Raw genomic sequence first — 144,179 nt, forward strand, 5'->3', positions numbered from 1 at the left:
TTAATGAATGGAGAAACAACAAACAATTCGTTTTGATAAAGACTGTATCTTGATAACATGAATGGTTCAGAATTTCACTGGACAGCTTTGTTTGTTCCTACTCATAGCAGGTTCTGTCCCCTCCTGCTTGGCAGAACAATCTGAGGGCTGACCACCTCATGATTCCAAATCCTGCTGGGCTCTTCCCCAGTAGTTAGACTTGTTTGTGGCTAGACCTTCCTCATCTTTCCACTCCACCAGGTTTGGTTCTCCTCACTCACCTCCTTCTTTGGTAGCATGCTTCCCTGCCTGATTATCCTAGTTTTCAAACCCTCCTCCCCCAGAGGGCTAATCTTTACTTCTGATTGCTTCTGCCAATGGGCAGAAACACTTTCACTATGCTCCTGTAGCCCTCTGTTTCTTTTGCCGAGACAGGATACCCCCTCCATTTCTCGGGTCTCGGAGGGGATTAGGGATACCAAAGACTCTGTGATGGCCTGAGCTAACCTTTTTATTACCCAGTCCTTGCCTTCAATTTAATAATATGTCAATTATCTGTTACCATAATATTTACTGAAGTCAATTACAGCTCCATCCCCCAACCAATAAAACATAAACCACTGTGCCATTCCCCAGCAGCACAGCATCCCATAATCCTAGCCCCTTCTGGCTGTTTCATGGGCTTCTTCTAGTAACCCCCAGGAAAACCCACTCATTCCTTCTGTGCCTTAGGAGTTTTCGGAGGGGGTTACACACACATTTATTCATGCCTCAAAAGTAGTAAATTAGTGAGGCAAGACTTTGCTTGGCTGAATCCATTAAACCAGGTTTGTCTAGGTGTTTAGTAGTTTTGGGTTTTTTTTTTTATAATAGTTTTTACCCAGCACTTACTGGTATGTAGTTTCCCAGATCACCCCTGGAACCCTCTTTAAAAATTGCCATTCCATTGGCCACCTCCCAATTCAGGTACTGTGACGATTTTAATGACAGGTTGGAGATTACCAATAGTAGATTGTAATTTTAATTTTTGAGTGTATACCATCCAGTCCAGGTGATTACTGCTCTTCTTTTTTTTATGTTTTTCCCCCCACCCATTCCCCACATTCAACTATTAATGATATTTTGATAACATTTAAAAAAAATACTTGGCTACTCCAGTTTACATATTCAAAACACTCTTCTACATGCCGCATGTGTTTGTTCTAAAAGGGTGTCCATGTATGACGAAGTGTCTCTTATGTGAATCTAAGTCGTCCACCTCTCGCACTTCAAGTGGCAAGAGATATCCTTGGTGATTTCCATTGAAGAAGAGAGAGTGGGTCCACTGTCATCCAGTTAATATAGACCTTTTTTTTTTTTTTGCCATCAAGGTGCCACGTTTCAAAAGTCCTTTTAAACCTTTAGGTATTGGGCTCAGATGCCATCGTACCTGCTATAATTGAGAAACATGTTCACATAAGTGTTTCTAAAATGCTAGCATTTTTTAGCACTGCCAGAGATATGGTCCAGGATCACATTAGCCTGTGCACCTTTGGAACGAACACCATTTTGTCAGAGTGGCTTTATAAGCTCTATGAGGAGATGCAATATAAAATGTAAATGAGAATTTATTTGCTACAACAAAATATTTTTCCGTAACGAGTACCTGATGAGCATCTTTTGATTAAGCTCACTATGGAGTTCAATGTGTGTTCCAAATGTGTGCTAAAGTATCATAATCAAAGCGTAACTGATTGTAAGTATTTAAGATATTATTACAAAGATACTGGGACTTGTGCATCTGAGCATGTCTCTTGAACCTCAGAGTGTACTAAGAGTGGCTTAATGATGAGGTTGTAGTGATGTGTTTATATGTAAGAAAAAATATCCTGAGGCCTCAGGCCATATTCATTACAGATGGCAGAATATGGCTTCATACATGATAAAGATGAGTTGACACCTTTATTTGCCTGTTGTTTAAAAGTGCTAGATGGGTCCAGCAGAAAAATACTTCCTTGAATTGTTAATTGATGTGGGAAATTTGTGATGTGCAAACCCAATGGCAGACCTGTTGTGGTGGCTTATAGATAGTATGTTGGTGTAAAATACAGACACGTTGCTGGTGCATGCAGTCTAGCTAAAAGGTAGTGGGGGATAAAGTGTTCTCTCTAAAGATGTTGATGAAAATTGGATGGTGATTATACACTAGTCACTAATATGTCTCATACCACCAGCCAAGGAAATGAGCCTTACATTAAGAAGACCTAAGCTCCCTCCCCCCAATATCCCAAGGTGTTGCTACTCTTTCCAAAGGGAGTATTTAAAGCCTTACCCAGTCATTCAATGTCTTTGATAATATTTAAGGGAAGCATTTGGAAAATGTATAATCACTTGGGTACTATTATGCTATATAGTGCAATTCTACCCATTAACGATAAGGGATAGGTCTGCCACATCTACAATTTGGTATTAGTAGAAGTCAACAGTGGGTAGATATTCAAGGGATATAGTAATGAAATTTCTCATGGTAGAATTACTCCCAGGTATCTTATAGTCTTCTACCCATCTTAAGGGGAACCTGCCTATCCATTTTTGTTTGATGTCTAACTGTAGGAGTAATGCCAGAGATTTTTTCAAGTTCAGCATGAAACTTGAAAAGGATCCAAAGTCCTCAATAAGTAACATTCTCTGTAAAGATGCCTGGGGATTAGTTAAAGTTAAAAAGAGTGTCATTTGTGAAAGCTAAGGCCTTTATCATACATGAGCCTAAAGCTATTCCTGACACTTCACTATCTTTAATAATAGTTTTAAAAGAGGTTCCAAATTTAATAAAAATAATAGTGGGGAGAGTGGGTAGCCCTGTTAAGTTCCTCTACAGCTGTCAAAAACCTCCCGTTTTATAGCTATTGGCCAATATAGACGCTCTGGGCTTATTATAAAGAGTCTGCATGGCTTGCCTAAACCGGCCTTCTAATCCCACATCTGACAAATTCTGAAAAATATAATGCCAGTTGTCTGTCAGAAGCCTTTCTGGTGTCAAACTGCACTATCATCCCAGGCTGATTTGTGATTGTGTGACATCACTAGTCTAACCTTCCTCATGTTAACTACTGATTGGCGACTTGAAAAAGCCAAATTGTTCCTCCCCTATCAAGGAAGGTAAGTGAGCTGAGAAATGGACTGCCAGTATTCTTGAGAAAATCATAATAGCTATGTTAAGTAGGAATAGAGGGCTGTAGGATTCTGGGAATTATGTTGACTTTCCAGGTTTGGGAATAAGAGTAATTAGTGCCTGGGGGGAAGGAACCCTGTCTCTTTGCTCCCATATAGTAAACTTCCAAGGGACCACATAACTCTATGTACAATAGTTTATAAAATTCAGGAGTAAACCCATCTGGATCTGGAGTTGTGAATTTTTAGATGTCTTAGTAGCTTTTTGTATTTCTTTTGCTCTAAGTAGACCATTTAGTTGGGATAACGCTTCTGAAGACAGACATGACAGGCCTGAGCTTTGCAAGTATGCCTTTATTTTGCTACAGCACATCTGAGTAAAAACAATCTTGGAATATTTTGACAATATATGATGTTTGGTTAGTGGGTTATACCCTAGCAGTTTGTTACCAAAATGATATTTCCGGAACAGCAGTATTTTTTTTTGTATGCTATTGAATTAGTGCATTTAATGAAGCTTGTGTAACTATTAATGTTTGTTTGGTTACTCGGCTAGGAGAACGAATATAAGCCTGCTTTGCTGCCCTATATTTTTCTCCAAAACTATTATACCCAGAAACTACACTTGGATCTAGCACAAACATATGATATGTCTCTATGAAGGGCCACATTAGCTGTTTAAAAAAAAAAAAAAAAGCAAGAGTTCTTTCACATGCTAGGAATTAGTCTGCATAATCTGTACATTTTTTTTAGTAAATAAATTGTGTGTTAATCCCAGTCTTGATAAAGGCATGTGGGGAAATCTTCATCCCTGTGACTTTGGCATAGTTGGTCAATTAAGTCTATCCCGATCATTGAGTGGTCAGATACTTCCATTGGCCCTATGGTAACATTTGCAACGAAAGGGAACAGGGATTGCGAAATCAGTATATAATCTATTCTAGCGAGTGAGCCATAGGCTTGTGAGTGATGTATGTAATCTCAGTAATTGGGGTAGACGAAGATGCCAGGGTGAGTACAATTTTTTTTTAAATTTGTGGTCATAGTGTTGGGTGCATAGGCCACCAAAAGTTGTATTTCACATCCCGTTAGAAAATTGTTCAATAAAATAGCTTCCTGTGTAGTTTTTACTACTACTTACCATTTCTGTAGCACTACTACACGTACGTAGCGCTGTACACTTGAACATGAAGAGACACTCCCTGCTTGACAGAGCTTACAATCTAATTAGGACAAACAGGACAAATAAGAGATAAGGGAATTACTAAGGTGGGGATGATAAAATATGGATACTGAACAAGTGAGCAAGGGTTAAGAGTTAAAAGCAGCATCAAAAAGCATAGCCGCCGAGAGGGGGGGAGCAGGGGGCGACAAAATGGCCCGGGCCTCCAAGGGGGGGTCCGGTGCCGCAGTCCCACCCGCCCTCCATCGTCGACCATCTGCCTCCTGCATTGAAATCGCAGTCTCACCTCTGTGAAAGCAGCGCTGCAAGCAGCAGAATGCCTCCTTTCAGCCCTCCTTCCCTCCTTGTGCCCCGCCCTCGTGGAAGTTACGTCAGACGAGGGCGGGACACAAGGAGGGCCAAAGGAAGGTGTTCTGCTGCCTGCAGCACTGCTTTCACGGAGCTGAGACTGTGATTTCAATGCAGGGGGGGTGGCGGTGACCTCGGGGGGGGGGGGGGGAGTGGCAGGGATGGGGCCCCAGGGGCGGCCTTGCCCCAGCCCAGTCTCTCGGTGGCCCTGTCAAAAAGGTGGGCTTTTAGCCTAGATTTGAAGACGGCCAGAGATGGAGCTTGACGTACTGGCTCAGGAAGTCTATTCCAGGCATATGGTGCAGCAAGATAAAAGGAATGGAGTCTGGAGTTAGCGGTGGAGGAGAAGGGTGCAGATAAGAGAGATTTACCCAGTGAATGGAGTTCCCAGGGAGGAGTGTAGGTCGAGATGAGAGTGGAGAGGTACTGAGGAGCTGCAGAGTGAATGCATTTGTAAGTCAATAAGAGGAGTTTGAATTGTATGCAGAAACAGATAGAGAACCAGTGAAGACTTGAGGAGAGGATTTTTGTTATTAGTGTGATTTTTACATTGCAAATCTTTTCATATTAACACTGCCTCATCTCTGAAGAGTATGTCTCCTACCTAACCTTTTTGTAGCTTTTGATAATCTTGGTCTGAAAGTTTCTTGCAAACACAGTGTTGCAACATAGGATATTACTGCACTTTATAGGGGATGTTATGCCAGATAAACTCCAAGATATAATTGTTCTGCCCCCATAGTCAAGGAGGCAAAGTGCATTGTTATGTATATTTAATATGGGTACTTTATTGCATTGTGTATAAATAGCACTGTGTACTGGGGCTTCCACTCCCCCCTGTAGTTTGCAGTATCTTGTAATTGACTACTTGTGAGCTCTTCCTATTGGCTGTTAGCTCTGAGCTTGGGCCAGCTTTCTTTCTCTCTCTCTCTCTCTCTCTCTCTCTCTCTCTCTGTGCCCCTAGGCTGTGTAAGAGAGCCCAGTCTTCCTAGCATCCTTAGTGATCAGTAGTTGTTCTAGGGCTGATCCCTCCTTTACTGTAATTCCATCAAGATTTTTCACCATCTGCCCAAGCCATTCACCTGAGTTTCTCCCCTTTATTTCCTTTGAGAGCCATAGCTTTTCCTCTCAGCTGGGCTGAGGTTCTGGCCATCTCCTTGCCTGCAGTGGCTAGATACAGACTATGTGCAGAGAGTAACAATTCTCTTCTATGCAACTGAACTGTAAGTTGGTTTCTTTGTTTATTATGAGTGCTACGGTAAAGAAGGTTTGCTTAAGGCCTGAGTACTGGTAAAGCTTCTACATGGGAATGGTTTAAGCTACACTATACTTTGCCTAGAACAGTATAGTGAAAAATCTTGGACACTATAGTACAAATCTCAGGGGGAGTGAAGAATCCTGGTCACTGTGGATTTTACTGACAAAGATTTTAGTGAACATGTTCATAAAACCAGATTTGAGAACCAGAACGACACAACGTCGTCCACAATAATCAGCATCTCTTCGGAGACATTCTCAAGAGGCTGAGATACAGGTGCTGGAATTAGGTTTGAGATTTGTCCCTACTACAGTATATGATCTTTTTCCATTAAGGATAGTATTTTATTGTTTTATGAGGAAATGTATAAGTTTATTTTCAGGATAAGCCACCCACCATTGACATATTGGTAAAAGGAAAAAACAAAACCAAAAACTGTCACTGGCAACCACCAGGTGTTATGGATCCAGCAATTTTGATGTTTAGGGAACTCGTTTTGAGTGATCTAATTCAATTGGAAAAAGGGAATTCCTTTAGAAGCAGTTTTAATTTAATTAAAGGACTACATTGAGGATCTACAGAATTTAAGGCATTCTAAATAATAATGAGATCAAAGTTGGAGCTACAGTTATACGAAATAAATAACAGTATGAAAGGAAAGCAATCATGCAGTTTTCAGACATTGCTACTTACAAGTCTATTGATTTGAAGGATGAAAATAAAATGTTAACTGACAAGCTTCATTTTTGATTCATCCCAAGACACCTAAAATTTTATTTTGTCCCCAAAATTCATAAGAATCTAGTACCACCACCAGGTCGTCCAATAGTGTCTACCAGAAATTCTGTCTTAGAGCCCTTATCCCAATTTGTGGATGTTTTTTTAAGGGTTGAAGTAGTGAAAATAGTCTTATTTAAAAGATACTAGTCATTTTTTGATACTTTTGGAAACAATTGGGACTTTGCCAAATAATGCAATTTTTGCTGCTTTAGATGTAACCTTGTACACATGAATCCCGCATGATAGAGACATAGAAATCATCATTAAAGAAATTTTAGAGAGGTGAGAAGGAACACCACGTATAGCTACATATTTTTTGACATCTCTAGCTGAGATGGTTACAAAGAACTACTTTTGGTACAAAGGATTTTACCTACACTTACAAGGGGTAGCCATGGGAGCCACTTTGGCCCTGTTGGTGGCAACGTTCTATGTAGCACATTTTGAAAGAAAAAATTATACCAACTACAGAATTTGAGCCATTCCTCTTTCGGAAGAGGTTTCTAGATGATATATTTTTCATCTGGCAAGGGGCAGAAGAGAATTTACATCAGTTTGGCACTTTGATCAATACTTTGGACCCGCATTTATAGTTTACTATGTCTTGTAGTAAGACTCAGATTGAATTTTTGGATGTCTTAATTTTTAAAACTCAAGAGATGATCAATACAACATTGTATCATGGAGAGAAACAGTTTTCTCCAATTTACAAGTTTCCATCTGAGAAAACTAAAGAATAGCTTACCTTCCAGCCAATTTTTGCGTATTCGGACAATATATACTCAGTTGAGGAATTTAAGATTCAAACAGCTTCATTGACAGAATGCTTCACACAAAGAGGATATCCCCATGTCTATATCCAAGGCTTATTTGAGAGTATGATTTGCTAATAGAGAATTGCTTTTATTGGGTAAACCCCAAACATTAGACCTAGATGTTTTAACTTCCATATTACCATTAATACATTTGTTTGTAACCATTTTAAGGACACATTGGCATGTTTTGAAGCTACATCCATGCTTGGAACATTTTCCCACGATTGCATACACACGAGGACACACTATCGGAGAGATGTTATCTAGATAGCATTATGAAGACCTCACGATGCCTAATCAAATGGGATGTCACTTGACTTGTGGACACTGTCAATGGTGTGAATCAGCTATTACAGGTCCAGTATGACATTATAAACAGGACAGAAGCTTCAATCACAATTCAACAATGATTGTAACAGTCGAATACATGATACAATGCCCTTGTCAGCTGATCTACATAGAATGGAGTAGTAGACCAGTACGTACTTGATTAACTGAACACAAATCGAGAATCAACACCAATAATATAGAGGTACCATTGGTCCCCCATTGGAGGGAGAATCATCATAAAGTCAAAGATATTCATTGGCGCATATTAGATCAAGTACAAGAAGGGTGGGAGGGTGGTAATTGTGAAAATATACTTAATTTTAAGGAACAACACTGAATTTCTTTTGCCTCGGATGGTCATTCCTGCAGGTTTAAATGCTGAGATTGAATGGACTTCCTTACTATGATGTCATCAATTTGGGGTTCTGGGGTCAGCAGGCTCGGTCAGCTGATGGTTTTCTAAGGAGTCAAGGAGTTGATAAGTAATGGTGGAGAATCTCCTTACATTGATGGTGTTGGTGGGGAGGGGGTTCTTATGTCAATATTGAAAAGTATTGTTTGGACAAGAAAGATGGTGAATGTTTGTCAAATTCAGATTTAATCTTTTTCAGGGGGTATGTTCTTGAAACAGCTTATGCAAAACATGTGCCATGTCGGTCTGTTTTGCCCCTGAGCCGACAAAAGCAGTGTCTTTTAATTGAATTAAGAATGAGGCTTGAAATAAAGTTTAATAAGATACTAGAGGGGAAGTTAGTCATAAAACATAAAAATTGAATGTAAAGAGACTGATGAAGAATGATGTGCTTGATTCTTACTCTCATTAGTTTTGAGTTTCACAACTGAGGTCTGTTTAAATTACCAAAAATGGGGGGGGGGGGGGTGTTATTATAAATTTGAACTCTAGTATATGTTTGCATGATAAAGAGTAATTATAAGCATTCTTCAATGTGAAAAAAAGAGCAGAGTTACAGGTGCATTGCTTAAAAGCTTCCTAATGTATGACCCCAAGTGAAAAATAATTCTGCAGAAGAACTGTGCAGTGTGAAACCTTGGCTCCATTGCTAGCAGAATAAAAGTTTTTAAAAAATTTGCATTGCTTAAAGCACTTGTGGTATCCGTTTGAGGGGAAATTGGGATGTTAAAGTAAAATGAGAATGATTAAAAAAATAAGAGCAGCTGCAAAGGTCAAAAATGTATAGCAGTTGTGGATGTTCTTCAAAAATACCATCCTGGAAATCCTGACCAGATATATTCCATGTATTAAAGGCAGAAGGAAAGCCCAAATGACAGCCAGCATGATTAAAAAGTGAGGCAATGAAGACAAAACTAAAAATGTTTACACAGCTGAAGGCGTTCTACGAATGAGCTGTTCAAACAGCGGGTAATATAACCTGATTGTTTATTCCACATCTTTGTCAACTTATTATCTTGCTGACCTATAGGAGTCCCTTGACCCCTGATGCAGGCATTTGTACGCCGAAACACAGACCGTGTCGGGTCTCCATTATAAATAAAGAACTACATTTTTCTCAATCCTGAAGGCCCAGTGTTTGCTTTGTTTGTTTGTTTACCTGGAGGATAGACAATTGTCCTCCTTGACAGACTGGGACTGCCAGAAGTTAAAAGCCCCCATTGCAGAGGAGGAAGTGGTTTTGTCCCTTAAACAATGTAAATTAGACAAGGCACCTGGGTGGAATTTTAGAAGCTTCTGTGAGAAGATGTCATATGCCATCGTCTTAGCGTTTGCCAGGCATTCTCGATCAGTCACAGATTATCATATTACCAAAGCTGGGCAAGGATTCTACCAAAGTTGAGTGTAGAAGCCTATCCCATTGCTTTGCATGGAAACTAAATTGATTGCTAAGATATTGGTGAACTGCTTGGCGCAATGCTTGCCTTCCTTGATAGCATCTCCCCAGGCCGGCTTCATCCGTGGGCGGTATGAATCTTCCGTTGATATTGGCCTCCTGGAAGGAAGTTAGAGTCTGGTTGATGCCTTCCCTGTTGGTCAGTTTTGCAGGGCTGCCGTGTGACAGGCCCGGGGCAGAACCACCGCCACCACCCCCGGGCCCCCCCCCCCCCCCCACTCAGGACAAAATAGCAGTTGCAGCCACTCCCTCTTTCGGGCTACCCATCCATGCGCATAGTCAGACTTAAAAGATTGGGGGGGGGGGCCAGAGCCAAAAGTGGGGGGGCACATTTTGCCCCACATCCATGCCCCTGCCACAACGCCACATACTTTACTCCAGCGCTATTCTCCACTGCATTGCCTGCCCTGGCATGGCGTGACATGAGAAGAAGCACTGAGAAAGGCAGATAATACGGAGGAGAACACCACTGGAGGAAGGCTTCTGATGGTGTGGCTTGGGGACCCTGCCAGCTAAACCAGGGGCCCTGAATCCAATTTCGGATCCTGTCTGCTCCTCCCCAGCATCTAAGGGAGGCCTGGTGCCTATCTGTCTCCTGCTCTTGTCGGGACCCAGGTGATTACATCCGGGTCCCCATCAGGAGCAGGAGAGAGACAGACCCTGGCATCAGACCCCCTTGGAGACTGGGCCCAGGAGAAACTTGCCCCCCTCCCCCTCAGTGGCCCTGCATTCAATTGAGTGGATTGGTGGTTTCTACAGGGGCTTTTTCATGACACTATTCACACTCTTTATCAGGACCCCCGGGCATATATTATGGTTAATGGGTGTCGCAGTAATTCTTAGATTTTATACTTTTTGTTGTGCATCCTGCAAATGTTGGAAGTCATAATGATTGTTAGTCACTATGAATCCTAAATGGAAAAATGGCAGTATATAAAACACCAATAGAATAGAATAATGAAATAAATGTGATAATGTATCTAACAGCCTTTAACAATTAGGGTGACTGACTATACACCCATTCTGCACCTGGACTAACTTGCTACACACACTGTAACTTAGATTAGTTCCTTAACTCTTGCTTAACTATACAATGAACTTGCCTTGAGTTTAACTAACCATCAAATTATCCCAACTGACTCTGTACCATGCATCTTGTTCCCATCATATATCTACTCTTGATCCCTCAGCTATATGATAAGCCGTATTGTAGAAATTCTTTAGCATCATATCTATTTTAGTTGACTGTTCTAATGCATGCTTATTAGGTGTATCATTAGTAGTATGCTAACATTGTATTGTATCTCTGGTATTTGAATTCCTATGCTGTTAAATGTGTATATTTTTGATACTGTTTCATGGTAGTCCTATTATTAGGTTTTATTTTGCTGTTCTCTAGTTTACTTCATTTATTGTATTTGTGTTTATACTTGGTCATTCTACTATTGTTACTATTGTTAACAAAATTGTAAGTTTTATGTCAAACACTACCTGCTGTACACTACGTTGGGTGAACCTCTTCAGTAGGCCTTCTAGCGCTATATCAAGTGTATGGAAATAAATAAAATAAAGGCGGTTAATATATCTCAATCTTACTATATAAATGAAGAGTGACCGACGTGCCGCGCATGCAGAGAACAGCGCAGCTGTTCTGCACATGCGCGGCATGTCACAGATCACTCCCGCGTGGCACGCCGTCTGTCGTTTACAGGAGTTACCCCGACAAGCTGCGAGAGCGCTTCTTAACCTGGCTCCTGTTTCCCCTCCCCTCATCCGGAGGCGGGGGGCTGCTGAGGGGAAACCCATGTCAAAGCGGAAGCGGAGTAATGAGGTGTGCGCAGACTGCAGCGTGCACGGAGAGGCTGTAGGCAGTAGCAGTGGTTCTCTCTCCTTATACTTGCTCCTGTCAGTGCTCCGATTTCTGCCTGCAGCACTAAAGATGAAGTCGGAGGGCTGAGAAGAGAGAGAGAACGTGGACTTGGGAGGGAGGAGTGAGGGTTCAGGAGTTAACAGAGAGAGAGAAAGGGGACCACGGGGAGGGGTAGGAATTCAGGAGAGCAGGAAAAATTACTGGTAGAAGGAGGGAAGAGAGAGAGATGTTTGAGAGGGACAGATGCTGGGAATAGGGGATGGAAAAAAAAACAAGGGAGACTGTGGTCATGGAGTGGAAGGGAGAAATGGTGATCATGGAGGGCAGGGGATAGCTGGTGCCAATGGAGGGGAAGTAAAGGGAAAAGAGAAGAAAACAGGAGCAGACTGTGATTGGGAAGGGGAGAAATGGTGTCCATGGAGAGGAAGGGACCTGGAGAGAAGAGAGCTAGGAGGAGATGGTCATACACACTCACACTCTCTCTCAACTCACTCTCACACTCTCATTCAGACAGGCGCGCACACACACACACACACTTTCTCTCCCTCTCTCACACACTTACACACACAGAAGCAGGGAGAAATTTATCTTCCCCTTCCTTGACTACTACTACTACTACTACTATTTAGCATTTCTATAGCGCTACAAGGCATACGCAGCGCTGTACAAACATAGAAGAAAGACAGTCCCTGCTCAAAGAGCTTACAATCTAATAGACAAAAAATAAATAAAGTAAGCAAATCAAATCAATTAATGTGAACGGGAAGGAAGAGAGGAGGGTAGGTGGAGGCGAGTGGTTACAAGTGGTTACGAGTCAAAAGCAATGTTAAAGAGGTGGGTTTTCAATCTAGATTTAAAGGTGACCAAGGATGGGGCAAGACGTAGGGGCTCAGGAAGTTTATTCCAGGCGTAGGGTGCAGCGAGACAGAAGGCGCGAAGTCTGGAGTTGGCAGTAGTGGAGAAGGGAACAGATAAGAAGGATTTATCCATGGAGCGGAGTGCACGGGAAGGGGTGTAGGGAAGGACGAGTGTGGAGAGATACTGGGGAGCAGCAGAGTGAATACATTTATAGGTTAGTAGAAGAAGTTTGAACAGGATGCGAAAACGGGTAGGGAGCCAGTGAAGGGTCTTGAGGAGAGGGGTAGTATGAGTAGAGCGACCCTGGCGGAAGATGAGACGGGCAGCAGAGTTTTGAACCGACTGGAGAGGGGAGAGGTGACTCACTCTCTTTCAGATAGACGCATATACACACACTTTCTCTGTCTGTCTGTCTGTCTGTCTGTCTGTCTCTCTCTCTCTCTCTCTCTCTCTCTCACTCACACACACTACTACTACTTAGCATTTTCTACATACTCACACACCCTCTGTCTCTCTCTCTCTCTCTCTCTCTGAACTCACAGTCACACTCTCTCTCTTTCAGACAGGTGCACACACACTTTCTCTCTCACACACACACAAAATATTACCTTATGTACTTTTACAAGACAAACAAGCAGGGAGAAATTTATCTTCTCCTTCCTTGACACTCTCTCTCTCTTTCAGACAGACGCAAACACACACACGCTTTCTCAGTCTCTCTCTCTCTCTCTTTCTCTCTCTCTCTCTCAACTCACTGTCACACTCGCTCTCTTTCAGACAGGCGCGCACACACACACACAGACTTTCTCTCCCTCTCTCACACACTCACTGTCTCCCTCTCTCTCTCACACACACAGACAAAATATTACAACAATAAGGGAATTACATTTCACAAATAAAAAATGCTGCCCATTTTAATGGGTTAAACGGCTTGTAAATAAATAAAATATCACTGTTAACAGATATCAAAGGCTCAATTTTACAGTTTAACCACAAGGTGTCACTGTCTCTAAGCAAAAGGTATTGCTATGCTTCATACCAGGAGGCTGTACACATAAAAGGCAATTCTGAGATGCACCAAAAGTTAGATGCCAGCTGAACAGCAAAGTTTATAGAATGGTGGTACTTACAGGTGGGATTGACGCATTAGTGCTAGGTGCTATTCTATGATATGGGTGTGCAACTTGCACAACACATAACTGAAAGTGGACCATAGCTGACTGCATGTTGCGTGCATTGCATGGCGCAATTAGGCATGGTAACATAGCCCAGCCATTGCCTTAGGTACATACATGTTGCCATACTGGGACAGACTGAACGTTCATCAAGCCCAGTATCCTGTTTCCAACAGTGAGCAATCTGGGTCACAAGCACCTGGCAAGATCCCAAAAAAGTACAATACATTTTATGCTGCTTATCCTAGAAATAAGCAGTGGATTTTCCCCAAGTCCATTTTAATAATGGTCTATGGACTTTTCCTTTAGGAAGCCATCCAAACATTTTTTAAACCCCAAGAAATATTTTATCTGGTTCATTTTAAATTTACTACTTTCTAGCTTTATTGTGTGCCCCCTAGTCCTAGTATTTTTGGAAAGAGTAAACAAGCAAGTCACATCTACCCGTCCACTATCATATCTCCCTTCGGCTGTCTTTTCTCCAAGCTGAAGATCCCCAGCCACTTTAGCCTTTCCTCATAGGGAAGTCGTCCCATCCCCTTTATCATTTTTGTTGCCCTTCTCTTTACCTTTTCTAATTCCACTATATCTTTTTTGAGATACGGTGACAAGAATTGCACACAGTGTTTGAGGTGCAGTCGCACCATCTAGCAATACAAAGGCATTATAATGTCCTCATTTTTGTTTTCCATTCCTTTCCTAACAATACCTAACATTCTATTTGCTTTCTTAGCCGCTGCTGCACACTGAGCAGAGGGTTTCATCAACGATGACACCTAGATCCCTTTCCTGGTTGGTGATTCCTAATGTGGAACCTTGTATCAGGTAACTATAGTTTGGGTTCCTCTTTTCCACATGCATCACTTTGCACTTGCTCACATTAAACGTCATCTGCCATTTGGATGTCCAGTCTTGTAAGATCCTCTTGCGATTTAACAACTTTGAATAACTTTGTGTCATCAGCAAATTTAATTACCTCACTAATTACTCCCATCTCTAGATCATTTATAAATATGTTAAAAAGAAGCAGTCCCAGCACAGATCCCTGGGGTACCCCCACTGTCTACCCTTCTCCATTGAGAATACTGACCATTTAACCCTACTTTCTGTTTTCTATTTTTTAACCATTTTTTAATCCACAGTAGAACACTTCCTCCTATCCCATGATTCTCCAATTTCCTCTGGAGTCTTTCATGAGGTACTTTGTCAAATGCTTTTTGAAAATCCAGATACACAATATCAACCGGCTCACCTTTATCCACATGTTTGTTCACCCCTTCAAAGAAATGTAGTAGATTGGTGAGGCAAGATTTTCCTTCACTAAATCTATGTTGGCTATCAGACTCATTTTTGAAAGAGATGGACGTCCAAATCGGTATAATCGAAACCCAATTTTGGATGTCTCCAACTGCAGTCCATCGCAAGGACATCCAAATTTCAAGGGGGTGTGTCGGAGGCGTGATGAAGGTGGGATTGGGCGTGCCTAAGACTTGGACGTCTTTCAACCATAATCGAAAAAAGCAAGGATGTCCTAAAGTAAAACGTAGACGTTTTCACCCGGACGTGTTTCTTTACAAATAAGGCACAAAAAGGTGCCCAAAATGACCAGATGACCACCGGAGGGAATCGGGGATGACCTCCTGTTACTCCCCTAGTGGTAACTAACCCCCTCCCACCCTCAAAAAACATCTTTAAAAATATTTTGTGCCAGCCTCAGATGTCATACTCAGGTCCATGACGGTGCATGCAGGTCCCTGGATCAGTTTTAGTGGGTACTGCAGTGCACTTCAGACAGGCGGACCCAGGCCCATACCCACCTACCTGTTAGATTTGTGGAAGAAACAGCGAGCCCTCCAAAACCCACCAGAAAGGGCTATAGTAGTGGTGTACAGTTGTGGGTAGTGGGTTTTGGGGGGCTCAGCACACAAGGTAAGGGAGCTCTGCACCTGGGAGCTTTTTATGAAGTCCACTGCAGTACCCCCTAGGGTGCCCGGTTGGTGTCCTGGCATGTCATGGGGACCGGTGCACTAGAAATGCTGGCTCCTCCCATGTCCAAATGGCTTGCATTTGGACGTTTTTGACATGGAAGTCGTTGGTTTTGAAAAGCGCCAAAAGTCAAAGACATCCATGTCTAGGGACGTCCAAATTCAAGGACGTCCGTGGTATTTTCAAAACGAAAGATGGACGTCCATCTTTTTTCAAAAATATGGTTTTCCCCGCCCCCGGATTTGGACGTTTTACAAAGACCTTCAAATCCAAACAGACATTTCTTTCTAAAATGCCCCTCTTTGTCTCATTAATCCATGCTTTTGAATATGCTCTGTAATTTTGTTATTTATAATAGTCTCTACCATTTTTCTCGGCACCAATGTCAGGCTCACCGGTCTATAATTTCTGGGATCACCACTGGAACCTCTTTTAAAAATCAGCGTTAAATTGCCCACTCTCCAATCTTCCGATACCATGCTTGATTTTAAAGATAAATTAAATATTACTCACAATAGTCCTGCAAGTTCATTTTTCAGTTTTATCAGTACTCTGGGATGAATACCATCTGGTCCAGGCGATTTGCTACAATTTGTCAAATTGTGTCATAACATATTCCAGGTTTATAGAGATTTCATTTAGTTTCTCTGATGCATCAGCTTTGAATACCATTTCTGGCACCGGTATCTCTTCCAAATCTTCCTTGGTGAAGACCGAAGCAAAGAATTTATTCAATCTCTCCGCTATGGCTTTATCTTCCCTGAGTGCCCCTTTTACCCCTCGGTCATCTAGCAGTTCAACTGATTCTTTTGCCAGCTTCTTGCTTCTAATATACCTAAAAAAAGTTTTTACTATGTGTTTTTGCCTCCAACTCAATCTTTTTTTCAAAGTCCCTCTTTGTCTTCCTTATCCGCGCTTTGCATCTGGCTTGCCATTCCTTCTGCTGTTTCATATTATTTTCGCTCAGATCTTTCTTCCATTTTCTGAAGGATTTTCTTTTAGCCCTAACAGCTTCATTCACCTCACTTTTTAACCATTCCAGCTGTCACTTGGCCTTCTTTCCTCCTTTTTTAATTCATGGAATATAACTGGCCTGGGCTTCCAAGATGTTATTTCTGAACAGCATCCAATCCTGATGTAAATTTTTGACCTTTGTACCTGCTCCTTTGGGTTTTTTATTTTTACCATTCTTCTCATTTTATCATAGTCTCCTTTTTGAAAGTTAAATGCTAACGTATTGGATTTCTTGTGTGTACTTACTCCAGAGCTGATATAAAATCTGATCATATTATGATCACTATTATCAAGCGGCCCCAGCACCATTACCTCCTGCACCAGATCATGCGCTCCACTAAGGACTAGGGCTAGAATTTTTCCTCCTCTTGGCTTCTGTACCAGCTGCTCTATAAAACAGTCTTTGATTTCATCAAGGAATTTTACCTCCCTAGCATGCCCTAATGTTACATTTACCTAGTCAATATTTAAGTAATTGAAATCACCCATTATTATTGTGTTCCCCAGTTTGTTAGCCTTCCTAATTTCTGATAACATTTCTGCATCTGTCCAGCCTGGCCAGGTGGACGGTAGTACACTCCTATCACTATCCTTTCCCCCTTTACACATGGAATTTCAATCCATAGGGATTCCAAGATGTGTTTTCTGTCCTGCAGAATTTTCAATGTATTTGATAAAAGGATGTCCTTAACAAACAATGCTACCCCTCCACCAATTTGCTCCACCCTATCACTATGATATAATTTGTATGACAGTGTCCTACTGGTTATCCTCCTTCCACCAGGTCTTAGAGATGCCTATTATATATAATTTTTCATTTAGTGAAATATATTCTAACTCATCTTATTTCTTTGGCTTCTGTCATTCACATATAGACATTTCAAACTATGTTTGTTGTTCCTATTTACATCTTGCTCATCAGGTGACAGTGTTAATTTGCAATCTTTTGTCTGCTTTTTATTTGGTCTGCTGTGGTCTGTATTGCAACCTTGATGTCGGGATAGCCTGTCTTCCCTGTTTTGGTGATATCTTTGAAAGCTACCTTGATCCGAACCGTGCGCTTTTGAATGACTGTTGGCTTTCCCCCAGTTTCTAGTTTAAAAGCTTCTCTATCTCCTTTTTAAATGTCAATGCCAGCAACCTGGTCCCACCCTGGTTAAGATGGAGCCCATCGTTCCGGAATAGGCTATCCCTTCCCCAGATTGGTGCCCAGTTCCTTACAAATCTAAAACCCTCCTCCCTGCACCATCGCCTCATCCACACATTGAGACACTATGATTAAACCTAAGTTTTGGTGCGCCAAAGCGGCTTTGCACTTGTATTCTGTAATGGGTTAGGCCAGTAGTTCCCAAACTTAGTCCTGGAGGCACCCCAGTCAGTCAGATTATCAGGATATCCACAATGAACATTCATGAGAGAGATTTGCATGCAAATCTCTCTCATGAATATTCATTGAATTAAAAAAGTAACCTTGTTCACAATCTACTTTAAAGTGATGACTTTTGTATAATACCTTTAATGAAACCACCTACTATTCATTAACCACAACTACTACTACTTTATTATTTATGTTATGTTAAAAACTCAAAAATCTTGAAGAACCTTTATACGTAACTATAGTTTTTTTTATCTTCCTGGTATTTGTAAAACCCCTATTCACCTAAACATAGACTTGACAGTAACAAATTGTCATGATTGCCCACACAAACAAGTATCAGGCAAACAGGCTGATGAGTGCTGATGAGATCCTGGTTTCAAACATTTTTTTGCCATTGTGAAATTACAACCTGTTGAATCCTTGTATCAGTACCGGTTCTCATCCCGCTTTTCCAACAGTGCAGTAACTTTGCTATGAACCACGCATTCCTTATTGTCATGTGCTGAACAATTCCATGTTCCATCCATACCTCTTCCCTTGGTACCCTGATTTCATCCCATGGCTTTCAATACCATCTTTACGCTGATAACTCTCAGATCTACATCTCCACCCCTGAAATCTCAACCTCAATTCAGGACATAATTTCAGCCTACTTGTCCGACATTGCTGCTTGGATGTCTCAACGCCATCTAAAGCTAAACATGACCAAAACTGAACTTCTCATTTTTCCCCATAAACCCACCTCCCCTCTTCCCCCTTTCTCTATCACTGTTAATGGCTCTCACATCCTCCCTGTCTCCTCGGCTTGTAACCTTGGAGTCATCTTTGATTTCTCTCTCTCCTTCTCTGCACATATTCAACAGATCGCCAAAACCTGTCGTTTCTTTATCTACAACATTAGCAAAATTTGCCCCTTCCTTTCTGAATACACTACCAGAACCCTTATCCACACCCTTGTCACCTCTCGCTTGGACTATTGCAATTTACTTCTCATTGGTCTTCCGCTCAGCCATCTCTCTCCTCTCCAATCTGTCCAAAATTTTGCAGCACGACTTATTTTCCGCCAAAATCGTTATACCCACACTAGCCCACTCCTCAAGTCACTTCAGTGGCTCCCTGTCCGATTCTGCATACAGTTTAAACTTCTCGTACTGACCTTTAAATGCATCCACTCTACAGCCCCCCATTACCTCTCCACTCTCATCTCTCCCTACATTCCTCCACGTGAACTTCACTCACTAGACAAATCTCTCGTCGTCCCCCTTCTCCTCCACTGCTAACTCCAGGTTTCATTCCTTTTCTCTCGCGGCACCTTATGCCTGGAATAGACTTCCTGGACCTATATGTCTAGCCCCATCTCTACCTATTTTCAAATCTATACTGAAAACTCATCTTTTCACTGCTGCTTTTGGCTCCTAGCCACTACTCATTTGCCCTCCCCTTGTTCCTTCCCTCCTTCTCACCCAGTACTTCCCTCACCCGTAACTGTCTTTTCTGTCTGTATTACTTAGATTGTAAGCTCTATTGAGCAGGGACTGTGTCTTTGTGTCAGGTGTTCAGCGCTGTGTGTGCCTGGCAGCGCTATACAAATGCTAATAATAATAATAAGCCTTCTGGCACAGATTTCACCAGTGTTGCCAAACCGTTGCCTGCTTTTCACAACCTGACTGAAGTTAGGGCTCTACATGGTACCATGTTTCGCCAATAAAGGCATCATCAAGAGCCAAGACTACAATAAAAATATAAAATGACCACTCAATTAAATTCTAATGTATTATAATATATGCATCCAACAATAACTGCATTTCTTGCCTTATGTACATCATGAAAACACTCAGACCACCTTGAAATGGAGTAAATCAACAGGTCGCTCCAGGCACTACCTGTTTGAACAGTTGCTGACCAATGTTCGAGAGAATAAAGAACAATAATTCTCTGACAAATATCATCTACCATCAACATGGGTTCCTCCTGGCCCGATAGACTCCACTAGATACATTTCAAAAAATGTGTGATGTGATGTATGAGACTGCTTTTGAGTAAATGACAGGACAATTTGACAAAAATCAGAAGAAAGCACTGTGTCAATTACTGGAGGACAAAAGTTTAATTATTATGAGAGCAGCTAAATTGGGACAGGTGGTGGTGCAAGATAAAAGAGCAATATTTAAAGGAAGCCTACAGACAACTGAGCAAATTTACAATAAAGTTCTAAAAGAGTTAACATTTTCATCCAAAACATTTTCTAAATGCAAACTTAAATCACCTAAAATCAAAACTCTAGAAATGGAGATGACATTCATTATGGTTCAATCCAGAAAGGAGAGGATTTGTAGTTTTGTGGTTTCTGAACATTGACCGAGATCCATTCTGTTCTTGGATTATACGTTATGGTTTCAGAAATGGTCAACTGGTCTCAGGATTCAGGAGCTCTATATACAACAAGTAAAATACCTATTGGGCCCTACATAAGTACATAAGTATTGCCACACTGGGGCAGACCAAAGGTCCATCAAGCCCAGCATTCTGTTTCCAACAGTGACCAATCCAGGTCACAAATACCTGTAAAGATCCCAAAAAGGTTCAATACATTTTATGCTGCTTATCCCAGAAATAAACGGTGGATTTTCCCTGTCATTTAATGGTTTATGGGCTTTTCATTTAGAAAGCCTGCTTGAGTTTGTTCTTTGGATACAGCAGAGTAAACACAGGATCAAATATTTAGATATTTTTGGAGATATCTGTACAAACCCTGACGCAGCAATAGCGAAACGAGGGGCTCCCTGTCATCGGGTTGATCAGCTGGTGGTACTGAGAGGAACAGAGCACTACAGCGACTGGATTATAAACTAAGTGATATCTGGAAGGAAGACAGTGGCTGAGAAGACGGACATTCTATATATGAAATTGATTATATCAGTGAGATATCAAATAATTGATCTGAGAAGTTTGAGACGCACACGACTGTTGAATAAGCAGTGATAGAGAGATAGATATTCCATATCTACTGTATTGTAAAGTAACTTATGTGAGAATTGATGGAGTTTTTTTTCGAAGCCACATGATGGTGCGCCGGGCTCATGCCTTATAGTCTGCACGGTTGGACTGGCTGGGTGGTGATACTGAGGCTTTTTTTCTCCATCATTTGATGTGGATGTGGGATAATTTGACAGCAGTGTGAGTGGTAAATACTAATTACACATAGCTAGTGTGAGGCTATGTTTTTGATTTTCACTTATTGAGTAAGCTTGGGTGGACTATTAGAATCCCAAATACTACACCAAGGTAAAAGGGAAAAAGGCAAAAAATACACCCTCCCCTGCATAAGATGATGATTCCTATCCATAGGAGCCAACTTTTCAAAATTATTGGGGGTGCTAAGCCCAATGAAAATAACCCCTCCATGGACACTTACAAGGAATTTTCTCAATATTGGGGGTACTCAAGCACCCACAGAGTCGGCTCCAATGTTCCTATCCCTTTTGAGAATCCCAAATAATAGCAAGGTTCATGCTACCGATCCCAGGGCAAGCAGTGGCTTCCCTTATGTCTATCTCAATAGCAGGCTAAGGACTTTTCCTCCAGGAATTTGTCCAAACTTTTTTTTAAACCCAGCTACGCTAATCTCTGTTACTACATCCTCTGGCAACAAGTTCCAGAGCTTAACTATTCAATGAGTGAAAAAATATTTCCTCCTACTTATTGTTAAAGTATTTCCATATAACTTCACTGAGTGTCCTCTAGTCTTTTTACTTTTTGAAAGAGTAAAAGATCAATTCACGTTGACCCGTTCTACATCACTCAGGAATTTGTAGACCTCCATCATATCCCTCCTCAGCTGTCTCTTTTCAAAGCTGAAGAGCCCCTTTAGCCTTTTCTCATACGAGAGGAGTTCCTTCCTCTTTTAATTTTTTGGGCGCTCTTCTTTGAACCTTTTCTAATTCTGCTATATCTTTTTTGAGATATGGCCACAAGAACTGAACACAATTCTCAAGGAGAGGTCGCACTATGTAGTTATACAGAAGCATTGTAATATTCTTATTCTTATTTTCCATCCCTTTCCTAATAATTCCTAGCCAGTGCCGTAGCGAGGGTGCCTGACACCCGGGGCGGGTCGCCGCTGCGCACCCCCCCCCCCCCGGGTGCAGGGCAAGGTGCACCCTTCCCCCCACAGAAACGCACCCTTACCTTGCAGCGGAGGGCAGGCGGGAGGGCCGATCCACCCCCAGTGCACGTCACTGGGAGCTGCGCCGGCTCTGCTGCTTCCTTGCTTTCTGTGCCTCGCCTGACCTAAGGAAGGAAGTATTGGTCTCTGAAACTTCATTAACACAGGTACCATATTACTTTATCCTAAATTAAAAATAAAATTATATTCTTTACCTTTCTTGTATGGCCATTTACTTTTTCTCATTGTGTCGCTCCCAGTCTCTAGATTCTGCTTTCCTTCGTTTTCGCTTAACTCTTCTGCCATGGTTTCCTGGCCATTTCTCATTTTTCTCTCCTTTTTCTTTGTTCTTCAATATTTTTCTGCCTCTCTCTCTCTGTCCTGATTTAATTCATTCTTACTATCCATTCTTTAATTTCCTTCATCTACTTATGGCTTTTCATCTTTTTCTCACCCTTGTTCTCCCCATGCCCCTTCCTCTTATTCTCCAGTCTTTCACTACTCTCCTTTTCCATCCAGCAGCTCTCTTCTTTCTCTCCCCATCCTTCCAGTCTCTCCTCTCTCTCCACATCCTTCCAGTAGTCTCCCCTCTTTCTTTCTGCATCCTTCCGTCCAGTGTCACCTCTTTCTCTCCCCATCCTTCCATCCATCTATCCTCTCTCCTGATCCTTCCATCTAATGTCTCTCTCCCTCTTTCTAACCAGTGTCTCTGTATCACTCTACCCTTTTCTGTTCAGTGTCCCTTCTCTATCCACATCCTTCCAGTCTCTCACCTTTCTCTCTGCATCCTTCCAGTCTCTCCCCTTTCTCTCCCCATCCTTCCATCCAGAGTCTCTCTCCCCATCCATCCGTTTTCCCTCTTTCTCCCCATCCTTCCATCTGTTTTCCCTCTTTTCTCCCCATCCTTCCATGTTTTCCCTCTTTCTCCCCATCCTTCCATCTGTTTTCCCTCTTTTCTCCCCATCCTTCCATGTTTTCCCTCTTTTCTCCCCATCCTTCCATGTTTTCCCTCTTTCTCCCCATCCTTCCATCTGTTTTCCCTCTTTCTCCCCATCCTTCCATCTGTTTTCCCTCTTTCTCCCCATCCTTCCATGTTTCCCTCTTTCTCCCCATCCTTCCATGTTTTCCCTCATTCTCTGCCATCCTTCCATCTGTTTTCCCTCTTTTCTCCCCATCCTTCCATGTTTTCCCTCATTCTCTGCCATCCTTCCATCTGTTTTCCCTCTTTTCTCCCCATCCTTCCATGTTTTCCCTCTTTCTCCCCATCCTTCCATCTGTTTTCCCTCTTTTTCTCCCCATCCTTCCATGTTTTCCCTCTTTTCTTCGACGAGGCCCGCCCTGCATGCCAGCGCCAGCTCCCATTGCCGGCCACTGCTGCTTTTCCTGTTGAGCAGCAGGGCCGGCGCTACAAAAAGAAGAAGCGCTAACGGCGCTAAGGACCGTAGGACGAGAAATGTTAAAAAAAAAAAAAAAAGCGCGGCACCGGCAGGCACTGTCTCGGCAGCCTTGAGGCATTAGCTGCTGAGGCATTGGCTGCTGGCTCGCAGGCTCCTCCCGCAGACGGGAGGAGCCTGCGAGCCAGCAGCCAATGCCTCAGCAGCCAATGCCTCAAGGCTGCCGAGACAGTGCCTGCCGGTGCCGCGCTTTTTTTTTTTTTTTTAACATTTCTCGTCCTACGGTCCTTAGCGCCGTTAGCGCTTCTTCTTTTTGTAGCGCCGGCCACTGCTGCTCAACAGGAAAAGCAGCAGTGGCCGGCAATGGGTGCTGGGGCTGGCGCTGGGCAGGCCTGGGCTGAAATTGGGTGGGCCTGGGCCCAGCCAGGCCCACCCGTAGCTACGCCTCGATATATAGTGGTACTGAACTCATTATTATCCATTCTCTTGACCAATATATCCAAAAACTCCATTTTCTCACTATCCATACGAAAGGTGAAGTGCACATGAGTGTCCAATGTGTTCAAATACTCAACAAATTTAAGGGCCTCTTCCCTAGTGCCCTGCCAGAATAAGATCACATCGTCTATGTATCTCTTCCATAGCAGGATATGTTCCTGCCATGGTGAGTGATATACATATTTCTCCTCAAACTGAGTCATGTACAAACACACCAGCGAAGGGGCGACCGTGGCCCCCATGGCCACCCCTCCCCTCTGCACATAAAACTCATTCTGGAAACTGAAATAATTCTGGCAGACCACCAAGGTGAGCAATTGGCTCAACACCTTAACTTTAGCCATAGGCATGGCAGAACGTATCAAATATTCTGATGCCATCTTAATGAGTTGATCCAGAGGAATGTTGGTATATAATGCTACCACATCTAGCCCAATCATGTGAAATTCACCATCCCGTATGTGTGTTAAATCAATCTCTTCTAGCAATTGAATAAAATGTAAAGAATCTCTGACATATGACTCTGCCTGGCTCACGTAAGGTTTTAAAAACCTGTCCATGAATTGAGATATAGGTTCCAAGACAGTCACGTGTCGATACTATAGGGCGGCAGGGGGGAATCTCTAAGGTTTTATGAACCTTGGGTACAAAATATATATACGGAATCTTAGGACACGGATGACATAAAAATCTTTGCTCCTTAATTGTAAGTATACCATTTAATACTGCAGTGTCCACCCACTCATCTATTTGCTGTTTTAACTCTAGAGTGGGATCTCTTCCAATTTTGTTATAAAACTGTTGTTGATTCAATTGATTAAGGGCTTCTCTAACATATTTCTCAGAGTCCATAATAACCGTGGAGCCCCCCTTGTCCGCCCTCTGTATAATAATTTCCTTATTTCTTGCTAGTCTATCATTACTCTGCCTTTGAGAGTAAGAGAGATTACCACCTGCTCTCCCCTCCTGACTCTCTATAGAAGAAAGTTCCGCCAGAACCAGTCTCTGAAAAGTAACAATTGACGGATCGATGGGTCCCGGAGGTACCCATCTAGATTTATACCCAGTACGGGGAAGATAGGAATCCGGTCCTACTACAGATTCTTGCGCCCCAAAAACTAGTCGTAATCGGAGCTCCCTAAAAAACCTATATAGTGCCCGACGCGTAGCAAAAGCATCGTAAGTATTAGATGGTACAAATGAAAGCCCTTTACTTAAAACATGCTGTTCCTCTATAGATAAATTAACCTGTGATATATTGATTATATTGCTTTCTTGGCCCCCTTCCTTACTTTTCCCGACGTTTTGCCTGCCTCCTTGGTTTCTATTTGTATTTCTTGGATCTGTTCGGGTAACCTTAAAAAAGAATTAGATAATGTAGTCCCAGATTCCTGCAATCTTCCTGATCTTAAATTTGTTTCCACTTGATTTCTTTCCTTTATGCCTTCATCATCCCCTGAAGAGTCACTGGAGGAGATCTTAAAGTTCACTCTCCGTCCTGCAGTTCTATTTTTTCGTCCCCGGGTCCGTCTATCCATCCACCCATATACGTAACCTTTAGTATAGTCGTACTCATCACGCTTATACTTAGTAATTTTTAATACTCTTTGTTCCATTCTATATTTTTCAATTTTATCATTATGTTCCTGTAATTGCTGTTCATATGTCACTCTATCTGACACTTGTTTAATACACTCCTGTTTCTTACATACATCTTCTTTTTGTACTTTAATCTCTTGCTGCAAAGCCTCTATTGTAAGTAACATTAAATCCAAGGAACATTGTGTAATCACTGCGTTCCATTTAGACACATACTGCTCATTGCCCAAAACTCTCGGCTCTTTATTCATTCGTAAACCACGTGGTACCCTTTGTACGTGGCAATATTCCACTAGAGCTGCCGAATGTAGCTCTGACCGAACTAATGATTTATGGGCTCTCAAAACTTCATCCCAATGACATATCTGTGATTGCTGAGCATCCGTAAACAATCTATCCCCTCCTAGTAATTCTGAGATACGCCCCTCTGAGAGGCCTGTTTTGGACTCCCATCTGGCAGTTGCCATAATCCCCTCCTCCTGCACGGTATATATATTACTGGGGATAAATATTTAAACTAGAAGAACAGATCCCAAAACTATATCACAAAAAACGTTCTTCCTTTAAAATATTTAATTTCTTTAATTTCTTTTATTACAATACATATATCACATAAAACCACTTATGCCATTGCACTCTAGGCAGAAAATTTAAGTGCATCGTCTACAATTACACTTAGATCTTTTTCTTGGGTGCTGATTCCCAAAGTGAACCCTAGCATAAGGTAAATATGATTCAGAGTAATCTTCCCAATGTGCATCACTTTGCATTTGTTCACATTAAATTTCATCTCCCATTTGGATGCCCAGTCTTCTAATTTTCTAAGGTCTTCCTGCAATTTTTCATAGTCCCCACGTGTTTTAACAACTTTGAATAGTTTTGTGTCATCTGCAAATGTAATCACCTCACTTCTTGTTCATATTTCTAGATCATTTATAAATATGTTAAATAGCACCAGTCCTAGTACAGATCCCTGCGTCACTCCACTGTTCACTCTGCTCCATTGAGAAAAATGGCCATTTAACCCTACCCTCTGTTTTCTGTCCAATAACCAATTCCTAATCCGCAACAGAACATTGCCTCCTATCCCATGACTTTTTAATTTTCTCAGCAGCTTCTCATGAGGAAATTTATCAAAAAGCCTTCTGAAAATCTAGATACACTACGTCAACCGGCTCACTGTTAGCCACATGTTTATTGATGCCTTCAAAGAAATGAAGCAAATTGGAGAGACAAGACTTCCCTTGGCTGAACCCATGCTGACTCTGTCCTAATAAACCATGTTTGTCTACATGTTCCGTATTTTATTCATTATAATAGTTTCCACTATTTTTCCCAGCACAGAAGTCAGGCTTACCAGTCTATAATTTCCCAGATCGGGAACCCTCTTTAAAAATTGGTGTTACATTGGCCACCCTCCAACCTTCAGGTACTATGGACATTTTTAACAGCAGGTTACAGATCACATACAGCAGATCAGCAATTTCACATTTGAGTTCTTTCAGTATATCTTCCTAAGTAGAGGAGTGTGGTAGCCATGTTAGTCCACTCTTAAGGTTATCAATAGAAATCAAACAAAATAAAACATGGAAAAGAAAATAAGATGATACCTTTTTTATTGGACATAACTTAATACATTTCTTGATTGACGAAGAAGGGCAACCTTCGAAAGCTATTCAAGAAATGTATTAAGTTATGTCCAATAAAAAAGGTATCATCTTATTTTCTTTTCCATATTTTATTTTGTTTGATTTCTATTGATAAGTATATCTTCCAGAATCACTGAGATCACTGAGATTTCTTTCAGTTCCTCTGCATCATTTATTTTTGTTGCATTTGTACCCCGCGCTTTCCCACTCATGGCAGGCTCAATGTGGCTTACATGGAGCAATGGAGGGTTAAGTGACTTGCCCAGAGTCACAAGGAGCTGCCTGTGCCGGGAATTGAGCTCAGTTCCTCAGAACCAAAGTCCACCACCCTAACCACTAGGCCACTCCTCCACTCCATCATCCTTGAAAACCATTTCTGATACAGGTATTTATTTATTTATTTTATTTTTTAGGATTTATTTACTGCCTTTTTGAAGGAATTCACTTAAAGCATTGTAAAGTAAGAATAAATCAAACATAAGCAATTGACAATTACAGCAGTAAAAATATTCAAATAACAATACAAAGTATGGCCTAGTATAATATTTTCAATGTCAACATATACTCCCCTGTTTACTAAGCCGCAGTAGTGGCTGCCAGGCACTAATGCTGACATATCCCATTCACTTTGAAAGGGCTGTGTCAGCATTGCTGTGCGGCTTAGTAAACAGGGGGATAGGTAGGTAAAAGAGTAAGAGAAGTTAGAAAATAAGGGGACTAATTTAAAGAAAGTTGCACATGAGGTCAGAAAGATGATTAAATATTGTCTCAGATAGGGTAGGACTTCTTCTATTAAAGGCCTGGTTGAAGAGCCAAGGTTCCATCTGTTTCCTGAAGTAGAGATAGTCTTGTGCTAAGCAGAGCCTTTCAGGGAGTGCATTCCAGAGTGTGGGGGTCACTCTGGATAAGGCTTGCTTGGAATGTCTTTTGGAGATGGTGTTATTAGGGATAGTCCTTGAGAGGACCTTAGTGTCCTTTGAGGTGTGTAGAGGGTGATCCTGTTCTTCAAGTACTCTGGGCCATTTCCTTTAAGGGTCTTGAAGATCAGACATAGAGTTTTTAATTTAGCCCTGTATTGTACTGGTAGTAAGTAATGTTTTTCCAAAAATGGTGTGATGTGACCACGTCACTTGCAACCTTCTGTTAGTCTTGCTGCAGCATTCTGAATCAATTTTTTGTTGTTGTTGTTGTTACATTTGTACCCCGCGCTTTCCCACTCATGGCAGGCTCAATGCGGCAGGCAATGGAGGGTTAAGTGACTTGCCCAGAGTCACAAGGAGCTGCCTGTGCCGGGAACTCAGTTCCTCAGTTCCCCAGGACCAAAGTCCACCACCCTAACCACTAGGCCACTCCTTTTGTAGTCAGACCAGATTACAGTGCATTACAGCAATCCAGTCTTGATGTGACAAGGCTTGCCTTCTCAATGTATGGAGACAGGCAGCGTAGTTGTCGCAAGTGAAAGAAGCTGCACTTGACGGTTGCTTGGATTTGGGGGATCAGAGTAAGTGTTGTATCTAACTGTATTCCAAGGTTCCTGACTTGTGATTTGAGGGGGAGTTCGTAATTCCCAAAAGAGATTTTGATGTCTGGTATGTGCCTACTTGTTTTAGAGACCCATAGAAGCTTGGGTTCAGGCAACTTTTGTTGTGTTTAACCCATTCTTAAATTAATGTTAGACAGGTAGTAAGTTTATTTAGGGCTGTAGGTAAGTCAGGTTCAGTAGGTATGAGTAGCTTCACATCATCCGTGTAGATGTAGAACTGAGTGTCCATCGAACAAATCAGCTCGGCTAGTGGCTTAAGGTAGATATTGAACCATAGGTGACAGTATCAATCCTTGTGGAACCCCATGTATCAGTGCGCATGGTGGCAATGAGGTGCTGCCAAACATTATGGACTGTTGCCTGTCTGATAGATAGGATCTTAACCAGGCAAGTACTGTTCCTCTGATACCTGTTCCTGCCAGTCATGCTAGCATATCATGATCCACAGTGTCAAAAGCTGCTGAGAAATCTAGCAGTACTAACACCGAGGCAAATCCCCTGTCTCGGTTTCTGTGAAGATCATCTAGTAGGGATACAAGAACTATTTCTGTTCCTTAACCGGGTCTGAACCCAGATTGACATGGATCTAGCCAGTGTCTCTCTTCTAGCCCATCACTGACTTGAACACAGACTGTTCTGTAAGTTTTGCTAAAAATGGGATGTTGGATACTGGTCAGTAACTTTCAAGTTTGTCCTGGTCAAGGTTGTTTTTCTTTAGCAAATGGTGCACCACTGCCCTTCGTAATGCTATTGGTAGTTGCCTATTAGAAAGACAAGAGTTCACGATTTTTGTGGTGCCTTCTACAAGGCCCATACTTGCCTTCTGCACTCTTTTTGATCAGCAGTGGTCGAGAGAACAGGGAGTTGGTCGAAGGTCTCTTAGGATTTTGTCAAGGCTCTCCTCTGTTATTGGGTTAAAAGTGTCCCATATGTCTGTGTCAGGAGGGGGCAAGTTTGTGCGCGCCTGGTAAGCTGATTGGAGACTGGGTGGGACTGCCTATAAGTCCTGGAGGAGACTTTTTTTTTTCTTTTTTTTTGGCAAGGTATGCAGCAAAATCATTGCAGTTCTGTTTTGGGGGTTGCAGTAGGTAGACCTCTTACATCTTCTTCCATAAAGACCAAAGCAAAGAATTCATTCAGTCTCTCTACTATGGCTTTCTCATCTCAGAGTGCCCCTTTTGCTCCCTGATGATCTAATGGTCCCACAGATTCCCTCACAGGATTTCTGCTTCTGGTGTACCTGAAAAAGTTGTTACTATGAGTTTCTGCTCTGTGGCAAGCTTCTTTTCATATTCTCTTTTTGCCTTCTTCATCAATGATTTGCCTCTAACTTGCCAGTGCTTATGTTGCTTCTTATTCTCTTCATTTGGAACTTTTTTCCATTCTTTGAAAGATGTTCTTTTGGCTCTAATTGCCTCTTTCACCTCACCTTTTAACCATGCTTGTTATTGTTTCTCCTCTTTCCACCTTTGTTAGTACATAGAATACTTCTGGTCTGGGCTTCCAAGATGGTATTTTTAAACAGTGTCCATTCCTGATTTAAATTCCTTACTTTGCAGCTGATCCTTTTAGCTTCTTTTTAACCATTTTCCTCATTTTATCATAGTCACCATTTTGAAAATTAAATGCCACCACAGTAGATTTCCTTAGTGACTTCACTCAAGATATCAGCTCAAATTTGATCACGTTTTGATCACTGTTTCCTATTGGATCCAACACCATTACGTCTCATACTATGCCCTGCATTTCACTAAAGGCTAGATCTAAAATAGCTCCGAGTCTTGTCAGTTCTTGGACCAGTTGCTCTAAGAAGCAGTCATTTATTACATCTGGGAATTTTTCCTCCCTAGCACTCCCTGATGAAACGTTTATCCAGTCAATACTGTGATAATTGAAATCACTTAAAAAAAAAAACCCCAACCACTTCTACAATAATATTCTGTATCAGAAGGAATGCTTCCAAAAAATTATGAGGTGGAGAAAAAAGACCTCCTCAGTAGAAAGAGGAGACACACCTACTTGTAAGGCAGGACCTTCATTATAGAGAAGGCTCTTTATAATCATCAGTCATAAAAAAAACTCCACTTATGCAATAACTACAATATTCTTCTATACAGCAAAACACAGATACAGAATAAGCTTGGGAAACTGTGTAAAAATTCAGTTGCCACAAATAGTTCTACATAGTACTTATCTTGGAAATAAACAGTCTCTTCTCCATCTTAATATAATCCAATGAAACCGTTCAAATCCCGACAGGGTTCCCTGTTTCACCACTCAAGCCTGCTACAGGGGAAAAATAAAATTTATTTTATATCCAATCCAAGATATCCAATACTTGCAACTTTCAAGAGAAACTTTCCAGCTCATGGCACTATCAATATGGTGAAGGACCCCACCAGGACGCTCAGATTTTAAATTCTGGCGTCACACATGCAAGACATCATGATGTAGCACTCTCTACCTGTCACAGAAAGGCTTTCCATTCCACTGCTACATTCAACCCTTTAGGTGTCACAGACTGCAGGGGAAATTCCATCTCTGACGACATCTCTGTGCTCTGTGACCCTCAATTGTTCCAACACAGTACATTGGATATCAGCAAACACATTCTGTTTTTCCAAAAAATGCATTGCTAAAGGTTCATTTAACTTGTTCGCCTGAATACAATGTCTGTGCTCAATCAATTGTGTTTTTAATGATCTAGAAGTTTGACCAACATAATACATATTACACGGACATTTGATTAAATAAATTACATAGAAGAAGAACACGTGGTCTTAACATGCAAAGGATAAACTTTGCCAGTGTGAACATCAACAACCTGAGTAAAATCACACATCATGCATACAGAACAAGACCCACACTCACTATGATGACCACCCTCCATCCCATCCTTCACCCCACAATTCCACACTTCAGCCATACATAAAATGTCGTTCAAACCTTTGATATGCAAACATAATCCTCAGATGTTGAAAACAAGAATGAGCTCTCAGTACAGGAATATATTCTTTTACAGCTCTCACTAACCCCTTGGTATGAGTGTTATATCTTGTGGCAAATGTTAATACCTCATCCTCCGTTGTATGATGCTTTTTTGGAGACAGAAGCAGCTCTCTGTGATTGTACAATGCTCTTTTTCTTGCACTATTTACTCATGAAACAGGATATCCTCTAGAAATACATTTATCAGACAGTTTGGGTAATTGTTGCTTAAACTGAAGTGTGGTGGAACAGATTTTGAGGTACCTCAGAAATTGAGAAAAAAGGTATATTGGATTTACAATGGAATGGGTGCATACTTGAATACTGAGGCAAAGTATTCCTATCAGTAATTGAAATCATCCATTATTATAGTGTTGCCCAATTTGTCAGCTTTCCTAATCTCTGTAAACATTTCTTCATCTGTCTGTTCATTGTGTCCTGGCAGACGGTAGAACAGCCCTACCAGTATACTCCTTCCTTACATACATGGAAATTCTATCCATAAGGATTCCATACTGCTATCTGTTTCATGTTGAATGCTTACTTTGTTTGACTCAATTCCCTCTTTAACATTGAGTGCGGCCATTTCAGGGGGGAGCCCTTACTGCCACCCATTGAGGTGGCGGTGAGGGCTCCTGTGCTAACCAGTGGTAACCAGGCAGTGCGCGGAACTGCCTGATTACTGCTGGCACACTGGTGCTACAAAAATTAAAATATTTTTGTAGCACCGGATATGACAGTGCACTGGGGGTGGGAACTATCGCCAGACTGCTGCGGAGATTTCAACTTGTCTGATGTGGATTGGAATGTCTCGTTGGCAGAATTAGAAAGAAGTAGAGAGATCGTGGATGCCTATCAAAGTGCCTTGTTCAGACAAATGGTGACAGAACCCACGAGGGAAGGGACGACGCTGGATCTAGAGCTCAAAAATGGAGGCAGTGTTTCCAATGTCCGGGTGGGTGCCCTCCTAGGTAACAGCGATCATCACATGATATGGTTTAATATAAGAGCAAAAGTGGAGTGCAGTCAAACAAAAGTCAAAGTACTGGGTTTCATATGTGCTGATTTTGGTAAAATGGGGGAATACATGAAGGAGGAGCTGATGGCATGGGTAAGCATGGGGGAAGTGGAAGTGCAGTGGTCCAAGCTGAAAGCTGCTATAGGTATGGCAACTGAACTTTACACACAAAAGTAAACAAAAACAAGAGAGACAGGAAACCTATATGGTTCTCAAAACAGGTGGCTGAAAAAATAAGGGCAAAAGAGGCTTTGTTCAAGAAATACAGAAGAAGGCAACAGGAGGATCATGGAAAAGGTTATCGGCTTAAACTCAAAGAAGCCAAAAGAGAAATAGCAGGGACTGTCTTTTTGTGTATGGTGTGCAGTGCTGCGTATGCCTTGTAGCGCTATAGAAATGATAAGTAGTAGTAATAATAATATGGCTAATGAAAGCACAGGTGGAAATAACAATGGCTGAAGATGTAAAGAGAGGTGTTGAGACCTTTTTCAGGTATACTGGGGAAAGGAGAAAAGCTAGGAATGGAATTGGTAGACTGAAAGATGCTGAGAACAGCACATTTACTTTATCATCACTCTCGACATAGCCAAACAAATACTTCTCTCTTCATCGGCAGCTGAAGATATGCCTGGGAATGGAGTGGATATTGCACCATTCACAGAAGAAAGCATTTGTAAACAGCTTGAAAAGCTGGCAGTGGACAAAGCTATGGGGCCAGGTGGGATACATCCCAGTATACTGAGGGAGCTCAGAAACGTTCTGGTGGGACCACTTAAGGATTTATTTAATAGATCTTTAGAGACTGGAGAAGTTCCTCTGGATTGGAGATGAGCTGATAAAAGGAAAAATAATGGAATCGCTGCTGAAGGAAAGGATAGTTAAGTTTCTAGAAGGCACTGGAACTCTTTGCCGGAGGAGGTGGTAACAGTGGTTAGCGTATCTGAGTTTAAAAAAGGTTTGGACAAATTCCTGGAGGAAAAGTCCATAGTCTGCTATTGAGACAGACATGGGAAGCAACTGCTTGCCCTGGCATTTGTAGTATGGAGTGTTGCCACGATTTGGGTTTCTGCCAGGTACTTGTAACCTGGCTTGGCTACTGTTTGGAAAACAGAGTACTGGGATAGATGGACCATTGGTCTGACCCAGAATGGCTACTCTTATGTTCTTATGTAGGATCCGAGGCAACATGACTCTACCAAAGGAAAATCCTGCCAAACAAATCTGATTGACTTCTTTGGGTGACCAAGGAACTGGATAAATGATGTGCGCTAGATATAATCTACTTGATTTCAGCAAAGTCTTTGATATGGTCCCTCACAGAAGACTCACAAATAAGCTGAGAGGGCTGAACTTAGGACCCAAAGTGGTGAAATGGATTAGAAACTGGTTGACCGACAGGAGACAGTGGTAAATGGAATCTGCTCAGAAGAAAGGAAAGTGAGCCGTGGAGTGCCTCAGGGGTTGGTGCTAGGGCCAATTCTGTTTAATATATTTGTGAGAGACGTTGCTAGTGAGTTTGAAGAAAAAGTTTGCCTTTTTGCGGATGACACAAAGATAACCAATAGAGTGGATACCCTGGAGGGTATAGAAACCATGCAAGGTTCCATGTTAGGAATCACAGACCAAGAAAGGGATCTAGGGGTCGTCGTTGATGATACGTTGAAACCTTCTGCTCAGTGTGCTGCTGTGGCTAAGAAAGCAAATAGAATGTTAGGTATTATTAGGAAAGGAATGGAAAACAAAAATGAAGATATTATAATGCCTTTGTATCGCTCCATGGTGTGACCGCATCTCGAATATTGTGTTCAATTCTGGTCGCCGCATCTCAAAAAAGATATAGTGGAATTAGAAAAGGTGCAGAGAAGGGCAACGAAAATGATAAAGGGGATGGGATGACTTCCCTATGAGGAAAGGCTAAAGCGGCTAGGGCTCTTGAGCTTGGATAAAAGGCGACTGAGAGGAGATATGATAGAGGTCTATAAAATAATGAGTGGAGTTGAACGGGTAGATGTGAAGAATCTGTTTATGCTTTCTAAAAATACTAGGACTAGGGGGCATGCGATGAAGTTACAATGTAGTAAATTTAAAACAAATCGGAGAAAAGTTTTCTTCACTCAACATGTAATTAAACTCTGAAATTTATTGCCAGAGAATGTGATAAAGGCAGTTAGCTTAGCGGAGTTTTAAAAAGGTTTTGTAAGAAATATAACGTGAAAAGAGTTGAATCACAGCAGCAGGAAGTGCTGACAGTGATTAATGCAACCTCCCCCCCCCATGTCTTGAGAGAGAGTGCTGCAAAATGGGCAAGGCGCCTGAGTGTCTGAAAGAAAAGAAAAGGGACCAATAATGGGAACCAGATGCAGCATATGCTTTACATAAAGGATTTGTGGTATGGTATGGTACAGCCTGCCTGCATACAGCATGCACGTGATGCCAGGATTCATAAAACTATATAAGCAAGGTAGAACAAAGAAGCATAAGCATTTTTGAATTTTTCTTTGTCTGTCTATAGCATTTTTGATTTGCTTTAAGCACTCTGATTTCACTCTCTGTATATAGCATTCTGATTTTGTTGCTTTACATTGCTTTGTTTAACTCATTCATTCTGGCTTGTATATTGCTTATCAAGAAATGCTTCCGGCAATAGCCCATTGAGCTATTCCGTCAATTCTGAACCAAGAGTAAATTTTTTATATTAAATATTCGTCTAGTCTTTTCTTCAAAGTGGCGAGCCAGCCAGGAGTAGAATTAGGCCGCACACGGAAAAGAGAAGGCGAGACGAAGGACAAATTAAGTGTGTGTTGTTAACGAAGTTTTTTACAGGATTTTGAGAGAGCAAGCGTTGTTTACGCCTGATTACTGTGTACCACTGATGTGGGATTGATCAAACTACTGAAGTGGGACATACAGGCTACAACTCCTGGGCTTGCTAAAGAGAAATAAGAAGACGCGTGAGTAAGCTTACATTGTGGACTTATGTATATTTGTTTAGTTTTGTAGTTTTCTGTTTTGTATATTTTCTTGGTTTAGGTGCAGTAGTATATTTTTGTAGGTTGTGGCTCTATAGGAGAAATTGTAATAGTCAGAATAAAATGAAAGGGAAAGGGGCAGATAAGAAAGAAAAGCCTCCTGTATATGCTATGTATTTAGATTTAGATAGTTCAAAAAAATGCACCCCTTTGCAGCATGTCATAGAATTATTCCCATTAGAAAAAAAAACAGATTGAAAAAATACATGAGAAATGGTATGATGCAAAAGATTCTTTTTTGAGCTGGTCTCAGTATGGATCGTTTGAAAAAATACAGCAAGAGCGGGAAAAGCAACCTTTTGTTCAGCCTGAAGGTTGAGGAATGCCATCTGGTTTTGATTTCAGGTTAGAAAGGTCAGGAAGAACTGAAACTTTTTTTGTTCCTTTTAAAAGATTGTTTTAGATTAGATTTAAATAAGTTTGATTTTGTCTTATAAGGTGATCTCTGTTTATTTTAAAATATGTGTTATTCTGTTTAATTAATAAGTTCTAGTTCTCTATGTGGAATGTCTTTGCAATTTAACTTTGTTTGACTCTTTTTTAAGTGAGATTCCTGCAGTGTTAAGAGATCATCTGGTTTGAATTAGTCACAGTTCTAAGCTAGTTCTGTGTGTAGGGCTAGGTGAAAGAGGTGATTTAAAATCTTTAATAATATCTGAACAATATGATTTGTCAGCAATTTGGTCACTATGCCTCAGAATGTTATCAGAATGCAGGAATGCCCCAAGTACAAATGCAGACACAGCAAGGATTGATGCCACAAGTAATAGGGATGCCTGTGAGTGCCCCGCAGACTGCAATACAGCAGCCGGCGACGCAATCACAGGGACCAGGGGCTGCAGTACAGAGACTGGGCACTGTAAATGCCTTTCCAACTTGGCAGAATACTCCAGACCAATGCTATTGACTGGAAGCAGACCAGTGTCAGGAAGAGGGAATGATTTTCAGATTAGACACAAGGGAACCCTTTATTACATTGACAATTGGCAAATATGGAACTCCTGTGAGATTTTTGATAGATACAGGGGTGAGTACCTCTGTGTTATGTGCAAAACCACTAGGAGTTAAGCTTTCAAATCAGTATAGAACAACAGTGGGATTTATGGGGATAGAACAAAGAAAAAGGCTAACAGAACCGACTCTGGTGCGATTGGAATGCCAACCGCACGGTTCAAGGGAGGCTGTGGTACCCTTCTTAGTGGCACCTGATTGCCCAGTAAATTTGTGTGGTAGAGACTTATTGTCTCAATTAGGATTGTGTTTAGATTTTGGAAATAAAGAAATACCAAGTTTGCTCACTATGGTCCAACAGTTGAATAATGAAAATAAAGTAAGGGTTATGGAAGAATTACCACAACATATTTGGAGTACAAGTGATTCACCATATGGACTAGCCATAAATGCAAAACCCCATAAGATAGAATTAATAGAAGGGGCACAGGGGCCGAAGCAAGACCCTTACCCCATACGACCTAAATTAGTATCCAAAACCCTGGAGCACATTGATAAATTATTGAAATGTGGTATTATTGAACCTTCAGTATCCCCGTACAATACCCCATTGTTTCCTGTCCCAAAAGGGGAAAACAATGTAAGGATAGTACATGATTTAAGAGAGCTAAATGAGGTTACAAAAAATCAATTTCCGATTTGTGCAAACCCCGCTACTCTTTTGCATACCCAGAATATATATGCGTACAATACTGTCATTGATTTGTCTAATGCATTCTTTTCAATACCTCTTCATCCAGAGTCTAGGGATTTGACGTCATTTATAGTACAGAATGAGGCATACAGGTGGACTAGGATGCCTCAAGGCTTTACTGATAGTCCATCGGTATTCTCAAAACAACTAATGATGGATTTAAAGGATTTCAGGAGTCACTTGCCTGACACGGTGTCATTGTTTGTCTATGTAGATGATATTCTACTGTCTGCTGAGACTGAAGCAGAATGCCTAGAGTGGACTAGAAAATTATTTTTGTTATTAGGAGAGTTAGGATATAAATGTAACAGGGAAAAATGTATTATAGCTCAGTCTACTGTCACCTTTTTAGGACAAAATGTTTCAGCAGAACATAAGGTCATTATACCGGAAGTTATATCTATTTTAAATGAAACCCCGGTACCGCAAACAGTTACCCAGTTACGTGCTGTTTTGGGAATGTTAAATTACTGCAGACAATGGATACCAAATTATACACAAAAAGTAATGAGACTTTATAAACATTTGAAACTGCCCGCAGCCACACCAAAGAATACACTAATTGTATTGGAAGAACAGGATAAGATGGTATTGGCTAAGATTGTGAGGGATTTATTATCTCCAGGACCGTTAGCAGTAATAGATATCCAATCACCTGTGCATCTGTGGGTAAAAGATATGGGAAATAGTTGGGCAGCTATGATTAATCAAAATAATGAAGTAAATACACCAGTAGCTTTTTTGTCAGGCTCTTTTAATCATGTGGAAAAGGGAATGAAAGAAATACCAAAGTTACTGACAGCTATAGTGGCTGCAGTAGGCAAATGGAGAGCACAAATGCCTTTTGTTCCTATTGTAATACATACCAACCACACGATTAAAACACTGTTGAGCCCTAGCCAAACAGCATTGACAGCCACTAGATTTGGAAAATATCAAGCAGTACTTTTAGGACAAGATATAAGAATAATACCATTAACTAAAGAACAGAGAAATAAGATAGATCTACTTTTTCCTGTCAATTTAGAGGGTGAGATTGATACTATAGAAATTCCTACATTTCACTGTCTTACTTTTGAACCCTTGTCTGATGGGTTAATATGGTTTACAGATGGAGCTTGTGAAAGGACTGTTGCAGGCTTTGCCTGCGTGCAGGTAGATGAGAATCTAAGAAAGATAATGCAAGTACAATATAAAACCCCTCCTGACCATACTGCACAGCATGCTGAACTTTTAGCCGTTATTACGGCCTTACAACACACTGATATGACTCAAAATGTCACTATATATACTGATAGTGGTTACGTTGCAAGTTCACTACAGTATCATATATTAAAATGGCAGCGTAGGGGGATGATAACCAGTGCAGGTAAAAATTTACAACATTACACATACTGGAAATTGCTGTTTGAAATTTTGGCAAGAAGGGAACGTGAAGGTAGAAAAACTGCAGTTGTGTGGACCCCGGCCCACACTGAAAAGCCAACCTTTGAGGCACTAGGTAATGCAATGGCTGATGCAGCAGCAACGGAGGTGGTTAAGCAAAGTGAAAAGATTTTGTATAATACTAGACAGACACAGGAAGGGCCACTTACGAATGTAGATAAGATTGAAATGTGGCAGCCAGAGGGACAGGAAAGTGAAAAATGGTTGAAGAGAGGATGTATGAAATTGGGAAGTGAATGGTTTAATGCAGAAGAAGGATTACCTTGCATGCCAATGAGCCAGGCGATTAAGGTATTGGCTGAGTGGCATGCAACCATGCATTGGAATAAGGAAACAATGAGGCAACAGTTTGAGCAAAGATTTTGGACTTTAAAAATTGATAACTTGGTTCAACAGGTTGTGCAGAACTGCATGGTATGCAATATTAACATACCTAAACGAGGTCCTAAAATATCACCTGGGACACTTCCAATACCAGAAGGCCCAGCAAAAGAATGGTATATTGACTTCACTGATATGATTATTCCAGTGCAGGGAAAAAGGTATTTGTTAGTTTGGGTGGATGCTTTTTCAAGGTGGGTAGAAGCATTTCCATGTAAAAGGGAGACAGCACATGAGGTGGTACAATGCCTGATAACTCATATTATGCCAAGACATGGGTGTCCATCTAGAATAATTTCTGATAACGGGACACATTTTAATAACAGTGTTTTGAAAGAAATGGCAACGATTATGGGTTTAACACACAGAAAAGTATCAGTGTATCGCCCCACCTCCAATGGTTTGGTGGAACGCTACAATGGTATTTTAAAAACTAAATTGAGAGTATTACTGAAGGCTTTAAACAAGGAAACAGCAGGTAAACCATATACCTGGCTTGATTTGTTACCATTAGCTTTGATGGTTATAAGGGCCCAACCTAATGGGCGTACTAAATTGACCCCATTCCAAATTCAGACAGGACGTCATTTCTTCCCGATGCAGACAGCAAGTACTGATAGCACAGCTCAGTACTGGCAAAAGCTACAACCTATGTTGAACCTGACAAGTGATATGATCCGAACAAATGTAGTATCACAGGCAGGAACTACTAATGATGTTTGTGCTTTTAAAGTAGGTGACCTAGTGCTACGAAAGAACTTTACACATAAAACATGGAAGGATCCTGTGTATGTAGGGCCTTTTGCTATCACGGCCCTTACTCAGACCGCTGCCTGTCTGGAAGGTCATACTTCTTGGATACACTTATCAGATATTCGACGAACTAATAATATTGAAATGGACAAAGAATAAACAAACATCATGTCCCTAAACATGATGGTATTGGGATGTCGTTGTTTGTTAATGGACAATGAACACATATGAGAATAAACTTGTTACAGCAGCCAAGATGTTGAATTTGACTGATTGTAACATATGTGCCCACTGACTGACATCATCCTTGTCCTTGCCAGCTATGATGTATGGGACTACAATGATAAAATTGAGTGGGCACCATGACTGTGATCCCAATAATACCTGTGTAAGAGATGATGAAAACCTTCATTGGACAAATGAGACTATTTATAAGCAAGCCTTGCTTATGGACAAGTACCCACAGACATCATGTTGGTGTCTGATTAATAGTATGACAACTGAACACATTCCCCTGATAAAGTGCACTTACACGCAGAATGTTGTAACAACTGTTAATTAATGTTATGCTTTTAATTTGTGTAATTTTTAATATCACATCAGTTAATGCAATTAGGCATTATCCTTATAATTGTTTTTATATGAAAAGCAAGAATGACAGTGTATTCCCCTTTGATGAAACTCACTGTCTGTATTCAAAGGAAATATAAATTTTGTAACCTAGTACAATTGAATCTGTTTAATGTGTAACATGTGTATTAGCATGTTTGCAAAGATGTGCCAGGATGCTTTTAAAATGATAATGGTAACTGAAATCCAGAATGAATAGAACTTTAATATGTCAACAGAAATATTGAAAGATGTATGATAAAGATGATGAAAAGACAGAGCTTGCAGGCATAGCATACCACAAATAATGAGGGGGTGGATTAGAGGAGGTGTGTATATGAATGTCCTATTTTCTAATCTCGCAGACAAAAGGAAGCCAGTACCAGACCCAAAAGAATACTGCACGCACATAAGAAAGTGTGAGACCTGACAAGTCAGATCTCCCAAGGGAGGATTGTAAGAAATATAACGTGAAAAGAGTTGAATCACAGCAGCAGGAAGTGCTGACAGTGATTAATGCAACCTCCCCCCCCCATGTCTTGAGAGAGAGTGCTGCAAAATGGGCAAGGCGCCTGAGTGTCTGAAAGAAAAGAAAAGGGACCAATAATGGGAACCAGATGCAGCATATGCTTTACATAAAGGATTTGTGGTATGGTATGGTACAGCCTGCCTGCATACAGCATGCACGTGATGCCAGGATTCATAAAACTATATAAGCAAGGTAGAACAAAGAAGCATAAGCATTTTTGAATTTTTCTTTGTCTGTCTATAGCATTTTTGATTTGCTTTAAGCACTCTGATTTCACTCTCTGTATATAGCATTCTGATTTTGTTGCTTTACATTGCTTTGTTTAACTCATTCATTCTGGCTTGTATATTGCTTATCAAGAAATGCTTCCGGCAATAGCCCATTGAGCTATTCCGTCAATTCTGAACCAAGAGTAAATTTTTTATATTAAATATTCGTCTAGTCTTTTCTTCAGTTTGGACGGCTTCCTAAAGGAAAAGTCCATAGACCATTATTAAATGGACTTGGGGAAAATCCACTATTTCTGGGATGAGCAGTATAAAATGTTTTGTACTTTTTTGGGATCTTGCCAGGTATATGTGACCTGGATTGGCCACTGTTGGAAACAGGATGCTGGGCTTGATAGACCTTTGGTCTTTCCCAGTATGGCAATATTTATGTACTGATGTACTTATGGATCTCCAAACGTTGGAAGAATGGTCAAGGGTCTGGCAGTTAAATTTAACGCTAAGAAGTGCAGAGTGATGCACTTGGGGTGCAAAAATCCAAAAGTGAAGTACCAGATAGGAGGGGAGAAATTGATAAGCTCTGCTCAGGAAAGGGACCTTGGGTGATGGTGTCTGAGGATCTCAAGGTTTCAGAATTTGACCATGCACTAATGTTAGCATTTAGGTGCAGCCATTTACAAAAATTACCAGGGGAGCACTTACTGCCACCTATTTTGGAGGCAGTATGGGCTCCTGCATTAACCATGCACTAATCAGTTTGTGCACGATAATGTAGCTGCACTAACTGGTTAGTGCAGGAATACCCAGTCTCGTAAGGTCCTCTTGCAATTTTTCACAATCCTCTTCTGATTTAACAACTGGGCATCCAAATAGTAGATGACATTTAATGTGAGCAAGTGCAAAGTGATGCATGTATAAAAGAGGAACTCAATAGCTACATGATGCAAGGTTCCACAGTAGGAGTCACCACCCAGGAAAAAGATCTAGGTGTCATCATTGATGATAAGCCTGAACCCTTTGTTCAGTGTGCAGCGGCAGCTAAGAAAGCAAATAGAATGTTAGAAGTTATTAGGAAAGAAATGGAAAACAAAACTGAGAATGTTATAATGCTTTTGTATCACTCCGTGGGATGACCACACCTCAAAGACTGTGTGTAATTCTGGTCACCGCATCTCAAAACAAATATAGCAGAATTAGAAAAGGTACAGAGAAGGGCCACGACAATGGTAAAGGGGATGGGATGACTTCCCAATGAGGAAAGGCCAAAGTGGCTAGGGTTCTTCAGCTTGGAGAAGAGAGGGCTGAGGGGAGATATGATAGAGGTCTATAAAATACTGAGTGGAGTGGAACAGCTAGACTTGAATCACTTGTTTATTGTTTCCAAAAATACAAGGACTAGGGAGCACACAAAGAAGCTACTAAGTAGTACATTTTTAACAAATTGGAGAAAATATTTCTTCACTCAACGTGTAATTAAACTCTGGAATTCATTGCTAGAGAAAGTGGTAAACGCAGTTAGCTTAACAGGAGAATCCATTGCTTATTTTTAGGATAAACAGCATAAAATCTGCTTTACTGTTCTGGGATCTTGCCAGATACTTGTGACCTAGATTGGCCACTGTTGGAAACAGGATACTGGGCTTGATGGACCTTCGTTCTGTCTCAGTATGGCAACATTTATGTTCTTATGTTCTTACCTTCTTTATAGCTCTCTGTCCTCCTCTTTTGAGACTGGAACTTGAGAATCTACTCCTCTGGCAACAATACTATGCCCTTATACATAGTAAACATAGTAGATGACGGCAGAAAAAGACCTGCATGGTCCATCCAGTCTGCCCAAGAAGATAAATTCGTATGTGCTACTTTTTTATTTGTACTGTCCTCTTCAGTGCACAGACCGTATAAGTCTGCCCAGCACTATCCCCGCCTCCCAACTACCAGTCCCGCCTCCCACCACCAGTTCTGGCACAGACTGTATAAGTCTGTCCAGCACTATCCCTGCCTCCCACCACTGGCTCTGGCACAGACCGTACAAGTCTGCCCAGCACTATCCCCGCCGCCCAACCACCAGCCCCGGCACAGACAGTATAAGTCTGTCCAGCACTAGTCCTGCCTCCCAACCACCAGCCCTAGCACAGACCGTATAAGTCTGCCCAGCACTAGTCCCGCCTCCCAACCACCAGCTCTGCCACCCATTCTAGGCTAAGCTCCTGAGGATCCCTTCCTTCTGCACAGGATTCCTTTATGTTTATCCCACGCATGTTTGAATTCCGTTACCGTTTTCATCTCCACCACCTCCCGCGGGAGGGCATTACAAGCATCCACCACCCTCTCTGTGAAAAAATACTTCCTGACATTCTTCTTGAGTCTGCTCCCCTTTAATCTCATTTCATGCCCTCTCGTTCTACCGCCTTCCCATCTCCGGAAAAGGTTTGTTTGCGGATTAATACCTTTCAAATATTTGAACATCTGTATCATATCACCCCTGCTTCTTCTTTCCTCCAGGGTATACATGTTCAGGTCCGCAAGTCTCTCCTCATACGTCTTGTAACGCAAATCCCATACCATCCTCGTAGCTTTTCTTTGCACCACTTCAATTCTTTTTACATCCTTAGCAAGATACGGCCTCCAAAACTGAACACAATACTCCAGGTGGGGCCTCACCAGCGACTTGTACAGGGGCATCAACACCTCTTTTCTTCTGCTGGTCACACCTTTCTCTATACAGCCTAGTAACCTTCTAGCTACGGCCACCGCCTTGTCACACTGTTTCATCGCCTTCAGATCCTCAGATACTATCACCCCAAGATCCCTCTCCCCATCCGTACCTAGCAGACTCTCACCGCCTAACACATACGCCTCTCTTGGATTTCTACTCCCTAAGTGCATCACTTTGCATTTCTTGGCATTGAATTTTATGGGTGTCAAAGTGCATCCCCAAGTACTCCAGGCTCTATAACAGGAATGACTCTTGGCAAAATTCACCATCCAGCCTAGCTGCTGAAGATAACCGATCACCTAGTCAGATGTGGATGCACCTGTATGCTCTGCTTCCTGAGGAAGCCACCCTACTACTGTGACCTTGAAAATAATGTTCCTCTAAGCTATGCAGGAGTCCTCTAACCACATTGCTTCCAGTGGGGGTGGCGTTTCTATATTGTATTTTTAACTAGTAGGAACATGTGGGTCCTTTGGAGTCCTGCAGAACTTGTCCCCCACTATTGAAAATGTGATATTGAAACAGCACCCACACTAGCAGGTGTATAGGTGGAAGACTCCCACACAGCTTAGAAAGAACATTGCCTGGAAAAGGTGCAAGGCACTATTGTAAAGCCAAAGAGCATGGCCCGGAACTGAAAACACTCCCCCAGGATACAAAAGTACAGAAACCATGGGTGCAGACCTCTGTTGGCAATGCGGAAATAAGCCAAATTAATACAAATGTTAATAATAATAATAATAATGTGGAAATAAGCCTCTCAGACATTCAAGGATGTTAGGAACTCACCCAATTTGACCAAGGCTACCATAGAGTTCAGTGAGTCTCTATCCTGAACTGGGGAACCCACAAGGAAGTGTTGACTGCAGGATAGGCTGAAAGACTCCCCATTTCTTTGGCACCATGAAGTAGATGGAGTAACACCCTTGACCCTACGTCTGCTGGGATATAAGCTCCACTGTCTCCAGGTCGATTGCATTTATTTATTTGTTGCATTTGTATCCCACATTTTCCCACCTATTTGCAGGCTCAATGTGGCTTACATAGTACCATGATGGCGAACGCCAATTCTGGTATGAGAAATACAGAGTGGTAGTTGCGCTAAAGTACATGAGTTACAGAGTGAATTAGGTGGTTAGGAGAGAAATTAAGTGTCCTGGTCTGGTAGCAAGTGTCATCGTGTTGTATGATTCAGGTGTTTAGGTTGGATCATTATGGTATGCCTTCTTGAATAAATTGGTCTTTAGTGATTTCCGAAAGATTGTTATGTCATGCGTTGTAGAGTGTCTTGAACTGCCCACTTTTTTCAGAGGGGACCTGCAGTGACCACCACCAAAACCACCTCACCGAGCGCTGGGGTCCTCGAACCAAAGCTCGGGGTTAGGAAACCAAGCACTTGGATCATCTGGGGGTATGGATTGTACATATCAGTACTATCTGTGCCATCTGCTGGAGGTAGAGAATACTGAGGTTCACCAGTCTGCACCAGCCCTTATACCAGTGATGTCCCTGGTTTAAATCAGTATCTCTACCTCCATCTGCTACTCGAGAAGGTACACAACACTCTCAGCTACACTGGTGTGGCAGAATGAAAAGGAATGTTGAGTTTAATTATCAATATTTTGGGTAGAGTCTGCAGGCTAGGGGTCCGAAAGTTAATTTGGGGGAAAGGAGTGTAAGGCTGAAGGTTTGCCTATGGTGCCCACTTTTCTTTCCGCACATTTGTCTTCAGCTCCTTACAGTCATATAAATCCACCTCTAGCCTTCCACCTGTCCCCTGACATACCTGAGAGGGTCATATCACATCTTTAGCAGAGCCAGCATAACAGGTGAGCCAGCTCAGGGTGTGCTACATGAAGGGCACCAAAATGTCCTGCTGCTCATGTCACTGCTTCAGAACCCCCCACAGCCCAGTGTTATGTTTTTTTTAATGGAGCCAGCGGGAGGGGGGAGAAAAGGAGGGACCTGGCACCCACCAGGTTTACACTTGCTCTCAACCCCAGGTACTCAACAAAGCCTAAGTAGATAGGCGTGGAGACCAAGCCAGAGCTGCTGCGTGTGACCACACACCTGCTAGATAGAGAGAATACTGAGGATATCCTGGTAGCACATGACCACATATAGAGAGGCTCTCTATCTCCACCTGCTGGTAGATGGACACATCCCACCAGTCTATGGATTGATCTGCTTGATATGGAATCTCTCTCTCGCTTCCCCCCCCCCCCCCAGTATACCTTTAAATGTTTCCCTCTCAAAGGTCAATGGCAGCACCAGTGATGTACTTTCACAGAAAGTGGCCAGTCCCAGAGTCTTCCTCTGCTGTGTTCTACCCATGCAGAAACAGGAAGGTATGTCAGATGCTCAGGACACGGCAGAGGGAAGACTCCAGGGCCAGCCACAGGCTGTATATGTTAATCACTGCTGCTGTTGCTGGAGACCTTGAGACGAAAATAAACATTTTAAGGTGCACTGTGGTGGTGGGGGTTTGAGAGAGAGGGGATTACACTGGACCCAGGGAGAAGGGAGGAAGAATAGAGATGCTACACAATAAGAGAGAGAACCAATGATAGGGGGTGAGGAGGAGGTCCCCAATGCAGAGGTGGGGTGGGATGGGGAGGCACTGATGGGGGGACACCAGAGCATAGGTTGGCTCATGGTACTACAACCCCATGAGCTGGCAGTGCTCTTTTATACCCATCTTTCCCCTCCCCCTTTTGTCATGCTGATTTCTTTTTCTTGTGCTGATGCTCAAAGGTTAGAGTCTTCACTGTATTGTGAAATTAGCACTAAAAAAATGTTGTGGCATGCTCAAACTATTGAGCATGCAAATTAATGCTTCGTTAATATTGCAGCAGTAATCTGCAGCTCAGTGCTAAACTTTCAACTATCCTGTCAGTGCCTGAACAGTGATTGGTTCAGACATTGACAGGAAAGTTGACATTTAAAAAAAAAACACAAGCATGCCATGGCATGCATCAGCCCCTTACCCCCTTACACCTCTTCCTGCCATCCCAAGCATACCCCTGGTGTCTAGTGGCTCCCACCTTACCCCCACATACTCAACCCCCTTTCCCTAATTAAAAAAAAAGCCCTGGTGGGCTAGTGGCCCCCTTCCATCCCACTCCCTACACACAAGTTCCTTGGTAGCCTAGTAGTCCCCCTCCCCCACACACATTACCAAAAAAATTCCCTGGTGGTCTAGTGAGACCCCCTCCACCCCACCCACACAGTGCATCCTAGGATACACTCGGCAGGGCTTGTTTATCATATAAGAGAGCATGGGGGTTTCAGGTACTTATGGCAATGGAGGGTTAAGCAACTTGCCCAGATTTCTGTAACTACAAAGAGGTTTATATAGGGTTAAAAGACTTGTCCAGAGTCACAAGGAGCTGCAGTAGAAATCGAACCCGGTGCCCTAGAATCAAAGTCTGCTGCACTAACCACTAAGCTACTCCGCCATTGTCACATCTCTTTTCAGTTTTATCCCACCATCTTTCCACTTCCCTTAGCTCCTGCCACCCTATCAGATCCTTCTTCATTTTACTAACTTCAGCCGGTTGAGCTTGGTACAAGTTTGCTTTTTTTTTTTTTAATTGTTTTTAAATGAAACCATACTATCCGATGATCACTGGTGCTCAGGTGGACATTAACCTGGACATTACACACACTGTACGCTGCCCCCCCCCCCCCCCCCCCCCCGCTTATGGGACTTTTGTTTGTTTTGTTTTCACAGCTCTGTAAATGCCAGACAATAATGCAGGGCGCAGATCCAACACAGAGGAAAATATTTGAAAAGACATCAGTACATTTCCATAGGCCAGTTGTTTGCACCGTACATTTCACCCAGTGTAAGTAAAAGACCTTCAAGGGCTGTAACTGGGGGCCCTTCTGAGCAGCGGGGCTGGCAGGCTGCCATGGTGTGGGGAGGAGGGGTTGTGTGACCTTCAGCCCGACTGAGCTCAGCTGTGGAGGCGGCACCCTCGCTGAGGGGCTGGTCCGGAATGTAATCCCAGCCTCGCTTCTCATTGGTTGTGGCACGGCCACTACCCCCTTCCTACCCGGACCTGCCTCCTCCACTCCCTCTCCATTCATAGTGCTGTCAACGGCTCAGGAGCCGCCAAAAATGGCAAACCCGGAGTTGCAGAAGCGCCCAAGCAGCATCCTGTGTCTCTTTGACGTGGATGGCACCCTTACTCCAGCCCGACAGGTATTGCCCCTCCTCAACCCCCTCCCCCTCCCCAATACCTCTATATGTCCATACTATGCAGCAGCAGCGGATCCCCTAGAAGAGATTTCCAATTAAGTAGCTTAAAGGCGGATTCGGGGGGTGGGGGGCTTTTCTACTGTTGAATTGCTTAAATTCCCCTTGTGTATCCTGCTTTCTTTGGCTGTTTCTTGGTCTCTTTTCGGTTTCCTTATCTGGGCTTGCAGACAGTTTCCCTGCCCTGCCCTGCCCCTTTGCCACTGGTTGATCAGTCTCCAAGCTGGTTTTTCACTTTTGCTCGCCTCTCTAACCGCAGCTGCAGCAGTGTTTGGACAATGGCAGAGGGACAGATAGACAACCCAGCAGCCGAGTAAGAGAGAAGGGGTAGGAGATAGTGGATTGTCACAAGAAATAACTTTGATGGGGAAGATAATGGGAAGGTAATACGAATCTTTTACCTTATCCTTTAATACAGGTGAAATCATTAAGCAGTAGTCTGTACTGGGGGCAGGTTGGATAGCATTCTTAGCCCCCTCAATCTAAGATGGGGGAGAAAAAGCGGATCTAACATTTGGGGCTAGCAAGGAGAAATGAGCAATTGAAATGGGGCTGCGTTTTCAGAGGCTTTGCTGTTTTAGGCCTGGGAACTCCTGCTTTCCTGGAACTGGTCTTGGCTGGCCAGTGCGCCACTGAGGAAATACATATCTACTCCCATGACATTGGGCTCTGTCAGGATCCTGAGGTGTGCCTCTAATGTGCTCTAATAAGAATTCAGCATTTGATCTCCATACTCCAGTACAAGGGTCAGGGCCGGTCAAACCCAGTAAGCGAGGTAAGCACCGCAGGGGGGCGCCTGCCTTCAAGGGCGCCACTGAGGCGCTGCACCGCCATACCGCACTGCCCTTGGGGGTTTAAATCTTTTATTTACCTCCGTCCCAGCGGCCGCGTCATTTCAAAGCCCTGCCCGTCTCTAGCCTTCCCTCCCTTCGTGAGTTCGTTCCCACAGAGTCCCGCCTTCTGACTTCATTTCCTCGAGGGCGGGACTCTGAGGGAATGAACTCACGAAGGGAGGGAAGGCTAGAGACGGGCAGGGCTTTGAAATGACGCAGCCGCTGGGACGGAGGTAAATTAAAAAAGACTTAAACCAAGCAGGGTGACAAGAAGAAAAGGGGGGATGTTGGGGGGAGAAGAGGGTGGGCAGGTGGCCATAAATGGGAGGGAGATGGGGGCGAAGAAGAATCGCTGGACAGGGGCAGGGTGGGAGAAAAGAGAAAGGAGAAGCTGGGGGGCGCCAACTGATAGTCTGCTGGGGGGCGCCAGAGACCCTAGGACCGGCCCTGACAAGGGTGGGCACAGTAGATCTTACTGGTGTTTGCATATAGTCACCAAAAATTGCAGGTTTTTGATACCTGGTGGGTGGCTCTTATCATAGACCACTCTACTCTTTTGCTTTAGCAGGATTTCTGTATTTTTAATTAGGGGGAGGGGGAGCTGGGTTTAATCTCATAGCTGTGGCCAGATGATCAAGGGTGGAAGGAAATGATGTACCAAGACTTTCCAATGTACTGTAAAACGTGGTTTTAATAAATCAAGTCCCAGACATGTTAACTCAACACAGTCTGTGTTTCGGCTCTACTATGTTGAGTTTACACATCTGGGACTTGATTTATTAAAACCATGTTTTACAGTACATTGAAATGTCTTGATGCATCATTTCCTTCCACCCTTACGTTTGGCACATCAGCCAAATAAATAAATACATCTGGTCACAGATATGAGATTAAGCCTGGCTCCCCCTCCTATGGAAGACTTTTGGTTTTCTCTTTGGGATTTGGACCTTTATTTATTTGGCTCACATCTTTTTCAGTTGTAGCTCAAGGTGAGCTCCATTCAGGTACAGTGGGGTTCTGTCTCTGGGGGACTTAGAGTCTGAGTCTGTACATCAGCTGACTGACGCCCAAAGAGCCACAGTGGGATTTGAACCCTGGCTTCCCTAGGTCTCAGCCCACAGGCTACAGAAGATTTGTCTACAATGCTGGAGGAAAAGCAGGAGGCATAAGGGGAATGAGGTGCCTAAAGAAGCTCTCAGATAGGGCACCAGTCCCCCATTATTGCAAAGACCAAGGGAGCAGCAGATTTAAGGTGAGGATGGATACACATTTGTAATTCTCAGTATCCTTGTGTTGCAAACATGACAGCGTGTCTGCAGAGGGAAGCCATGGAGCTGTGCCAGGACCTGCTGCAGTGCCTCCCTCACCTTTCCTCTACATTCCCTGTCTGCCAAGGCTCCCGCTCTCTGAGATTCACATTCAGGAAACCTCACTGACATAAAACAGTCTGTGTCTGTGTCACTAAAGGAATACAGAGAACACAAAAGAAAATAATTACAAGCAAAGAGAAGACAATTTCAGGAATCTCCAGCTGCCCACTTTTGTCCCTGTCTCTGATTAGGTTTCTTATTTTGTTGCTGTGCTGGCGTTTCTCCTCTTCCTACCAAATTTTTTTTTCTTGTTCATTCTTTTGTGGAAAGTCTTTGGGTTTTCTCTGCTAGTTTTGGGAGGTATGTATCTCTAATGCCTTTGTTTTTGCACAGTGCAATAAAAAATGCATTTGTGTTTCTGTTTCTTCACCATTGCATTGCATGCAGACTCTGGCTTCACGGGGTCTCCAGTTCAATTTTTGTCTGCATCTTTCTGTTTGTAGTCTCTGTGGTCACTTATTCTGTTTTTGGTGAGGCTCTATCTGTGCTGTACTTTGCTTGTGTGACTAAGATGGGGGATTTGAAGCAGTCCAGTCTTCAGCTCCTCATTGGTATTCTAGTATCTGCTGGCCTGCGTTTTCATAGGTAGAGGTTTTGCTGTTTTAGGCCTGGGAGTTGGAAGAATTTTGGTGGTGTAATATTTTCAGGGTTTTGTGTTTCTTCACATAGTGTCTGGCAGGGGAGGGAGTTTATGTCACTGTTCCTGAGGTGAGACCAGCATTTGAATATTCTTTCTGTGTTGCATACTAAAAGGAGAGAATTGGGTTTGCCCTGTACTCATTCTTGGGAGAGTTTGTTTAAGTAGAATGTTTGTTCACAGAACTAGAGGAGCAGGCTGGTCAGATGGTGTTTGACCTGCTCTGGGATTAGGATCTGGCATGAATCTTAATCTGTAACTACTTAAGAATTTTCCCCCTATTTATGTATCTCCTCCCAACCCCCCACCTCACAGGTTGAAGAGTAGTGGGGGAGAGGGGATCTGTCACTGTACCTTTCTGTGGTACAATTTTTGCCACACTCCAGAACAATAGCATAGGCAGATGGCAAATTTTGGGTGGGCACAATTTATTTCTCTCTTCCCTGCTTGCTCCCTCCTGTTCTCCCCCCTCCCATCTCAATTTAAAATACTTAACAATTAAATGCCTTAGCTGGCAGGGATCCCCATGCCCTGCCTGTTGAAGACATCCAAAGCCTGCCATAACTCCCTCCAGACAACCACAGCAGTCAGCAGCGGCTGTCCCAGCCACTGACAAGAGACACTCCATGCATGCTTAGTTCTCTCTTATGAACTGAGCGCTTGCAAAAAGTGAGCAAGTGCCAGCATGGAATGATGCCACTGACTGCACGGTTGGCTGAGGGGGCTTATGGCAGGCTTTGGATGCCTTCAGCTGATGGGGCTTGGGGATCCCTGCCAGCTACACAAACAGTCCACCACTGCTGGAAGGTCCTGAGCTGAAAGTGGATGGGCTGGGCCCAGGCCATCCTGACCCACCTGTGGTTACGCCTCTGCTCTAGAAGAGAAACCCTCCAAAGTGCAGGATCTTAAGGTAGTTGTCCCAGTGAGATTAGCCTCCCTGTCCTAGAAGTATGATCCCGCTTTTGTGCGATTTCTCTTTCTCTTTATGTTCTAGAGGAAAATATACTGTATTTTTAAACCAATGATCTTTTGGGGGGGGGGGGGGAGATGGAGGGTTACTGCCTTCCAGCTTTAAAACTACAGCAGTTATTTGTTTTCATTTTGTTTCCTTATCCCTTCTTTATTGGACATAACTTAATACATTTCTTGATTAGCTTTCGAAGGTTGCCCTTCTTCCTCAGATCGGAAGAAGGGCAACCTTCGAAAGCTAATCAAGAAATGTATTAAGTTATGTCCAATAAAAAAGGTATCATCTTATTTCCTTTTCCATGTTTTATTTTGTTTGATTTCTATTGATAACCTTTAAGAGTGGACTAACACGGCTACCACACCTCTCTACTTATCCCTTCTGAATGAGCAAAGGGTTCATGACAACCCCATGCTGGTGGCTGAGGTTTGAAGGGGTTCTTTACCCAGAGACCAGAGACATGAGCACTGCTCTTTGTCAGAAGGACTCACAGCTGTCCTCCTGTGGGTGGAGGGGTCCTGATTTAGAAAGGGATAGTAGCATATGATCTCCACCATGGAGGTTTGATAACAGGAAGAGAGGACATGAGCCTATCTGGCTCATTATCTGGACTGAAGCCAGTGGGCGGAGTTTGCTGCCATATTGGTCATAGCAAAACAATAGCAATTGCTATTAAAAACAATAGCAAAGTTGTGAGGTTTTTATTATTTTATTAAACCTCCTAGGTTTTGCATTCTCTCTGGTAGGAGGGGATCGGGGGGGGGTTGGGGAGTTTTTGAGGGGTCTGTGAAGGGGTGAAAGTTACATTCAAAATGTATTTGTCAGTGCTCCAGAGCTTGCTTTGTTATTTGCAATGTTGTATTGTGGATTTCAGTGGCGCACCTAGAGATCCACACTGAATTTCAGGCATATTCAATAATAACATGCGTAACTTAATTGGCTCAAACTAATTAGCGTTTATAACAGCACTTAAGAAGTAATAATGAGCACTAATTGGCAAGAATTTGAATTTACACACACAACTCGCTAAGTGTATTCTGTAACGCAGTGCAGCTAACTTCTAACACGTGCAGGCAAAAAGGGGCTTGGTTATGGGGAAATGGATGTTCTAAAATTTACGCATGTAGTTATAGAATATGGCCCAGTGCGCCTAAATCTATGTGCCGGGATTTGTGCCATGTTTTCATTGATGTAAAAGGACGAGCGCAGTTTTAGGCGCTGGGATATTAACTAAGTATTTTCTATATACTGTGTCTAAATCTAGGCACCATTTATAGAATATGCTTAGGCAGAAATGTTTTCCACTCAGATTTTTTAGGCGCTATATATAGAATCCCCCCCCATATGCCTTTATTTTTGCTTATAAGGACAATAAAGATATTTGTACATAAAAACAATAGCAGCTGTGACCACAAAAGAAGCTGGGGTGGGGTGGAACTCTTAACTTTTTCCCCAGCTCGGTGATGTGCTGCCCTGGGGTTACACAGCAATAAACCAAGTCACGGTCCTTTCTCTACCCGGCGTTGAATAAAAGCCTTGGAGCCGGTAACTCACCAAGCTGAGCCCCTGCAGCCGCCTTCTCTCCCTCCTACCCCCACCCCTCAAGGTGCTTGCCGCCTCCCCAGTCGCAGCCTGCTAGCATCCATCTCCCCTGCCACAGTGGTAGGGTGTCCCTATTACCAGCCCCTCGAAATGACATACCAATTATAGTTTAGAACTAATTACTATTCTAACTGATGAAAGGTTATTCCATTCCTCTGTGTAAATCTGTATGCTGCACAAGCCGACGAGTTTCTATAACAGAGATTTAAAATAAATGCTACCAACAAGCATGCGGCAGCGTATAGTTTGTTTTGGTGTCACCAATATGATGGCTGCGGGGGGGGGGGGGGGGGGGGGGGGGAGGGGGGAGACTGCTTCAGCTTTTTGACATCATGCAGTCTCTTGTCTTCATTAAACCACCTTGATCTCCACATTGTGTGCATACCCTGCTGCTAGCCCCATCAGACAGAAGACAACTTCCTGGAGGAGTAGCCTAGTGGTTAGTGCAGTGGACTTTGAGCCTGGGGAACTGAGTTTGATTCCCACTGCAGCTCCTTGTGATTCTGGGCAAGTCACTTAACCCTCCATTGCCCCTGGTACAAAATAAATACCTGAATTATGAAAACCGCTTTCAATGTATTTGCAAAAACCTCAGAAAGGCAGTATATCAAGTCCCATTTCCTTTTCCCTTTTATAGTACAGATCTGAGCAATCATGTGCAGCTCAATGGGGAATAAAAGCCTCCCCCCCCCCCCCCAATCCAGTCCCCATCTCCTCCTCAGGATTCTGGGACTGGAATGTAAAATGAACCTGCTTGGTGGATGCAGCAAAGTTAGCATGAGCCTGATGTAATGAGGTCTAATTAACTGTGGCAACCTCCAAGCACTGTTGTTCCATTACAGACCAGGCAGCAGCACAGCAAACCAGAGCAGTTCTACTACTACTACTACTACTATTTAGCATTTTTATAGCGCTACAAGGCTTACGCAGCGCTGCACAAACATAGAAGAAAGACAGTCCCTCCTCAAAGAGCTTACAATCTAATAGACAAAAATAAAGTAAGCAAATCAAATCAATTAATGTGTACAGGAAGGAGGAGAGGAGGGTAGGTGGAGGCAAGTGGTTACAAGTGGTTACGAGTCAAAAGCAATGTTAAAGAGGTGGGCTTTCAAATCAAATCAGTAAGGCTCTCGCTTCAGTACAATTTGTATTTCATAGCTGATGCTGTTTGTCAAAGCTCCTTCTCCTCAACCACTCCCGCCGTCTTGCATCTTCGTGAAGCAGATGTTGCTCAAGATTTTGTATTTAATTTTTTATATGCTGCCTGCAAACCCAAAAGCTATCCAGGTACAGCAGGCATTTTTCTGTCTCTGTAGGGCTCACCACCTAAGTTTGTACCTGAGGTAATGAAGGATTAAATGACTTGCCCAAGGTCACAAGGAGCTGTAGTGGGCTCCCCTCATTCTCCACCCACTACTCTAACCATTAGGCTACTCCTCCACTCCAGGTATCACACTGAAACATGAAAAACAGATGTAATCCCACATTGTAATGGGGGTTACTAATGCTGGTATGTAGAACTCTCCAAAGTCTCTGGGGAGGGTTTAAAACGTGAGAATCCAGCCCAGGGGATAAATTGCAGAGGAAAAGAGTTTGGGGGAGTGATTGTTAGTTGGGGAGGAGTTAGAGTTAATAAAAAGGATTTCAGTAGGGAACACAGGGTCTTTGGTTGCCTGTACCCTGCCAGGACCCTTGGAGGAGAGGGGGTTCCTGGAGTGACTGAATAAACCTGGGTTGAACTTAAGGAGTCATTGTTACCCCTAACAGTAGCAACTGAGAAGGAGTAAGATGCTCGGGGTGGGTAGTCAGAGCAGGGGAAGCCTGTTCAAGGCCAGGCTGCAGCTCTGAGAAGTGCATTGTTGGAAGTAGGGCAGCCAAAAGGAGAACTGGATTGCCATCAGGATTATTAGGAGCAGGCCTGGATTAATGATAGCCCAAAGGGATGGGTAAAGAACAGGTGGTGCTGTACATATGTAAATGCTGGCAGTTTGCAAAGTAAATCAAGTTTGGAAAGTGGTTGAGGTTGTAATACACAATCTTGAATGAGAAGGATTGCTAAGACAAGTTGATGACTATACAGATGGAGTTATAAAGGGCTGAACTGCCTGTTTCAGAAAGTTAGTAAAGTTGAGTTTTCATTAAAAAGAAAATATTTGCAGCATTGTGTGGTTCTTTGGAGCAGGAGTGAGGACGCTTGCTCCCCTGGACTAGCAGAATGCCCTCAAGAAGCCCCAGCGTTTAGGGTTACCATATGGCTCCAGAAAAAGGAGGACGGATTGAGCCAGCCGGGTTTTACTTCCATTGCTTTCAACCCGGCTGGCTCAATCCGTCCTCCTTTTTCTGGAGCCCTACCAGCGTTACTCCCCATTGCTTCCGGATCTCTATTCCAGCCAGTGTTGACACCAGTGACTGTGTGAGTTGGAGAAACTGAGTGGAGAGACCCATAGAAGTTTCTGTTTTGTGACCCAGGTCTAAAGCAGGTGGAGGGGGGGGGGGGTGTCCAGACCTCCTGGAACTGAACTAGTGCTGGGAGTGAGACCCAGATTACTCAGAGATATAGCATCAACCTTTAGAGACAGGGCACTCAGAAGAGAAAATGGCAAAAGATGTTTTGTTTTTTTTAATCATAAGAGCCATCTTTTGAAAACAACTGACGTGCTAAACTCAGTGTAAATTAGCCCTCCCTGTACACAGTGAAAGTGTTTGTTCAATATTGAGAGAGTAAGGGCCCACTGCTGATTCCTATGTTTTTTGTTGAAAATATATATAAAAAATGATTTAAAAATATACATCACACAAAAACAAAGACTAAACAGAGAAATAATCCCCTCAACCAGGCTGTGGAACAAACATATTGATATTTTAAAGCCTCCATTTGACACACTTAGAGTGAGGCAACATATAACATGTTTTATTTCCTGTGGCTGCATGGTATGAAACGTTAGCAGTTGATGTACAATTAAATAATTAGGATATTCTGATGTGATTCAGTACTTTGGGAGCAAGCTGTAATTCAGGTGGGGCTGAGTGTTTTCCTGGCAGCATTAAGTTGTTCCTTGTTAAGTTTGCAAACTGCCTTCCTCTTTCCTGAGGGCTTGCAGCCTGGGTGAACGCTGTGGCAACCATGCACAGGGTTGGGCTTGAATGAGTCGTCCTTCTCTCATACTAATCTGGGGTTTGCCCCTTCCCTTATACCTCCCCTCCCGCCTACTCTTGACAGAAGAACTTCCTCTGACCTTGAGAAGTATGGATATGGACTCTCCCCAAACTTGATCTAGTTTAAGGTGGCTGTTTGGGTGCTGGAATGCAATTAGTCCAGAGAATACTGCGGCTCAGTTGTGACTTCACTCTGTGATTCATCAGCACCTTTTCTTCTGCTACTGTTCTTGACATTACCACCTTTTACACCAGCCACAAGAGCAATCTTGTCTTGTCAAGAATTTTGGTGATCTCTCAGTCAGACGGTTGTATCCGCTGAAACACAGCCCGTGTCGGGTCAAGTGTGTCAGTGCATCTTTTCTAGCAATAAAGGTGACGGTACTCAGATGCTAGGCCACCCTTCAAGGGTGGGGTGATCACTGAGGGACCCACCCCACAATAGCTAGGCCCCCTGCAACCAGTCACAGAATCTATGACAAGGCAGAATTGGTGTGTAGAGCCTGAACTTGTTCATTAAAACTTGGGGTCCATGGGTCAATTTTAGCAGACAATGGAAAAGGTGTCGGTACTCAGTACCCCCTCAAACAAAGCCCTGCTGGTACCTTCAATAAAGTATTCTAAGCAACATTCCCTGCGTTGGTTGATCTTTGTGTCAACTTCTACTTCACCTTGGTTGGACTGGCTTTTCCATAGAGATCCTCTCCTCGTTTGCTGCTTTGTCGTTAGCGGCATGGGCAGTTTAGGGGTGTTCCTAGAACTTATATGGGTATTAGAATTCAAGCAGTTAGGTGCAAGCATTTACATCAGCCATTGAGCTAGTGTAAGTGCTGACTCCTGAAGTTAGTCTAGTATTCTGTCATGTCAGTAATGTGTGAAAAACTACAGATAAAAGAATTTCAATGACAGGCTCATGGGGAAAGGGGAAGGGGGTGGGAGTGAGAAACAGGAAGGTGTGAACAGAAGGTGACAAAACAGTATAATTTTATGATTTATAAGGTGATGGGAAACGCAGATCTCTGTTAAAACCTCTTTTGCCGGGGCCAAAATTTCATCATCTTATCCTAAAAGGTCTTACACTCCTGGATTATTTTAAAGTTTTCTACAGGAATGTAAGGCTTTTGAAGTTAAGATGATGAAATATTTTGGTGTTCTCTCAGGCAGAGGGTTGTATCTGCTGAAACACAGACTGTGTTGGGTCAAGTGTGTCAGTGTGTTTTTGGGACTTGATATACTGCCTTTCTGTGGTTTTTGCAACTACATTCAAAGAGATTTGCATATTATATACAGGTACTTATCTATCCCCCCTTCAATCCATTCAGAACTCTGCTGCGCGTCTTATCTTCCGCCTAGACCGATATGCTCATATCACCCCTCTCCTCAAGTCACTTCACTGGCTTCTGATCAGGTACCGCATACAGTTCAAGCTTCTCCTACTAACCTACAAATGCACTCAATCTGCAGCCCCTCACTACCTCTCTACCCTCATCTTCCCTTACGCTCCTACCCGTAACCTCCGCTCACAGGACAAATCCCTCCTCTCAGTACCCTTCTCCACCACCGCCAACTCCAGACTCCGCCCTTTCTGCCTCGCCTCACCCTATGCTTGGAATAAACTCCCTGAGCCCATACGCCAAGCCCCTTCCCTACCCATCTTCAAATCCTTGCTCAAAGCCCACCTCTTCAATGTCGCTTTCGGCACCTAACCATTGTACCTCTATCCAGGAAATCTAGACTGCCTCAATCTTGATTGACTGCACTTTTTGTCCTTTAGATTGTAAGCTCCTTTGAGCAGGGACTGTCCTTCTTTGTTAATTGTACAGCGCTACATAACCCTGGTAGTGCTTTAGAAATGTTAAATAGTAGTAGTAGTTAAGTGGCTTGCCTGGAGTCCCAAGGAGCTGTAGTGGGAATTGAACCCAGTTCCCCAGGATCAAAGTCTGCTACACTAGCCACTAGGCTACTCCTCCACTCCACATCAAAGCTCTGGGTTTCCAGTTGGCTTATAGACCATAAAATTATACTGCTTTGTTACCCTCTGATCACCCAACCATCTCTCTCTGTACCTCACTTCCATCTCCCCACCTTTACCTTTCCCTGTGACACTGTCATTGGAATGCTTTATAGTTCACTTATATACAGTACAGTCTCGATTGTCCAATGTAAATGGGACCAACCTGTTGTCAGATAAGTGAAAAGTTGGATAATACAGAAAAGACTGCATAGACCCCTCAAGCAAAGCATAAACAAAGGCACAGAGTTCCCAATTTTCATTATTAACAACACTATAGCACATTCTGCAGCATGATTGTAGCCCTAAAACATCATTACTGTATATCTGCTTATTCTAAAAAGAGTTTTAATAGAAATAAACGTGACAATGTCACCGGGGGTGGAGGAGTTTGATGGAAATGCTGGATGGTCAGATTAGCGAAGGTCGGAGACTGTACTGTATTCTGATATTGTCATCTGTTGCTCATTCCTAACCTGAGGAAGAAGGTTGCAGCCTTCAAAAGCTAATAAAAAATGTATTAAATTAGTCTAATAGAAAAAGGTATCATCTTATCTTGTTTTTTTTATTTGATTAATTTCTATCTATTACCTTAAAGTGGACTAAAACGGTAACCCTATTATTTTATCCAAGAGGTACTGAGGAAACGTACCCATCTTTTACATTCATCCCTGATAGTGTTAGTACAAATAAGGATCTTTTTCTTGAAGGACCAGAAGGGGGAGAACTGTGTTATTTTGCAGACTGTACATCTCCCTTTTAAAATTGCGCCTTCTTGCAGCTTTGGGATAGGGGAAATATCCCTGCATAGCTGTGGGTGAAGTCTTACAGCACCAGATCATAAGCTTGGCTCTGATTGGCCTAAAAGCTCACAAGTAAAAGGGAAACTGCCTGCTCAAAAAAACATGGAATTAAGCTGGTGGGGGTAGCTGGAAATTTGTTGCAATGATCCTAGGGAGAAGAAAAGGGGTCGTTGTCTCCAGAAAACAAGCAAACAGAAAATTTCTAGCAAAAATTCTGATTGTTCTTAATACATTTGAAAGCTGCATTCAATCCAAGAGCATTTCTGCAGTGCCTCAGTAGAAGATCCAGTGCAAGTCTCTCTTGCTGTATCTTCATTTTATTTTTCAGGTTTGTTGCCAATGGGAAGGTAGATTAGGGCCAACATCCTGTTTTTAAATGTGCCCTGTAGACAGAATATGATTTTGCTGAGGTTGCAGAGAGGGGGCAGTGTGGGGGAGGGGAGCGATTCTTGCCTTCTGTCTTCCTCATGTCAGTCATGCAGGGGGAAGGCTTCAGCTTTCACCCTATGTCTCCCATATCATTGTGCAGTTCCTTCCTCCGCCACCGCAGAATATTCTACTCCTCTTGCACCTACCAGACATTTTGGTCCTTTGGAATTCACCTTCAGCCCTCTCTAAATTTAGCAGGGCAAACAAGTCATAAAAGCTACTTAGAGCAAAGAACTCCAGAGCCAAAGAGCAAAGGCATAAAAATAAAATGTGTCGCCTGATATGCTCCAAACACTGGTATATCTGTGTAATATAAACAGGAAAACCCCGCAGTTCTCCTTGTCATCATGGGTAAGTCACTTAACCCTCCTCTGCCTCAGGTATACATTTACCCCCCTGTTTACTAAGCTATGCTAGCGGCTGCCGTGCACTAATAATAACACAGTGAATGGGCTGTGTCAGCATTGCCATGCGGCTTAGTAAACAGGGGGATAAACCCTCTGGGGACAGAGAAATACCTACTGTACCTCAATGTAATTCATCTTGAGCTTCTATTGAAAAAGCTGAGAGCAAAATCCAAATAAACTGGACAGCCTGGATATCAATGGGTTGTTTTCTGCTGTCCTCTCCTATGTTACTCTCAATGACCATATAGCATGCCTAGACTATGAAATGGTTAACCAACAGAACCAGGTACAAAGCCATGAAAGCCAAAGTCAGGAGAGAGATGCAGCTGTGCAATATACAATCAAAGACCTTGAGACAGAGAAGTACACTGCTCAGAATTGCCATCCCCCCCCCCTTTAACATATAAGTGTAAAACATTTCAGAAAGCCAGATCTACTTTTAGGATAAAATATTTTCTTTAATAGCAAAGCTGCCTTTAGATCCATTCAATCCTTTTGAGATTGAAAACACATTGGATTGGCATAGTCAAATGTACTTTTTATATGATTTAACTAGATTAAGAGTGATCTTAAAAATGCATAGAAACTTTCCTAAGTAAGTGAAAACTACAAATATTTAACCATGTGAACATTTTTTAAGCAATATTGACTGAAATCTTTAGAAAGGAAAGGTGCAGGAGGTGGTGAAACTTTCACAAATATTGAAGATGCTTTTTGGGAGTTGTGGTTTGAATGCTAGTTGATGTACTTGCATTGTGTAAAACTGAATTCTCTGGAGGTTCTGATACCTTTCATTGGACTATCATGAAAATTATGCAGAAAGTTATAGTAACTGAGGTTCTGAAATCAAAAAGGTGCCTTCTTCAGATGAAGGAAGCGTGTCTACCCCTTGAATAAGCACTGAAGAGCAAAAATTAACACTGTAGGCAGTGTTAGATGTTGAGTGGTGATTTGACTAGCATTAGCTGGCAGAAGCTTAGTGTCAGGAATATCAGAAATGTCCTCATCAGAACTACTACTGGTGCTGGAAGGTTCCAGTGTCTTGATTTGGGTTGCTCACTTTATTTATTTTATAAACTTATTTAATTTTTTTTCAAACTCATACAATGATCTAACGCTCAGTTGGTTCTTTCGTGTGTCAGTCCATATTTCAGTATATAACAGTGAAGGGAGGTAGGGTCAGTCCTTTTAGAGTATAACAACAGATGGGTCTAGTATGAAATGGGCAAAACTTTGGGTCTGTGGGCTATACTGGAGGCCCAGTCAGGGTGGGTCTCTGAGAGGGGTGATCCCAATATCCCTGGGACATCAGAGGAGCAGGGGGGAGAGGCCTGTTGATATCACTTTCAGCCACAGACTTATTCACTCTAGTAACGCATTTATCATCAATTTACATTTCTTGGTCAAGTAACCAAGATTGAAAGAGGTCTTAAGAAAAAAAGTATATACATGGAATATATTTTTTAAATGATAGTTACGTTGGTTAGGCGGCATCATATTCCTCTCTCTGATTTCTGTACTGCTTTGCCGATTAGATTATTGCAATACCCTATGTTGTGGTCTTCCCTTAAAGCTTTACAGATGGTACAAAGCCCCTTTGTTAGATTATTGGCCCACCGTGGTCCGTGAGAGAATATGTTGCCTGTGTTAGCAGATCCACACTGACTTTTTTACCCAGAAGACTATTAAGATCTGTTGTTTGATTCATTGTGTTTTGCATGAGGGGAGTCCTACACTGTGATTTTGGCCACACTCGTAGATCTACTGAGACCAGTTTTCTTTGAATCCTTCCAGTTTGTCTGCTGAGGCTGGCCACTACTCAGAAAATGGCTCTCTGAGGCAGGGCTTCTGGAATGCTCTTCCTAGCTAGTTGAGAATGGGATTGAATTATTTGAGGTTCAATAAACAATTGAAAACATTATTATTTTCTCAAGCATTTGGGGGGCCTTTTTACTAAAGGGTTGCTGCGTGGCAACCCAGTACCACCGCCGGCCCAATGCGGCCCCTGGCAGTAGTTCAGTCTTGAGTGTGCGCCATTTCCGACGCTACAGAAAATAATTCCATAATTTCTAGCGTGGTGCTAACCTGGTGGAAGCCCTTATCGCCACCTCAACAGGTGGCAGTAAGTGCTCCCCCCCCCCTGCATGGCCACACGGTAAGAGTAATCTTACTGCATGTCCATGTCTTTTTTAGGGACTTTTACCTGCTGTGGTAAAAAGGGCCCTGGTGCACAGCAAAAACAGCCCCACCACTACCACAGGGCCCTTTTTACCGCAGCTTGGTAAAAGGACCCCCTTAGTGCTTTTTTGGAATTTATTTATTTATGATATTTATACCCCATATTATCCCAGACTGGCTTGGGCACAATGTGGCTTACAAGCAATAAACAGCATTGATTAATAAGGTTAAGTTAACAGTAAACATAGATTATTAAATCACACCAAAAGACGTGAAGGGGCATTTTCGAAAGAAACGTCTAAGTCGGAATTTGGATGGGGGGGGGGGGAGGCGGGGAGAAGGTCATTAAAAAAAAAAAAGATGGACATCCATCTTTTGTTTTGAAAATACCATGGACGTCCTTGGATTTGGACGTCCCTGCATTTGGATGTCTTTGATTTTTGGTGATTTTCGAAACCACAGACATCCAAGTCTAAAATGTCCAAATGCAAGCCATTTGGATGTGGGAGGAGCCAGAATTTCTAGTACACTGGTCCCCCTGACATGCCGGGGCAACAATCAGGCACCCTAGGGGGCACTGCAGTGGACTTCATAAAATGCTCCCAGGTACACAACTCCCTTACCTTGTGTGCTGAGCCCACCAAAAAACCCCAAAACCCACCACCCCCAACTGTACACCACTACCATAGCCCTTACGGGTGAAGGGGGGCACCTATATGTGGGTACAGAGGGTTTCTGGTGGGTTTGGAGGGCTCACTGTTTCTTCCACAAATGTAACAGGGGGGGGGGGTATGGGCCTGGGTCCACCTGTCTGAAGTGCACCTCACCTACTACGAAACTACTCCAGGGACCTGCATGCGCTGTCATGGACCTAAGTATGACATTTGAGGCTGGCAATCAATATTTTTAATGATTTTTTATGAGGGTGGGAGGGGGTTAGTGACCACTAGGGGAGTAAGGGTAGGTCAAACCCGATTCCCTCCAGTGGTCATCTGGTCATTTCGAGCACCTTTTTGTGCCTTATTCGTAATAAAAACAGGTCCTGGTGAAAAAGTCCAAGTTTTAGTCATGGACGTCTTTGCTTTTTTCCATTATGGCTCAAAGACATCCAAGTCTTAGGAACGCCCAAGTCCCACCTCCACCACACCTCTGATACGCCCCCTTGAGATTTGGATGTCCTTGTGATGGACTTCCGTTAGAGACGTCCAAAATTGGGTTTCGATTATACCGATTTGATGTCTCTGAGAAATGGACGTCCAAGTGCCAATTTATGTCAAAAGATGGACATCCATCTCTTTCGAAAATGAGCCTGATAGATGTAAGGTATTTATTTTACTATTGTTTTATTTATATGTGTTTATTTATAGTTACCATGTATATTAGAATGCTTTTTAATATGTGTTGCTTATCGACATGTTGTAGTCTGATAAAATTACTTTTTGATGAGATAAGTGAATGATAAAAACTGAATGAATGAATGTGTAAATGAAATTAGCCAAACAAATTCTATCTAAGGCACATACAACTCTGTTTTGCTCCTTGATGTTCCATCAGAGAATATTTACAGGTGAAATCAATTCCACGGGTTCATTTTAAGATGCTAGATTAGCACAGGAGCAAACAGCTCGACCTGAATCAGTTTCTTTTGGGACAGCTTAGGTTTCCTCAGCCAATGAAAATCACACACTGTACACTCATCCAGAAGGAACTGACATGCTGTAGCATGATCTAGGTTATTCCATGGATGCAATGGTGTCACATTCCTAGTTCTGATTCATATCCAAACAAACCAAGACGTTAATTACACAACCCTTCTAGAAATAGGTCAGATGTATTTCCTATTTATTTTAGGGAAATGTTACTGCAAACTCTACCATAGGGATTTTTTTTTTCATATTCTTTCTATTAGCATTGCAACATCCCATGATAAATAATAATTAAATCTTACACATTGCTTCATTCTGATTACTTGCTCTCCACGATATTTTGACAAACACAAACCAAAGGAGACGAGCCACCCTATGTGAAGCCTACTCTGTCTGACCTTCTCTGTGATATTTTGTCAACAGTTTTGTAATTAATTTAACTCCACATCAGTGCTCTTAGGGGCCCTTTTACTAAGCCACGGTAAAAAGTGGCCTGCGCTAGTTTTGAAACGTGAAATTGGCATGCCTGGGCCAGTTTTTACTGTGGTGGGAAAACGGCCTTTTAAAAAAATGGGGTAGTAAATAGCCGTGCGCTAATATTAAAATTAGTGAGTGGCTATTTACTGCCTGAGCCCTTACTGCCACCTATTTTATGCGGTAATCAGGAGGCACGCACAATGTGGCCATGCTGCCAATTACCATCAGGAGCACCCCTGTGGTAGAAAATAGAAATTTTTTTTCTACCGCAGGAAACTGCATGCGCCAACTTTGGAAGTACCACCAGGCACCCGCGCTACCCCAGCGGTAGGGTCGATGTGGCGTGCAGTAGCCTTAGTAAAAGGGCCACTTAGTACAGTATCTTCAAGCACTTCTCATTTGTTCAGATTCTGTTTATTTCGGAATTTCCACCTTGCCACTGGCCTTTTCCATGTAAGTCTTCGATCTCCTCCTACAAAGATTCCCTGTGTCAGTCATTTTATTTTGCTCCTCTGGTAACCAGTCTACAAATTAACCCCATTACTGAGCTACAGAAAAGACAGGGGTCTAAAAATCTATTGTGAAGAGTCTTGACTACTGTAACTAAAGTTAACTTATACTCCTCAATGTTCTTATCTTGACTCTCAGTTCCTGCTCTTACAGCTGCTCTCTTTTCTGAGGGGAGGCAAGGAAGATCAGGAGGCCTCTGACTACTGCTAATTTCAAACTTTTCTATGCCCATTACAGCACCAAAACAACTACTTTCGCCAACGGTCTCTTTTCCAGCTTCTGACCTTCATGTATTCCTGGCCTGCTTTACCTTTTGTTCAGAGTGATGTCATCAGCTCCTATGCATCATGGGAGCTTGAGGCTCTTAGAAACTAAGATGGCTTCCCTCTGGTTCCATATCATATTTAGGTTAATACTTATTTTCATGTAAAAAATACATTAGGAAACTTATCAAATACCTGCCTAAAAAAGGAAAGATTACCTCAAACCCTGCCCTGTCCAGTCTAGTGAGAGAGAGAGAGAGAGACAGTGCAATTAAGGCATCTAACCTCTTCCATTGTTCATCCCTTAGAAAATAGACCTGGAGGTGGACTTGTTTCTGCAGCAGCTGCGTCACAGGGTGAAAATCGGTGTAGTGGGGGGCTCCGATTATTCCAAGATAGCAGAACAGCTGGGAGAAGGGGATGAAGGTAAGAAAAACACACTATGGTGAGAAAGAGATTATTTTTTACAATTTCTTTGCATTTGATATATTGTTCATTGAGCACATTTGACACAACATTCCTTTGCTACTATAGCAATTATAATTTGATTTTATGTTTTATCTGCTTTTTCCTTACATAAGAACATAAGCTTTGCCATACTGGGACAGGCCAAAGGTTAATAAAGCCCAGTATCCTGTTTCCAATCCATGTCACAAGTACCTGGCAAGATCCAAGAACAGTAAAACAGATTTTATGCTGCTTATCCTGGAAATAAGGAATGGAATTTCCCATCTTAATAATGGCTTATGGACATTTCTTTTAGGAAATGATTCCATTGCTATAAACTCAGAACACTTAAGAGACATATTTACCATCAGCATCTGGGATAGGTGGAAATTGATGCCCCAGTTAGAGTCAGCTGTCCTGTATTTATGTCGACAGTACCTTTGCTATGGAAAAGGTGACCGGTTTTTCTGCAGTTCTGTAGAATTAGTCATTTTATTGGGTCATTTTTCAGTACAGATCAAAGAACAGTAGGGTGATGTGGGAGTGGAAGAATAGGCCAAAGATTAGTTTGAACTAGTTGGAGAAGATTGAAGTTGGAAACTAGGTGGAAGCCTAGCTAAGATGGTGTGTCAGTATTCCAGGTAAGAAATCACAAGAACTTATTCAAAGAGCTTGAAAGGTTTGGGAGACAAAAATGCAGAGATTTTTGAAATCTGAAAGATTTATAGGTGGCAGAAAGTATAGTTAAGTGGGAGTCACAGCTGTAGCAGTGGTGGATGAGGTTATAGGAATACCATCAAGACTGAGTTTGCCGGTAACGGGAAAGAATAGAGTTGGAGTGAGAAAAGGAGAGAAGCACAGTTTCAGCTGCAGAAAGTTTGAGAATATGAAAGGACATTCAGGGAGAAACATTTGAAAAGCTGGATAAAGCCTGGCTAAGCTGGGCTGTGTTTAAAGCCTAGCTAAGTTGAACTGTTTTGGAGGCCTTGCTGAAGAGGGCGGTGTGGGAAAGCCTGGCTAGCCGAACTGTGTTTGAAGCCTGGCTAGCAGAACTGTGTTTAAAGTCTAGCTAAGTTAAACTGTTTTGAGGCCTTGCTGAAGAGGGCGGGGTGGGAAAGCCTGGCTAGCCGAACTGTGTTTGAAGCCTGGCTAGCAGAACTGTGTTTAAAGTCTAGCTAAGTTAAACTGTTTTGAGGCCTTGCTGAAGAGGGCGGGGTGGGAAAGCCTGGCTAGCCGAACTGTGTTTGAAGCCTGGCTAGCAGAACTGTGTTTAAAGTCTGACTAGCTGAACTGTGTTGCACCGCCTTGCTAGCGGAACTGTGTGGCAGTGAGAGCGAACTGCACTGACGAGTGTGGAATCGGAAGCAGACAGCATGGATAAGAGAGAGAGACAATTACGCGGCCTAGAGGAGCGGCTGACATACTACTTACTACTACTTAACATTTGTAAAGCGCTACCAGGGTTATGCAGCGCTGTACAATTTAACACAGAGGACAGTCCCTGCTCAAAGGAGCTTACAATCTAAAGGACAAAAAGTGCAGTCAATCAAATTGGGGCAGTCTAGATTTCCTGAATAGAAGTATAATGGTTAGGTGCCGAAGGCGACATTGAAGAGGTCTGTGGAAAGCACTGGATTAATATCCTTTTATTGAGAGATAGAACTGAAAAAAAGGCGCAAAACTTGCTCTTCAGAATGAGGAAATGCAATCTCTACTAATGAGAGAACGTTTCTAGTCCTGCTTCCAGTAGTATGGCGTTGCATGGATTATCAGATCAGCAACCTTCTTTGATTCTCATTTTACTGACCTTTTAAATGAAAAGTCCCACAAAAACTCCACCTACCCTCCTCTCCTCCTTCCTGTACACATTAATTTATTTGATTTTTGTCTATTAGATTGTAAGCTCTTTGAGCAGGGACTGTCTTTCTTCTATGTTTGTGCAGCGCTGCGTACGCCTTGTAGCGCTATAGAAATGCTAAATAGTAGTAGTAGTAGTCTGTAGGAAACAGTACTGCAGCCTAGACAAGAGGGTCATTTCTCTGCAGTGGACACAATTTACTTTGGGAACAAGATCCTAACAAGCCAGTAAAAAAAGGATTAAAATTACTTATTTCTATCAATTTATGGGGTAATTCTAGATGTAAGCAGATGGAACATACCAGTATTCTACCTAATTATGCGCATATGTGTCCACATATATGCATAAATGACCATATGCCAATATTTAACGGCTCGTACTTTTTCAGTGGATGTTCAAAAGGGCAGAATTCGGGTAGAACGTGGATAGGGCACAAATTTACACTCCTAGATTATAAAATAACTATCCTCTACGTGTGTTACATAGAAACATGATGGCAGATAAGGGCCATATGTTCCATCCAGTCTGCCCATCCTCAGTAACCATTAACTCCTGGTAGTGTGCCCGCTTTGGAAAGAGTGTACCATCTTTCAAATGAGTACAGCCTCCTTTGAAAGAGTATGCATTTTTCACTAAAAGTACACCCGCTTTCAAAAGAGTGCAAACTATTAATGACACATGCAAAAAATGAAATTTGGGTTTTTTTTCCTGTTGTTTTGGGCAGAAAATGCAAACAAATGCACACCCCTACTCAAAACCCAGGCTGGCACTGGAACTGGAGAAACATGTTGAAGAAGCCTCTGTTATCAAACATATAAAAGACAAGTGACCGACTCACCCGCAAATGCGCAGTAGAGACTCCCCTCTCTGTCCTGCCCTCGTGTCAAGACATCATGACGTCAGAGGGCAGAACAGAGAGGGAAACGGACGCTGCCGGCCTGCTGCTGGAGAGCCTGGAGACGAAGGAAAGGAACATCGCCGGTGCACCAACCTCCACCCTCCCTCCCATCCCCGACGTCGTCGTCGTCGCCGCTCCCTCCCCCCGCCATATCGAGCCCCCTGCACTAACATGACAGCGCCTCTCACCTCCGTGTGGAAGCGCTGCAGGCAACATATGCGCACACGTCACTCATCTGAAATGGGAACAAGATTTCATTACACCACACCTGAAAGCGGTGGAAGCTGTGTCCAAAAGGGAGACTCGTGACCTCTTTGTGTGAATTAGGCAAAGACACTCAATGCCAAGTTCCATAAATGGACTATAGGTTTAGTTATAACCGAATTGCATGAATTGCAAGCCACACTGAGCCCACAAAAAGGTGGGAAAATGTGGGATACAAATGCAATAAAATAAATAAATAAAATATCCTGAACCATAGATGGTGAAGGAATAGAGAAAAGGACAGAGCAAGAGAGGAGAGGCACAGGGGTTTTGTTCCCTAAAGCAATCATGAACAAAACAAGTCATCTCTTCCACCCCAAAGGCATATGCACACACACTGTTCATTAGGAGAGGGTCTGCCATGTTTTTCCTAGATAAGAGGATGTGAAAGTGCAGTGTCAGAAAAAGGGACTGCTTACTCCACAGTGTGACTTAGACACCACAGTCAGACCCGGCTGGTGCCCCAAAGCTAAGCAGGGAACAAACAAGCCCACAGCAAAGGAGAGAGAGGAGACATAAAAGTGACAGGGCCAGTGGCATAGCCCGGACTGATCTTTTTTGGTGGGGCTCGACTGTAAATTCCTGTAGGCCTGCTGTCTGGTATAATCAGGAGCTCTGCTTGTGCCCTGCCCTCTGCTGATATCTTTCCTCCTTGCTTTCTCTTGCAGTTATCTGTAAGTTTGATTACATATTTGCAGAGAATGGGACAGTGCAGTACAAAGATGGGAAGCTCCTCTCCAGACAGGTAAAACCCCTTCAGAAAGGCCTCAGCTCTTTGTCTTTCCTCCTTACTCTCCATTCTAACCTCCTACCCCAGGATAACGTGACCAGAAAACAATATTTTTTGACTCGTGTATTAGTATGGTGGCCAACTTTGTCCCTTTTTTTTAACTCACAGGCAGACCCAGAGCTGTTTTTTGCACCATTCCATGTACAGATTTGTAGTTTTGATTTCCCTATAAAAAGTATGACTACATCTCCATGCTTGCAATGGGACAAAGCTAGGACTGGCTCAGCCTGTTATAGCACACCCCGTCCTCTTGCTGCACTGCTAATTCAGTTTTGTTCAGTGCTTGCCCATCTTCTTTCAGTGTGTCCTAAATGCTGTTTTGCAAATTAACAGCAACAAGTTATGGTGTCCTCTGAACATCAACACTTGCCACTGACTGGCCATTGAAAGGACTTGCTTCCTGTAACTTCTGTGAGATATATGCCACCTGAGGCACTGGTTCTCAGACTTCTGTATCTATTGTTACAGTATTTTAAATGGTGAAAGGATTATCTGTTGCCGTTTGCTGGCATTGTACCTCAGCCTCTCTGCAACTGCTTATCCAAATCGCCCAGAATTCTTTGCTGTTTGTGCCTGGCTGCTTGTCCACATTATCCAGAATGCTTTTCAGTGGCTGTCTGTGCCTGCTCGTCCACATTACCCAGAATGCTTGTCAGCAGCTGTCCATGCCTGGTTCTTGTTCAAATTACCCAGAATGCTTTTTTTTGTGGCTGTGTCTGGCTGCTTGTCAATATTACCCAGAATTTGTTTTTGTGGCTGTGACTGGCTGCTTGTCCACATTACCCAGAATGCTTTTCAGTGGCTGTCTGTGCCTGCCTGGCTGCTTATTCAAATTACCCAGAATGCTTTTCAATGGCTGTCTGTGACTGGCTGCACCCCCTGCTTACACTCCTGCAGCTCTAGGCTGTGGCTGGCTGCACTCGTACTCAGTGTTGCCAGGTGGGCGGTTTTCCCGCCCAATTGGGCGGTTTTCCGCGACCCGCCGCGGGAAATTTTTGCCCGCGGCGGGTTGCGGTTTTTTGGGCTGCTTTTTGGGCTTCAGGGCGGTTTTTTGTGCGGCTTTTTCGGCCGCGGGGGGCGGGGTTAGTGACGTTTTTGGGCGGGGTTAGTGACGTGGGAGGCGGGGCCGATGACGTGGGAGGCGGGGCCGGTGACGGGGGAGGCGGGGCCGGTGACGGCGGGGGCGGGGTTGATGACAGCGGGGGCGGGGGTGATGACGCGGGGGTGGGGGTGTTAGGGGCGGGGTTTGGGCGGTTTTTGTGCTCGATTGGGTGGGAAAAAAAATTTCCACCTGGCAACCCTGCTCGTACTCTACAGCTTCAGTGACCCCCAGAGAAAGATTGATCTCAGAACAGTTTCTGCAGTTTTTGTTTCTTTTTATAAAAGAACTGGAGGGTTACTACTATTTTGACTTCTAAAATCATGTGAGTCCTTCCAGAACTAGATTGTAAGCTCCACAGAACAGATACATTTATGTTTAGCTGTACACTGCATATGTCTGGTGGCACTGTAGCAATAAGAAGTAGTACTAATGATGTACATTGCAGACTTCTAGTTTTAAACTGTAAAGCAGCCCCTCTGCTCCAGCCCTCAGCAAAGCCTCACTCCTTCTTGAAATTTCTTTGCAGACCATTCAGAGTCATTTGGGGGAGGAGCTACTACAGGACCTCATCAACTTCTGCCTCAACTACATGGCTTTACTCAAGCTGCCCAAGAAAAGGTACCTCTCCATCATACAGCCACATACAGCATACATACACATCTGTGTAGCCCCCTAATCTCCCTTAGTTTCAGTGTAAGGGCATGTTTAGATACTGCAGAGGACTGACCAGCTCACTGCACCTTCTGGGTTCTTCCACTAGGCCAGGGAGCAGCAATACTTTGGTGAGCACAGGGTCAGGATACAGATGGCACACAGGAGAAAATATGCTGTCCACACCAGCAAATATTGTTCTAAAATTAAAAATGTACTGAGGTACTTGTGCAATGATCTGATAAAATGTACACGTTGGCCTTCATTTTAATACCTGCCATACTTGAATATTACTCACCTTGAGCTGCAACTAAAAAAAGGCATGAGCCAAATATAAATAAATAAGTAAAACATCTTGTGCGGGAGTCTATAGAACGCTGCCCTTTTCCCTTAAGAATACTCCCTCACAGTGTCAGAAGAACCACCTTAAGCCCCATAGTCCCTCCCAAAGAGGAAATGACATGGGGGGGATAGATAAAGAGTAGTTACTTACCTGTAACAGGTGTTCTCCGAAGACAGCAGGCTGCATATTCTCACAAGTGGGTGACGCCACGTCGGCCCCGGAGGATTTTAAAGCAAAATCTCAAAATCTCTTTACGGCGTTCCGTCGCGCGAGCGATCGTACTGCGCATGTGCGCACACCTATTCCCGCTCGCCGAGCGGACACGCCCCTCAGTTATATCCAAAAGATGGAGGAGACAACTCCAAAAGGGGAAGGTGGGAGGGTTTGTGAGAATATGCAGTCTGCTGTCTTCGGAGAACACCTGTTACAGGTAAGTAACTACTCTTTCTCCAAAGACAAGCAGGCTGATATTCTCACAAGTGGGGTATCCCAAGCTTTCAGGCTTACACAACAAACAGTGGTCAATAGAGTCTCGCAACGGCGAGGCCAGAATAAAAATTGACCTGAAAAGAAGAAACATCAAAATGAGTGTAGCCTGGAACAGAACAAACATGGGCTTAGGAGGGTTGGAGTTGGATTCTAAACCCCAAAGAAGTTCTGCAGCCCCGACTGCCCAAAACCGACTGACGCGTCGGCTATTCTGCTGAAGGCAGTAGTGAGATGTGAATGTGTGGACTGATGACCACGCCGCAGCTTTGCAGATCCCTTCAATAGTGACTGATTTTAGATTAGTCACCGATTCAGCCATGGCTCTAATTTTGTGAGCCGTGACATGGCCCTCTAGAGTCAGTCCAGCTTGGACAAAAATGAAGGAGATGCAATCTGCCAGTTAAGAAGAAATGATGCGGTTTCCGACAGCAACTGGCATTAAAAGAAATAAACAACTGGGCGGACCTTCCGAGGGAGCTCGTCTGCTCCACGCAAAAAGTGCGCAGCTTGCTTTCGCCAGGGCTTGTAAGATGAGGGAGAAAGCATGTTGGCAAGACAATTGACTGGATCAGATGGTACTCTGATACCAGCGCCAGTAAGAACCTTGGCTGCATGCGGAGAACTACTCTGTTAAGATGAGAAGTAAGGTAAGGAGCTTGAGCTACTAGAGTCTGAAGCTCACCGACCTTTCGAGTTGAAGGAACAGCCACCAAGGAAAATGACCTTCCAGGTCCAATACTTCAGATGACAGGAATCCAGTGGCCCGAATTGAGCTTGCAGCAGCTGGATGAAAACGACATTGAGACCCCAAGATACTGAATAAGGAGTGATAGGGGCTCTGACCGAAGCATAAGAGCCAACTGTAAAAATTATTGGGGGTGCTAAGCCCAACAGAAATAATCCCCCCTAGACACATACAAGGAATTCTCTCAATACTGTGGGAGAAGTAAACGTCATGAAGTGGACAGCTAAAGGCTGACCTTTTACACGTTGATGATAAGCTCTTATTGCACGAAGATGAATACTGACCGAGTTGGTCTTGAGACCAGATTCAGACAGGTGTAGAAAGAACTCAAGCAAGGTCTGTATAAGACTAGAGGCAGGATCTAGGGCCTCGCTGTCACACCAGACGGCAAACCTCTTCCATGAAAAGAATAACACCTCTTTGTGAAATCTTTTCTGGAAGCAGGCAAGAGTCGGGAGACACTCTTCTGGAAAAGTCAACGAAACCTACACTCTCAACATCCAGACCGTGTGAGCCATAGATTGGAGGTTGGGATGCAGAAGTGCCCCCTCGTTCTGCGTAATGAGAGCTGGAAAACATTCCAACTCCAGAAGAAGAGGGAATCGTATCTGACGTAGCTAGAAAGGAGCAATCAGAATCATGGCTCCACAATCTTGCTTGAGAATCAGCAAAGTCTTTTCCACCAGATGTATGGTAGGATACGCATACAGAAAACTTGTCCCCCAAAGAAGGAGAAAGGCATCCGATGGTAGCCTGCCGTGAACCTGCAGCCTGGAACAGAACTGAGGGACTTTGTGATTGAACTAAGTTGCTCAGCCTGTCGGCCAGACTGCTGTTTACGCCAATTAGATAAATGGCTTGGAGAAAACAAGCCGCGTTGGCGAGCCCACCGCTACATCTGCATGGCATCTTGACTCAGAGGACAAGATCCAGTACTCCTTTGTTATCGAGTACATCACAACCCGATTGTGTGGTTGATTAAAATAATTAGGTTGGATAGCCAGGAGGGATGCAACCTTCGTCAGCAGCTTTTGACTGAGTAAGGTGGACTGGACACCTCAGAATCAAAATGGAGAGAATTAACCACCTCTGAGGGGAATTCCGAAGACTGGCGAACAGTTGGGTTACATCCTCTAGATGTGCAAAAGTGTCAAGGGAGTGACGTGAACTGTGGAAGCCATGTGTCTAGAAGTCTCAATATTACTGTGCTGTAATCTGTTGAGACGGGCAATCAACGTGTTAAGGGAACACTTGCACTCCCAGTCCATGAAGATACGCTGCAACAACAGCTAGGCACTAGGAAAAACATACTCTGGACGCAAAGTGAGTAGAAGTATCTTGTAAGTCCAGAGAGCATAACCATTCGTTTTCCTGAAGTATGGGAAGAAGGATGCCCAGGGAAATCATCCTGAACGAAATCTGTTGAGGCCCCTTATGTCTATGATGGGACGGAACCCACAAGGAAGGACCTGGGATAGAAACTCAATCCTTCTTACCCTTGTGGAACAGGCTCGACTGCATTGGTACTGAGAAAGGCAGAGAGTTCCTCTGCAAGTACTCACTGTTGATGGAAGCTAAAGGATTAAACTTCCAATGAACAATGTGGAGGGTTTGATTCCAGATTGAGAATGTATCCTAACCGGACTATTTGAAAAAAACCCCCGGTTGGAGGATATAGAAGTCACCTGTGGTGGAGAAAATTTGAACTTCCCCCCGACAGGCAGATTGGCCGGTACGGACATTTGTTGTTTTTTTTTTTATATATATAGTGGCTATGCTGAATTGGAGCCACTCCAAAACCCCTCTCTGGTTCCTGCGGAATAGCTGCAGGAGCCTGATTAGGTGCACGCCGCTGACTAGAACGAGCGTGCTGATCTCTTTAAAGAAGTTCCGAGATGAGGAAGTGTATGCACAGCATATCAACAATTTTCTGCTGAGTCTCCTCCTCCAGGTGAGAGGCACACGGTCATGAGAGTCTGCGCATCACCATACCTAGAGCAGAAATCTAGGTGTTACAATACAAGTGATGAAAACGCCATTGGACAGGAACTTGCGACACTTGGAAAAAAGATGTAGCCTACTCCGGTGGGAATGCTCATAAAGATCTGGCAGGACTTGGTCTTGGACGCGATCATGCCAGCCTGGTACGCCATTCTCCAAAGGAGGCTAAGGATGTATGCTCTGGCCTCGGGGGCGCCGAAGCAAGTTCTTAGAACTGCTATCAGTTCTGAGTTGACCTCGAGCATCTGGCATTGGGCTGATTGACAATCTCCATTGTAATGTGTCAAGACAAATAGAGGATCTAGAGGATTCTCAGCAGAGAAAACCCCATGACCTTCATGTTCATCAGATGAACCATCATTGAACTGAGCCAACTACTCAAACAGAGCAGCTCAGATGCAAACATTGACCAGTATAGAGCAACTGTCATACATACAATTCTACAGAACAGCTATGGAAAAATATGTTCTCCTGTAGCAAAATGGCTGTTCTTAACATGCATTTCTGGGCCTGGAAGCCAAGGTATGGAGGCGCGGTAAGTTCTACGAGCGAACACCCATACCAGAGGCAGCATCGGTGAAGGAGACCAGTTGAAAAGCTAGATGCCGCGGGAGGCGGGTAGCATCCATGGCATCCAATGGTACCCATGGTCTCGAAGCCAAGGACAACATCTGGCAATGCAAGGGAATCGAAACCAGACTGCCAGATGACTTCCATAACAGAGATGTGACCGATGGTACTGATAGTACTCATGGCACCGACGGTGCCGATGATACACATGGTACCGATGACCCCGGTACCAATGGAACCCATGGTACTTGGTACCGATGATAGTCATGATATCTGGTATCGATGGTACCCATGATACCCTAGTACCGAAGGGACCCTTGACATGTGGTACCGATGGTACCCATGATATTCGGCACCAACAGCACCGACGGTACCTATGGTACACATGGTATCGACGGTGCTCAAGACACCTGGTACCAATGGCACCCATGGTACCGATGGTACCTGGTCATGATATTTGGTATCGACGGTACTCATGTACCGACGGTATCCATGATACCTATCCATGGTACCGACGATACCCGATACCGATGGTACTCGTGATACTCGGTACCGATGGGCGATGATACCTGTGATCGATGGTGCCCATGATATCTGATGCCGATGGTGATACCTGGTGCCGACGGTGCCCATGCACCGAAGACACTCGGCACCGATGGTACCCATGGTACCGATGATACCCGGTGCCGACGGAATCCATGGTACCGATGGTACCGGTACCGACGGGACCCATGGCACCGACCATGGTACCAATGTTCCCGGTACCGATACTCCTCGGTACCGACGCACCGGTGACATTCGGCACCGACGGCACCCATGGTACCGATGATACTCGGTACCGACGGCACCCATGGTACCGATGATACTCGGTACCGACGGTACCCACGACACTCGGTACCGATGATACTCGGCACCGACGGTACCCATGACACCCGGTACCGATGACACCCGGTACCGATGATACTCGGTACCGACGGTACCCATGACACCCGGTACCGATGATACTCGGTACCGACGGTACCGATGATACCCGGTACCGATGCGGTGTATCGACGTCCAATGCCAGGATACCTCCATAATAGAGGGAGCAACGCTCTCGGCACCGACTGATGTCTGAAGCCCGAATACCTCCATAACAGAGGGAGCAAAGCTCTGGGCACCGATGGTACCGACACCCGCTGATGCGCCCGAATGACCTGCCAAGCAGGAGGCGCCGAGGCAGGTGGAGACCTACTCGATGCATAACTATACCCAGCATGCATCGGTCTCTGTCGGACTCCAGAAACTCCTTTCGGCATCCCTGACAAGTAGCATAAGTCTCGTCTTTGAGACACTACTTGCGCTTCACAGGGAGATGATCCGGTCCTTTGGGCATCCCTGGCAGAGTAGAATACGTCTCGGTACTTTGAGACACTACTTGTGCTTCACAGGGAGATGATCCGGTCCTTTGGGCATCCCTGGCAGAGTAGAATACGTCTCGGTACTTTGAGACACTACTTGCGCTTCACAGGGAGATGATCCGGCCCAAGACACTTCCGCCGATGCGTCCGAATGACCTGCAGAGCAGGAGACGCCGAGACGGGTGGAGACTCACTTCAAAGGTTACACCACTGATATTGTGTCACCAGGCTGCCCATTCAGTGGCTGACCAGGGATGCACCTGCTTAGGTTCCTGGTTTTTCCTGTGACATACACCTTCACCACTTGTGAGGCTTAAAGACAGTAGTGTGCTGAAGCAGGCTCTCACAGCTCTCGAGAGCAATTTGTTTAAGTTTTAATAAATGGATTCAAAAAAATGTGGGCTTGTTTTATTTGCTGGCTAGAGAGAGCCCACAGATAACAATATACCAGCACTTTCAAGAAAAAAGAAAAAGAGAAGCTTATATGCTTCGTTGAGGCACAGCCCCTTGTGACTCTGGCAATTACTTAAATTTTTTCTTGCCTCAGGTACAAAAAATACCTGTATATATAAGCCACAATGAGCCTGCCATAAAAAGTACAAATGAAAAAATAAAAAAGAGATTTACTCCGAAGACCTGAAGAAAACACGAAGCCCTAACGAACTCCGTGTCTCTTCAGACGCGGAAAAAGAAAAACTGAGGGGCGTGTCCGCACGGCGAGCGGGAAGAGGTGTGCGCACATGCGCAGTACAATCGCTCGCGCGACGGAACGCCGTAAAGAGATTTTGAGATTTTGCTTTAAAATCCTCCGGGGCCGACGTGGCGTCACCCACTTGTGAGAATATCAGCCTGCTTGTCTTTGGAGAAAGGAGGACAGCTGCCAGGAAGTATAAAAGGCAGGGCCAGTGTTGGGTTATGGAGGCCCAGGGAAAGGAGAAGTGGGTCCACAGTGTAATTTTTCACTATCTATGTGTAGCTACCATAACCTGGTTCAGGCCAAACCTTAACTTGAATAATTGTGAGAATCCTGTTCTTGAGGCCCGGCTGGAGCCAGACCAGCGCTTGTGCCACCTGAGGGAAAGACTGTGTAAACTATGCTTTGGGGCCGCCGCCTGTCAGACATGGGCCGAGGTTCAAATTTCCTCGGAATCTGAAGAGACTTTCTCCTTCATTTTCTGTACCTGTGAAATAACAGGTGAGGCCTCGGCCTTTGAGTTAATAAAGTGTCTTGCTATACCTTTGTAACCTTGTCTGGTTGTATAATCTGAAGGCCCACCCTCAACCCTCTCTCATCACACCTATATTATAAAGGCAAATTAAGTGTCTGTGTACCTGTAAAATATAGCTTCACAAAATGAGCCTGGTAGTGCACAACTGCTTTCACATAAATTCTACACCTTCTCTGAAGAAGGTATAAATATGTGCAGATAGTTATGTATTTTATAAACTATGTGAATTGTGACTTCATCCCTGCCCAAAATACGCCTCTGAGAACACCTGTACACAGATTGTATAAAAGTAAGGGCACAGGAGCCCCAGTCAACCACGAGAGCAGAAGGGCAGCCTAGGAATTGCACCCAGGTTTCCTATATGGCAATATGCAATATTTATCTCTGAGCCACTGCCTCTTTCATCTCTGTGAAATTGTCCAAACTATATTAATAACCTTAGTGGTGGCTATGAGCATATCATTGAGGTAGTGCTGGGAAAAAGGTTTTTCCTAAATTTAAAGACAGGAGATAATGTGGAATACACAGCATTGGTTTTCAGGTAGGATAACCCTCTCCCTGGTCTCTCTCTGTGTCTGCAGAGGAACCTTCATAGAGTTTCGCAATGGATGTTGAACATCTCTCCGATTGGTCGGAGCTGCAACCAGGAGGAGCGAATTGAGTTCTCAGAACTGGACAAGGTGACTCAGACTGTGCAGACATGAACTAAAGGACCCATTACTCTCAGCTGCAACCAGGAGGAGCGAATTGAGTTCTCAGAACTGGACAAGGTGACTCAGACTGTGCAGACATGAACTAAAGGACCCATTACTCTCACCTACCCACTCCAGAGCCCTTGGCTGGCCTGATATTCTAACCTTTTGTGTGCTCTATCTTCCCCTCCAGACTGTCTGGGTGGGAGACACAGGGAACATGAGCAGATATGGTGGCAGCAGTGGAAGGGGAGCAGATGTGGAAGGAGAAGATGGAGACACTGGTAGGATGGGGGAAGAAAGGCAGGTGTGAAATGGCAGTGATGGGGCAGATAAGTTGGAGAGGATGCTGGGGAAGGGGGTTAAGAGGCAGAGGCTGGATGCTGGGGGAGTATGGACTCCTCCCCTCATCACTCACTTGTAGAGAAAGGTTGTGTATACACACACCCCCTGCCAGTCCACACCAAGGACAGGATGGCAGATCAATTGTACAGGTAACCATCAATGATTTTCACCCAGAATGCCCCTCATCCTAACGCATCCCAGATTATTGCCTCTTCTAATTATAGCTTCATTCTCCTATTCTTCCTCAGAACTGATCAGTTTATCACTCTCACCTTGATGCAATCTCAACATGCCTTTTTCATGCAGTCTGTTAGTAATTGTGTGCCTGACACTTGTCTCTCCCTTTGTTCTCTCTACCTGCAGAAGGAGAGGATCCGTGAGAAGTTTGTGGCAGCTTTACAGAGGGAGTTTGCTGGGAAGGGCCTGAGATGCACACGAGGTGAGTGTGGGTCATTCCAGGGAGCCAGCTGAGAGCTCTCCTGTGCAGTTTACAGGCAGCAAATGCCAGGTTCAGCTTTTTGTCTTCAGGTGTTACAGTGGCTAGTAAGATAAGTTCTAGGGAGAAACACAGTGATGAGATACCAAGCTGGTTTCTGTTTTTTAGGAAATGTACCCCAATTTGCCACTGGATCCAAGGATATAATTATTGAGGTTATATGAACAGGAGAGAAATTGTGGATGAAAGTCTTGGGCTGTAGAATACCAAATCATAGTAGTAGTAGCAAGAAAGTGGAGGGATAGAATGGCTGAATCATCACAGAGTGAATTTTAAGAGAGGGGAACTTATGTTTCCATATCATCAAGCTGATCAATCCATAGACTGGTGGGTTGTGTCCATCTACCAGCAGGTGGAGATAGAGAGCAATCCTTTTGCCTCCCTATATGTGGTCATGTGCTGCCGGAAACTCCCCAGTATGTTCTCTATCTCAGCAGGTGGTGGTCACACACAGCAGCAGCTCTGGCTAGGCCTCCAAGCCTAATTTTTAGGTTTTGTTGAGTGCCTGGGGTTGAGGGCTCTTCTTGAGCAAGTGCAAACCTGGTGGCGCCAGGTCCCTCCTTTTCTCCCCCCTCCCGCTGGCTCCGTTAAAAAAAAAAAAATTTTGAACATCCTTAAAGGCGTTTATTTCGACGTTTATTTAAACGTTTATTGCAGCATACTCACTGGGACACCAGGTCGTTACAGCTCGGAGCGGAAAGCAGGTAATTTTTACCTTTTTATAGCGGGCAGGGGGTTCCCCGATTGATCTCCACGTGGCATATGGTGTCGGAGGGCGAGGGCGCAAGTCGCTCCCCGGATCGCTTCGGCGCTTCTAGAGGGGATGCGGGGGTCTTAAAATCTGATTCGCCCTTGTTGGGTGACAGTTTTGTGGCCGATGAGTGTCCCGGTCCTTCCTCCGGCGTGGCGGTTTTTCCCGCCATAAACGCCCATCCCCTGCTGCTCGCCTCCGCCATCTTGGCCGGCCACGCGACTCGGACGGCTTCTTCTTGGGCCGCCCTTGAGGGAGACATTAATGCCATGGACGCCCTTAATTTGGGCGACGGCACCAAAATGGCGAAAATTAAGCGCCGTTCTTCCCGTGCGGCTCCTTCGCGGAGTGTCGCGCCGGACGCCATCTTGGATGCGCAGCATGTCTCTCCCCCGCTCTTGCGAGCGCCGGTCGAGGGTGCGTCTAGGGCTGTAGCCCAGGCTGCGGAAGTGCACAGTCTGGGGGGTTTCTCCCCCGAGTTTGTTTTGCTGCTGCATCAGGCCTTCCTTATGCAAAACGCTGCCCCTGCTCCCTCGCTTGCTAAAGAGGTTGAGGTCCCCGGAGGTAAACGCCCTCGGGTTGATTCCCAGGCCTTGGAGGACCTTGTCTCCTCCGATGTAGATGAGGGCAGCGTATCTGAGTTCTCCCAACGGTCCTTTGCGGATTCCTTGGAGGAGACGGATCCCCGCTCGGTTGGAGCGGATGACCCCTCTGCAGCGCGGCTGTTTAGCTCAGAGGATTTGTCCAACCTGTTAGTGCAGGCCATGGGCATTTTGAAGATTTCCACTCTGGAGGACGTCTCTCCCTCAGCCCCTGTTGGCTCTGCCATTATGCTGGGGACGAAGCGCCCGCCTAGAACCTTCCACATGCATGATGCCATGCACACCTTAATTTCGGCTCAATGGGATGTCCCGGAAGCGAGCCTCAAAGTGGCTAGGGCTATGTCCCGCCTCTATCCTTTACCTGAAAGTGAACGTGAGGCCTATCTGTGGCCTACCGTGGATTCTTTAATCACTGCGGTGACTAAGAAAACGGCGTTGCCGGTGGAAGGTGGCACGGCCCTAAAGGACGCCCAAGACAGAAGATTGGAGGCGGCCTTAAGGTCGTCCTTTGAGGCGTCTGCTTTAAGTTTGCAAGCCTCAGTTTGCGGTTCCTATGTGGCCAGGGCGTGCCTGACTATGGTGCAGCGGGCTTCCCCCTCGGATCATTCCTTGAGGGCTGATTGGCCGGCCCTGGAATCGGGCTTAGCCTATTTGGCAGACTTGCTGTATGATGTCTTGAGAGCCTCAGCTAAAGGCATGGCTCAGACCATCTCTGCGCGGCGGTGGCTTTGGCTGAAGCATTGGTCTGCTGACCACGCCTCTAAATCCCGCCTGGCTAGATTGCCTTTTAAAGGCAAGCTGCTCTTTGGGGTCGAGCTGGACAAAATCGTGACCGATCTCGGCACGTCTAAGGGCAAGAGGTTACCAGAGGTCAGGGCTCGGGCTAGTACTCGTCCCGGTACCTCCAGAGGACGGTTTCAGGAAGCCCGTCGGTACCGCCCGGGCAGGTCGGGCTCCTCTGCCCCCTCTTCCTTCAAGAGGAATTTCTCCCCCAAGCAGCATTCCTTTCGCAGAGACCGCCGTCCCGGAGGTGCTCCCTCCGGTCCTCCCCCAGGGTCTCGTACCCAATGACGGGGCCTTGGTCCACGCCCCAGTGCAGATTGAAGGACGGCTGTCCTCGTTTCTGGGCGAGTGGACCACAATAACTTCAGACGCTTGGGTGCTGGAAGTCATCAGAGACGGCTACAAGCTAGAGTTCTGCCGACCCTTAAGAGACGGGTTTGTACTCTCTCCCTGCAAGTCTCCGGTCAAAGCTGTGGCAGTGCAGCAGACCTTGGACAACCTGATCCGCCTGGGTGCGGTCGTTCCGGTGCCAGAAAAAAATCAGATTAGCAAGGGACGTTACTCCATTTACTTTGTGGTACCAAAGAAAGGAGGTTCTGTCCGGCCTATCCTCGACCTCAAAGGGGTCAATCGGGCCTTGAAAGTGCGGCACTTTCGCATGGAGACTCTCCGCTCTGTTATAGCGGCAGTGAAGGCAGGAGAGTTCTTGGCTTCCTTGGACATCAAGGAAGCGTACCTGCATATTCCCATCTGGCCTCCTCACCAACGCTTTCTGCGTTTTGCAGTCCTGGGACGACACTTCCAGTTCAGAGCCCTCCCTTTCGGGTTGGCTACTGCTCCGCGGACCTTTTCCAAAGTAATGGTGGTCATAGCGGCCTTCCTGCGAAAGGAAGGAGTACAAGTCCATCCTAATCTGGACGACTGGTTGATCCGAGCCCCCTCTTATGCAGAGTGCGGCAAAGCTGTGGACCGGGTAGTTGCTCTTTTGAGCTCCCTGGGATGGATCATCAACTGGAAGAAGAGCCAGCTGCGCCCGACTCAGTCCCTGGAGTATCTGGGAGTTCGATTCGACACCCAAGTGGGCAGAGTGTTCCTGCCAGACAATCGGATTGTCAAACTTCAGGCTCAGGTGGACCAGTTCCTAGTAGCCTCTCCTCTTCGGGCTTGGGACTATGTGCAGCTGTTGGGCTCTATGACGGCCACGATGGAAGTAGTGCCCTGGGCCAGGGCTCATATGAGACCACTACAACACTCTCTGCTGCAGCGCTGGACTCCGATGTCGGAGGATTATGCTGTGCGCCTTCCCTTGGACCCAGCAGTGCGCAAGGCGCTGAGCTGGTGGATGCAGACAGACAAGTTGTCTGCGGGAATGCCTCTGGTGACCCCAGAGTGGATTGTCGTCACGACGGACGCCTCTTTGTCGGGCTGGGGAGCCCACTGTTTGGGAAGGACAGCGCAGGGGCTCTGGTCTCCTGCAGAGGCAAAGTGGTCTATCAACCTCCTGGAACTCAGAGCCATTCGGTTGGCGCTTTTGGAGTTCATCCCGGTTCTGGCCTTGAAGCCAGTACGGGTCCTGTCGGACAATGCCACGGCTGTGGCCTATGTCAACCGCCAGGGAGGTACCAAGAGCGCCCCTCTAGCCAAGGAGGCCATGAATCTATGCCAGTGGGCGGAAGTGAACCTGGAACAGCTGTCAGCGGCCCACATTGCTGGAGTTATGAATGTCAAGGCGGACTTTCTCAGTCGCCATACCTTGGAGCCCGGAGAGTGGCAACTATCGGCTCAGGCGTTCTTGGACATCACGAAGCGCTGGGGCCAGCCGAGCCTAGATCTGATGGCGTCATCGGCCAATTGCCAAGTGCCGCGCTTTTTCAGCAGAGGACGGGACCCTCGATCCCTGGGAGTAGATGCTCTTCTCCAACAGTGGCCGACACAAGAGCTTCTCTATGTGTTCCCGCCCAGGCCCATGCTGGGCAGGGTGCTAGACCGGGTGGCAAAGCATCCGGGCCGGATAATCCTGGTGGGTCCGGATTGGCCCAGACGTCCCTGGTATGCGGACTTGATCAGGCTCTCAGTCGACGATCCTCTGCGACTGCCAGTGGAGCAGGGCCTGTTACATCAGGGTCCCGTGGTGATGGAGGATCCCTCCCCCTTTGGTCTTACGGCCTGGCTATTGAGCGGCAGCGTCTGAGAAAGAAGGGCTTCTCAAACAAGGTCATCGCCACTATGCTGAGAGCGAGGAAGAGCTCTACTTCTACTGCTTACGCCAGGGTTTGGCGTATCTTTGCAGCGTGGTGTGAAGCAGGCTCACTTTCTCCCTTCACTGCTCCAATTTCTTCACTGTTGGCGTTCCTGCAAGAAGGTCTGGAGAAAGGCCTGTCGCTCAGTTCCCTTAAAGTCCAGGTAGCGGCTCTGACTTGCTTCAGGGGCCGCCTGAAGGGTGTTTCCCTGGCTTCTCAGCCAGATGTGGTGCGCTTTCTCAAAGGAGTTAATCACCTGCGCCCTCCTCTGCACTCTGTGGTGCCTGCGTGGAATCTCAACCTGGTGCTAAGAGCATTGCAGAAGCCGCCTTTTGAACCCTTGTCGAGGGCATCTCTGAAAGACCTGACGTTGAAAGCAGTCTTTTTGGTGGCTATCACTTCAGCCAGAAGAGTTTCCGAGCTCCAGGCACTCTCATGTTGAGAGCCTTTTCTGCAGTTCACTGAGGCAGGAGTGTCTATTCGCACAGTGCCTTCCTTCCTGCCCAAGATTGTTTCTCGCTTCCATGTGAATCAGCAGCTCTGTCTCCCTTCCTTTCGTAGGGAGGACTACCCAGAAGAGTACTCTGCTCTCAAATATCTGGATGTGAGACGTGTCATCATCAGATACTTGGAAGTGACCAATGATTTCCGGAAATCGGATCATCTGTTTGTCCTGTTTGCAGGTCCTCGTAAGGGTCTGCAGGCTGCTAAGCCTACAGTGGCAAGATGGGTCAAGGAAGCCATTTCAGCGGCTTATGTGGCCGCGGGGAAGATGCCGTCTCTCCAGCTGAAGGCTCACTCCACTAGAGCTCAGGCGGCCTCGATGGCAGAGGCCGGGTCCGTCTCCTTGGAAGAGATATGCAAGGCGGCAACTTGGGCATCGGCCCATACTTTCTCCAAGCATTACCGCTTGACTGTGGCTGCTCGGGCGGAGGCCCGGTTTGGAGCCACAGTGTTGCGGTCAGGGATTTCAATGTCCCGCCCTGGGTGAGTACTGCTTCGGTACATCCCACCAGTCTATGGATTGATCAGCCTGATGATATGGAAGGTAAAATTATGTATCATACCTGATAATTTTCTTTCCATTAATCATAGCTGATCAATCCATAGCCCCTCCCAGATATCTGTACTGTTTATATTCTGGTTGAATTTTAGGTTCAAGTTTAGTCTTCAGTTACTTCAGGAGGACTTCGTGTTCAAGTTCTTTTTTCACTTGGATCCTACAAGAGTTGAGACGAGTTTGTGTAACAGTGAGCTGCTGCATTCCTCTCCCCTCCGTTTTACGGGGCTGGATTGAGACATAAATTCTGCCGGCACTCCCTCCCGCTTCGTGCGGCTGTAGGGCAGCTTGGTACCCCTCCCGCTTCGGCGGTGTTAGGGTCAGTCAGCTCCTCCCGCGGTTGCGGTTGCAGGATAAGCCAGATCCCCCCGCATCGGCGGGGTGGTGTCCCTCCCCCGCTCCACGGGGATGAGCTGGACGGATTCCCCTCCCCCACTTGTGTGGGGATGAGCTGGGTTAATTCCCCTCCCCCGTTTCGGCGGTGGTGAGCTGGGCAGAGTGTCCCTTTGTGGGTGTAATTCTCTAAGTGCTGAGTCCTGCGGATGGAGCTTTGATATCGACATACTGAGGAGTTTCCGGCAGCACATGACCACATATAGGGAGGCAAAAGGATTGCTCTCTATCTCCACCTGCTGGTAGATGGACACAACCCACCAGTCTATGGATTGATCAGCTATGATTAATGGAAAGAAAATTATCAGGTATGATACATAATTTTACCATTTAGGTAACATAATGTATAACAAGCTGACTTTGTCACCTCAAGCAACCGTGATCTTTTTGGCAGGACGGAATCCCTTTTGCCACAAAATATATTCTTTAGTAGAGAACAACTTGCAAAATATACTATCCAATGGGCACCTGAAATTTTATTTTGTTTGTATTAGGTTTAAAGGTTTGATAACAGTTATAATGTCAGAGTGTTAAAAGTATTTGAAATTCTGCCCCGAAGAGACTAAAAGCAAACAGAAAGAGGTGTAGTAGGACATGTATTTGGTGGCATGTGCATTGTATTTTACTATGTACTAGAGTTGGTCAATAAAAATGAAAAAAGATGGCCGCTGCATCCCTTCTCCAGCAAAACTCCTGAAAATCCCTGTTGTAATTCTGTTCTCTTTCCAGGAGGCATGATCAGTTTTGACGTGTTCCCTGAGGGCTGGGACAAGAGATATTGCCTGGACATTCTGGATGGGGAGCAGTTTGACACCATTCACTTCTTTGGCAATGAGACCTCACCGGTGAGTCTCCGGATCAACATCAGCTCTCGGCTTCCAGGCCTTTCTGGCATGCAGCAGTGACCTCTAGTGTTCCAGTGGGGGAAATGGAAAGGGCAATTTCCCAATGGCATTTCCATGGCAGTGATGGATCTCATGTGTTTATTGATCCTTGATCCTTGATTTGCCACTTTAACTAATTAATAGGACAAAGCAGTTTGCAGGAATGTTAAGGGTCTTTTTACTAAGCTGTGACAAAAGTGACCTTAGTGCAGGTTTTCCCCACATGCTAAGCCATTTTTTTTTTTACTGCAACCATAAAACTGGCCTTTTATTTGTTTTCATTAATGCCATTAGTGCATGGCCATTAAAAAATTATACTGTGTGAGCATTTACTACCACCCATTGTGTAGGCAGTAAGGGCTCACCTGGTACTCTTGTGCTAACCACTAATGTTAGCTGTGCTGATTAGCGCAGGAACACTCACTCTCCATGCTCCTCTCAACAAAATGTTTCAAATATTTTTTAGCACGCCAGTGTGGCAGTTAGCACAGGACTCCTGAATGCATCCTGCAGTACACCATTTTAAGCTGTGGTAGGAGTTCGTTCGCAACTAACACAGCTTAGTAAAAAGACCCCTTAGTTATCTTGAATTACCCAAATGAACATCAGCACATAGGGATAGGATAAAAAGTCCAGGTCGTTCCTGCCACATCAAAAGAGCTCCAAACAGAGGTACAGAAACAAGCAGCGCTCACCCATAAAACACCCAGAAGCTGGGCCCCAAACACAATTCGAAAAGTCCTGATCTTATTGAGTTAATCTTTAATAACTGGATGAAAGCACAGCATCCAAGGGTGAGCTCAAGTCAATGTGTGTTCCGCAAACACTTCCTCGGGGGTCATCACCAGAACCATGATGTTCTTCTAAACCCACAACACCAGGGGGCAGTACAGCCCAAAATAGTCCACATCATTCTGTTAGTGAATGAATTGGTTACTTCATAGGAATGAGTTTGTACTGCAATTCCAGTCACAGCAGACAGCACGAGTTAAAATAGTTTAATAAGGAATTTGATATACCAATAGCACAACTGTGTTGATCAAAGCGGTTAACAAACTACAGAAAGAAAATGAAGAAAGGAACACCAATTATAATAGGATTCATCCACAAGGAGGGGTCATAATGGTTAAGATACAGGGGCTGGTGTGCCTTAGTCTGCAACAAACTATTCAGCTAGATAGGGTTGAGGGCCCAAAGGCCAACTGAAAAAAAAATGAGTCTTTAGTAATTGTTTACATTTTGGGATAGAAACCGCAGATCTCAAAGGTGTGAGGTCATTCCAGTGCTTTGGAGCGATTAAAAACGAAGGCCATGAAACATGACCTTTCCAGTCTCACCCATGCCAGATTCACACATTCTGGTGATTTACAGGTATCCCTTCAGTGTTGTAATGTTCTACCAGAGAACATTGTGGTTCTAGAAGCATGGGTGAAAGGCGCATTGGTTCGAGTTCATTCTCAACTACTGTTTCAGAGCTGTGCACTTTATACCCTGTTAAAGCTAAACCAGCTATAATCTGGCTGTTGATGGGTTTGTTTGGTTTTTGTAGGCTGTTGTTGGGCGAGTGCTATCCATTTGCCATCTAGAATTACTCATTTTGTGCAGTGCCCCTTTCCGGGGAGTGTTGGTATTCGTCTGCTTTCCAGAGAACTTATCCGAACTGTTCTTAGATCAACTTTTGTGCTGTCCTAAGTTATCTGGATAGTTAGCAGTGATATGAAGTGCTGCCATCTGGATGATTTGTGCCTGTACCCCAATTGGCTTGGCACTATCTGGATAGTCCAAATACAGCTTCACACACGCTGCGTACCAAAATCAATAAGTACTCCCGCTGTCACCTAAGAGGCCAAACATGACCATGCACTATACAGTGGAGAAAAAAAGCCTCAGTAACGCCACCCAGCCAGACTAAGATTACAGACTATAAGGCGTGGACCCGGCGCACCATCATCTGGCTAAAAAAAAAACTCCACGTAGTGCTCCTTAGTATATCTAGGTATGTGTTGAAAACTTCTCCCAACTCAACTGGTAAGGTGACAAACGTGTATATATACTTTATAGAACACAGAATGTAGTTTGAATCAATTGCTTTCTGTTCTAGTCATACAGTTTACATCAGTTCAATACTAATCATCAATCCTGATGAAACAGCCACAAATCACTTAGCTTCAATCCAATTGCTGCAGTGTTCCGCTGTCCTTAATATCACCAGCTTCAACCCAACAGGGAATCCCCGTTTCACTTCCACTGCATCAGGGGTTTCAAAGCTACATCTGGGATTACAATCCCATCTCTCTTCTGCTGTATCGAAAAACAGAGCAGGTAACTGACAAAAAGATTTTGGTATGCAGCGTGTGTGAAGCTGTGTTTGGAGTTTCGATTTAATTTCAAAGCTTGAGTGGACTTGGTCATAAGACTATCTGGATAGTTCCAGAGCGGTCTGTAAACGTACTCAGTGGCACCATTCGGACAGGGCCACTGAATATCTCTCTCAATACCTTCTACTTGGATAAATGCTTTTAAATTTTAGTCCCATGTTTAATTCAGACACCTTTTTTTTTCTGACATACTGGGTCAGACCAATGATCCATCTAGCCCAGTATCCTGCTTCCAACAGTGACTAATGCAGGTCACACATACCAAAAAGTAGCAACATGCCAGGGTAAGCAGTGGCTTTCCCATATCTGTCTCAATAGCAGACTATGGACTTTAACTCCAGAAACTTGTCCAAACCTTTTTTAAAACCAGTTACACTAACCGCCATTACTCTCCTCTGGCAGAGGAACATAAATCATCCTGATGGCAGCATTAAATATCACTGCTAGTTATCCAGATAACTTAGGACATAATTTTATCCATAAGTTTGGATTTTTATGTTTTTCCTGTTTTCAGATTTGCGGATTTTGCTTCTTTCTCTTTTTGTTTTGTGGGGGGAGGGGGTAGTTGTTAATACCACTGTGGAATTCATGGTTTAATGGAAAGCACAGCATTTACAAGTTATAAATCTATGAGGAATTCAGATTGAATCATACACATTGCCTTCATGCAGAGCAAAAAATTGCCACAGAGCAGTTTACAGGAGGGGGTAAGCCTATAATGAAGAGAAAGCCGTACTAACCTGGAATGAATCAAGAAAAAAATACTAGGAGGAGGAATAAGAACATATCTAACTGTGCTATTCCCTGCTTTCTATTCCCTTCTCTTGCAGGGTGGGAATGACTATGAGATCTTCACAGACCCTCGTACAGTGGGGCACACTGTGAGTTCCCCACGGGACACCATCCGCAGGTGCACTGAGCTCTTCTTTCCAGAGAGGACCAGTGAATCCTGATGCTGGCAAAGCTGCCATCCCCACATGAACTGTTGGGTTGTCTGAAGACATGACCGTGCTGTCAGGAAGTTTCTGCCATCCTCCACAGAGACGGGACGAGAGAGGCTAAGGGATCATTCTTCATGGGCTCTCAGCCTGCTCTTGCCTCCTGGTGTCATAGGTCTATCTCCCATTAGTGCCACAAGTCTCTGCTGTACGGGGAAGAAAAGTGTTGGGAAAGAGAGGCTGGGATCTCTCTTTCTTGGCTGAATCACACCCTTCTAGCAGATGGTTGCACTTTAAAAATTGCTTCATTCTAGGGAATGCACATGGACCTGTTAATATTCATGACATGATGTAATCTATACACTGGAATACAGCAAGACAGTCTCTGCTCCTTGACCTGAAAGACACAGTGACCTTGCACAGCTTCACACCCATGAGAAGTAACGCCTGTATCATTAATTACTCATGTGGGAATAAAGTACAGTGTATCTCAATGGCATACCAATGGGAGGTGGAGCCATTTGAGATTTGTAGGGAAGGTCCACTTTTGAAGAGCCAAGTTGAGAACCGGATACTCCATAACATACCTCAGCCTCAGGCAGCTGTGTGTCTGGGCTACATGTCATCCAGCTATGCAGTGAAGCCCTACATGACACGATCCAGCTGTGAGTAGGCACAGTGCAGCAGTTTGGAAATGAGGTGGGACCCTCATGTAAGGCGCACCGTCTGAAGACATGTTTTACTTTTTGAAACATTTTTTTTAAAAAGTTTATTCTTCAATTGGGTTCCTTCTACCTTGGTGAGCAGTTTGACAATACTGTCACTGCATGCTGTGATTCTACCTAGGCTGTGGACCAGTGGCGATGTCATATGACATCACTAGCTGTAAGGACCAATGAGAAATGAGTGTGATTCTTAAAGCATGCTGCCAGGCGTGTGGAGGAGTTACAGGGACCCTACTGATTAAAGAATTTCAAGCATGTTTGTTGACTGGGCTGTGTTGTGTGAGTGTGTTCACTGTTGTATGCTCTCATGGTACTTCAGAGTGCTCACTGAGCTCCTTTTTTTGGTGATGATGTTTAAAAGAAAATATCTAACACTTTAGTTCCAAGGTTTTTGTTTGTGTAGAATAGTTTTTTTGTATAATGTATTATGGACCTCAGTGGTGACGCAGCAAAAGCGAAACATGCTGCATGTCGGCCACTGGTCCTTTTGTTTATGACTGCAAACAAAGCAGTCTTTTTTGTAAAAAAAAATTTTTTGACATATGAGACAAAGGTAAAGATTTAAGATGGGATATGAAGTTGCGCTAAAATGTCAAGAAATTTATAAAAAGTATTCAAAAAGTTAAAATAAGGAATTTGATTTAAAAATTGGACCCTGTGAAGAGGCAAGGTGAGCTAAGAGATATTCTGGCTCTTATAAAATGAGTCACCACTGAGGTCCACAATAAATTATACAAAAAAGCTATTCTACACCAACAAAAACCTTGGAACTAAAGTGTTAGATGCTGGTCTCTCTTGGGACTGTTTATTGCATAATTAGCCCCCGTCTGCTTGTTGAGATAAACCTTTAAGTGTGTCCTCTTGAAGCTGATTAAAAGAAAATATCAGCAGAGTTGGTAAAATGAGAATTTGAACTGTTCGGACAGCCAAAGCCAGTTAGTCTTGCAGTTTCGGTATGCTTTGCTTCCCTTTTTGCCAGTGCTTCCCAACCCTCTAGTGGAGGCACACCTGGCCAGTTGGCTTTTAAGATTACCACAGTGAATATACACGAGATAGATTTGCATAGAGTGGGCCTCCAGAACATGCATAATCATTGTGAAAGCCAGGAAGGGGTTGAGAAGCACTGCTCTATTGTATCCAACTATCTCTTATTCATATTCTTTGTAGATAGCATTTGACGTAGGCTGGCTAGGGGACATGCCAGAACTGGCTTGAAAAACTAATCTACAAATTATGGAGAATGAAAAAATGGAGGGGGGAGTTGGGTTTATTTAGCTTAAATACAAGAAAGGGGGGAACGGGACTTCTGTTGTTCTTGCAACTTCATTCAAAGCGGTTTACATATTATATACAGGTACTTATTTGTACCTGGGGCAATGAAGGGTTAAATGATTTGCCCAGAGTCACAAGGAACCCAGTTCCCCAGGATCAAAGTCTGCTGTGCTAACCACTAGGCTACACCTAATAACACTCTCCAAATACAAAAAGGGGAGGAGGTAGGATGAAAAGGTGTTAAAAAAAGAGGTGGTGATCAGTTGTTCCCCTTATGGAGGAAAAAAGTGAATTGCAGCAGGGGACAAGGCTGCTTTTCTTTATGGGTGACTACCCTGGACTTCCTTAATAATGCAAGGCCCTTTGCAATATCTAGAAAAGGGTAGAAAGGAATAAGATATCTGCCAAGTGCTGTCAACACCCGACACATCCATACAGAGAAAAATGTAGGTAGACAGTCTGCCCATCCATGCCATCAATTCTGCCTATCACTCCGTTAGAGATCCTATGTACTTGTCCCAAGCTCTCTTAAATTCAGATACTGTTTTCATCTCCACCACTGCCACTGGGAGTCCATTCTACAAATTCACCACCCTTTCCGTGAAGAAGTATTTCCTCAGGTCACTTCTGAATCTATCCCCTTTCACCTTCATCCTATGCTCCCTCATTCCCAAGCTTCCTTTCAATTAAAGGAGACTTGCCTTCTGTGCATTTATGCCACATAGGTATTTAAATGTTTCTATCATATCTCCCCTTTCCCGCCTTTCTTCCAAAGTATACATATTAAGATCTTTAAGTCTATCTCCATATGCTTTATGACAAAGACCACTGGCCATTTTAGTAGCTGCCCTCTGGACTGATTCCTTCCTGTTTATATCTTTTTGAAGGTGCAGGCTTCAGAATTGTACGCAATATTCTAAATGAGGTCTCACCAGAGTCTTATACAGGAACATCATCTCCTCCTTTGGCCTACTGGCCATTCCTCTCCCTATTCACCCAGGCTAGCTTCTAGCTTTCACCGTTGCCTTTTCTACCTGTTTGGCCACCTTAAGATCATCGCCTATGATCATACCCAAGTCCTGCTCCTCTTTTGTGCACAAAAGTTCTTTACTCCCTAAACTATAAGAACATAAGAGTAGCCATACTGGGTCAGATCAGTGGTCCATCTAGCCCAGTATCCTGTTTTCCAAACAGTGGCCAAGCCAGGTCACAAGTACCTGGCAGAAATCCAAATTGTGGCAACACTCCATACTACAAATTCCAGGGCAAGCAGTTGCTTCCCATGTCTGTCTCAATAATAATCTATGGACTTTTCCTGTACCGTTCCTTCAGGTTTTTGCATCCCAAATGCACAACCCTGCATTTTTTTGCTTTAAATCTTAGCTTTTTGGGGAGTTTCGATGCGAAGAGCGGGCAGTCCTATCCTAAGGATGGCCATTATATTGTTTCTGTTTATTGTTTATAGTCTGAGTTAATTTATATGTATTAAGATTAGATTGTTGAGGGAGGTTTTGGGTTATGATAGTTTGATTTGATGTAATCTGATTTAGTTTTTATTTTAGTTCTGTTCTCCTGAAGACGCCATAGGAGGAGAAACATTGATAGGGAGAATGTCTTGTTCCCACATTGACTCCCGATTTCATGGCAAGATTGCAAGACTCACTGGAGGAGAGTTTACAATGCAGTTTATTTCCTGACATCGCACCAAGGGAAAATATTCCCCGTGCACATCAGTAACTTTTATCATGGTTTGAAGGGTAGCAAACAATTGTTTGAACCGTTACATAATTTCTGGACTTGCTGTTTCACATTTTTGGACATTTGAACATTGTAGTAGTTTTGGTAGGCAGGGAGGGCTATTGGGGTGCAATGATGAATGGCACTGTGTGTACTGCATTACAGAGGAAGTACATCCTTCCAGTGAGAGACACTAAATTCTGAGTACCATTCATTATTATTTTAAGAAAATAGGTATATTTACATAGTATTTTCATTTTATGGGTCTTGTTATTTAGTACAATTGTGAATGAGTAGAGACTGGAGACATTTTCGATACCCCAGTAAATTGTAGTAATTAAATCTTAGCTGCCAAATTCCAAAGCATTCCTCTAGCTTCGCTAAGTCTTTCCTCGTTATCCACACCATCAGGGGTGTCTACCCTATTGCAGATTTTGCTATCATCTGCAAAGAAGCAAACCTTACCAGACAGCCCTTCAGCAATATCGCGTACAAAAATGTTAAAAAGAACTGGTCCAAGAACCAAACCTTGTGGCACACCACTGGTAACATCCTTTTCGTCAGAATGAGCTCCATTTACCACTACCCTCTGTCGCCTTCCAATCAACCAGTTCCTAACCCAGTCAATCACTTAAGGGCCCATACCGAGGGCACTCCGTTTATTTATTAGTTTTCTATGCGGAACCATGTCAAAGGCTTTGCTAAAACCTAAATACACCACATCTAATGCTCTCCCGTGATCCAACTCTCTGGTCATCCAATAAAAGAAATTAATCAGCTTTGTCTGACAAGACCTGTCTCTAGTGAAACCATGTTGCCTCAGTTCCTGTAATCCATTGGATTCCAAAAACTTTACTGTTCTCTGTTTTAAAAGTGTTTCCATTAATTTACTTACCATAGAGGTTAGACTTACCTGCCTGTAGTTCCCAACCTCTTTCTTACTTCTGCTTTTGTGGAGACGGACCATATCTGCTCTTCGCCAGTCCTCCGGAACCACTCCTGACTCTAAAGAAGCATTGAAAAGATCAGCCAGCGCAGCCGCTAGAACCTCCCTCAGTAATTTCAGATGTATGCCGCCTGGCGCCATCGCTTTATCCACCTTTAGGTTAGCAAGCTCCTCATGAACACAGTCCTCTGAAAATCATTCAGGGACTATCACCCCTCCATTCCTATTTGTGTTTGTCTTCTGTGGTCCTGCTTCTAGTCCTTCAGCTATGAACACAGAACAGAAATATGTGTCAAGCAGTTCCGCCTTATCTTTATCAGCTTCTACATATTCTTCCCCTTCATCTTTCTCTGAATGCCACTTTTGCACTTCTTCCTATCACTAACATATCTAAAAAAATGTCCCCCCAGTTTACCATATTGGCAATTTTTTTTCTTCAGTTTTCATCCGTCTTCCTCTTACTGTGATCTCTTGTAATTTATGAACGCTAACCTCTTTTTTTCCTACCCTTTCAGCTACTACTTTTGAGAACCAAAGCAGCCTCCTTTTCTTCTTTTATTTACTTTCCTTATACAAAGGTTTGTTGCCCTTTCAGTAGCTCCTTTCAGTTGGCCATTCAAAGGATGAAATCCAGTGTGCAGTCACCCATCTTGACAGAACTCCTGATTCCATATTTGATATCTATCAAGGCTTTTGTTGTCAGTTATGGACAGTAGTAAATCATGTATGTGCATGGAGATATGGTTTCTATCTTTTAACCAATTCCCAATCCATAACAGAACATTGCCTCTTTTCTCAGGAGCCTCTCCTAAGGGACATTGTCAAAAGCTTTCTGAAAATCTAGATACACTACATCAACTGGCCGACCTTTATCCACATGCGGGAGAGAATTGGGTTAGAAGGGTGCGTTTTCAATAGGGCACCTAACTACAAAACTACTCATGTACATTATAGGCCGCACAATGCCAGTTGAGTTGTAAATGCAAGCTACCTGTGCACAGTTTTTGAAGGCTGGCTTATTTGGATAGAAGTGTGTGTCTGCACTTTCCCTTGTCAAATGATAGCACAACTGGTGTGCTCTTTCTACTGCTCACAACATAGTTTCCAGCTGAGCCTCTGAAACATCCCCTGAAATACTTTTCTTGTGCTACCTAAATGCATACAGGTGACTGGAAATCCATTGATGCTGATTAAGTCCATCTTCCTGACTCCTTATCTCATGTGCATGGATCCCAACTGAGCCCTTGAAAATTTGCCCCTTTGAACTCTCTAACTGTGATTTGACTGGGAGAGGGGGTTGACCGTCTGCAGGTTACAGCAGTGATGCCCAAACTTTTTACTATGATGGCGCCTCTAAAATATTTTTTTCATACACTGAGGAACCCTTAATTTATGTAATTATATATATTCATATACCTGATTCTACAATCTTATTTCTTGAGGAACCCTAAGAGAGTTCAAGGAACCCAGTTAGGGAATCATTGGGTTACAGAAACATCAGTCTGGGGTGCTAAGGATAAAGGGGATCCACAGAATGGACTAGAGCCATGTATCCCATAAAAGATCACTTCTCAGGACCTCCCTTGGTGGCACTAAGTATATCCTTGTTATCTATCATGCTCTTAACTCATGGTAAGTATTTTTGTGCTTACTGCAGGGGCAGATGCAGGGAATGCCCCCTTAAAGTAAATGCAAAGGCTTTGCAGTTATGCAGTAAAAATTATTGCATGGTCAATGCAAACTTTTACCTCACTAAAAGTGCGCCTTAGTCCTGGAGCCTCACCTGCTTTCCACAGGGAGTAAATCTCCTTAAATGGTCAAAGTCAGCAAAGGTAACTCCATGTATACATAATATTAGACCCAGCTGTTAAATTATTCAATCAATTTGTAACAAAATTCAAATCTAAACTTCACTTTTATGTTCCAACCATACAAAACTTTATTCATTAACGTCCAAACACATTCTTATATTTATAGCTTCCTGCTTTGTATTCTTCAGTTTGTAACTTCATACTTTAAGGTGTATAAAGACACGCAAGTGTTTTCAACTGAAATGAGAAGACATTTTAAAGTATGAAGTTACAAACTAAAGAATACAACGGAGGAAGCTATAAATATAAGGATGTGTTTGGACGTTAATGAATAAAGTTTGGTATGGTTGGAACATAAAGTGAAGTTTAGATTTGAATTTTGTTACAAATTGATTGAATAATTTAACGGCTGGGACTAATATTATCTATCCACCTGGAATAGGCATGAGGATGCCAGTGTGTGCATATTATAAGGCTCTGCTTAACACTTCAGGATGCAGGTGAAAGCTTGGCTCTTCAAACAGGCCTTTAATGGAAGAAGTAACTAACTTGTTAGTCTCACTCACACCCAAGGATTGACTCGAGCTGCACATACTGCAGTGGGACATGTTTATCCACTCCTACCATAGCTGAGATAATAGTAACATAGTAGATGATGGCAAAAAAGACCTGCACGGTCCATCCAGTCTGCCCAACAAGATAAACTCATATGTGCTACTTTTTGTGTATACCTTACCTTGATTTGTACCGTATAAGTCTGCCCAGCACTATCCCCGCCGCCCAACCACCAGCCCCGCCTCCCACCACAGGTTCTGGCACAGACCGTATAAGTCTGCCCAGCACCATCCCCACCTCCCAACCACCAGTCCCGCCTCCCACCACTGGCTCTGGCACAGACCGTATAAGTCTGCCCATCACCATCCCCGCCACCGGCTCTGCCACCCAATCTCGGCTAAGCTCCTTAGGATCCATTCCTTCTGAACAGGATTCCTTTATGTTTATCCCATGCATGTTTGAATTCCGTTACCGTTTTCATTTCCACCACCTCCCGCGGGAGGGCATTCCAAGCATCCACTACTCTCTCTGTGAAAAAATACTTCCTGACATTTTTCTTGAGTCTGCCCCCCTTCAATCTCATTTCATGTCCTCTCGTTCTACCGCCTTCGCATCTCTGGAATATTTAACCATCTGACCTCGTACAACTTTGTTTAAATCAGTTACCTTACTTTCTAACTCTCTTACCTAGCTATATGTTCCATCTTTGCTTTACCCTTCACTGTCAATTAAAATGTTCTATTATGTATTTGACATTGTAAGTACTGTAGTATACTATATATTGTTATTTGAATATTTTTACTGCTGTAATTGCCTATTGCTCATGTTTGATTTATTCTACCTGCACGCTGCCTTGAGTGAATTCCTTCAAAAAGGCAGTAAATAAATCCTAATTAAATAAATAAATAAATAAAATATGCACTGAGTGTAGTAGTGACAGATTTGCTTCTACAGACAGGGTTTAGGGCAGAGGCTCAAAGGTTCTGTTACAGCTGAGAAGTCTCTGTACAGTTGATCACCAAGCTGTTTCTATGGCCCTAAAGGGTCCAAATTCAGACCAAAAACTTGAATAAAATGATGCTAGGATGAGATGTGCAAGCTTTGAAGAAAAAATATAAATGGCAATGTTTTTCTTGAAGCCCAGCTTTCATGATTATTTGTGTGCATGGGAAACAGCAAGGGCTCATGTTGGTAAATACAGAGAGCAATGTGATCTGGCTTATGTGCTGTGTTGTCTCCTTCAGCCTGTAATGGGGTTCTTTTGCTATGACCCAATGAGCTTGTTTTTATGTTGTTTACATTCTCTGTCAAAGGACCAAAAATCCAAAGGAGGCAGTGATATCTGCACTTGCAGTGTTGAGGCCCCATGATGACTGCTGCAAGTTGAAAGAGGGCTGAAGGGTACCACTCAGGTCCACTTCAGTGGGAACAGGCTGAATTGGTCCTGCCCCATGGTAGAAACTATTACTGTAATTAGGATCAGGATTAATGTTAATCAACCAATTAGACAAAAATCAGGCCTGGCTGGAGCTGTGGGGTAGGCCTAGCCGGTCTGCAGGGTCCTTGCTCATCCTTCTAACATTCCTGCATCTGAGCTGTGCCATGGCCCATCAGAGCCATTTCTGTAGTCTGTCTGCATGTGTGACATTCATCTCCCATGGGATCAAAGAGGAGAAGCAGTGTGAAACAAGACTTTATTTAACTCTGTGACATAAGATTTGTATAACGACAATCATGAAATAAAATGTCAATATTTGAATTTTGTTTCTACCATCTTCTTTGTGAAATGCAGATGAAATTAGGCTCCAAATTATGACTTTGGAAAGGTGCTAATGAGGAAGGGGCAGCAGTTCTAGTGTACCACCAAAGGCTCTGCCGGCAACAACATCACCAAGCAGCTTTGTCCAAGTTCAGTCTTTGAGGGCTGCAAACAGGCCATCCCCAAAACTTCCTTCCCCACGACCTTCCTTGTATGTAACCTCTCTCATGCACATTGAGTAGCGACATCCTGAAAATCTGACCTGTTTATGGCCCTTGAGGACTGATCTTGGACAAGCCTGGGCTGCACAAGGAGATGTACGAACATTTCATGATGTCTCATTTCCTTCTTCATTAGAAGACATTTGTACATGTTCATGTGATTTCTGTGTAAATACAGACTAACTATTAGGGACTGCTTTGTTCAGTAGGAAACCTGGCAAGAAATGGAATCAGCTGATGACCACAGACAGCAGCCAACAGGAAAGCAGCTTTAAAAATGATTAATGACATCAAAATGTGCTTTGACTTTGAGATTTCAATGGAAATGGCCCATTTCCCTTCTCAACCCAGTCCTCGGGCCCTACCCAGCTAGTTAGATTTTCAGGCTATCCGCAACAAATATGCGCAAGATAGATTAGTGTAGAGTGGAGATGGAGTATGCAAATTTAATCTCGTGCTTAGGTATCCTGAATCCTGATTGGCTGGATGTGTCCTGAGAACTAGGTTGATAATCTGTTTCTTACAGGAAAGAAAAAGGAGGGGGATTCCAAGTACCAGGGGCATCAGGGTGACATGAAAAGTGTGAACCACAGGCCTCTGGCTGATTTAGTATCTGTGACACACACGGGAACGGGATGAATTGTTAAGTTCCATATCATCATGCTGATCAATCCATAGACTGGTGGGTTGTGTCCATCTACCAGCAGGTGGAGATAGAGAGCAATCCTTTTGCCTCCCTATATGTGGTCATGTGCTGCCAGAAACTCCTCACTATGTTCTCTATCTCAGCAGGTGGTGATCACACACAGCAGCAGCTCTGGCTAGGTCTCCAAGCTTAATTCTTAGGTTTTGTTGAGTACCTGGGGTTGAGGGCTCTTCTTGAGCAAGTGCAAACCTGGTGGTGCCAGGTCCCTCCTTTTCTCCCTCCTCCCGCTGGCTCCGTTTAAAAAAAAAAAATTTGGGACGTCCTTTAAGGGCGTTTATTTTAACGTTTATATCAGCGTCAGGGGCGTAGCCAGACACCCAAGTTTGGGTGGGCCTGGACCCAAGGTGGGTGGGCAACACTCTGCCTTGTCCTACAAGTGATTTGGTTTCTCCCTCTCTTGCCTGCATACCATATGGTCTTTCAAACATCCCCTCTCCCCCGTATACCTTTTAAATACCAGATTTTCACCGGCAGCAAAAAGATGTTGGGAGTTTTGGGCTGGTGGGGCTTGGGGTCCCTGCCAGCCACATTATAGGTATGCTGCTACTTGGTGGGCCTGAACCTAAAGTGGGTGGGCCTGGGCCCACCCCAGCCCACCCTTGGCTACGCCACTGATCAGCGTTTATTACAGCTGCTCACTGGGACACCAGTTTGTTACAGCTCTGAGCGAGAAGCAGGTAATTTTACCTTTTTATAGCGGGCAGGGGTTCCCCGTTCGGTCTCCACGTGGCTTATGGCGTCGGAGGGCGAGGGCACGAAGATTCGCTCCCCGGACCGCGTGTGTGCGTCTAGCGGGGATGCGGGGGTTTCAAACCCTGAATCGCCTTTGTTGGGCATCAGTTTGGAGTCCGGTCAGTGTCCCGATTCTTTCTCTGGTGCAGCGGTTTTTCCCGCCATAAGCGCCCATCCCCCGCTGCTCGCCCACTCCATGTTGGCCGGCCACTCTGCTCTGACGGCGTCTTCTTGGGCCGCCCTCGAGCTGGGCGACGTTAATACTATGGTCGCCCTTGATTCGGGCGACGGCAAGAAAGCGGCCAAAGTTAAGCGCCGTTCTTCCCACGCGGCTCCTCGGAGTTTTGCGCCGGACGCCATTTTGGATGCGCAGCATGTTTCTCCCCCGCTCTTGCGAGCGCTGGTTGAGGGTGCGTCTAGGGCTGTGGCCCAGGCTGCAGAAGTGCACAGTTTGGGGGGTTTCTCCCCTGAGTTCATTTTGCTGCTGCATCAGGCTTTTCTTATGCAAAACACTGCCCCTGCCCCCCGTCTGATAAAGGGGTTGAGGCCTCTGGAAGCAAATGCCCTCGGGTGGATTTCCAGGCCCTAGAGGACTCGGTCTCCTCTGATGTAGATGAGGGCAGCGTATCTGAGTTCTCCCAACGGTCCTTTGGGGATTCCTTGGAGGAGACGGATTCCCGCTCGGATGGAGCGGATGACTCCTCTGCAGCGCGGATTTTTCGCTCAGAGGATTTGCCCAACCTGTTAGTGCAGGCCATGAGCATTTTAAAGATTTCCTCTCCGGAGGACGTCTCTCCCTCAGCCTCTGCTGGCTCTGCCATTATGCTGGGGACGAAGCGCCCGCCTAAAACCTTCCACGTGCATGAAGCCATGCACACCTTGATTTCGGCTCAATGGGATTTCCCAGAAGCGAGCCTCAAAGTGGCTAGGGCTATGTCCCGCCTCTATCCTCTCCCTGAAGGTGAGCGGGAGGTCTTTCTTTGGCCTACAGTGGATTCTTTAATCACTGCAGTGACTAAGAAAACGGCGTTGCTGGTGGAAGGTGGCACGGCCCTAAAGGACGCCCAAGACAGAAGATTGGAGGCGGCTTCAAAGTCGTCCTTCGAGGCGGTTGCTTTAAGTTTGCAGGCCTCAGTTTGCGGCTCCTATGCGGCCAGAGCGTGCCTGACGATTGTGCAGCGGGCCTCTCCCTCGGATCCTTCCTTGAGGGCTGATTGGCCAGCCCTGGAATCGGGCTTGGCCTACTTGGCAGACTTGCTCTATGATGTCTTAAGAGCCTCGGCTAAAGGTATGGCTCAGACAGTCTCTGCACGGCGCTGGCTTTGGCTGAAGCATTGGTCTGCTGACCACGCCTCTAAGTCTCGCCTGGCTAAGTTGCCTTTTAAAGGCAAGCTGCTCTTTGGGGTCGAGCTGGACAAGATTGTGACCGATCTCGGCATGTGTAAGGGCAAGAGGTTACCGGAGGTCAGGGCTCGGGCCAGTGGTGCCCGCCCCGGTCCCTCCAAAGGACGGTTTCAGGAAGCCAGTCGGTATCGCCCGGGCAAGTCGAGCTCCTCTCCCTCCTCTTCCTTCAAAAGGAACTTCTCCCCCAAGCAGCATTCCTTTCGCAGAGACCGCCGTCCCGGAAGTGCCTCCTCCGGTCCTCCCCCAGGGTCTCGTACCCAATGACGGGGCGCTGGTCCATGGCCCAGAGCAGATTGGAGGATGCCTATCCTTGTTTCTGGGCGAGTGGACCAGGGTAACTTCAGACGCTTGGGTGCTGGAAGTCATCAGAGACGGCTACAAGCTAAGAGTTCTGCCGACCCTTAAGAGACGGGTTTGTGCACGCTCCCTGCAAGTCTCCGGTCAAGCTGTGGCAGTGCAGCAGACTTTGGACAATCTGATCCACCTGAGTGCGGTCGTTCCGGTGCCAGAAGTTCAGCTTGGCAAGGGCTGTTACTCCTTTTTCTTTGTGGTACCTAAGAAAGGAGGTTCTGTCCGGCCTATCCTCGACCTCAAGGGGTCAATTGGGCCTTGGAAGTTCGGCAGTTCTGGATGGAGACTCTCCACTCTGTTATAGCGGCAGTGCAGGCAGGGGAGTTCCTGGCATCCTTGGACATCAAGGAAGCTTCCTTGCATATTTCCATCTGACCTCCTCACCAACGCTTTCTGCGTTTTGCAGTTGTGAGCCGACACTCCCAGTTCAGAGCCCTCCCGTTCGGGTTGGCTACTGCTCCGCGGACCTTCTCCAAGTAATGGTGGTCATCGCGGCCTTCCTACGCAAGAAAGGAGTACACGTTCATCCTTATCTGGACGACTGGTTGATCCGAGCCCCCTCTTATGCAGAGTGCGGCAGAGCTTCAGACCGGGTGACTGCTCTTTTGAGCTCCCTGAGGTGGATCATCAACCGGGAGAAAAGCCAGCTGCGCCCGACTCAGTCCCTGGAGTATCTGGGAGTTCGATTCGACTCCCAAGTGGGCAGAGTGTTCCTGCCAGACAATCGGATTGTCAAGCTTCAGGCTCAGGTGGACAAGTTCCTAGCAGCCTCTCCTCTTCGGGCTTGGGACTATGGGCAACTGTTGGGCTCTATGACGGCCACGATGGAAGTAGTGCCCTGGGCCAGGGCCCATATGAGACCTATACAGCTCTCTCTGCTGCAGCGATGGACTCCAGCTTCGGAGGATTACGCTGTGCGCCTTCCCTTGGATCCAGCAGTGCGCAAGGCGCTGAGCTGGTGGCTGAGGACAGACAAGTTGTCCGCAGGAATGCCTCTTTTGACCCCGGAGTGGGTTGTCATCACGACGGACGCCTCTTTGACGGGCTGGGGAGCCCACTACTTGGGAAGGACAGCGCAGGGGCTCTGGTCTCCTGCAGAGGCAAAGTGGTCTATCAACCTCCCGGAACTCAGAGCCATTCGGTTGGCGCCTTTGGAGTTTATCCCGGTCCTGGCGCTGAAGCCAGTACGGGTCCTGTCGGACAATGCCACGGCTGTGGCCTATGTCAATCGCCGGGGAGGTACCAGGAGCGCCCCTCTAGCCAAGGAGGCCATGAAGCTATGCCTGCGGGCGGAAGCAAACCTGGAACAGCTGTCGGCGGCCCACATTGCGGGAGTCATGAATACTGCTCAGGCGTTCTTGGACATCACGAAGCGCTGGGGCCAGCCGAGCCTAGATCTGATGGCGTCATCAGCCAATTGCCGCGCTTTTTCAGCAGAGGACGGGACCCTCGATCTCTGGGAGTGGATGCTCTTCTCCAACAGTGGCCGACACAGGAGCTTCTCTATGTGTTCCCGCCTTGGCCCATGTTGGGCAGGGTGCTAGGCCGGGTGGCAAAGCATCCGAGCCGGATAATCCTGGTGAGTCCGGATTGGCCCAGACGTCCTTGGTATGCGGACTTGATCAGGCTCTCAGTGGACAGACCTCTGCAGATGCCAGCGGAGCGGGGCCTGTTGCATCAGGGTCCCGTGGTGATGGAGGATCCCTCCCCCTTTGGTCTTACGGCCTGGCTATTGAGCGGCAGCGTCTGAGGAAGAAGGGCTTCTCAGACAAGGTCATCGCCACTATGCTGAAAGCGAGGAAGCGCTCTACCTCTACTGCTTACGCTAGGGTTTGGCGTACCTTTGCATCGTGGTGTGAGGCAGGCTCTCTTTTCTCCCTTCACTGCTCCAATTTCTTCAGTGTTGGCATTCCTGCAAGAAGGTCTGGAGAAAGGCCTGTCGCTCAGTTCCCTTAAAGTCCAGGTACCGGCTCTGGCTTGCTTCAGGGGTCGTCTGAAGGGTGCTTCCCTGGCTTCGCAGCCAGATGTGGTGCGCTTTCTCAAGGGAGTTAATCACCTGCGCCCTCCTCTGCACTCAGTGGTACCTGCGTGGAATCTCAATCTGGTGCTAAGAGCCTTGCAGAAGCCGCCTTTTGAACCCTTGTCGAGGGCATCTCTGAAAGACCTGATGTTGAAAGCAGTCTTTTTGGTGGCTATCACTTCAGCCAGACGAGTTTCAGAGCTCCAGGCGCTATCATGTCGAGAGCCCTTTCTGCAGTTCACTGAGCAGGAGTGTCTATTCGCACAGTGCCTTCCTTCCTGCCCAAGATTGTTTCTCGCTTCCATGTGAATCAGCAGCTCTGTCTTCCGTCCTTTCGTAGGGAGGACTACCCAGAGGAGTACTCTGCTGTCAAATATCTAGATGTGAGACGAGTCATCATCAGATACTTGGACCAATGATTTCCGGAAGTCGGATCATCTGTTTGTCCTGTTTGCAGGTCCTCGTAAGGGTCTGCAGGCTGCTAAGCCTACAGTGGCAAAATGGGTCAAGGAAGCCATTGCAGCGGCTTATGTGGCCGCGGGGAAGGTGCCGCCTATCCAGCTGAAGGCTCACTCCACTAGAGCTCAGGCGGCCTCGATGGCAGAGGCCGGGTCCGTCTCCTTGGAAGAGATTTGTAAAGCGGCAACTTGGGCATTGGTTCATACCTTCTCCAGACATTACCGCTTGACTGTGGCTGCTCGGGCGGAGGCCCGGTTTGGAGCTTCAGTGTTGCAGTCAGGGATTTCTATGTCCCGCCCTGGGTGAGTACTGCTTCGGTACATCCCACCAGTCTATGGATTGATCAGCATGATGATATGGAAGGTAAAATTATGTATCATACCTGATAATTTTCTTTCCATTAATCATAGCTGATCAATCCATAGCCCCTCCCAGATATCTGTACTGTTTATATTCTGGTTGCATTTCAGGTTCAAGTTTAGTCTTCAGTTCCTGTTCAGGAGGACTTCGTGTTCAAGTTTTTTCAATTGAATTCTTCAGGAGTTGAGACGATTTTGTGTTACAGTGAGCTGCTGCATTCCTCTCCCCTCCGTTTTACGGGGCTGGATTGAGACCTAAATTCTGCCGGCGCTCCCTCCCGCTTTGTGCGGCTGTAGGGCAGCTTTGTACCCCTCCCGCTACAGTGGCGTTAGGGTCAGTCAGCTCCTCCCGCGGTTGCGGTTGCAGGATAAGCCAGATCCCCCCGCATCGGCGGGTGTGGTGTCCCTCCCCCGCTCCGCGGGGATGAGCTGGATGGATTCCCCTCCCCCACTTGTGTGGGGATGAGCTGGGTTGATTCCCCTCCCCCACTTCGGCGGTGGTGAGCTGGGCAGAGTGTCCCTTTGTGGGTGTAATTCTCTAAGTGCTGAGTCCTGCGGATGGAGCTTTGATATTGACATACTGAGGAGTTTCCGGCAGCACATGACCACATATAGGGAGGCAAAAGGACTGCTCTCTATCTCCACCTGCTGGTACATGGACACAACCCACCAGTCTATGGATTGATCAGCTATGAGTAATGGAAAGAAAATTATCAGGTATGATACATAATTTTACCTTTTACTAAAGGGGACCTAGACCAAAGCAGACATCATAATCTTAGAAGGCAGTGATTTGTAACCGGGTCCTTAGGACACATGTAGCCTATCTGTAATGAATATGAATGAGAAAGATCAGCATACAATGAGGCAGTAAATGCAAATCTATATCTCATGCATATTCATTATAGGCATCCTAAAAACCTGACTGGCTGGATATGTCCTGAGGACTGGGTTGAGAACCCCTACTATTAAGACAGCTGTGGAATGTGTTGCCAGAGAATGAACTTAACGACAGTAGTACAGCTAAGTGCTGGAAAGGTCTAGAGAAATTTTGAAAGGACAGGTCTATTACCAATAATTCACTAAAACAGCCTGAGTGACAAATAGGAAATGAGTATGCACTGGACCTTCGCATGCTCTGTTTAACTGCATGCCGTACTTCGGTCCCATTTTTGGCGCCATCGGTTTAGCGCACCACTAATAAGTGCAAGATTCACTTATATGCATGGTTTAAGACCTCTTCTCTGCAGGAAAGACTCCACATAAGCGCACACACGGAATATGGAAGCCGATTGGCGTGTGACAACCAACGAGATTTCAAATTTACCACCCCTTTAACTGCCACAGGCAGAACAAGCAAAAAACACTGGGGTCGTTGTCGTCGTAGCAGAACTGTAAGATTTTAACACTGGCTGAACAAATAGAAGTTCTTAAAAAATCAGAAAACAAACAAAGTCAAGCATCTATTGCTAAAGAATATGGTGTCAATCCCAGACAAATGTCACGTGTCTTGAAGCAGAAAGACCAGCTTCTGGAAGACTGGCAAAACAATACAAATCCACAATGGAAACGAAAACGGCGGGAAAAGCTGAGGAGGCAGAAGATGCTCTTCAGTGGTTTTCTCGAGTCAGGAGCAGACAGTTTCCTGTCAGTGGTCCACTGCTTATGGAGAAAACTAACCAGGTAGCTGGACTAACTGAATTCAAAGCCACTGTTGGATGGTTGGAAAGATGGAAGGAGAAGAACATAAAATTCAAGAAACAGCATGGTGAGAAACAAGACACTGATGACTTTGGTGCTGAAAATTGGGTTGCTTCAGTTCTTCCTACCATCTTGAACGAGTTTGCACCTTGTGACATTTTCAATGCTGACGAAAACGGTCTCTACTGGCGAGCGATTCCTGATGGAACACTTGCATTCAAGCATGCCGAAACTACTGGAGATAAAACGCCGAAGGACTGACTCACTCCCATCCATATTGCAGCAAAGGAGGATCGTCAGACGTTGGAACCCCTCATCATTGGAAAGAGCAAACAGCCCAGTTGCTTCAAGAAAGTTAAGCGACTTCCTGTGTCATAAGAGGCTAATGCAAATTATGGATGACTGGGGAAATTTGGAAACAGTGGCTAAAGAAGTTAGACACTAGAATGCGGGCACAAAAGCATCAGATTTTGTTGCTTTTTGATAATTGTGCTGCACACAGGGATGATGTCAGGCTGTCTAACGTCAAGGTGGTCTTCCTGCCACCAAACACTACCTCTCTGATCCAACCTATAGATCAGGGCATAATAGCCAATTTCAAACAACATTATCGGGCTCTTGTGCTACGTCGTCTGATGAGCGTTATGGATGACCAGAATGGCAAGGATAAACGTGCTGTTGAACAGGCTCGTAGTCTATCACTGTTGGATTCCCTACATATGCAGAAAGAAGCCTGGAATCATGTTACACAGGCAACCATTGTGAACTGCTACAAGCGGGCAAGCTTTGTTAAGGATGTGGAGAGGGACGAAACAGATGCAGCTGTTGCAAACGCATCAGATGAACAGGTTATTGACATCCCAGCCAGTGTTACTGAAGAGGAGTTCCATTGCTACGTAGCTGTTGATTACGATCTACAAACAGCTGAAGACAGCACTGATGTCCAGATATGTGCCTACACGCAGGCAACAACGGCTGATGATGGAACAGATGATGAAATGAGCAGCGAGGCACATGCTGATGAAATTCAACAGCCTCCTCCTGTCACTTTTGCAAGAGCACTGGAGAGTCTCAACACTGTGTAGGCCTATCTGGAGGCCACTGGATGTCAGTGCTATGACAGTTTTTACCGTCTGGCAGACGTAGTCTATGGAACTCACAGACCCAATAGTGTACAGAGGACTATAATTGATTACTTCAAGTAAGCCTAACGTCTGTTAACGGAGACTGTATACTGTACGTATAATAATAAACAGTACTGTGCATATGTTTATCAGATGTCAAGCTTCTTTGGGTCACAACAGTTAAGTGCACACTCCAGTTAACTGCATGCATTTCTTTGGTCCCAGACCCTTGCACTTAAGCGGATTGCCCTGTATATTCATTTGCATACAGACATAATCATTATGGTTCTTCAAAACACACACACACCCCAGACTAAAACACTGTATTTGAAGCTAGTATATCAAAGCAATTCATTTATTTATTTATTTTTTTAACTGAAATGATCCAGCACCAAGGGAAACTTCTCTCGCCCTTCACATTCACACAAATTAGCAAGGGGAGAGGGCAGTTTCCCTAGGCCTGACACAGCACCATCTCTGTTCACTTTCTCCAAATCCCAGCTCTTTCTTCTTCCTGATCAACAACTCTCCATACCATGCCACAGATAGAAAAAATACCCCCCCCCCCCCCCCCAAACATCAGTATACCTCTACTGGGAAACTGGAACAATCTGGACTGTTACACTTTCCTACACAGACACTACATGCTAGCAGAATCCTTCACCTAAGTTGTATGTACAGACCCCTCACATGATACAAAATAGGGAAAAGAGGGAGCGTAGTAGAAGGATCTTCCTACATAGGACATTATCATTCAGGTAATTGCCAATAAAGCCTCTTAAACAATTACCTGTATGTTAGTGTCCTATGTAGGAAGATCCTTCTACTACGCTCCCTCTTTTCCCTTCTAGACTATTCATAGTGGTCATCTGTTCCCCCACCTCAGTGGTTTTTTTATCATGATACAAAACAGGGAACCACAGGAAAATTGAAATAAAGATCTCTCTCAAGAAAGCCAGACTCTGTAAGGAGTGCAAGCACTGGTAAAAGAGAAACAGAAATGTATTTTCTCCTGCACTCTGCAAAATACAACAATAGAAAATATGTACATTTTACAAAGCAGGACCATCTCAGTCCTTAAAAAGTATTAAATAAAAATATTTTTTTTTCTTTTTTACTCTTATTGTCCAAGCACTTTATTTTCCTAATTGGCCTGGTCCCAGTCTCTTTTCTACTTTCCACGTGTCAATCTTCTCTAAATTCTTTTCCACGTTGGCATTTCCATTTCTTCTCTCTCCTCTTGGCTTCTTCCTTTCCTTCTCTACATCTGTCTGGCAGTGACCTTTCATTTCATGTGCCCCCCCTCTTATTTGTGTTTAACCCCCTTTCTCTCACTTTAGTCTCCGTTTCACTTCTCATCTACCTACTAGCTTTTACCATTGCTCCCTGTCTCTCACTTATCCAGTCTCCTAAACTCCTATCTTTCCCCATCTTTCACCCACTTAGCCCCCATTCCCATTCTCTTAGCCCTCATCTACACTACACTGGATCTCTTCACCCTATCAGTCCCCAGCTCTATCCCTGCTTCCAAGGCATTCTTATATGTCCTACCCTGTACCCCATGCCCTTCCTTCCTCTCCCCCCCCCCCCCCTTGCAAGGTCCAGTGCCGCTCTCCCTCCAAGGTACAGCCTCCCCCTCCCTCCCAGGTCCGATGTTGCTTTCCCTATCTCCTTTCCCACAAGGTGTGGTGTCAGTGTCACCCGCTGCTCTTCTTCCCTCCCTCCCTCAAAGTCCGGTGTCATTCACTCTCCCTCCATTCCCCCCCCCCCCCCCCCCCACCGCCAGGTCCTGTATCACACACTCTCCCTCCCACCCCCTGCAAGTTCAGGTGTCACACTCTCTCTCTTTCCCCTTCTTGCCCTCCTCCCAGCTGCAGTCTTTCCATCTTCTGGACTGCTGGCAGCGTTAGCAATGTTAGCACGCTGCCTTTGCTTGGCCCAGAAGCCTTCTCTCTGCAGCGAGCAACATGCCTACATAGAAACAGGAAGTCACAACAAAGAGAAGGCTTCTGGGCTGCACAAAGGCAGCATGCTAACATTGCTAACGCTGCCAGTAGCCCGAAAGATGGAAAGGCTGCAGTGGGAGAAGAATAGAGAGGAGGAGGAGTGACACCGGACCCTGCAGGGAGGGGTTGGAAGGAAAGAGAGAGAGAGATGCCATGCCATGCAGGATAAAGATGAAGAGACAAGCCATTTGGGGGGGGGGCAATGATCCCCTCGCCCCCCAAACTATGCCCATGCCTTTGAGCCTATCTGCTCGTGGGGGCCCTGCTGGTACTGACCCTCTGACGCATACATGTCAGAAAGAGCAGAACGAACAGGGCTTTCCTAAGTGCATGTCGTTGGGTGTGAAGGCTCCTCAGCATTGGTGCCAGGCCTTGTACTGGCTGATTACTGCCAGGGGCTCGGACTCTCAAGCAAGCAGGCAGGCAGCAGGAGAAGGAGGAAGGTTTGAGGAGAATTGCTGGACATGGATGGAAGGGGAGGGCCATAGGCGTAGTTTGACTGTTTCATTTGGGGGGGGGCAAAGAATGGGCGGAGCATATTAGCATATCATTTGCATATATACATATGCAAATGAATATGCTAATATGGAGGAAGGAAATGAAATTTACAGGCAAAATATCACAGATGCACATTTCAAAAAGCTGACACATTTCAATTAATAAATTATGAATAAAATACTTTTATTTACCTTTGTTGTCTGATCATTTAGTTTTTCTATTCGCTTTGATCCCAGTGTCTTCTGTTTTATGCAGTGTCTTCTTTCTAGTAGGCTTCCCTCTGCTCCCCACCCTCCCAGTCCCATCCATCTCTTGCTCCTTCCCTCTGCTCCCCACCCCTCCCAGTCCCATCCATCTTCTGTTCCTTCCCTCTGCTCACCATCCCTCCGTCCCATCCATCTTCTGCTCCTTCCCTCTGCTGTGCCTCACCTCTCCCAATCCCATCCATCTCCTGGTCCATCCCTCTGCTCCCCAGCCCTCGCAGTCCCATCCATCTCTTGCTCCTTCCCTCTGCTCCCCACCCCTCCCAGTCCCATCCATCTTCTGTTCCTTCCCTCTGCTCACCATCCCTCCGTCCCATCCATCTTCTGCTCCTTCCCTCTGCTGTGCCTCACCTCTCCCAATCCCATCCATCTCCTGGTCCATCCCTCTGCTCCCCACCCCTCGCAGTCCCATCCATCTCTTGCTCCTTTCCTCTGCTCACCTCCTCTCCCAGTCCCATCCATCTCCTGCTCCTTCCCTCTGCTTCCCACCCCACCCAGACCCATCCATCTCCTGCTCCTTCCCTCTGCTTCCCACCCCTCCCAGTCCCATCCATCTTCCCTCTGCTCCCCCCCCCCCGCGAGGTCCAAGATGGTGACTCCGTTTACCCCCTCTCTTCCTCCCTCCCTCCCTCCGGTGCAGGCAACAATCTTCAGCTTTTTCAGCGTTCCTGGCAGCGGTAGCGATGTACACGCTGCCTTCGGTCTGCCCCGGAAGCCTTCTCTTCAAGTTCCTGTTCCCACCTATGCGGGAACAGGAACTTGAAGAGAAGGCTTCGGGGCAGAGCCAAAGGCAGCGTGTACAACGCTACCGCTGCCAGGAACGCTGGAAAAGACTGCTGCCTGCGCCGGAGGGAGGGAGGAAGAGAGAGGGGCATAGGCGGTCGGTGGCCCAACTGTTTGGGGAGGCTAAAGGGGGCGGGGTTAGGGGTGGAGCCAGGGGCGGAGCTTATAGCCACAATTAACACAGAAAAAAAAATAAGTAAAAATAAAATAGTCACAATACCTTTTGTTAAATTTAGATATTAGATATGTATCATATGTCAAAGAATAAAGTGGTTGCTCAAAGCATATACTAACCACAATCGCTCAACTGCAAAACACTATGCACATATTTGTGCAAAAACATACTCAAACCTTACTGTACCATAACACTAGGCAGACCCTAATACACCAATATACTACCCATATAGAAAATGCAGACCGTCAACAATATGAAACAAGGGATCATAATATCACAATTCTCAAGTAACGCCACAAAACACCCTTTTAGGGTGGATAGTGTTCACAATGAGCTCCTTTTATTAACAACTATATATAGATCCTTCAAGAGGTAGTGTGTCATGATTTAGGCTCTAAAACCCTTTCCGATGTTTTGGTGCCACCTCAGTAATGCCAGTACACAATCTCTCCACTGCAAAACACTATACACAAACTTGTGCAAAAACACACTCATAACCTTAGCAAACCATGTTGGAATGTATTGTATTTTACATGCATTGCCTGTCAGAAATTTTTTCTCTGTGATTACTCTGTGACCTCTGATGTGAATTGCATAGAGAGGTCACACCCATGCAACTTCCTGTGGGGGTTAGGCACAGCACATGGAGCTCATGATCTCTCCTAACCTGAGAGAAAGTATGGTGTGAGCATCCATTACCATCTAAGCACATGGAAAGAGCTGATAATCCAAATGTATAGTATTATGTTATATAAGCCTGTCTGAATATAATCTAACTACAAACTGTGAGTAAACAGATGTTTTGTTAATTCAACTTTAAACTGACTCAGCAGTGAATTATTCTGGGGTGTATGTGAGAGAGATGAAGAAAAGAAATTAACATTTCTAAAGCTGAAGCTGTGTGTATACAAATCTGCTAATCATTTACTACAAATAATCCAACAAAAGGGTTATGGGCCCAGCCCAGGAATTGAAAAAGGAAGAAGAGAAATATTACCAGGCAGTGAAAAAGCCAAATTTTTTCTCTTAAGTTTTAAAAGAAAGATTCAGTCTGTCTCTCTCTCCCCCCACACACCAAACAGAAAGCAAGGCTAAAATGGCTGAGGGAGGAAATTCACCATTTTTCCACTCTCTCAAGGTGCCTAAATTAACTGAATTTAATTATCAGCAGTGGGAACTAAGATTCAGATGTCTCCTTCAAGCAAAGAAATTAAATATATGTTTAGACCAAAACAGAACAGCTGAAAATATGGCTGAATGGGACAATGCAAACTATTATGTGAAGTGCATGTTTTTGGAAGCTCTCTCAGAGAAACAAGCCATATTAGTGGAGGGAAAAGATACACCAAAGGACATTTTATATAAACTGAGAACTATGTATGCAACTACATATGCAAAACAGCAACCAATTTGGTTAGCAGAGTTGAATGAAACCAAATTAAGGGATAAAAGTAAGTGTAATGATCACATTATGCATCTTATGTCTTCATTTCAAAAGTTAGAACTTTCTGGAATTCCCATGTGTGATGCATTGAAAAGAGCATTTCTTTTTACCTCACTATCAAAGAAGTTTGATGTTTTTAGGTCTGTAAATGAAGCCATTGAAGGGCAATCTTTTGAACAGGCAGCTTCAAAACTGAGGCAGGAATGCATAATTAATGATTCTGAGGAGATGTGTTCTCAAAGACAGTCAGAGAGAAATGAAACAAATTTCTTGGCAAAGAATAGAGGAAGGCGGAGCTATGGGAAAACTCCACCCAAGGGCAAGCTGATTTGCTACTCATGTGGAAAGGAGGGACATGTATCTAAATGGTGTAAGGAAACACAAAACACTCCCTCTAGCTCACCTAAGCCAATGGAACAAAAGAATTTTCCAAGCAGAAAATGTATGAAGAACAATGATAAACATAACAGTTTTCTAATGACAGAAAAATCTTTGACTATGGTAAATAATAATTCAAATGAAAGTACTTGGATTTTGGATTCGGGGAGCACATGCCATTTAACCAATTGTAAGGATTTCTTTCAGGAAATGTGTCCAGAAGAAGGTATTCTTCATACTGCAAACGCAGGGACTGCTCAGATCCAAGCAAAAGGCATTGGATTCTTAAAATGCAAAGTGTCTAATGAAGTTAAAGAAATTCCTGTAAGTGATGTCTTGTATATTCCCCAAGCAGTTTGCAATATGCTTAGTGTATCTACATTAGATAAGAAGGGATTTGTGATTCATTTTGAAAACAGTAAGTGCACAATCTCTAAAAATGATGAAGTGTATGCTGAAGCTTTTATGCATAATGATGTTTATAAACTGAGCATTTCAGGTGAAGCCTCACATATGGGGCAAGTAAGGAAGAATGATGGTAAATGTAGTCTGGAAATCTGGCACCACCGCCTGGGACATCGTGATTCTAAGGTGATCCAGGATCTTTACAGTAAGCAACTTGCTACAGGCATTCAGATAAGTGCAGATACTGGTAAAATGGAGAAATGCATAGACTGTGTTACTCAAAAAGGTGTGAGACCCTCATTTCCTGCATACACAGGAAATAGGAGTAATAAGGTGCTGGACTTAATACACAGTGACTTATGTGGACCGTTTAATATCCCATCATTGGGAAATAACAGATTTGTGCTAATATTCTTGGATGATTTCTCTAGATACTGTGTGGCCTATTTGCTGAAAGAAAAAAGTCAAGTCACAGACATGCTGAAGAAATACGTAGCCATGGTGAGCAATAAATTTGAAAGAAAACCAAAGGTTCTTCAGACCGACAATGGTGGTGAGTTCACTTCACAAAGCATGCGCACATTTCTAGAACAAGAAGGCATTCAGCATATCACAACAGTAGCTTATACACCAGAGCAAAATTCTGTTGCAGAGAGAAAATTTAGGTCACTTGTGGAAATGACCAGATGTATGCTGTCAGATAGCAATCTCCCTAAAAGACTATGGGGGGAAGCCATTCTCACAGCAGTGTACCTACAAAACAGAATGCCAACTAAAGGCGCTGAGCGCACACCACATGAGACATGGCATGGTAGGAAGCCAAACCTGTCACACATAAGAACATTTGGAAGTACAGCATATGCTCATGTACCAAAGCAAAGAAGGCATAAGCTGGATTCCACAACAGAAAGGGGCATTTTAGTTGGCTATGCTCCAGGACACAAAGGATATAGAATTTTGAATCTGAAAACTGGCATTGTTGGCATAAGACATGTTACATATTTTGATGAAAACAAAAGGGTTGATAAAGGCTGGATTATCCCAGATGAGCCTTATCATCCAGAATATGAAACTAGAACCATAATAGACATGCCAGTGTATATAAATGCCATACCAAGGCAGATGTCTGAAAGCAACTCGCCTGTATCTAACGAGGAACAGGCAGAGGAAGCAGACACAGAAAGGATCATTGCAGGAGACAGTACAGTTGGAGAAGGGGAATCAATTGGAGAAGGACTCTCAGATTTAGAGGATGCGGAAAGGTCAGACCAACCTGTTGTCAGACGCTCATCCAGGGAAAACAAAGGTGTTCCACCCCCAAGACTGTCTTACCTAACAAAGTCAGCAGAAGCTCAAGAGCCCTTAACATGGGATGAGATTGAGAAAATGCCAGCAGAAGAAGCTGCTGAATGGCGTAAAGCTGCACAAGAAGAAATTGATTCATTGCATAAAAATAATACTTGGATTCTTACAAAATTACCTCCTGGCAAGAAAGCTATAGGATGCAAATGGGTATTCAAGTTAAAAAGGAATGCACAAGGAAAAGTGGAAAGGTATAAAGCAAGATTAGTCGCAAAGGGATATCTTCAAAAATATGGAGAAGATTTTGATGAAGTGTTTGCACCTGTAGTGAAACACACGACAATTAGAACACTTCTGAGCATTGCAGTCTCAAAAGGCATGCAAGTCAACCACATTGATGTGAAAACAGCATTTCTTCATGGAGATATAACTGAAGACTTGTACATGGAACAGCCAACAGGTTTCATAAATACAAAACAAAGACAGCTAGTGTGTAAATTAAACAAAGGTCTTTATGGATTAAAGCAAAGTGCAAAATGTTGGAATGACAAATTGCATGAAATATTGACAAATTTAGGATTTAAGCAAGGTGAAGCAGATAAATGCTTGTACACTAGGTGCAGAAATGGACAATATGCATACATTTTAGCTTTTGTTGATGATCTGCTCATTGCAAGCGAAAGTGAGCAAGAGTACAAGGACATTGTAAAATATTTAAACCAGAATGTTGAGATAAAAGAACTTGGTAATGTGTCATACTATCTTGATATAGAAATTGAGAAACAAAATGATGGTTATCTTCTAAGCCAGAAGCAGAAAATAAATGAGCTTATTGAAAGTTTAGGTATGCAAGATGCCCAAGTTGTAAGCACTCCCATGATCACTGATTTTCTGAAGGATGAAACAGTAAGAGAACCTTTACCAGATAACATCCAATATAGATCAGCCATAGGTAAGCTTTTATATCTGACTACCACATACAGGGCTGATATAGCAAATGCAGTAGGAATTTTGAGCAGAAGGGTCAGCTCACCTACCAAATCAGATTGGACTGCAGTTAAAAGGATGGTAAGGTATTTAAAAGGTACCATTGATTGTAAATTAAAGATTTCAGCCAATAGTAATCCAAAACTAATATGTTACTGTGATTCAGATTGGGCAGGGGATCATTCTGATTATAAATCCACAAGTGGATATGTGTTTAAGTATGGAAATGTACAAATTTCATGGGCCAGTCATAAACAAAGTATTGTGAGTCTGTCTTCTACAGAAGCTGAATATGTGGCTGTATCAGAAGCATGCAGAGAACTGATGTGGATTGAAAAACTTTTGCTGGATTTTGGAATAGATGAACAGAGACCAATCCAGATAATGGAAGATAATCAGAGCTGCATCAGGCTGTCACAGAATGACAAGGTTCAGTCACGCACCAAGCACATCGCAACGAAATACCACAACGTGCGAGAGTTGGCGAAAGAAGGGGTCATCAGTCTACACTATTGTCACACCAGTGAGATGACAGCTGACATCATGACCAAACCGTTACCCAGAGAACGTTTTGAGAATCTGCGTATAAAGCTTGGACTTTGTATGAATTAATAATTGCATGACAGTTATGCATGAGAAGGGGTTTGTTGGAATGTATTGTATTTTACATGCATTGCCTGTCAGAAATTTTTTCTCTGTGATTACTCTGTGACCTCTGATGTGAATTGCATAGAGAGGTCACACCCATGCAACTTCCTGTGGGGGTTAGGCACAGCACATGGAGCTCATGATCTCTCCTAACCTGAGAGAAAGTATGGTGTGAGCATCCATTACCATCTAAGCACATGGAAAGAGCTGATAATCCAAATGTATAGTATTATGTTATATAAGCCTGTCTGAATATAATCTAACTACAAACTGTGAGTAAACAGATGTTTTGTTAATTCAACTTTAAACTGACTCAGCAGTGAATTATTCTGGGGTGTATGTGAGAGAGATGAAGAAAAGAAATTAACATTTCTAAAGCTGAAGCTGTGTGTATACAAATCTGCTAATCATTTACTACAAATAATCCAACAAACCATAACAGCACTAATTCCAAGGACAGGATGAGCTACAACCTTATGCGTGGAAAAGCAGCACTGTAATTACACCGGGCTCTAAAACACCAGTACACAACCTATTGAAACAAAAAAAAAAAAGGGCTGTAAATACTACACACTAGTAGAATACTGCACCTTGAAACACATGACACAACAGATATGAAGGCAAAACTGGAAAGTTACCTCAAGAAGTCAGACTCAGCATGCAGCAATACTAGAAAAATTGAAACTTACATGCAAAATATCACAGATGCACATTGCCAAAAGCTGACATATTCCAGTTAATAAATTCTGAATAAAATACTTTTTTCTACCTTTGTTGTCTGATCATTTAGTTTTTCTATTCTTTGGTCCCAGTGTCTTCTTTCCATTTGATATTTTTTCTCTCAACATGTCCACCATCCTCCTGTGTCCTTATGCGTCCTGTCTACCATCTGTAGCCCTGTCCTTATCCTTTCTCCAGTTTCAGCATCTGCCCTCAAAGTGTTCCAATCCAGCCCTTAAATTCAGCAATTTCCCCTCCATCCAAATCCAGCATGTCTCCCCTCCATCCATGTGCATGAACTTCCTCTGTCTTTCCTCCCCTCCATCCATGTCCGGCATTTCTCCTCTCTCCCTTCTACTCCATCCGTGTGCATCTCCTTCTTCCCTCCCCTCCATCCATCCATGTCTTTCTCTTCTACCCTTCCATCCAGTGTCATCCCTCTTTCTCTCTCCATCCTTCTACCCATTACCCTCTCCCAATCCTTCCGTCTATTGTCTCCCTCTCCTTCCATCCATTGTCTCCCTCTATCTCCCTTCCTTCTAAACAGTTCTCTCTCTCGACCCTTTTCCATTCAGCATGTCCTCTCTATCCCCATCCTTCCAGTGTCTTTCCTCTTTCCCTCCCTACCCTTACGTCCACTGTCTTCCCTCTTTCTGCCCCCTCCTTCCAGCATTTTCCCTCTTTCTCCCTCCTTTCATTCAGCATTTCTCCGTCTGACAGCTAGGGTCTGCCCCAGTTTCTCCCCAGCAGCTTCTCTCTCTCTCTCCCCATCTTTCCACTAATCTCTCTCTCTCTCCTCTTCCATCCAGCATCTTCTCTCTGGCTCTCCCCTGCTCTCTTCCATGTCCCCTCTTTCTCTCCTCATCTCTCTCTGGCTCTCCCCTGCTCTCTTCCATGTCCCCTCTTTCTCTCCCCATCTCTCTCTGGCTCTCCCCTGCTCTCTTCCATGTCCCCTCTTTCGCGCCCCATGTCTCTCTGGCTGTCCCCTGCTCTCTTCCATGTCCCCTCTTTCTCTCCCCATCTCTCTCTGGCTGTCCCCTTCTCTCTTCCATGTCCCCTCTTTCTCTCCCCATCTCTCTCTGGCTCTCCCCTGCTCTCTTCCATGTCCCCTCTTTCTCTCCTCATCTCTCTCTGGCTCTCCCCTGCTCTCTTCCATGTCCCCTCTTTCTCTCCCCATCTCTCTCTGGCTCTCCCCTGCTCTCTTCCATGTCCCCTCTTTCGCTCCCCATCTCTCTCTGCCTGTCCCCTGCTCTCTTCCATGTCCCCTCTTTCTCTCCCCATCTCTCTCTGACTCTCCCCTGCTCTCTTCCATGTCCCCTCTTTCTCTCCTCATCTCTCTCTGGCTCTCCCCTGCTCTCTTCCATGTCCCCTCTTTCTCTCCCCATCTCTCTCTGGCTCTCCCCTGCTCTCTTCCATGTCCCCTCTTTCGCTCCCCATCTCTCTCTGCCTGTCCCCTGCTCTCTTCCATGTCCCCTCTTTCTCTCCCCATCTCTCTCTGACTCTCCCCTGCTCTTTTGCATGTCCCTGGCTCTCCCCTGCACTTTTCCACTTTCTCTCTCTCTCCTCCAGCGTCCTCATGCATCCCACCTTTCTCTTCCCTCCCCTTCTTGCTCCCATCACTCTCACTCCTTTCTCCACCCCCCTTTTCCTATTCCCTGCCATTGCTTTCCTTCCTCCCTCTTCCCCTTAGATGTGGCACCTCACATCCTCCTCTCTCCACCCCCTTTCCCTTTGGTCTAGCAGCTGGCTGGCATGATGCATCGCTCACCCCCCCCCCCCCCCCCGGACTAGTTCGGTATCGCTTTCCCCCTCCGCTCCTGTCATGTCTTTGAACGTCGAGGATTCCTTCCGGTAGCAGCAGAATTGGCAATGATGTAAGCGCTGCTTTCAGCCTGCCCCAGAAGCCTTCTCTGGACAGCGTCCTTCCTACGCGGGAAACTGTACAGAGAGTGCTTCCGGGGCAGGCTGAAAGCAGCGCTTACATCATTGCCAATTTTGATGCTACCGGAAGGAATCCTTGACATTCAAAGACGACGTGACAGGACAGGAGCGGAGGGGGAGAGCGATACTGCAGTAGTCGGGGGGGGGGGGGTGGCGGTAATGATCGCGCGGTCCACGGGAGGGAGGGAGGGAGGGAGGGAGATGTTCAAGGCAGCGGGAGCTGCACCCGGGGTGGTCCAGTCTGCCCTGCCCTTGCTGCACTTCTGGCTGGGGAGGCTTAGCCTCCCCAAGCCTCTTATACCGGGCGCCTATGGAGAGAGGTAGACGTACACGCTCCTCTCCATCCGCTTGGCTTCCCTGCCCTCTCTGTCTGCGTCCCGCCCGAAAGGAAATGACGTCAGAGGAAGGCGGGACGCAGATAGAGAGGGCAGGGAAGCCAAGCGGATGGAGAGGAGCGCGTGCTTGCATGTGGCTTTTTGTTTTTCTTTAACTAATGGCGCGGCGGCGCCTCGCGTCATTTGGGGGGGCATTGCCCCCCCTCGCCCCCCCCAGTCTACGCCTATGAGGGCATGGGAGAGGGAAGAATTGCTGGACATGGATGGAGAGGCGAGCAGGGGAGAGAGGAGAATTGCTAGACATGGATGGATGGAGGGGATTCCAGGGGAAGAGAGAAGAAATGCTGGACATGGATGGAGGGGAGGGAAGACAGAGGAAGGAGATGCACTGAGGCAGCCATGGGCAAAGAAAGTGTTTACTCTGAGAAATTATATATAAGAAATCATATTAAGTGTTAATTCTGTTAAAAATCTGGGGTTTAAAAGTGGTGTTTGAATTCCTATTTCAAAATCAGCTTTTTACCTTGCAAGCAAGACGGAGGAATGCCATCTGGATTAAATCTAGCTTTGCCAGGATAAAGGGCAGAAAGGTCAGAGAGACTTTCTTTGATTCTTTTGTGAATGATGAAGGCTAGTTTAACATCTGTATGCTATTAGGCATGCTGAGCAGCCTTTGTAAGCTCTGGCATGAGCCAGATATATTGTAGTTTACAAGATAGAAAATACTATTTAGAGAGAGAGGCAATAGATTAGTATTTACAAGTTTTTGATATTTAGAATATGTCTTATAAGGATGCTCATTTTAGAATATGTTTACTCTGTGTAGTTAAATGTAGAATACCTTTTTAAATCTAATGTTACTCTCTGCTGTATTTTCTAAGCAAAGACTGCAGTGAAGAGGCCAACATGTGTTTTGAGTTTTCTGTGGTCCTAGCAAGTTCTGTGTATGGAGCTGATAGGTGAAAAAGGTCAGGAAAAGTCTTGATTAATTATAGGTAACTGTAGGAATAGTCCTGAAAGTATATCTGTATGCTATTAAGTAAGGCTGGCTTTTGACCTCTTTAATGAATGCCAGAGTCCAGTAAGCAATTTAAGCTATAGCTGAGAAATCAATCATGATGAGAATATAAGAGTTCTAGTGCCATATTGTCTGGCTTGAGGGGCCCCAGGTTAGAGGTCAGTTTAGGATGTCTGGAACCTATGTAACTGATATTTTAAAAGTAATGATTGGTTGAGGCCAGGTAACCAATCTATTCCTTAACCAATTGGAGAGTAAGGGGGGGGCTAGGCTAGGAGGGGGATAGAACAGTATTTAAGTAAAAGCAGAAGCAGTTTACGTCAGAAGAAAGGAAGAAAGCTGGAAGACAACAGGAGAGACAGCAGAAGAGAAGCAGCTGAGACAGAAGCCACATGACACAAAAAGAGCTAAGAGAAGAGAGCTAGAACTGATGTCCTATTTTGTTTGCTGGCAAATAAAGAAGATTTCTCTCTCATTCTGGTGTGTGCTGTCTGACTCCTGAAGTATCACAAATTCCTATCTCAATTCCTGCAACAATTCTTGGTGGCAGCGGTGGGATCCTGAATCCTGCATTAATCCCAGCACCCAACTGACTGGAGAACATTCGCCGGGTATGTATTCTGTATTCTGTATTATAATTCTAGCTAGAAAATTGTAAACCAGCCCCTCAAAAATTGAGGGAAGGAGAGCCTGATCAACTCTCAGCGAAGGCCCTAGTACCTTCTAATCTAGAGGAGATTAGAAGCGAAAACGCTTGAGCTTATCTGTATCTGAGAAATTTGAAATTGTTGGGTAGGATTTTCTGTATGGAATGTGTGATGCCTGAATGCTAAATGAGTGCGGACTTCTTATAGCTGCGTTTTCAATTAACGCGAGTTCAATTGACCAGCGACAGAAGGAAGCGATTGTTGTCTGTCACCTAGTGTCTCGAGAGTGCGGACCCCTTACTGCACTCTCAAAAATTCCCTCCCTTTTTGTGTGTTGTAACTGTAAGCATTATGGGTGGGACATCATCTAGACAAATTGCTACCCCCCTAGATTGTATGCTTAAGAATTTCAAAAAAGGCTTTTTAATTAATGATTATGGACAGACTTTAAGCTCAAGTACTTTAAGAACCTTGTGTGAAGTTGAGTGGCCATCTATGGGAGTGGGGTGGCCCCCTAGTGGCAGCTTAGATATTGAAGTAATCCGGAAGGTCTACAGCATAATTGTAGGAGAACCAGAATATTCTGAACAACTCCCTTATATAGATTCCTGGGATAGCCTTGTGACTGACCCTCCCTCTTGGTTGAAAACTTATATGGGATCCCCAGTAAAATTCATGTTAGGCCGTGCTCAGAGAAAGATTAGAAAATGTAAACTAGAAGAGGGAAAGAGCCCCAGGAAGCCTACCACCCAATCGGTGGCTTCCGCCCCTACCCTGTCCGAGAAACCCATACTCTCTGATGACCCCTCAGATCTTGAGCCACCACCTTATGGCCCATTGTTGGGGTTCCGTGCTACCCCCAGAGATCCACGCCGCCCAGCCCAAGCCTCTCCAGCACAGGCTTCTCCAGATAGTTCCTCTTCTGTGCAAACCCCACCACATCCTAGGTTGGACTTTTCACCTGGCCTCTACCCTTCTGTGCCACATCCTCCCCTGTTAACCTCCGAAGACCCACTTTGGGCTCCACTCCCTGACTCCTCAACTCCTGACAGCCCAGCCTCTCCCTCTAGTACCCCTACCCACTCATCAGGGGCCCGGCATCCCTTTCAATGGACTGACTCACCTGTGACCACCTCTCAGTCTATGAGTACCCCTCCCCATCCCTCAGGATTTCAACCTACCTCCACTGAATGGGTTAGACCCGCTGCAGTTACTTTTGAGCATGATAGGAGGGTAGCTCCTAGCTCTACCTCAGGTTCCATTCCCACCTCCTCGAGAGTTCTGCCACTTCGTCAGGTAACTACCACTCGACCGGATCCTAATAATCAGGGTCAGGTTATACAGGCACAGGCCTACCAGTATGTACCCTTCACAACCACCGATCTCCTGAATTGGAAGACGCATTACCCCTCTTATACTGAAAAGCCTCAGGCAGTGGTGGACCTAGTGGCTAGCATTATGGCCACCCATAACCCAACCTGGACTGATTGTCAACAACTTCTCCTGACCCTCTTCACAACTGAGGAGAGGCGGAAGATTTTGCAAAATGCTGAGGCCATCACGCGAGAGCGTGTCCCCGGGAGGACACAGGACCCAGAGGGATGGGTTAGAGCTCGGTTTCCTCGCGCAGCTCCAGATTGGGATCCAAATGATGGGCAGCACTATGAACTGTTGTCTGGCTATTGCCGGGACTTGCTGGAAGGTATGAGGAAAGGCATAAAGAGGCCCATTAATCTGGCAAAGGTCTCTGAAATTCTCCAAGGGGCAACTGAATCCCCTGGGGCCTTTCTAGAGCGACTAATTGAAGCCTACAGAACATACACCCCATTTGACCCTGAAGCACTAGAAAACCAGAGAATGGTGAATAGCGCATTGGTGGCCCAGAGTATGCCAGATATCCGGAAGAAGTTGCAGCGTCAGGAGGGATTCGCAGGGATGAATACCACCCAGCTAATTGAGATCGCAACCAAGGTTTTCATTAATAGAGATCAGGAGGTGCGCCGAGAGGCTGACCGGAAGATGCAGAAGAAGGCCGACCTTTTAGCGGCAGCCATTACTAATTCCACCCTTAACCGAGGTCGACCTCTAGCTAATGGGAAGCCAAAGTGGGACCCCGGACCACCAGCCAGGCCCCGAGATTCCTTCAATCAAGCCCGGCCAAGGGGGGAGAATCCCAGACCAAGATTGGAGAGGGACCAGTGTGCCTACTGTAAGGAAAGAGGGCACTGGAAAGATGAATGCCCCCAGAGGCGCCAGGGACTGAGAAGGGGACCAGGAGATCGAGGAAGTCGAGGCCGAGTTCGAGAGGGAAGATATGAGCCTCCTGAATCTGACATCATCGGGATAGCTGAGATGGCAGAATGGGACGAATAGGACAGACCGGGTTCCTACAAACTGGGCTCCCAGGAACCTATGGTCAAGTTAACTATAGGGAGCCGCTCAGTTCCATTCATGATTGATACAGGAGCTGAACATTCTGTTGTGACGGAGCGATTAGCGCCTGTGTCTGGAAAAACTGTCCGAGTGGTGGGTGCCACGGGGGTGCAGAACCGGAGGCCCTTTCTGACGACCCGTAGATGCCAATTAGGCTCACACATAGTCACTCATGAATTCCTGTATATGCCAGACTGTCCAATCCCTTTGTTAGGTCGAGACCTGCTGTCCAAGCTTAGGGCCCAAATTTCCTTTGACTCTGATGGCCAGACTTCAGTCTCCTTTCGGCCCCCAGCATCCAGCCCTAAGGGTATATTGAGTTTCTGCTGCCCTCTTGAAGAAGAATGGCGGCTGCATCAGTCACATAGCCAAGTTGACCTACCCCTGGCAGACAGCTTTCAGGTCAGTGGGGTATGGGCAGAAGATAATCCCCCAGGGTTGGCCCGAAATATTCCTCCTGTCCATGTAGACTTACTTCCAAGTGCCCGGCCAATCCATCTTCGCCAATACCCTATTCCCAGAAAGGCTCTGGAAGGGATTCAAGCACATCTGAATCGTCTGTTATCCCATGGAATTATTCGTCCTTGCCAGTCCCCATGGAATACGCCACTATTGCCAGTTCAGAAGCCAGGGACTGAGGACTACCGGCCAGTCCAAGACTTACGAGTGGTTAACAAATCCACTATTTCATTACACCCTGTAGTGCCTAATCCATATGTCCTGCTAGGATTGATACCTTCTGGAGCTACCCATTTCACGACACTAGATTTAAAAGATGCCTTCTTTTGTATCCGGGTGGCCCCCGCCAGTCAATTGCTTTTTGCCTTTCAATGGGAAAACCCAGTAACAGGAAGGAAGCTTCAGTATACATGGACCCGCCTGCCACAGGGGTTCAAGAATTCCCCCACTATTTTTGGGACAGCCCTAGGGCAAGACCTTAAGACTTTTAAATCTGAGCCTTCCAGGCGAGTTTTACTCCAGTATGTAGATGACCTCCTGATTGCAGCAGTGACCCAGGAAGAGTGTTTTGAGGCTACTAGAGAATTGCTGGAGCTACTCTTGGATGCAGGCTATAAGGTCTCACGCTCAAAGGCCCAACTCTGTCAGTCAGAAGTGAAGTATCTGGGCTTTTGCATTTCCCAGGGAAGTCGGAGACTGGATGCTAGTAGGAAGCAAGCAGTAGCTGCAATTCCTCAACCCAAGTCCAGAAGAGAAGTTAGGGAATTTCTGGGAGCAGCCGGATTTTGCAGAATTTGGATTCCAAATTTTGCACTGATGGCGAAACCCCTTTACCAGGCCACAAAGGGGGGTGAAAAGGAACCATTTGAATGGGGACCTACTGCTCAACAATCCTTCATGGCCATAAAGAAAGCCCTACTCCAAGCCCCTGCGTTAGGCCTTCCTGATGTGGAGAAACCTTTCTCACTGTATGTCCACGAGAGACAGGGGGTTGCTCTGGGTGTGCTGACCCAGATGATGGGATCCTGGCAGAGGCCTGTTGCATACCTGTCTAAACAGCTGGATGGAGTGGCTAAAGGATGGCCAGCCTGCATGAGGGCCATTGCAGCAACAGCCTTACTGGTCCAGGAAGCTGATAAGTTGACCTTGGGGCAAGAACTGGTTGTTAAAGTCCCCCACGCAGTTCTCACCCTCATGGAGTATAAGGGCAACCACTGGTTTACAAATAACCGCATGGTTAAGTACCAAGCTAGCTTGTGTGAGAATCCACGGATACACCTGGAAACAGTGGCTACATTCAATCCTGCCACTCTTTTGCCAGCATCTGAGGGACCACCGGATCATGACTGTATCCAAACTATGGATGAAGTGTACTCCAGTCGACCAGATCTTAAAGATGTTCCGTGGAGGGACCCAGATGTAATTTATTTTACAGATGGAAGCAGTTATGTGGAGAACTCCAAGCGACTGGCAGGCTATGCTGTGGTGACAGAGGACAAGGTGATAGAAGCAAGAGCCCTGCCCCAAGGAACTTCAGCCCAGAAAGCAGAACTTGTGGCCCTCATACGAGCTCTGGAGCTAGCAGCAGGACTGGTGACTAACATTTATACTGATTCTAAGTATGCCTTCACAACCCTACATGCTCATGGAGCTTTGTATAAGGAAAAGGGACTCATAAATGCTGCAGGCCAACCTGTTAAGTATGGACCCGAAATACTTCAGCTGCTAGAGGCTGTTTGGGCCCCCAAGAAGGTAGCTGTCATTCACTGTAGGGGACACCAAAGAATAGATACTCCAGTGGCCCGAGGGAACCGCCATGCTGATCGGGTGGCCAAAGAAGCTGCTCGAGGACCCCCAGCAAGTACTGTGACTCCCCTGTTCCAAATCCGACTGCAAGAATGGACACCTATGTATACCCAAATGGAAGAGAAATGAGCTCAAGAAGAAGGTGCAGTAAGGAGACCTGATGGCTGGTTACATCTCCCTGATACCAGAGTTCTGGTGCCATGCCACCTAGCTTGGCCTGTAGTGTCTCAAGCTCATGACCTATCACATTTAGGGAAAACAGCACTAGCCCGCCTACTCAGTCGAGTAGTGGTGCTGGAAGGATTGGATAGTCTGGTTGCCACTGCCTCTGCCCGATGTACTCTCTGTGCCCAGAATAATGCTCGTCAGGGACCCCGTATTCCACCAGGAGTTCAGTCTAGAGGACTAACACCCTTTGAGTCCCTAGTTATAGACTTCACAGAAATGCCCAGGAGTGGTAGGCTCCGATACCTCTTAGTTATGGTTTGTACCTTTTCTGGGTGGGTGGAAGCATATCCTACAGTCACTGAGAAAGCCACAGAAGTAGCTCGAGCCCTCCTTAGGGATGTCATCCCTAGGTATGGATTGCCCCTTGCCATAGGTTCAGATAATGGTCCCGCCTTTGTTGAAGCTACACTTCAGGCCCTGTCCCGCGCATTGCGCATTACCTGGAAATTGCATTGTGCCTATCGTCCCCAGAGTTCAGGGCAGGTTGAGCGGGCAAACAGAACCTTGAAAAATAGCCTAGCAAAGATTTGTCAAGAAACCCAATTGAAATGGCCACAGGCATTGCCACTAGCCCTCTTCCGCCTCCGATGCACCCCAACTAGAGGAACAGCCCTCTCTCCCTTTGAAATTGTGTATGGGAAGCCCCCAGCCATTTTACAGGGAATTAAGGGAGACATAGGGACTTTAGGGTCTGCCCAGGTGCAGGAGCAGGTAGCCCTCCTGGGTAAGATAATTTCTGAGCTTCAGTCTTATGTGAGAGAAATAAACCCTGTCCCCTTCCAGGCTCAGGTACATTCCTTCCTGCCAGGGGATAGAGTTTGGGTGAAAGACTGGAAGCTCCAGCCTTTGGGGCCCCGGTGGAAAGGACCTTTTACTGTTTTGCTTTCTACCCCTACAGCTGTGAAGGTCGCAGGGATAACTCCATGGGTCCATTGGTCTCGAATTAAGTCTGCTGACCAGACTGAGCCCAGCACGGATCAGACGGAGCCTAGACAGTGGAGAGCAGAAAGTGATCCAGCGGAGCCATTGAAGTTGCGCTTGACCCGAACAAAAGAATCTACTAGCTGAAAAGAAGGGTCAACTGCATACTGCAGGAGCGGCTGAACTTCGGCTTCATACTGAGACTCTTTCTTGCCCAGATTCTGGCTTTCCTGGAATTTGAGAGCTTGATCCTTATCAGTTGAGGGTCTATCCCAACTGGTATAAGAACTCAAAGACTGAGAACACTATATTAGAGTAATCTGTGATTAGCACAGACTGTTGAAATATTATTGCTTAATTAGTTTGCTGTATTTGTTTTAGATTAGGAAGAAAGAAAATGTTAGTAGTTTGGATGCTTTTGTTGTTTTCTACTCCTTGCCTCCTTGTTCCTAATACCCCAACTCGCTCCAACCTTTGGTTACACTCAGTTCAGGAACTAATTAGCCAGGCAAAGATTACTTCCCCTTGTATTGTGTGTTCCCGATTTTCTCCTTATACCACAGATGTCCCAGCTGTTCCTGTTCCTGTGCAACTCCCAGCTCTTATACCTCCCTACTTTTCGAGTTCAGGTCCTTGGAGCCAGGATTATACTTGGTGGTCCTTTTATAATGCTACTTCCCCCTCTGAATCTTCTCTAAGGCCAGTTTTTACGTCTCCCTATCCAGCTTCTGGAGTGTTTTGTTTAACAAGAAACATCTCAACTGTTCTTCCCATTCCCTGTAACTATACTAATGTTCTCCCAGAAAAAGGAGAATCTGTGTGGGTAGTTTCTCCAGGTACTCCTATGTGCCCTACTACCATACCTGTAGATTATGACCAAGGTGATTATCTGGCTCCTAAGCGTACCACTGAGAGGACTATAGTGTCCAAGCTTATTTTCTACTTTCATAAGTCCCCGGGGTATGAAGAGTTACTAACAAATGAGCAGCCTGTCACAATTGGGGATTGGCACCTATGGTGTGCAAAGTCTCCATTTCGTCTTCGTTCCCCCTGGGATAGGGGCTCGCATTATGGGCACCCTAAGTACCTTGTCCAGCCTGAGCCAACATTTATTGGGAACTTTCCTCACCCTCTCCTTGGTCATTACTGGCTCTGTGATAATGTCCTCCACATGATTCTTCCCCCTACATATGATTTTTGTGTATTGGTAACCTTGAATTATTTTCCTAAAGTTATTCCTCTTAAGCCACTATCCCCGCACCGCTCTAAGCGAGAGGCTTTGTCCTTACCCTCCTCCGTTGCCACAGAGGATGAGGCGATTGAATTAGCCCTCCAGTATATCAACTCTACTTATCCTCTGACTAAAAAGAGACTTGTAGCCCTTTCTGCCACGGCCTGGATTCCAATTGGAGGCCCGGTAGCGGGTATTACTGAACTAGGTATGGCTACTCGGAGACTTCAGTCCCTACTTCATGTTTTAGTTCATGAGCTGAACGTGGTAGTCAATGCATTGCAGGATCAAATTAATGAATTAAGTATAGTTTCTCGGTATAATCGTATGGGTCTTGACTACCTCTTTGCAGCCCAGGGTGGTCTCTGCACAGTGTTAAATTCTTCAGAGTGCTGTACTATTGTCATAAATAGGACGCATGTAGTTAGGCATGCTATGGATAAAGTCCTACAGTTGGCTAGCCTTAATGTGGAGGATTACCGAGGAGGATTAGACCTTACCTCCTGGTGGTGGTCATTGACCTCCTGGATACGTCCCTTGTTCATTTCCCTAATAGTCTTAGTTTTAGCAGGGTTGTTGTTTTGTTTCTTGGCCTCATGTGCTTCGGCAGTATGCCGTCGGACCTTAACAAGTAAGGTAATGGTGATTCACAAGTCTATTCCTAGTTAGGATCACTATAATCTCCAGAGTTTGAGTTGTGAGACTTATCTCTGCATAAGCTGATTTTAGTCTCAAAGGGGGGAATGAGGCAGCCATGGGCAAAGAAAGTGTTTACTCTGAGAAATTATATATAAGAAATCATATTAAGTGTTAATTCTGTTAAAAATCTGGGGTTTAAAAGTGGTGTTTGAATTCCTATTTCAAAATCAGCTTTTTACCTTGCAAGCAAGATGGAGGAATGCCATCTGGATTAAATCTAGCTTTGCCAGGATAAAGGGCAGAAAGGTCAGAGAGACTTTCTTTGATTCTTTTGTGAATGATGAAGGCTAGTTTAACATCTGTATGCTATTAGGCATGCTGAGCAGCCTTTGTAAGCTCTGGCATGAGCCAGATATATTGTAGTTTACAAGATAGAAAATACTATTTAGAGAGAGAGGCAATAGATTAGTATTTACAAGTTTTTGATATTTAGAATATGTCTTATAAGGATGCTCATTTTAGAATATGTTTACTCTGTGTAGTTAAATGTAGAATACCTTTTTAAATCTAATGTTACTCTCTGCTGTATTTTCTAAGCAAAGACTGCAGTGAAGAGGCCAACATGTGTTTTGAGTTTTCTGTGGTCCTAGCAAGTTCTGTGTATGGAGCTGATAGGTGAAAAAGGTCAGGAAAAGTCTTGATTAATTATAGGTAACTGTAGGAATAGTCCTGAAAGTATATCTGTATGCTATTAAGTAAGGCTGGCTTTTGACCTCTTTAATGAATGCCAGAGTCCAGTAAGCAATTTAAGCTATAGCTGAGAAATCAATCATGATGAGAATATAAGAGTTCTAGTGCCATATTGTCTGGCTTGAGGGGCCCCAGGTTAGAGGTCAGTTTAGGATGTCTGGAACCTATGTAACTGATATTTTAAAAGTAATGATTGGTTGAGGCCAGGTAACCAATCTATTCCTTAACCAATTGGAGAGTAAGGGGGGGCTAGGCTAGGAGGGGGATAGAACAGTATTTAAGTAAGAGCAGAAAGCACATGGATGGAGGAGAGGGAAGACAGAAGAAGAAGATGCACATGGATGGAGGGGAGGGGAGAGAGGAGAAATGCTGGACATGGATGGAGGGTAGGGGAGGGAAGAGAGAGCATGCAGATGAACATGGATGGAGGGAAGGGGAGAAAGGAGAAATGTTGGACATGGATGGAGGGGAGGGGGAGGGAAGAGAGCTTATCTATTCTTGATTGACGATTGTTAGGATGTATTATTGTAAGCCACATTGAGTCTGCAAATAGGTGGGAAAATGTGGGATACAAATGCAATAAATAAATAAATAAATAAGCAAGGAGATGCACATGGATGGAGGGAAGGGGAGAGAGAAAAAGTGAAATGAACATTGATAGAGGGGAGGAGATAGAGGAGACATACTGGACATGGATGGAGGGAGAAGAGAGGAAAAACTCTGGACATGACTGGAGGGGAGGGAAGAGAGGAAGGATATGCATAGGGATGAAGTGTTAGTTGTAACTGGAAACAGTGGCGTACCAAGGGGGGGGGCGGTGGGGGCGGTCCGCCCCGGGTGCACGCCGCTGGGGGGGTGCCACAGCGCGCGCCTGTTGCCCTGTTTCAGTCCAATTTCGCAATTCGCATGTGTTCACTGCTCCCTCTGAGTCTGCCCTGGAACAGGTTACTTCCTGTTCCGGGCAGACTCAGAGGGAGCAGTGAACACATGCAAATTGCGAAATCGGACTGAAACAGGGCAACAGGCGCGCGCCGCAGCACCCCCCCCCCCCAGCGGCGTGCACCCGGGGGGAGGGGTGTCATTTCACTGGGGGGGGGGAGCGCATCGCCGATCCGTCCCGGGTGTCAGCTAGGGTCGGACCGCCACTGACTGGAAAGGCTGGTTCTGTAGTAGGAGTTGCAGTAGACCATTACTATTTTGAATAGCTGCTTGGTTGAATTTGCAACCTGTTCAATTATTGATTTTTGGCTACTGTTAAGGCCTGATGGTACATTGTTATATGTTTCCTGCAGATGAGCTTGTCTACATCTGGAGGGGGAAGGGGATTTCTGGTATTTTCTTTATATCCTTGTTACTTAAGGAACTGTAGTTCTGGGGAAATTGACAGGGAGCACTTGTACCTCGACCATAGAATCTTCTTTTATGTGGCTGTTTTTCCTAAGAGCATTGCTAAGTGTGCATGCCAGATGTTACTACTGGGGAAATTCTGTACTACTGCACAATGCAGACGAACAGAATTCCCCATCTCTACAAGCTGCACAGAATTCAGAGCAGTCTACTTTTGAAGTGTAGAGTGGCACAATTTACTTTCCAGCTGCTTCCCTCCCAGCACAACAAGAGGAGAGGCTGCCCAGCCACCCAGCAGCCTACTTCCTCTTTCTCTAGAGTCTTGGTCCCCACTTCAGTTCCTTTTAGCTGCACCACTGTACGGAGGATAGCAAAACTTAGGAGGCACCAGCCCTTATAACAGGGGAATTCTGCACAAGAAAATTGCAAATAAAATGTGTAGAATTTTCAAAAGTTTTTTTGAACAGTATTCCCCCAGGGTAAGATGTCAACCTGTTCTGACACTGTAGTCATTTTGTTTTTCATCCACATAGGGACAAGACCTCTAGGAAACTCTCAGCAGTCAGATTCCTCATGGCTCAAGTTTCCTTCCAAACTCTGGTAGGATCCTTCTGGTTTAGGTTTTCCTTTATAGAAAATTTTAGTAGGAAATGATCTGTCCATGATAGAACTATTGTCTTGATAGCAGCCGTGTGTTCAAATATGCCGAGTCCTTTCTAGACCATCTAGTCTAAGACATGTCCCTTTTCACGGGTTGGAAATTTGATCACCTGTGCAAATCCTAGAGCCACCATCATGTCAAGGAAAGCAGCAGTTGTGGTGGCTGGAGTTACAATATGTAGGTGAACATGTCCCAAGATCTCTGACCTAGGGAAGCCCAGGATTACCTCAGTCACCAGATTTAGCAGCTCTTGCATAGATGATGTGTTATTGTGAGATACTCTGAGATCACAAACAGCCACATTGATTCCTTATCTCCCAGCTAGAGTAAGGTGCATTCTGCCTCAGACAGGTGTGGGATGGAGACTCACACAGTATGATTGTTTCTTGGATCAGGACTGCTATTCCTCCCCAATGCTTCCCTGGGCTTGGTTGATACTGCATGGGAAATTCTGTTGGATATAATTCAGTCTATGGGCCTGCCAGACTCTGTTCTTCCCTTTGTAAGCACCACAGAGCAAGGACTTTCTTTTATGTGGTTGTACAATGCTGCATACATCTAGTTCTGCTGTAGAAATAGATACTAGTTTAGCAAAAATTAGGATATATTGTTTGGCGTGGAGATTTTATTTTGAAAACAGTTTTACGTTTGGTCTCAAGACAGGTTGTGTGCATGCAAGTTTCCACATCAGATACAACAGACACATTAAGCAGTGGTTAAGGTTGGATGCTGGAGTTCAAGGTTATTTTATTTAATAAGCTGCTTAAGGGCAGCCATTAGAGTACATAATAAATAAAATAGCAATACAAGTAAAATACTCAGAAAAGGAATGTCAGTTATGTGAAAGAAAAGAGTAAAGAAACAGAATAAACACAGCGGTCAAAACAAAAACAGAGACCAGAAAGAGAGGGCAAAAATAAAGTAAAAAGCAAATTATCGGCTGGCTCACCAGAGCTCCAGCCCCCAGCATATTATACCCCAAACTCCACTTGCTGCACAAGGGAAAAAATATATATAATAAAATTAAAACGGAAGAATCTCACCTCAAAATACACAGGGCTCCTTTTACCAAGCTGCGGCAAAAGAGGGCCGGCACAGCGGTGCGGCACTTGCTATGTGGCCATTTCGGGGGGGGGGGGAGACCTTACCGCCACCCATTCAGCTGGCGGTAAGGGCAGTGCCGTAGCGAGGGCGGCTGACACCCGGGGTGGGTCGCCGCTGCACATCCCCCCAGGTGCAGCACAGCGCCCCCTCTCCTCAGCGCGCACCCTCCCCCCGGAGCGCATTCTTACATTGAATTAGGAAGCGAGGGGCGGGTGAGAGGGCTGATCCACCCCCGAGAACATGTCGCTAGGAGCTGCGTCGGTTCCGTTGGTTCCCTGCTCTCTCTGCCCCGGAACAGGAAGTAACCTGTTCCGGGCCAGAGGGCAGGGAACCAGCGGAGCTGACACCCCCCCAGCGGCGTGCACCCGGGGCGAACCACCCCACCACCCCCCTTCCTATGCCACTGGGTAAGGGCTCCCACATTAACCCGGTGGTAACCAGGCAGCACACGGCACTGCCCAATTACCAGCCAGTGCTACTGTTGCCACCCCTCTCGGCTGGACTGTAGTGATGTGCTTCCAGATACCTGATGTTTGTAGTCGTGGCGAATATCCAGGGAACACACACAGCCGAGGGAGTGGAACAAATAAACTAACCCCGTCCTTTACTCTCAAAGAATAAAGGAGGAAAAGAAGCTAAATTTAGGAATTGTTCCTGAACTGGAAGAACCGCACCTTCAGATTTGCAAATTATCTTTTTCTTTATTGAATACAAATGCAAACAAATTTTCATTCAAATAAACTCAAATTCACAATTAGTGTGTGGCTTAATAGAACTGCAATAACATACTCAACATTCAAATGTAGTTTTACATGTATACCCTTAACTTTTTGTTTCTTTCAACAAAATCACCTAAAAAGGCAGAAAAGAACCTTTTCAGATAAATATTTAAATTGTCTTTTTATCAAAATCAGATATTTATTTCTATATTCTTTCCTTGCTATTGATGTCAGAATTTGAGTCTTTATGGGTATTATAGATGTTTGTGCAAGGATCTCACTTGAACCCACAACACTTAGGCAAGTCAGGAAAACATGGATTTTTTTATATTTGATGTTGTTCTGTTCTTTAGTTTTCCCTTAAAATGTTGTGAAAAAATAATATATTTCTTTCAACACCCTTGGCAATGTCACTTAGCTGTAGTTGAATTTACTTAGATGTCTTTCTTGCGTTGGAGCTCATCTGGAACCCTTCAGAGGATGATCTACAGAATTCTTCTTCCTAAAACCTCACTTATAAAGAAAATAAATGGAGGCAAAGTCCTTAAACTCCCTGCGTGTCCAGGAACTGGGGACTATTAACCAATTCTCAATCTCAATACTGTGGCCAAACTCTCTAATTGAAATAAAATAAGTTAACGGAGTACTCACTTCACAGCCTATTTCTCACTGTTAATTCCGTTCTAAACGCTCCAGCAGGCTTCAGCCCTGTATTCAGAACCACCACACAGTAACACATTCCATATTCAAATAGTAATACAACATTCCACTCACAGACTTCACATAAAAACATAACTTTTCCCTTCAAAGCTATGATCTATCAGATCAATCTGGAGAATACAGCATACTCATACCGTGTTTCCCCGAAAATAAGACACTGTCTTATATTAAATTTTGCTCCCCAAGACCTGCTAGGTCTTATTTTCAGGGGAGGCCTTATTTTTCGGGGAAACATCGGTGTCACCCCCCCCCCCCGAGATCGCCGGCTCCCCCCCTCGATCGGCGGCTCCCCCCCTCGATCGGCGGCTCCCCCTGCCCTCAGTCGCTCCCGGAAGTAACTAACCTCTTAAATGCTTCCTTTCACCATTCATCTTCGCACTCGCCGCAAGCAGCAGGGCAGGCCACTCCTTCCTTCCGTGTCCCGCCCTCAGCCTGACGTAACGTAACGTCAGACGAGGGCGGGACACGGAAAGAAGGAGTGGCCAGCCCTGCTGCTTGCGGCGAGTGCGAAGGTGAAAGGAAGCGGTTAAGAGGTTAGTTCCGGGAGCGACTGAGGGCGGGGGGAGCCGCTGATCGAGGGGGGGGAGCCGGCGATCTCGGGGGGGGGGTGACACCGATGTTTCCCCGAAAAATAAGGCCTCCCCTGCTAGGTCTTATTTTCGGGGGAGGCCTTATATTTTCAAATTTAAGCAAGACCTCTACTAGGTCTTACTTTCGGAGGATGTCCTATTTTCGGGGAAACACGGTACAAAAGCAGTGCTTAATCTGCCACCTCAAACCTTGCACTGAACTCAGAGCACTCACAAACAACACACCTTCCACAGAGACACAGCTTATTGACTTTTTTTTTTCAAAGATCCAATTCACCTCTCAGTCCTTCCCCTGTGTCACACTTAAAATCCTTACACACTTTTTCCTGACACCCTTATAGGCTTTCTCATTTAGTACAATTTCCACCACAAATCAAAGCCTCTCTCACCCTAAGGTAAATCACTTATCTCTGGAAATTCAGTGCTATACTGGAACATCACCTCAGCTCACTTTCAATACCAAAGTACCCTTTTCCAATGTCACTTATTTCACTTTAAACTCATAAAATATACTTTTATTTCTTACATTTCACACACACTCAGCATACGTTTCTTTTCTTTTCCAGCTTTCCCTTGCTCTCTAGTCTCTGCCAGTCAGGGTTGCCAGGTGGAAAATTTTTTTCCAGCCCAAAAACCAGCCCAAAACCCGCCCAAACACAAACCCCGCCCCTGACACCCCCACCCCAGCGTCATCACCCCCGCCCCCGCCGTCATCAACCCTGCCCCCGCCGTCACCGGCCCCGCCTCCCCGTCATCGGCCCCGCCTCCCACGTCATCGGCCCCGCCTCCCACGTCATCGGCCCGCCCAAAACGTCACTAACCCCGCCCAAAAACGTCACTAACCCCGCCCCCCGCGGCCGAAAAAAAGCAAAAAGCCGCCCAAAAAACCGCCCTGAAGCCCAAAAACCAGCCCAAAAAACCGCAACCCGCCGCGGGCAAAAATTTCCCGCGGCGGGTCGCGGAAAACCGCCCAATTGGGCGGTAAAACCGCCCACCTGGCAACACTGCTGCCAGTGTGGCAACTCCCCCCCTCTAGAGGAACACTTGATGTCCCTCAACCAATCAGCTTGTCAGCTAAAGACTGAGTTTTTTTTTCTCTGATCTGTTTTAGAATCTCCCTCCCCCATAGAAGTAAATGCAAAACTTCCTATATAGAGAATTTCAAAGTCAATTTTAACCTGACTTGTACCCAAAACTGAACATTTTAAAGTACAATCCCCACCTAATCATGGTTTATTTCTTGAAAAATAAAACCATATTTAAGAAACATCTCACACTTTCTTCTGCTAACTCCGTTAACAATTCCCAAACTAAACTTTAAACCTTTTCCAGCCAGCAACATTCACCAAAACCCTGGAACAGCCCCCACCAGAGCCCCAGGAAAAAACATTTAATATATGTGCTGGAAATGATGGCGTACTTGGTGTGGGAAGTAATGCCGGGCTGCTGCAGTACAGTAAAAGGAGCCCATAGTAACATAGTAGATGATGACAGATAAAGAGACCTGTATGGTCCATCTAGTCAGCCCAAGTAGATAAACTCATTTCATAAAGGTATGAGTCAGGGGCGTATCTGAACTGCGGCGGTAGGGGGGGCCAGGGCCAGAGTGAGGGGGCACATTATAGCCCCCCCCCGCCGCCCCCGCCGCCGCCATTGCCGATCCCCCTCCCCCCAGCCGCTGCCATTGCCAACCCTCCCCATCCGTTGCTCGCCTACCTTCGCTGGCGGGGGACCCCAACCCCCGCCAGCCGAGGTCCGCGTCCTCCTGCCGCTGCCGGCTGCCTTTAAAGAATTCCGTCAGCTGGCGGGGGACCCCCACCCCCGCCAGCCAAGCCGAGGTCCTTTCATTTTTCCACTGAAGCTGGCGCCGACGAAAGTTTCTTTTGAGTCTGACGTCGCTGCACGTTGTACGTGCAGCGACGTCAGACTCAGAAACAGAATGAAGCTGTTTCTGAGTCTGACGTCCCGCACGTACAACGTGCAGCGACGTCAGACTCAAAAGAAACTTTCGTCGGCACCAGCTTCAGTGGAAAAATGAAAGGACCTCGGCTTGGCTGGCGGGGGTTGGGGGTCCCCCGCCAGCTGACGGAATTCTTTAAAGGCAGCCGGCAGCGGCAGGAGGACGCGGACCTCGGCTGGCGGGGGTTGGGGTCCCCCGCCAGCGAAGGTAGGCGAGCAACGGAGGGGGAGGGTTGGCAGCGGTAGGGGGGTCCAGGGCGAAATCTGCGGGGGCCCAGGCCCCTGAGGCCCCACGCAGATACGCCCCTGGTATGAGTTGATACAACATGTGTATACCTGATCTTGATTTATTCATTCCATTTTCAGGGCACAGACCACAGCGGTCTGCCCAGCCCTGTCCTTGTTCTAAAACTTCTGAAGATGTCATCGAAGTCCTTAAGGGAAGACCTCCTGAAAAAAAAATACGTCAATTAAAAAGGTTGGCAAACTGGCTCCACAGTTTAAGTCCTATCACGCTCAACATCATGGTATGCTGTGTTTCAGACACAGCAGTTTATTCCTCCTTCTGAGCTAAAAGCACAATCAGACCTATGGCTAGAAACTAGTGTCACCAACTATTTTGAGGATTTCCCCCTCCCCCATTTTTTTTATCCCCTCACAATGTGCTTTTAGTTTCAATAATAGTTTACAGCTGGGAGTCATACACCAGAGCTCCTTCTAGGACTTGAAATAATAGGCCCTAAATCTGGCCACTAGGTGTCACTATTGTCCAATGATTTGTTTCTATTGCTGTATTTTTGAAATTTTACAGTAAATCAACTATTCTCATTTTAAATTTAAAAACCATACCATGCTGCACTATTTATGATAAGCTTCCCTCTATCACAACTTGGCTGGCTTCTCCTCTAAGATTGGAATAGCTGGACAACAAGCATAGTTTTGCAAAATCAAGGAAAAGAAACTGGAAATAAAAATTCCAGCCAGTCTCTTGTGTTCTAGGACACTCACAGTGCATGAGATATACATATAGGCATCTGCAGCCTCAAACAGTCACACAGACCACATTTATCTTCTAGGTGAGGCAGAAGAGGGAATGCAGACAGAAAGGGCCCAAGAAAAGCTATTTCAGTTCTTTGGCTCTTTTTGGCAGCCTTGGTCAGATCAGCACCTTGCCCTAACACTACCTACTCAGTCTGCCAGTACTTTGGAGGCTGTTCCTCTAGGAGGCATTCTGCACAGTAAATGGCAGCAGATAAAGACAAAAATGGCTTATCCAGCCTGGCCAGTTGAGATTTATCCACTGTGGCTATCCATTTATATGTTAAAAAAAAAATTATATATATACAGTATATATATATATATATATATATATATATATATATATATATATATATATACCCTTATGTAATCCACTCCAATGCCCATCTTTCATCATCTCTCAATCATTTGCCCACCACACCTGTTTCAAGCATGTCCAAAATCTTTTATAGTGCTGGCCTCCACCACCTCTGGTCATTTCAGCCTACTCATCTTCAGTTTTGATTCTTCCAAGATCAGTAAGTAATCTAGCACCCAGCCTTTCCTATGTCTTATTACCAAGTTTTCTACTAATCGCCACAGCTGCAACAGTTTAGATTTGGATTAATTGGGGGAGGGGCTCAATCAGATGATTTTTCAGGATATCCACCATGAATATGCAGGAGATGAATCTGTAATCTTATTCTTTAGAATAGCTTCTACTATTGTGCCTGGCCCTGACATCAGGGTTACCAGTCTATAATTTCTCCAATCACCTTTGGAACCCTTTTAAAAAATTGGCATTACATTGGCCACCCTCAATTCTTCTGGTACTACGGACAATTTGAACGACAGGTTACAGATCATTTAATTAATTTGTTACATTTGTATCCCACATTTTCCCACCTTTTTGTAGGCTCAATGTGGCTTACATAGTACCGGAGAGGCCTTTGCAGGCTCCAGTGTGAACAAATACAGGGTGATGTGGTAAGATCAAGTTCATGTGGTACAGCCACATTAGGGAATCGGCGAACGGAAGAGTTGTGTTACGTCCATTACGTGCTTTAATTTGGTTGTGTTGCAGAGATTAGGTATTTAAGTTGGATCAGTAGGGTATGCCTTTTTAAATAGGTTGGTTTTTAGTGATTTCCGGAAGTTTAGGTGGTTGTACGTCGTTTTCAAGGCTTTTGGTAATGTGTTCCACAGTTGTGTGCCTATGTAGGAAAAACTAGATGCATAAGTTGTTTTGTATTTAAGTCCTTTGCAGCTTGGGTTGTGCAGATTTAGATAAGATTGTGTTGATTCGGATGTATTTCTAATTGGTAGGTCGATCAATTTGTCATGTAACTCGGGGCTTCTCCGTAGATGATTTTGTGAACCAGGGTGCAGATTTTGAAGGTGATGTGTTCTTTAACAACTAGGGCTGTACAATTAATGTGTTAATAATGCAATTAATGCACTGACCCCCAGATTCTATATATCACACTATTTCCATGTGGAAATCGAAGCATATTCCATAACAAAGCGCATAACCTAATTGGTTAACAATCTAATCAGAACTGATAACTGGATGTTAACAAGCAATTATCAGGATTAAATGGCAATTAGAATTTATGCACACTACTTGCTAAGTGTATTCTGTAAAGTGGTGCGCATAAATTCTAATATGTGCTGCCAAAAAGGGGGCGTGGCCATGGGCTTGGAAGGTAAAATTATGTATCATACCTGATAATTTTCTTTCCATTAATCATAGCTGATCAATCCATAGACTGGTGGGTTGTGTCCATCTACCAGCAGGTGGAGATAGAGAGCAAACTTTTGCCTCCCTATATGTGGTCATGTGCTGCCGGAAACTCCTCAGTATGTCGATATCAAAGCTCCATCCGCAGGACTCAGCACTTAGAGAATTACACCCACGAAGGGACACTCTGCCCAGCTCACCACCGCCGAAACGGGGGAGGGGAATTAACCCAGCTCATCCCCACACAAGTGGGGGAGGGGAATCCGTCCAGCTCATCCCCGCGGAGCGGGGGAGGGACACCACACCCGCCGATGCGGGGGGATCTGGCTTATCCTGCAACCGCAACCGCGGGAGGAGCTGACTGACCCTAACACCGCCGAAGCGGGAGGGGTACAAAGCTGCCCTACAACCGCACGAAGCGGGAGGGAGTGCCGGCAGAATTTTAAGTCTCAATCCAGCCCCGTAAAACGGAGGGGAGAGGAATGCAGCAGCTCACTGTAACACAAACTCGTCTCAACTCTTGAAGAATCCAAGTGAAAAAACTTGAACACGAAGTCTTTCTGAAGTAACTGAAGACTAAACTTGAACCTGAAATGCAACCAGAATAAAAACAGTACAGATATCTGGGAGGGGCTATGGATTGATCAGCTATGATTAATGGAAAGAAAATTATCAGGTATGATACATAATTTTACCTTCCATATCATCAAGCTGATCAATCCATAGACTGGTGGGATGTACCGAAGCAGTACTCACCCAGGGCGGGACATTGAAATCCCTGACCTCAACACTGAAGCTCCAAACCGGGCCTCCGCCCGTGCCGCCACAGTCAAACGGTAATGCTTGGAGAATGTATGAGCCGAAGCCCAAGTTGCCGCCTTGCATATCTCTTCCAAGGAGACGGATCCGGCCTCTGCCATCGAGGCCGCCTGAGCTCTCGTGGAGTGAGCCTTCAGCTGGATAGGCGGCACCTTCCCCGCGGCCACATAAGCCGCTGCAATGGCTTCCTTGACCCATCTTGCCACTGTAGGCTTAGCAGCCTGCAGACCCTTACGAGGACCTGCAAACAGGACAAACAGATGATCCGATTTCCGGAAATCATTGGTCACTTCCAAGTATCTGATGATGACTCGTCTCACATCCAGATATTTAAGAGCAGAGTACTCCTCTGGGTAGTCCTCCCTACGAAAGGAAGGGAGACAGAGCTGCTGATTCACATGGAAGCGAGAAACAATCTTGGGAATAGTCACTCCTGCCTCAGTGAACTGCAGAAAAGACTCTCGACATGAGAGCGCCTGGAGCTCGGAAACTCTTCTGGCTGAAGTGATAGCCACCAAAAAGACTGCTTTCAACGTCAGGTCTTTCAGAGATGCCCTCGACAAGGGTTCAAAAGGCGGCTTCTGCAATGCTCTTAGCACCAGGTTGAGATTCCACGCAGGCACCACTGAGTGCAGAGGAGGGCGCAGGTGATTAACTCCCTTGAGAAAGCGCACCACATCTGGCTGCGAAGCCAGGGAAGCACCCTTCAGGCGGCCCCTGAAGCAAGCCAGAGCCGCTACCTGGACTTTAAGGGAACTGAGCGACAGGCCTTTCTCCAGACCTTCTTGCAGGAACGCCAACACTGAAGAAATTGGAGCAGTGAAGGGAGAAAGTGAGCCTGCTTCACACCACGCTGCAAAGATATGCCAAACCCTGGCGTAAGCAGAAGAAGTAGAGCGCTTCCTCGCTCTCAGCATAGTGGCGATGACCTTGTCTGAGAAGCCCTTCTTCCTCAGACGCTGCCGCTCAATAGCCAGGCCGTAAGACCAAAGGGGGAGGGATCCTCCATCACCACGGGACCCTGATGTAACAGGCCCTGCTCCACTGGCAGCCGCAGAGGATCGTCGACTGAGAGCCTGATCAAGTCCGCATACCAGGGACGTCTGGGCCAATCCGGACCCACCAGGATTACCCTGCCGGGATGCTTTGCCACCCGGTCTAGCACCCTGCCCAACATGGGCCAGGGCGGGAACACATAGAGAAGCTCTTGTGTCGGCCACTGTTGGAGAAGAGCATCTACTCCCAGGGATCGAGGGTCCCGTCCTCTGCTGAAAAAGCGCGGCACTTGGCAATTGGCCGATGACGCCATCAGATCTAGGCTCGGCTGGCCCCAGCGCTTCGTGATGTCCAAGAACGCCTGAGCAGATAGCTGCCACTCTCCGGGCTCCAAGGTATGGCGACTGAGAAAGTCCGCCTTGACATTCATGACTCCGGCAATGTGGGCCGCTGAAAGCTGCTCCAGGTTCGCTTCCGCCCACTGGCATAGATTCATAGCCTCCTTGGCTAGAGGGGCGCTCTTGGTACCTCCCTGGCGGTTGACATAGGCCACAGCCGTGGCATTGTCCGACAGGACCCGTACAGGCTTCAACACCAGTACCGGGATGAACTCCAAAAGCGCCAACCGAATGGCTCTGAGTTCCAGGAGGTTGATAGACCACTTTGCCTCTGCAGGAGACCAGAGCCCCTGCGCTGTCCTTCCCAAGCAGTGGGCTCCCCAGCCCGACAACGAGGCGTCCGTCGTGACGACAATCCACTCTGGGGTCACCAGAGGCATTCCCGCAGACAACTTGTCTGTCTGCATCCACCAGCTCAGCGCCTTGCGCACCGCTGGGTCCAAGGGAAGGCGCACAGCATAATCCTCCGACATCGGAGTCCAGCGCTGCAGCAAAGAGTGTTGAAGTGGTCTCATATGAGCCCTGGCCCAGGGCACTACTTCCATCATGGCTGTCATAGAGCCCAACAGTTGCACATAGTCCCAAGCCCGAAGAGGAGAGGCTACTAGGAACTGGTCCACCTGAGCCTGAAGTTTGACAATCCGATTGTCTGGCAGGAACACTCTGCCCACTTGGGTGTCGAATCGAACTCCCAGGTACTCCAGGGACTGAGTCGGGCGCAGCTGGCTCTTCTCCCAGTTGATGATCCATCCCAGGGAGCTCAAAAGAGCAACTACCCGGTCCACAGCTTTGCCGCACTCTGCATAAGAGGGGGCTCGGATCAACCAGTCGTCCAGATAAGGATGGACTTGTACCCCTTCCTTTCGTAGGAAGGCCGCGATGACCACCATTACTTTGGAAAAGGTCCGCGGAGCAGTAGCCAACCCGAATGGGAGGGCTCTGAACTGGAAGTGTCGTCCCAGGACTGCAAAACGCAGAAAGCGTTGATGAGGAGGCCAGATGGGAATATGCAGGTACGCTTCCTTGATGTCCAAGGATGCCAGGAACTCTCCTGCCTTCACTGCCGCTATAACAGAGCGGAGAGTCTCCATGCGAAAGTGCCGCACTTTCAAGGCCCGATTGACCCCTTTGAGGTCGAGGATAGGCCGGACAGAACCTCCTTTCTTTGGTACCACAAAGTAAATGGAGTAACGTCCCTTGCCAAGCTGACTTTCTGGCACCGGAACGACCGCGCCCAGGCGGATCAGATTGTCCAAGGTCTGCTGCACTGCCACAGCTTTGACCGGAGACTTGCAGGGAGAGAGTACAAACCCGTCTTTTAAGGGTCGGCAGAACTCTAGCTTGTAGCCGTCTCTGATGACTTCCAGCACCCACGCGTCTGAAGTTATTGTGGTCCACTCGCCCAGAAACGAGGACAGCCGTTCTCCAATCTGCACTGGGGCGTGGACCAAGGCCCCGTCATTGGGTACGAGACCCTGGGGGAGGACCGGAGGGAGCACCTCCGGGACGGCGGTCTCTGCGAAAGGAATGCTGCTTGGGGGAGAAATTCCTCTTGAAGGAAGAGGGGGCAGAGGAACCCGACTTGCCCGGGCGGTACTGACGGGCTTCCTGCAACCGTCCTCTGGAGGTACCGGGACGAGTACTAGCCCGAGCCCTGACCTCTGGTAATTTCTTGCCCTTAGACGTGCCAAGATCGGTCACGATTTTGTCCAGCTCGACCCCAAAGAGCAGCTTGCCTTTAAAAGGCAATCTAGCCAGGCGGGATTTAGAGGCGTGGTCAGCAATGTTTCAGCCAAAGCCACCGCCGCGCAGAGATTGTCTGAGCCATGCCTTTCGCTGAGGCCCTCAAGACATCATACAGCAAGTCTGCCAAATAGGCTAAGCCCGATTCCAGGGCCGGCCAATCAGCCCTCAATGAATGATCCGAGGGGGAAGCCCGCTGCACCATAGTCAGGCACGCCCTGGCCACATAGGAGCCGCAAACTGAGGCCTGCAAACTTAAAGCAAACGCCTCAAAGGACGACCTTAAGGCCGCCTCCAATCTTCTGTCTTGGGCGTCCTTTAGG

At 45.2% G+C, this 144,179-nt stretch overlaps 1 pseudogene; it reads left to right on the forward strand.

Annotated features, from left to right (window-relative positions):
• Positions 1–48,367: 48,367 nt before the first annotated feature.
• Positions 48,368–91,470, forward strand: LOC115459369 (annotated as a pseudogene).
• The last annotated feature ends 52,709 nt before the right edge of the window (positions 91,471–144,179 follow it).

Source organism: Microcaecilia unicolor, unplaced genomic scaffold, assembly GCF_901765095.1.
Source record: "Microcaecilia unicolor unplaced genomic scaffold, aMicUni1.1, whole genome shotgun sequence".
NCBI lineage: Eukaryota > Metazoa > Chordata > Amphibia > Gymnophiona > Siphonopidae > Microcaecilia > Microcaecilia unicolor.